Source organism: Monodon monoceros, unplaced genomic scaffold (genome assembly GCF_005190385.1).
Source record: "Monodon monoceros isolate NGI ecotype Baffin Bay Population unplaced genomic scaffold, NGI_Narwhal_1 Super_Scaffold_16, whole genome shotgun sequence".
NCBI classification, from domain to species: Eukaryota; Metazoa; Chordata; class Mammalia; order Artiodactyla; family Monodontidae; genus Monodon; species Monodon monoceros.
Genome location: NW_021703772.1, coordinates 14513409 through 14657587, shown reverse-complemented (window position 1 = coordinate 14657587; position 144179 = coordinate 14513409). Strand labels below are relative to the sequence as shown.

General features: G+C 40.0%; 1 protein-coding gene and 1 pseudogene across 1 annotated transcript; both read right to left on the bottom strand.

The window, feature by feature from the left end:
* Window positions 1–47730: 47730 nt before the first annotated feature.
* Window positions 47731–48438, bottom strand: LOC114897317 (annotated as a pseudogene).
* Window positions 48439–88524: 40086 nt separating this feature from the next.
* Window positions 88525–142486, bottom strand: AP1S3 (adaptor related protein complex 1 subunit sigma 3). Its single transcript, XM_029224460.1, has 5 exons — window positions 142356–142486; window positions 105007–105185; window positions 103072–103180; window positions 94041–94178; window positions 88525–88897 (listed from the first exon to the last, which is right to left on the bottom strand). The coding sequence occupies exons 1-5, from the start codon at window positions 142356–142358 to the stop codon at window positions 88862–88864; spliced, it is 465 nt and encodes a 154-aa protein (XP_029080293.1). The 5' UTR covers window positions 142359–142486; the 3' UTR covers window positions 88525–88861.
* Window positions 142487–144179: the final 1693 nt, after the last annotated feature.

The window sequence follows — 144179 nt, the reverse complement described above, 5'->3', positions numbered from 1 at the left end:
GAAAGGTAAGTGTTAGCATGTCTAGTCTTATATCCATTTCAATTATGATCAGCTTTGTTGCACTATGGTAAAAGACAGCACCAAAATTTCAGTGGCTCAATGAAAGTTGATTGCTCACCCACCCAAGTCTGCTGTGGGCCTGGGACACTCTCCAAGGTCACTGTTTTCCAAGTGGTGGCTCTGAATTCCAGGCTGCTTCAGTCTTGTGGCATCTCCACCCTGCACAAACTTCAAGGTTTATCACAACAGGGGCAGACAGTGCTAGAGAGCTGCGAGGCATCAAGATGGTCAGTGAAGACAATGAGTCAAACTGAAAGTATCAAGCCTTTATTCACTTGCTGTGATACAATAAGCAAGAGGACTAACAGGAAAGGGGGAAAGGGCGTCAGCTTCCATGCCTATGATGGTCCATTTCTCCCCAGGGCACAGCACCAGGCTAAGGACAAATGACATGCGTCACAGATTGGAGGGAAGGAGAAGATCCCAGAACAAAAGTGTCCTACTGTTTTTTGGACCCAGGGGCTGGGAGGAGGAAGAGAAGGAAGGGCTAGAAGAGAAAAAGTATTGAGTCAGAGTGGCTAAGATGTCCTGAAGCCCCGACTCTTTTTGGAGGCCTCCAAATGGAGGTGCCTTGGCTTGGAATGCAGATATGCATAAAGAGTAGACCAGCTGGGGGTTGAGAACCTTAGTTCCTTCAGACACTGCCATGCACCAAGTCTGATGTGAGGAGGGCAGCTTCCCCACATCCACAAGGCCTGCTGGGTAAAGCCTTTGCAGTTGTCTACATTTGTTCACCCTGCCCAAGGAGGTGCATTATGACTAAGGAAGAGCAGTTCAGATTTCTGAAAAGAAACTGAAACTACTTAATAGCAAACTATCATCTGTGTCCACTCATTCTGTCCCCATTATGCCTCCTGCACAGGAAGAACAGAAGTGTCGACACAGAACTCATCCAAACAGCCTCCAGATGTATGATCTTTTTACAAATTTTCTGGGGAAATAATCCATCTTCCAATCTAATTAGACATGAAGCAAGAAATAATGAAACACAGATACAGAGGGTATTGAGTTGATGAGAAGGCCCCTTTGCTTAAAAGAATACCTGCATAAATCAATCAAATGGAAATGATCTTACACTTGTTACACTACACTGAGATCAACAGCGTCTTTTGAGGTTCTTATTTTCTCTCTCCACCCTTCTCTAAATTCTTTTGCTTTTAATTCTTCATTTCCCCCCCCCTTTTTACAGCAGAAGATAGCCATATTTCTAAGGTTTAGGGGAGAAAAAAACCATTTCCCATTTCAGAAGAAAGTGCTGCGGGTGGGGAAAAAAATGTTGACTGCAGTAACTCAGTTATGTTGTTCAGCAATTTATGTTCCTTTTGCAGAAAATCTTAGCTTTCCATGACACAAAATATTAGGAGTGTAACTATGTTAAAAAAAGAACTACGTGTAGAAAAATCCCTAGAGGCTATTTTACCAACATATTAACCAGCTTTTGTCTTTGGATGATGAGATTTCAAGTGACTTCCTATGCTAATTGTGCCAGGTTCCTTAGAATGATTTACACTGTATTCTATTGGGACCCACTTTATTCTGTTGGGACCCATCTGGTAAGATGTCTGAGAAATGAGTTTCTCTTCAAGCTTCCCCTTTGACCTTGAATTCTCTCTTCCTCTCTTTTTTTCTTTCAGCTTTATTGAGGTATAATGGACAAATAAGATTGTAATATATTTAAAGTGCACAATATAATGATTTGATATACATATAACTTGTGAAAGGATTCCCACTTTTGAGCTAATGAACACATCTGTCACTACACATATATATTCTTTTTTATTTAATTTATTTAAAGTAATAAAAATCAGTTTACCCATTTCTCCCACCTCTGGCAACCACCAATCTATTCTCTGTATCTATGAACTTGGTTTCATTTGTTGTGAGGTTCCACATATTAGAGAGATCATGCGGTATTTGTCTTACCCTGTCTGACTTAATTCACTTAGCATAGTGCCCCCGAGGTCTGGCCATGTGTTGCACACAAATGGCAAGACTTCATTCCTTTTTGTGGCTGGGTAATATTCCATTATTATCCATTACTATTTCTTTATCTACTTGTCCATTGATGGGCACTTAGGTTATTTCCGTATCTTAGCTATTTTAAATAATGCAGCAATGAACATGCAGATGCAGATATCTTATCAAGTTAGTGTTTTCATTTTCTTCAGATAAATACCCAGAAGTGGAATTGCTGGATCATACAGTAGTTCTACTTTTTATTTTTTGAAGACTCTCAATACTGTCTTTCATACTGGCTGAACCCATTTACATTCCCACCTAGAGTGCACAGGTGTTCCCTTTTCTTCATGTCCTTGCCAACACTTATCATTCTCAGAGGGAAATGCTCCATACATAGCTGTACATTTGGTACATCTACGGGAGGAAGACAATTCAGGAGCCTCCTATGTTACATCTTGGTCTGAGGTCAACCAAATTCTCTCTTAATATCTGAGGAGTCCTCATTCTTTCAAACCAAAATAAATGTGTTTATTATAGTCGGGCCAGAATTTCAGTTATTGGTAGAAAGAAGAGTTTCTACAACTATTTAGCCCTCCTCGTTACTAAAATTGTAACTACAATATTTTTATTATGAACTGAATGTGTCCCCCCAAGACTGCATATGTTAAAGCACCAACCTCCATGTGACTCTCTTTGGAGATAGGGTCTTTAAGAGGTAAGCCATTTTAAATGAGGTCATAAATGCAGGGCCCTAATTTGATAGGACTAATATCCTTATCAGAAGAAACCCAAGAGAACTGCCCCCCCTTCTTCACCTCACAGGCACACTAAAGAAAGACCATGCGAGAGCACATCAAGAAGGTGGCCATCTGCAAGCTGGGAACAGAGCTCTAGAGCCAGATCAGGCCATTTCTTGATCTCGGACTTCTCAGACTCCAGAATTGTAAGAAAATTAATTTCTGATATTTGAGCCACCCAGTATATGGTATTTTGTTATTGCAGCCTGAGCAGACTAAAACAAATTGTTTTTACTTTTTCTTTTGTCTTTTTAAATTTTTCTTCAAGGAGTATGCATTCCTTCTGTGGAGGTTATTAGTTCTGTTCATTGAATATTTCTGGCTGTCTGCTTTCTGAGCCATAGAGCATTGCTCTCTTTTATCTCCTTTGACATTAAGCACAGCCATGAGAGTTTATCTGGCCAACAAAAAGAGCCTGACCATGATATACTTCTTCATTCTCTTCCCCTAGCTGGGGTGATCCTGGAACCTGGAAGCACATGATGTTAACATAGTGTTTCTAACATCCAGGGTCTTTGAGTGACTATGATTAGTGGAGACTTTCTGTACAATGGTCATTGATTGAGAAATAAATCTATGATTTCTGGTTATTTGTTTCTGCTGCATAGCATAGCCTATCCTGACTGATACAGCTTCTAAATGACAAAAATAAATAAATAAACCTTTTATAATGTAAATAATATCTACTTCTTCATGGAATTAGACTTTACTTAGAACAAATTAAGCCATGTCAGTTGTCATCTACCTTGTGGGGTCAATGAACACTAACCTATCTCCCCAGCCCAAATACTTGATATATTGCTCTGTTGTCGATTATTAGTAATTTTATTCTTTTGAAGCCAGGTATTTCTATCACTTTATATCCCCTTGCTAAATGATCATGCCCATAAGAATGATAACTCATTAAGAAATTTTTTATCAGGAGTAGCTTAACATGAATACAAGCTGGGATCATTTATTGTAGATAACTAAATTCTTCAAGGACAGGAGACAGGTGAGGACATTAGGTAAGTTGCACAGTGGACAGTTTTGGACATTAAGGGCATGAATCTTCTGGAAATAAAAAGTGAAAGGTGATTTTAAAAGACAGCTAGAATGTCTTCACAATATTACTCAGAGAAGACTCCAAGACACTCCAAGAGTGTAGTGAGTGCTTTTATCTGTGGGAAATTATTTTCTTATAAATCAGAAAAGGCTGGAGGGAGAAATGGAGTATGAAATGCACCAATTAAAAGAAGAAAGATGGACAGCAGTGGGAAAATGGAAGTGCTTCTATATGTCACAAGGTATAGTTACAGGGCCCTCGTCAGAAACACAACTTCCCTCTGAATTCAGCATTCCTTGTTATACACACAGTATGAATAAAATATCGGGCACTATTTCCAGAAGAATAATCTGTTATAAAAATGGTAGCAGTGAAAGAAATGGGGACAGCAGGAGCAGTCAGGCAATTATACTATGAATGCCGTAACACATATTTTTCCATTAAAAGTAAATGCCCCACACAAATGCACTGCTTCACAGTAACTACTCTGTTTTGTAGTTTCTGTGAATCAAGCTTGGGCTATGAAGTGTGTAAGAGTGAACAATAGTGTGTCTTGCTAATTACCATCTTGTCCAGTTGGCTTGGAGTCTGGGTGGAAATATACAGTTCGTAGCTCCCTATTAAAAGCTCTTCTCCCCACAAATGTTTTCTAAAATATACCATTTTCTTCTTTATTTCCAAAACATATGAAAGGTGACAAGACACTCTTGCCTCTCTCACTTCTGCTGACAAGATTCCATACTAAATCTTTTGTGGGGATACTCACAGTCACTAAAATAAAGAACCAAATGGATCTTCAAATATGACAATGTTAGGAAAATCCCAAAGTATCTGAATAAGTTCAGTTCTTCTCCTCTCTCCAGTTTCTCCATCTTTCTCACTCCACTACTCCTAAGGCATTATCTCTTTGACTTCTTTGTGACTTCCAGACCAAGAGCCCTTACATTCTCTCAGCCCTCTCCTGTCATCATTTCCTTCCCTCTCCATCTTAGACTGCAGGGTCCATCACCTCAAGCAGGATCTAGCCAATATCCTCAATGTCTTTTGTACCACTACCTTTCCAATGTGCTCATCTTGTGTATCAGATTCAAATAGCAAAACTCCTATTCAAAATGACATAAGCGGTAAGGTAATTATCTCACATAACAAGAAGGCCACTAGTTCAATTATGTTAACAAGGACCCAGTTCTACCTTTGAACCCTGCATCCTTATATGTCACCTTGCCTTCAGGCTACTTCCAAGCAGCACCTGCAGGCAAGACAGCATCCCAAGGTATAAAAGTGACCATCTCTTCCTTCTCTCTCTTTTTAGAAGTAAGAAAACATCTTCCTGTCTGTGGAATCCACCTCATTGCTTAGCCTTCATCACATGCTCATGCCTTTGCCCAAATCAGTCATTGACAAGGACCACCATGGTTGGTTGAGACTAATCAGGACCAGCCTCCCTTGAAGAATATGCCTAAAGTGAAGAGAGTGGTCACCTAAACAAAAACAGGGCTCTGTTAGCAAGGAGGAAGGGAGAATAGTGAGTATTACAGAAGCAGTTAATCATGTCTGAATTTTAGGGCAGTCTCACCGTTCACCTCTCCTACAGCCTGACCACTAGGCTCTGCTGACAGAACCATGCAGCGCGTATGAGGAATGCTCATTCATGCCATTTTGACAGGTTGGGCACTAATACCTCCTGACAGTTCATTCAGTCATGTCTTCCCAGAGGGGATAGTCTAATCTTCCATGGCATTCCATACCCTAACGCTCACATCTCCCTCTCCCTCTCTGAAAATTACAGGGGAAATTGGTACCGTCAGACAAGAGCTCCATGAATTTTCTAAACCGATTCTGCAAACGTACTTACATCTGCCCCGAGCTGTTCTTCCTTCCTGTGATGATGGAAAAGTTGTTCCTGATCCTAAATACAGTAAACCCTTTTACCTCTATTACCGATCCTGTCCTTTCTCTCTTTATCCGTCTGCCAGTATGCCCCCTTGCTACCCTATTTTCAATCTCTTCTTCACAACCAACTCAATCCTAATAATATGTGATTCCATCAGCATGCTCAGCTCTAGCCATTTTCTTTAAAAGAAAAATTCTCCCTTTACCCTACATCCCTACCCACTTTCACGCTTTCTGTGTTCTCTCCGTCACAGACAAACTTCCTGAAAGAGCAGTCTCCACTTCCTGTCTCTTCTTCCTTGTCTCCAATCACACCCCAAACCATTAAACCTGGCATCTACTCTCATCATGCCTCTAAAACAGCCTCACCGTGCTTACTAACAACCCCCTCATCACTTAACCCAAGTCACCCTCCAGGCCATTTCCCACTTGACATCTTGGCAGCATTGGCCACACTATTGCTCACTCCACTGTCGTTTCCTTTCTGCTTCACAAGTTGTTCCTACATCCTCTGTCCATCCCTGTGGTACTGGGGGATCTCAGGCTTCTTGCAGAGTTCTCTTGTTATATTATAGATAAACTTCCTGGGAGATACCACTTATTCTAATGCTCTCAGTGATCATCTGGGTGGTATGTAGCTGAGTGCATTACGGAATAGACTATCTGGGCTTAATTCTAGATTTTACCATTATTTATGGTAAGCATTATTTATGTAACTTAGGCAAGTTACTTAACCTCTGTAAGCCTCAATTTCCGTATTTGTTTGAAAGGGATAATAGTATTTACCTTGTAGAGCTGTTATGAAAAAAGAGATGATGAATATAAAGCACTTAACAATGCTTGTATGTAGTAAGCCCTCCAATGGTAATTTTTATTATTAATTTAATTATGCTGATGACTTTCAAACTGCTTGTTTGATCCAAATGTCTTCTAAAATTCAGGACCATTTATTCAATAGCATATTCAGTAACTTGACACTGTCTCATGGGCCACTCTAACTCAAGATATCAGAAACTAAAATGATCAGAATTTTCTTTAATAGATTTTTATTGGAGTATAATTGCTTCACAACACTGTGCTAGTTTCTGTTGTACACCAAAGTGAATCAGCCATATGCATACACATGTCCCCATATCCCCTCCCTCTTGAGCCTCCCTCCCATCCTCCCTATCCCACCCCTCTAGGTGGTCACAAAGCACCGAGTTGATCTCCCTGTGCTCGGCTGCTTCCCACTAGCTATTTTACATTGGTAGTGTATATATGTCCATGCTACTCTCACTTCACCACAGCCTCCCCCTTCCACCCCGTCTCCTCAAGTCCATTTTCTATGTCTATCTCTTTATTCCTGCCCTGCAACTAGGTTCATCGGTACCATTTTTTTTTTAAGATTCCATATATATGCATTAGCATACGGTATTTGTTTTTCTCTTTCTGCTTTACTTCACTCTGTATGATGACTCTAGGTCCACCCACCTCACTACAAATAACTCAATTTCATTTCTTTTTATGGCTGAGTAATATTCCATTGTTTATATGTGCCACATCTTCTTTATCCATTCATCTGTTGATGGACACTTAGGTTGCTTCCATGTCCTGGCTATTGTGAATAGAGCTGCAATGAACATTGTGATACGTCTCTTTTTCAATTATGGTTTTCTCAGGGTTTATGCCCAGTAGTGGGATTGAAATCATAAGTTTTTGTATTTTAAAAAATAAAAAATATATAAATAAAATAAAAATAATTTTTAAAAAGCCTTAAAAAAATCATGTGGTTTAAAATAATCATCTTCCTTCCCATTGCCAAATGCGCACCTCCTCACGTTCCTTGAGAATGGCAACCTCATCCTTGGGATTGTCCAAGTCAGAGGTGTGGGATGCACCCCTGAGTCCTCCTACTCTTTGACCTACTCCAAATCCTCTGCAATCCACCTCCTGAGTCCCTCTCCACCTTTCCCATCATCACTGCCACCGCCCTGGCTCAAACCATTATCTCTCACTTGGGTGACTGCTGCAGAGCCTGGTAGAAATCCATTCTTCACTTTGAAGTCAGAATGTTCATCTTGTAACATCACACTGATGTGAGTGTCTCACATCCCCTTCCTCCTTAGCCCTTCCCTGCTCTGCCCTCACCTTCCAGCCTTTATGAGGTTTTTTGTTTCTCAAGTATTCTGTGTTTGTTATGGCCTCCTCAACTCACATGACACTCTTTGTCTTCCTCAGCCCCTATCTTATGCCTACTCTTACTTCACATCTCCACTTAACTCCCATTTCCTCTGGATGTCCTCCCTCACCCCCACCCCCTGACTATACACACCCTGAGTCAGATGGTCCTGCCATTTGCCACAAAATTACCAAGTATTCTTCCTTTTCAAGGCATGGATCATTTAACTTCCTTACTAGGAAACATCAGTGAGAGCAAAGTCCTTGCTCACCATGACATCCCCGCCATCTACCACTGGGTTGGGCAATTCAGAGAACTTGTTCAATGAGTGAGTGTATCTTCCTTCACCTTTTCTTTAATTTTCATCCTGCCTCCTTTTCATTCCTCAAACCCAGAATACTCAGTTCTTTTATGTTATTCCTACCCACATACTTCCTAGAAATATTTCTTTCATCAAATTCTCTATCCTTTTAGTTCCCAAGCTAGTCTAACACTAGAATCATCACAGAGCTGTTCACAAACAATCTTTCCTGGTCCTGCTCATAGACCTACCCAATCAGAACCTTCAGGATGTTAGAGTTTTAAAATATCCCAGGTGATTTTGATGACTACCCGGTATTGAGAACCCCTTCTGTATATAATTTCAATAAGGCCTGGCTTATAGATGAGTGTTTCTGGACATAGAATTGCTCAGTCAGACTAACTAATCCAAAGTGAGATACTAAAGAATTAGTGTGATATCTTTCCCAGGGAATCTAAAACAACATAGTGCTTTATTCTAATTAAAGCCACTGTTTCCGAAAGCCCCTCAAAATCTAAATTTAATGGAGATATTTTGGGGCAGGTTGGTGGGTATTATTACACTCAACAATATTTATCTGAGCAACTCTGGTGTCTTTATTTCTGGGCCAGTCAGTCAGAAATAGAAATATACAAGGTGTGGAGTTTACATTGTAGGGGGAGGACAGTGACATGTACATGGGCAGGTATGCTCTATGATGAAAAGACCAGAAGAAGTATGAAACCGCCGTGGAACATAGAAGTGCTATTTGGGCTGAGCCTTGAAAGGTAGGTAGTACTTAATATGTGGATTTAGGATAAAGGGTATTCGAGGCAATAATAAGGACATGAACAAAGGTCAGGGCAGTAGAAGAGCATGTTCAGGAAATAGGGAACTTCTAGATCTAACTGGAACATGGAGGAAGGAGTGGGTGTGACGTGGAATGCAGTCTATAACAGATGGGAAATGAGATGAGATAGTTAGATTGGAGTTAGATTAGGGTGGGCCTTGAATGCTGAACCAAGGACTTAATTCTGTAAATGCAATGGGGAAACATTAAAATTTGGTGTTTTGAGGGGTAGGGGTAAATATGGGGCTATCGTAATCAGATATTTTTTTACTCAGCAAAACATGTTGAGTGCCAGCTATGTACGACATTACTCTAGGTGTTGAGCCAGTGGTGATGAACAAGACAAAATGCCTGTTACATTACAGAGTATATCAGGAACTCTAGCTTGGAGGAGGTAAACACTAGGATTACTGAGCAGATCGTTGCAATGGTTTACCTACTAGACAGTCAAGATCTGAACTAGGGTTGAGAAAACAGGTAAGAAAATGAAATAATGGATTGGTGTTTTAAGAATTCTTAGAGAAATTTGCAATCAGTCAAAACCAAACTGTTCAATGTTTCCCTAAAGAGGACATTGGAATTGATTACTATAGACCTTAACTGTTGACGCTCCGAGCCAGAGACTATTATTCTAGTGGTAACAGATATAATTACTGAAGTTATGAGTCAAACATAACTTTTGTTTTCTCTGAACAAAGACAAAAATTAATAACACTTCGCTTTCTTTTTGGAAGTTATGGAACTTATCCCTCTTTTAGGCTGCTCTAGTGGATGTGCACTAAGACACCTAAGAGTAAAAATGCTCACTATAGCCTAGTTTTTTACACTAGGTAGGTGATTTTTTTTTTTTGCAATTAACAATGAAAGAATGTCTTTCATTATCATATACTCTAATCCTTAGAGTGAAAGTTCACACATGCTCACACACAAAATATGGAATATGGGTCATTTTTAAAGATCTAACTTTAGGTAGAGATGCTGATTACTTCAAACTGAATCATCTCAGTAGATCTGATTACAACTCTGCTACTAGTGTCTATTTAATCTCAGTAGAAAATTAGTAATGAACCTGAATAACTTGACCTGAGCATACTTTAAGTTTCCACTTTATTATTTATTTTATTTATTTATTTATTATTGGCCACGCCACGTGGCTTGAAGGATCTTAGTTCCCCAACCAGGGATCAAACCCACGCCCCCTGCAGTGGACATGAGGAGCTCTACCCACTGGACCACCAGGGAATTACCTTAAATTTCCACTTTAAAATGTTTAAGCCAACTCATAAAAAAGACGAGAGATAACAAATGCTGGCAAATATGTGGAGAAAAGGGAATCCTTGTGCACCATTGACGGGATTGTAAATTGGTGCAGCCACTATGGAAAATAGTATGGAGGATCCTCAAAAAATTAAAAACAGATCTATCGTATGATCCAGCAATTCCACTTCCAGGAACATAGCCAAAGGAAACAAAAACACTATGTTGAAGAGATATCCACACCTCCATGTTCATAGCAGCATTATTTACAATAGCCAACACATGGAAATAAACTAAGAGTCCATGGACGAATAAATAGGTAAAGAAGTTGTGATATTTACACAATGGAGTATTACTCAACCATTAAAAAAGGACGCCCTGCCATTTGCCACTTGGGACAACATGGTTGGATCTTGAGAACATTATGCTAAATGAAACAAGTCAGACAGAGAAAGACAAATACTCTATGATCTTACCTACACATGAACTCCAAAAAACAAATAAGCAAACTCATAGAAAAAGAGAGCAGATTTGTGCTTACTGGAGGCAGGGGTGGGGTGGGGAAATTAAATGAAGGTGGTCAAAGGTACAAACTTCCAATTATAGCATAAATAATTGCTAGGGGTGTAATGTACAATGTGATAACTATAGTTAACATCATTGGATGGTACATTTGAAAGTTGTTAAGAGGCTCAATCCTAAGAGTTCTCATCACAAGGAAAAAAACTTTTTTTCTGTTTCTTGGCACCTAAATGAGATGATGGATGTTCACTAAACATATTGTGGCCATCATTTCATAATAAATGTTAGTCAAATCATTATACTGTACATCTTAAGCTTATACAGTGCTGTATGTTAATTATATCTCAATAAAACCAGAAAACTTAGATTGAGAAAAATAAAATAAAATGTTTGGGCCAAAATGTAAAAGGCGTAAGTGTATACAATTTGCTATATATGAATGATAAAGGTGAGAACTGTCTCAGAAACCCTATGCATGCTGATTTAATAACCAAATACATCAATATTCTGTAATAACTTAAATGGGAAAAGAACTTGAAAAAGAATAGATACATGTATATGTATAACTGAATCACTTTGCTGTACACCTGAAACTAACACAACATTGTTAATCAACTATATTCCAATATAAAATAAAAATTAAAAAATAAACAAATAACCAAATACAAATCCATCATATAATCAACCCTTGCTAAGTGGTTAGTAGGTACACAGCCCTGGGCTAGACTCTCATTCAGCAATGTCTCTGCAATGGGCAGAGAAGCCAATGACTCCATGAAGTCTCCACTTCAGCTCAGTATACATCTGTTGAGTGTCTCCTCTGCTCAAGTGCAAAAGCACACCTTCCTTTCCAACCATTTTAATAACAAAATCCATTCTGGCATTGATTAAAAGTTCCAGTCACTCTCTAGAAGAAGATTAGCATGACGCAACATTATTCCAAACATTTATCTAATTAACCTCTTTCCCAAGCAAGCTAGTTAAGAATATGGGGCACATTTGTTTGAACACAGGATTATCCAACATGTTCTAACAGGTCTTTGCAAAGCACTATAGCTTAATAAGATGGTCTTACAAGACAAATTTCCTAATAGTTTCAGAACAGTGTGAGCAAATCTCAGAGAACAATCTGGATTTTTCAGATAGATATAGCCATTTTAAGCTGAATGAACATCTGAGTTAGGTACTATTTTTATCCCCATGTTACTGATGAGGAAACAGATGCAAGGAGGGTTAAGTATCTTTCCCAAAGTCATAACTTGCTTACTTTACATAAGATGTGACACCTTGAGAAAATTGTGTAGCCCTCCTCACCTTTAGGTGCATTTGCTATAAAAAAAAAGTGTGATATAGCTGTAACTGAATAAAGGACCAAGAATGTAAAAGCCTTCAAGGGAAGTGAACAATCTTTCTCCCTCATTCAAGTAAGTGCAGATAATTCAGAGATCCATGGGAGAAAAGAGCACAACTTGGAAAACACATTCAGCTAAACTTTCTATGGTCTTTGAAAAACATCAGCAACACTTCACCCCTGTCACTGTACAGCTGGTTGAGACTGACTCAGAGTTCTTGGTTGCATTTATTGTGGGAATGGAATCACATTTCTTTAAAACAGAAAGTTGAGTGACTTTGAAGAAGAAATGCAATCTAACCTCTAATTAACAAAAGAAGATTTGCCTACAATGCCAGGGATCTGAAGAACAAACAGAATAAATTTGCATATTGATTGAATGAGCACAACTCTACCAAATGGGAGAAAATATTCCCCAAAAAGGCAAAAACCATTTTTTTAATCATCCAAGCTCAGTGCATGGCATTGGTAGACTCTAAAAAGTTCATGTGCCACAGGGATCACAGACAACATACTCAATATTGCAGGCACTGAGTGTGGTCAAACAACCAGAATAAGAACATGATAGTATTAGAAAAGAGGGAGCCTGAGACAATGAGAAGAGAGATGAAGAAAATGTCAGTCCTGGAGGCTGTAGATATAAAGTACCACCAGTCTTTTCCTTTTCCAAGGACAGAAGACATCAGGGGACATTTTACCTGTAAAGATTCACACAGCAAAAAATGAAATGCATGGGGAAAAACATTTTAAAGAGTTTTTGTGTAAAGTACTTGCTACCATAATGGGGGGGGGAGGGAAGGAAAATTAATGAAGAGGAGGAAATAATCTGATAAAAACAAACAAGGGCTTCCCTGGTGGCACAGTGGTTGAGAGTCCGCCTGCCGATGCAGGGGACACGGGTTCGTGCCCCGGTCTGGGAAGATCCCACGTGCCGCGGAGCAGCTGGGCCCATGAGCCATGGCCGCTGAGCCTGCACGTCCGGAGCCTGTGCTCCGCAACGGGAGAGGCCACAACAGTGAGAGGCCCGTGAACTGCAAAACAAAAACAAAAACAAAAACAAACAAACAAAAAAAACACAGGTAATGTTGAGAGATATACCCCTGGAATTCTTTGGCTTGCAAAATGCTTCTCAGTATTAGGCAAGACACCCCACAGAAATAATTAATTTGGTACACATGTAGTTCCCTTTGCTCTGTGTGTCCCTGGTCCCTTCTTTTGCTTGGCAAACTTCACTTTCTTCAAGACTCTGCTCAGACATTATTATTATTATATATTATAATATACATTATATATTATTATTATCAATTATTATTATTATTCTCTCAGCACACTGTAGGTTTGCACCCTCAAGAGTTCCCCAGGTGAAATTCAAAACTGGCCCCTGCACACAGAGGGCAAGGAGAGACCAAAGAAAGAGGCAGACAGCTCCCGACTGGTAGGTGGCAGACTTAATAAACAAGGGAACTTATATATGAATCTTGTCTTGGGCAGCTGCAACACAAGTAGAACTCTGCACCTGTTCTACAGAATCCTAGGACTTTATAGAGAGGCCTTAATGGGGTTCAGCCAGGTATTCAGTCCAGATGGTATTAACAGCACCTCTACTAATCTCCTGGTAGACTTGTATTTCAATATTTGTTTCTGTGATTATCTGGCTGTGAGCTCGTTAAAAGCCAAGACTTGCCTTAGAAATGTTTGCATTCTCATTGCATACATATCATATTTCTTCTCACACAGTATGAGTTCAACAACTGTTTGTGAATTATGGTGGCAATTCTTTTAAGAACACAACATTTATTATAAGAAATGAGAGTACGGATTAGGAACCAAGATGGCAGAGTAGAAGGACGTGCGCTCACTCCCTCTTGTGAGAACACCAGAATCACAACTAGCTGCTGGACAATCACTGACAGGAAGACACTGGAACTCACCAGAAAAGACACCCCACATCCAAAGACAAAGGAGAAGCCACAATGAGACGGTAGGAGGGGCGCAATCACAGTAAAATCAAATCCCATAAATGCTGGGTGGGTGACTCACAGACGGGAGAACACTTATACCACAGAAGTCCACCCACTGGAGTGAAGGTTCTAGGCCCCACGTCAGGTGCCCAACCTGGGGGTCCGGCAACGGGAGGAGGAATTCTAGAGAATCAGACTTTGAAGACTAGTGGGATTTGACTGCAGGACTTCGACAGGAATGGGGGAAACAGAGACTCCACTCTTGGAGGGCACACACAAAGTAGTGTGTGCATCGGGACGCAGGAGAAGGAGCAGTGACCCCAAGGGAGACTGAACCAGACCTACCTGCTAGTGTTGGAGGGTCTCCTGCAGAGGCGGGTGGTGGATGTTGCTCACCGTAGGGACAAGGACACTGGCAGCAGAAGTTCTGGGAAGTACTCCTTGGCATGAGCCCTCCCAGAGTCCGCCATTAGCCCCACCAAAGAGACCTGGTAGGCTCCAGTGTTGGGTTGCCTCAGGCCAAACAACTAACAGGGAGGAAAACCAGCCCCACCCATCAACAGTCAAGTGGATTAAAGTTTTACTGAGCTCTCCCCACTAGAGCAACAGTCAGCTCTACCCACCACCAGTCCCTCCTATCAGGAAACTTGCACAAGCCTCTTAGATAGACTCATCCACCAGAGGTCAGATAACAGAAGCAAGAAGAATTATAATCCTGCAGCCTGTGGAACAAAGACCACATTCACAGAAAGATAGACAAGATGAAAAGGCAGAGGGCTATGTACCAGATGAAGGAACAAGATAAAACCCCAGAAAAACAACTAAATGAAGTGGAGATAGGCAACCTTCCAGAAAAAGAATTCAGAATAATGATAGTGAAGATGATCCAGGACCTCAGAAAAAGAATGGAGGCAAAGATTGAGAAGATGCAAGAAATGTTTAACAAAGACCTAGAAGAATTAAAGAACAAACAAACAGAGATGAGCAATACAATAACTGAAATGAAAACTACACTAGAAGGAATCAATAGCAGAATAACTGGGGCAGAAGAACAGATAAGTGACCTGGAAAACAGAATGGTGGAATTCACTGCTGCAGAACAGAATAAAGAAAAAGGAATGAAAAGAAATGAAGACAGCCTAAGAGACCACTGGGACAACATTAAACGCAACAACATTCACATTGTAGGGGTCCCAGAAGGAGAAGAGGGAGAGAAAGGGCCTGAGAAAATACTTGGATAGATTAGAGTCGAAAACTTCCCTAACATGGGAAAGGAAATAGCCGCCCAAGTCCAGGAAGTTCAGAGAGTCCCATACAGGATAAACCCAAAGAGAAACACACCAAGACACATAGTAATCAAACTGGCAAAAATTAAAGACAAAGAAAAATTATTGAAAGTAGCAAGGAAAAAATGACAAATAACATGCAAGAGGACTCCCATAATGTTAATTGCTGACTTCTCAGCAGAAAATCTACAAGCCAGAAGGGAGTGGCACCATATACTTAAAGTGATGAAAGGGAAGAACCTACAACCAAGATTACTCTACCCAGCAAGGATCTCATTCAGATTCGATGGAGAAATCAAAAGCTTTACATACAAGCAAAAGCTAAGAGAATTCAGCACCACCAAACCAGCTCTACAACAAATGCTAAAGGAACTTCTCTAAGTGGGAAACACAAGAGAAGAAAAGGACCTACAAAGCAAACCCAAAACAATTAAGAAAATGGTCATAGAAACATATATATCGATAATTACCTTAAACATGAATGGATTAAATGCTCCAACCAAAAGACACAGGCTTGCTGAATGGATACAAAAACAAGACCCATATATATGCTGTCTACAAGACACCCACTTCAGACCTAGGGACACATACAGACTGAAAGTGAGGAAATGGAAAAAGATATTCCATACAAATGGAAATCAAAAGAAAGCTAGAGTAGCAATACTCATATCAGATAAAATAGACTTTAAAATAAAGAATGTTACAAGAGACAAGGAAGGACACTACATAATGATCAAGGGATCAATCCAAGAAGATATAACAATTATAAATATATATGCACCCAACACAGGATCACCTCAATACATAAGGCAAGTGCTAACAGCTACAAAAGAGGAAATTGACAGTAACACAATAATAGTGGGGGACTTTAACACCTCTCTTACATCAATGGACAGATCATCCAAAATGAAAACAAATAAGGAAACAGAAGCTTTAAATGACACAATAGACCAGACAGATTTAATTGATATTTATAGGACATTCCATCCAAAAACAGCAGATTACAATTTCTTCTCAAGTGCACACGGAACATTCTCTAGGATAGGTCACATCTTGGGTCACAAATCAAGCCTCAGTAAATTTAAGAAAATTGAAATCATGTCCAGCATCTTTACTAACCACAATGCTATGAGATTAGAGATGAATTACAGGGGAAAAAATGTAAAAAACACAAACACATGGAGGCTAAACAATACGTTACCAAATAACCAAGAGATCACTGAAGAAATCAAAGAGGAAATCAAAAAATACCTAGAGACAAATGACAATGAAAACACGACGATCCAAAACCTAAGGCATGCAGCAAAAGCAGTTCTAAGAGGGAAGTTTATAGCTATACAAGCCTACCTCAAGAAACAAGAAAAATCTCAAATAAACAATCTAACCTTACACCTAAAGCAGTTAGAGAAAGAAGAACAAACAAAACCCAAAGTTAGCAGAATAAAAGAAATCATAAAGATCAGAGCAGAAATAAATGAAATAGAAACAAAGAAAACAATAGCAAAGATCACTAAAACTAAAAGCTGGTTCTTTGAGAAGATAAACAAAATTGATAAACCATTAGCCAGACTCATCAAGAAAAAGAGGGAGAGGACTCATGTCAATAAAATTAGAAATGAAAAAGGAGAAGTTAAAACAAACACCGCAGAAATACAAACCATCTTAATAGACTACTACAAGCAAATCTATGCCAGTAAAATGGAAAACCTGGAAGAAATGGACAAATTCTTAGAAAGGTATAAACTTCCAAGACTGAAACAGGAAGAAATAGAAAATATGAACAGACCAATCACAAGTAATGAAATTGAAACTGTGATTAAAAATCTTCCAACAAACAAAAGTCCAGGATCAGATGGCTTCACAGGTGAATTCTATCCAACATTTAGAGAAGAGCTAACACCCATCCTTCTCAAATGCTTCCAAAAAATTGCAGAGGAAGGAACACTCCTAAATTCATTCTATGAGGCCACAATCACCCTGATACCAAAACCAGACAAAGATACTACAAAAAAAGAAAATTACAGACCAATATCACTGATGAATATGGTTGAAAAAATTCTCAACAAAATACTATTAAACAGAAACCAGCAACACATTAAAAGGATCATACACCATGATCGAGTGGGATTTATCCCAGGGACACAAGGATTCTTCAATATATGCAAATCAACCAATGTGACGCACCATATTAACAAATCGAAGAAGAAAAACCATATGATCATCTCAACAGATGCAGAAAAAGCTTTTGACAAAATTCAGCACCTATTTATGATAAAAACTCTCCAGAACGTGGGCATGGAGGGGACCTACCTCAACATAATAAAGGCTGTATATGACAAACCCACAGCAAACATCATTCTCAGTGGTGAAAAACTGAAAGCATTTACACTAGAATCAGGAAAAGGCAAGGATGTCCACTCTCACCACTCTTATTCAACATAGTTTTGGACGTCCTAGACACAGCAATCAGAGAAGAAAAAGAAATAAAAGGAATACGAATTGCAAAAGAAGAAGTAAAACTGTCACTATTTGGCAATGACATGATACTATACGTACAGAATCCTAAAGATGCCACCAGAAAATTACTAGAACTAATCAGTGTATTTCGTAAGGTTGCAGGATGCAAAATTAATGCACAGAAATCCCTGGCATTCCTATACACCAACAATGAAAAATCAGAAAGAGAAATTAAAGAAACACTCCCATTCACCATTGCAACAAAAAGAATAAAATACCTAGGAATAAATCTGCCTAAGGAGGTGAAAGACTTCTACTCAGAAAACTATAAAACACTGATGAAAGAAATCAAAGATGACATAAATAGATGGAGAAATATACCACGTTCTTGGATTGGAAGAATCAATATTGCGAAAATGTCTATACTACCTACAGCAACCTACAGATTCAATGCAATCCCTATCAAACTACCAATGGCATTCTTCACAGAATTAGAACAGAAAATCTTACAATTCATATGGAAACACAAAAGACCCCAAAGGGCCAAAGCAACCTTTAGAAAGAAAAACAAAGCTGGAGGAATCAGGCTCCCCAACTTCAAAGTATACCACAAAGCTACAGTAACCAAGACAGTATGGTACTAGAACAAAAACAGAAATATAGATCAATGATACAGGATAGAATTCCCAGAGATAAACTCATGCACATATGGGCACGTAATTTATCACAAAGGAGGCAAGAATATACAATGGAGAAAAGACAGCCTTTTCAGTAAGTGGTGCTGGGAAAACTGCACAGCTACATGTAAAAGAATGAAATTTGAACACTCCCTAACACAATACACAAAAATAAACTCAAAATGGATTAGAGAACTAAATGTAAGACCAGACACTATAAAACTCTTAGAGGAAAACATAGGCAGAACACTCTATGATATACATCACAGCAAGATCCTTTTTGACCCACCTCTTAGAGAAATGGAAATCAAAACAAAAATAAACAAATAGGACCTAACAAAACTTAAAACCTTTTGTACAGCAAAGGAAACCATAAACAAGACAAAAAGACAACCCTCAGAATGGGAGAAAATATTTGCAAATGAAGCAACTGACAAAGGATTAACCTCCAATATTTATAAGCCACTCATGCAGCTCAATATCAAAAAAAAAAATCAAACAACCCAATCCAAAAATGGGCAGAAGACTTAAATAGACATTTCTCCAAAGAAGATATATAGACTGTCAACAAACACATGAAAGGATGCTCAACATCACTAATCATTAGAGAAATGCAAATCAAAACTACAGTGAGGTATCACCTCACTCCAGTCAGAATGGCTACCCTCAAAAAATCTACAAACAATAAATGCTGGAGAGGGTGTGGAGAAAAGGGAACCCTCTTACACTGTTGGTGGGAATGTAAATTGATACAGCCACTATAGAGAACAGTATGAAGGTTCTGTAAAAAAATTAAAAATAGAGCTACCATATGACCCAGAAATCCCACTACTGGGCATACACCCTGAGAAAACCATAACTCAAAAGAGTCATGTACCACAATGTTCATTGCAGCTCTTTTTACAATAGCCAGGACATGGAAGCAACCTAAGTGTCCATCGACAGATGAATGGATAAAGAAGATGTGGCACACATAAACAATGGAATATTACTCAGCCATAAAAAGAAACGAAATTGAATTATTTGTAGTGAGGTGGATGGACCTAGAGACTGTCATACAAAGTGAAGTAAGTCAGAAAGAGAAAAACAAATACTGTATGCTAACACATATATATGGAATCTAAAAAAGAAAAACAGAATATTTCTGAAGAACCTAGGAGCAGGACAGGAATAAAGACACAGACGTAGAGAATGGACTTGAGGACACAGGGAAGGGGAAGTGTAAGCTGGGACAAAGTGAGACAGTGGCATGGACTTATATATAGTACCAAATGTAAAATAGATAGCTAGTGGGAAGCAGCCGCATAGCACAGGGAGATCAGTTTGGTGCTTCGTGACCATCTAGAGGGGTGGGATATGGACGGTTGGAGGGAGACACAAGAGGGAGGAGATATGGGGATATATGTATATGTATAGCTGATTCACTTTGTTATAAAGCAGAAACTAACACACTATTAGTGTGGAGAGGGTGTGGTGAAAAGGGAACCCTCTTACACTGTTGGTGGGAATGTTAATTTATACAAGCACTATGGAAAACAGTATGGAGGTTCCTTAAAAAACTAAAAATAGAACTACCATATGACCCAGCAATCCCACTACTGGGCATATACCCTGAGAAAACCATAATTCAAAAGGAGTCATGTACCACAATGTTCATTGCAGCTCTATTTACAATAGCCAGGACATGGAACCAGCCTAAATGTCCATCGACTGATGAATGGATAAAGAAGATGTGGCACATATATACAATGGAATATTACTCAACCATAAAAAGAAACGAAATTGAGTTATTTGTAGTGAGGTGGATGGACCTAGAGTCTGTCATACAGAGTGAAGTAAGTCAGAAAGAGAAAAATAAATGCCGTGTGCTAATGCATATATATGGAATCTAAAAAAAAAAAAAGAAAAAAAATGGTGCTGATGAACCTAGTTGCAGGGCAGGAATAAAGAGGCAGACATAGAGAGTGGACTTGATGACATGGGGTGGGAAGGCAAAGCTGGGGCGAAGTGAGAGTAGCATCAACATATATACACTACCGAATGTAAAATAGTTGGCTGGTGGGAAGCAGCAGCAGAGCACAGGGAGATCGGCTTGGTGCTTTGCGATGACCTAGAGGGGTGGGATAGGGAGGATGGGAGGGAGACTCAAGAGGGAGGGGATATGGGGACATGTGTATGCATATGGCTGATTCACTTTGTTGTGCAACAGAAACTAACATGGCATTGTGAAGCAATTAACCTCCAATAAAGAACTATTTTTTTTAAATGACCCAGATTTTAGATTAAAATACAAATTCCTTGAGTCCACCAGGGAATCTACATATTTTAAAAGTGCCCCAGCTTTTAAAAATTAATGGAAAGTCAATTTGGAAACACTGACTTAGGAAGTAAAAATGTCACAAATCAACTTTTGGTAAACTAATCTGTAACTATTTAATGACTTTTCAGCAAAAAAAATCAAAGTATGTAATCTTTACTTTTAAGCAATCTTGCCACAGTGCTGAAACAGTCATATTTGAAATAGGAAAGATTTAAATAATCCATGAGAAATTTTTGTCTTTGAATCACCAGTTCAACATTTTTTTCAGTCGCTTGCCTACCTAACTGAGTTGTTTTGAGTTATACACACAACACTTCCATCTTAATTTCAAATGACGTAAAACTGAGGGACAGAAGTAAACTGGACTGTGGACTCCATAATGACATATAAGGGTTAACGCTCTTCATTGCGAACTAATTAGGCTAATTGCCTTCTCAGAAATCTAGATTTGAATATACTATAAAGAGTTACAGTTTATTCCCACATGACTAATGCTACGGTTGGAGTTTAATCAGCAATTCCATTATGCTCTCAAATTCAACCTTCAAGTTCAGGCAATCTTTCTGGGCAAAAGCATTAGCAAAGTTGCAGATTGTAATCATGTCCTGCCCAAGAGTTTCTCAACTTTCAGTGACAACATGACCTAGTGCCAACAGTACTGGGAGAATTGAAGACATAGGTCAGTGATTCCCACTGGGCCCTTCTTTTTCTCCAGAATGGGAATCACCCAGGACCACCAGGGACAGCTTTGAAATCTGCATTTCCACAAACTACACAAGGTAATTCTGATGTGAGAACACTGCTCAAGATTCTATTTTCAACCTTGTCACTAAATGTATTGGCCAGCATATACAAAGTACATAATCTCTCATGTCTTGATTTGCCAATCTATATATCAGAATAATGACATTTGAACCTTTCTGCTAGGAATACTGGAGAGATAACATTAGTGAATTACACTTAAAAATTGAAACTGAAGATTATGTTTAAAAGAGTAGCATAACCGGTTTAGCATTAGAAGAATCTGGATCCAAAACTCAGTCTACTGCTTACTCACTGAACTTGCATCTCAAATTCATACCTGCAAAAAGGAGATAATAATGCCAACCTCATAGAATTATATGAGATTAAAGAAGATATTATAAGCAAAGTGCTAGTCTCATGATTGTCACATTGTGGATACTAAAAAAAAAAATGTAGATGTTACTAAGGAGGAGAAGAGCTACAAATCTGGTGGGTTTTTGTCAAGTAAGAGTAAGAAATAAAATTATGTTGTCATAGCCACTAATATTTTGGGAATGTTTGTTACCCACTGCATATAACTAGCCCCTCCTGATTGATACAAAAGTCAATTGATGGTAGAGTGTTTTGCTTTTAAACAAAGGAACCACAAAGTAGGTACAGCTTTCTTTATGAACTTTGGTCACTCTGTATATAAAACTCTTTAAGCAATGAACCATCTGCAAGGAAGTTACACACTGACCTTCTGCTTATAAATATCACTTGCAGAGGCAAACATGAAGAGCCCCGGCAGGAATACACCTCTTGCCAGATGTTAAGTTTCACATTTAACCAGATGCCCTGTTGTTTTTATTTTCCAGCTGCAATTCGTTTCTCACGCTCATGAGGATGAGATCTTGAGACACCATAGAAGCAAGCCTCTCTCAGTGGAGAGTTTGCCTCTACCCAGGGATCCCAGACTCTCTAGAAAGCATTCTATTTGCCCAGATCCATCAATGCTTCTACTGCGTGAGACACCAGCAGCCCACTCTCCACTTGTTTACTGCCCTGACAGCTCTCAACCGTTCCTCCCTGAGGTGGGGAGGACCCCTTGAGTCTTGTCAACATCTGTCACGGATGAGGAGTTTGCATGGGAAGACACTACCTGACGTGTGTCAGGAGAGAAAAGTAGTGATAAGAAACCACCAGGAGTGTAGCATAAAGCCTATCATTGTTACAGAAGAACACCAGTTAGGAAAACAGAGCAGAGGGGTTGAAAGTACACAGAATTTGGAGTCAAAAAACCGGGATTTGAAACCCAGCTCCTCCAGTCCTACCAGTAATATACTTAACATTTGTTGAGCACTCTCTAAGCACATTACATGCATCATCTCACTTAACCTTCACAATTACACATGAGATGGATTCTATTGTATCATTACCCTGGTTTTCTAGACTGGGGAACTGAGAAAAAATGAGGTGTACTGAAAACAAAAGTGTTGCTTTCAGTTCATCAAACAATTCCTCTTTTTTTAAACTCCTATAATGGTCAATTCTTCTGTACATCTGCCAACTATATTCAGGGAGACAGGATTCTGAAATGTCTGTGTAATTAATTTCTGGTACAATCAAGGGACAGTGGGTCGGTTAGGAAATATCTCCTGCCAAGCAGAGCAGTGACATTTACTAAAGGTGAGATGTAAGACAGCAGTGTGTGAGTATTAGATAGAATTCGGCAGAACTGGACTACAGTTAATAAGGATACGTCATTTACAGGCTAAAGTGAGTTGGTCAGTTTCTTCACACTGGGTTAAATGAGCATCTCCTCAGATCTTTTCCTCCAAAAATGTTCCATGTAGATTAAAAATAATTTAAATAGCTCTAGACATCTTACCCTACCCATTTGAAACCTTCAACAGCTCAGTACCCAAAGGAAAATGTCCATAACCCTAAACAAGGAACCGCAGGTCTTCACAATCTTCCCCAAACATACCCTTCAGCCACCCTTTATCTTCCCCCCAAACACACACACTGACCCTAGGTCACAGGACCTCGTACCTCTGTTACCAGAACATGCCTTTCCCTCCATGTCTTTGTTCATGCTGTTCCCTCTACCAATTATACCTTTTTCCTAACCATTGTCTGTCAAAACAATATCCATGTGCATTAGTGTGCTAGGACTGCTGTAACGAAGTGTCACAAACTGGGCGGCTAAAAGACCAGAAATTTATTGTCTCACGATTCTGGAAGCTAGAAGTCCAAGATCAAAGTGTTGGCTGGGTTTGTTCCTCCTGATGACTATGAGGGAGAATCTGGTCCATGCCTCTCCCCAGCTTCTGGTGGTGGTCTGGTCATTTTTGGCACTCCTTGCCTTGTAGATGAATCATTCCAATCCCTGCCTTCATGTTCCCATTACATTCTCCGGGTGCGTCAGTGTCCAAATCTCCCCTTTTTATCAGGACACCAATCAAAGTGGTTTCGAGACCAACCCCACTCTAGTTTGACTTCATCTTAACTAATTACATCTGCAACCACCCTATTTCCAAATAAGTTTACATTTTGAGGTACCAAGGCTAAGGGCTTTAACATAGGAATTTGGGGGAATACAATTCAACCCATAACACAATGGTTCAATTCTTACATCAAAAACGACCACTTCATTTAAAAATGCTCCCCCTCAAAAAAAAAAATCCTGAAGTTCCAAGGCAAGATGTAAGTTCCTCTCCTCTGAATTTACAAGGTTGATTCACACTGAACGACTTTCAAATGTCTTATGGTACATCATACACTTCTGTGTTTCCTAGTTGTTCACCATGTATGTTTTTCTCCTGAAGGTAAGATTGATGTCTTGTTGATCTTCATATTCTCTTCGTGAATAATACCTCATCCGTGTTTGCAGTATAGAATTTTAATCTCCTCTTCATTCTTGTGTAGTCACTTTTTCATTCCTGTTTTTCTACCAAGAAGCCACACCCCAGGGGGGGTTCATTCCCTGGCAACATACATCACCACAGAGCTGAGCTGGTGACATACATGAAGTAACCACATTCCTTAACATTTTAGCTGATGTTTGAGAAGCCTTACCATAGCAGCACAGACATTTCCCACAAATAAAGCCACTTGGTCCAGAACACCAGGCTAGTGTCTTACACAGGTAATTATACACGTGTTTAAATTCTTGCTCTACTAGCAGAATGCCACTAGACTTATCATAAAGAATTTGACATATTTAACCTGCTAAACCTGCAGCTGAAGACAAGAGCCTCTTCAGATTCCAAGGAGCCTGTGGTGTGTGGCTTTTTCTAGTTGACACTAGTAGCATCTCAGACAACTACGGGGTTTATAGGTAAGGATTGCAGAGGATTCCAGAGACTATTACTTCTAACGTTATTTCCGTTCCCTGAAAAAAATACACATTTAATCACAGCATCTACATAAATATTAATAAGTTTATGCTCATGCAAATGATGTAATACCTTAAAAGCAGCATTTAAATGCCTATATAAAAGACAAGAAAGACTGATCTATTTGAGATTCCTTACCTTTTACTCTTTATTTCTTGCATATCTGTTGTTATTTATCTTATCTAAGGTTGCCAGCCTGTTTTACACTCTCTCCTCTCTACCCATTCCTTTCACAGATTTCCAAGAGCCAGCATGGAGAGGATGGGATGTCTTTCTGCTACCCCATCTGTCTCTGGCTTCACTCTTTGTACAAGAAGCTTGTTAATCAGGAGAATCTTAAATATAAGTCAGTGATTCTCATCCCTGACTGCATATTAGAGTCACCTTGGGAGATTTAAATGATTCTGATCTCTCAACCCCAAATTTTCTGATTTAATTAGTTGTGAAAAGGGTCCATGCACAAGCATTGCTTGGATATTTCTGAAGAGCTTCCCAGTGATTCTAACATTCAGCCAGTTTAAGAATCGCTGAATTAACTTTAGCCTGTCTCTCAAAACCATTGTTTCTGAATGTGTGATCCATAGACTTCCTGCATCAGAGTCATCTGGGAAGATTACTAAAAAGGTAAATTTCTAGGTCTTATCCCAAACCTACTGAATCAGAATCCGTGGGACTGAGGCCCAGAAATCTGCTTTCAACAAGTTTTAAATGATTTGGAAAACTCAAAAATGACTGTTCTAAAACAGTAGTTTCCCAATTCCTTTTTCTGGGGCTTGTTTTTGGTCAATTTTTGTCACTCAAAGGTAAGACCTATGACATGCCATGATACACACTGTTGGCTGGCTGACCCAGTAGCCAATTCTAGCCTGGTTCTCCCACTTGCCTTCCAATGTAGATGCCAGAAAAGCTGAATATTCACTTTTGTAGGATCTCTCTCAGCTACTAGAAATATGATATCACTATGACCCAGTATGGCAAATAACTCACAAGGGGAGACCTGCTAGTGTGACTGGGAAACTCTTGTTTCTTTATAAGAAGGACTTGTATAAGCTACATACTCCTGGCTTCACCTCTTCCCTGTTCTTTCTGCACCTTTGAAACTGGATGTGACGCCATCTTCTGACCACGGAGGAGCAAGAGAAAAGACAAAAGACCAGCACACTATGGCTGAAGAAGTAAAACAATGGAACGACGCTGGCTTGTTGATATCATTAAGAAGTCCACAAATGATTCCAGCATTCCTAACTGATAAAGGACTTTCCTCCATAATCCATTCCACAGACGAACCACATTCAAAGAAGCATGATGCATTAGAAGTCTCAATTTTTATTCCTTTTCAAGCATTTAATATTGTCCAAGAATTAGTCTACAAAACCTAATATATAAACCCTTGTACCACAGTCTCCACCTCCACTTCCACCCTGTCTAATCTTGGAGGTCTTTCATTCTACTGCCTCCCATCTCAAAAACAGAACTATCTTACCCAAGTCATCTTGCTTCACCTTGAGGTCTCTTGAGTCCTTCTTTCCTCCTCATAATGCTCTGTCCTCTCTCGGAGGACAGAGTACATTCACTGGTTATTTTCTTACTCCCCTAAGAGAATGGGAGGAGCAAGAAGAATTCAAGAAGAGTACGGAGGGCTTCCCTGGTGGCGCAGTGGTTGAGAGTCCGCCTGCCGTTGCAGGGGACGCAGGTTCGTGCCCCGGTCCGGGAAGATCCCACATGCCACGGAACAGCTGGGCCTGTGAGCCATGGCCACTGAGCCTGCTCGTCTGGAGCCTGTGCTCCGCAATGGGAGAGGCCACAATAGTGAGAGGCCCGCGTACCGCAGGAAAAAAAAAAAAAAAAGAAGGATGAAGGATACAGAGAGTGGAGAAGCTATGGACACTTCATTTTAATGATTTTTAACCCCTCACACAAAGAAACCTAAAATGTAAAAACGGCATAGGCTTAGAATTTTTAAGACTGAAGACACACACCAGTCAGAATGGCCATCATCAAAAACTCTACAAACAATTAAGACCCAGCTCCACTCAATGACTAGCAAGCGGCAGTGCTGGACACCCTATGCCAAACAACTACCAAGACAGGAACACAACCCCACCCATTAGCATAGAGGCTGCCTAAAATAATAATAGGGTCACAAACACCCCAAAACACACCACTGGACATGATCCTGTGCACCACAAAGACAAGAGCCAGCCTCATCCACCAGAACACAGGCACCAGTCCCCTCCACCAGGAAGCCTACAAAACCCACTGAACCAACCTTACCGACTGGGAGCAGACACCAAAAACATTGGGAACTACAAACCTGCAGCCTACAAAAAGCAGACCCCAAACAGAGTAAGTTAAGCAAAATGAGAAGACAGAGAAACACACAGTAGAGGAAGGAGCAAGGGAAAAACCCGCCAGACCTAACAAATGAAGAGGAAATAGGCAGTCTACCTGAAAAAGAATTCAGAGTAATGATAGTAAAGATGATCCAAAATCTTGGAAATAGAATGGACAAAATGCAAGAAATGTTTAACAAGGACCTAGAAGAACTAAAGAGCAAACAAACAATGATGAACAACACAATAAATGAAATTTAAAATTCTCTACAAGGGGCTTCCCTGGAGGCACGGTGGTTGAGAGCCCGCCTGCCGATGCAGGGGACATGGGTTCATGCCCTGGTCCAGGAAGACCCCACATGCCGTGAAGCGGCTGGGCCCATGAGCCACGGCTGCTAAGCCTGCGCGTCCAGAGCCTGTGCTCCACAACGGGAGAGACCACAACAGTGAGAGGCCCATGTACCGCAAAAAAAAAGAAAAAAATTCTCCGGAAGGAATCAATAGCAGAATCACTGAGGCAGAAGAACGGATAAGTGACCTGGAAGATAAAATAGTGGAAATAACTACCACAGAGCACAATAAACAAAAAAGAATGAAAAGAATTGAGGACAATCTCAGAAACCTCTGGGACAACATTAAACGCACCAACATTTGAATCATAGGGGTCCCAGAAGAAGAAGAGAAAAAAAACGGGCTGAGAAGATACTTGAAGAGATTATAGTTGAAAGCTTACATAATATGGGTAAGGAAATAGTCAATCAAGTCCATGAAGCACAGAAAGTCCCATAGAGGATAAATCCAAAGAGAAACACACCAAGACATATATAAATCAAACTGTCAAAAATTAAATATGAAGAAAAAATATTAAAAGCAGCCAGGGAAAAACAACATACAAGGGAATCCCCATAAAGTTAACAGCTGATCTTTCAGCAGAAATTCTGCAAACCAGAAGGGAGTGGTAGGACGTATTTAAAGTGATGAAAGGGAAAAAACTAAAACCAAGATTACTCTACCCAGCAAGGATCGCATTCAGATTTGATCGAGAAATTAAAAGCTTTACAGACAAGCAAAAGCTAAGAGAATTCAGCACCACCAAACCAGCTTTACAACAAATGCTAAAGGACTTTCTCTAGGCAGGAAACACGAGAGAAGGAAAAGAATTATAATAACAAACCCAAAACAATTCAGAAAATGGTAATAAGAACATACATATCGATAATTACCTTAAGTAAGAATGGATTAAATGATTCAACCAAAAGACATAGACTGGCTGAATGGATACAAAAACAAGACCTGTATATATGCTGTCTACAAGAGACCCACTTCAGACCTAGGAACACATACAGACTGAAAGTGAGGGGCTGGAAAAAGATATTCCATGCAAATGGAAGTCAAAGAAAAGCTGTAGTAGCAATTCTCATATCAGACAAAACAGACTTTAAAATAACGACTATTACAAGAGACAAAGAAGGACACTACATAATGATCAAGGGATCAATCTGAGAAGAACATATAACAATTGTAAATATTTATGAACCCAACATAGGAGCACCTCAATACATAAGGCAAATGCTAGCAGCCATAAAAGGGGAAACTAACAGTAACACAATCATAGTAGGCGACTTTAACACCCCACTTTCACCAATGGACAGATCATCCAAAATGAAAACAAATAAGAAAAAACAACCTTTAAATGATACATTAAACAAGATGGACTTAATTGATATTTATAGGACATTCTATCCAAACACAACAGAGTGCACTTTCTTCTCAAGTGCTCATAGAACATTCTCCAGGATAGATCATATCTTGGGTCACAAATCAAGCCTTGGTAAATTTAAGAAAATTGAAATCATATCAAGTATCTTTTCTGACCACAATGCTGTGAGACTAGATATCAATTACAGGAAAAGATCTGTAAAAAATACAAATACATGGAGGCTAAACAATACACTACTAAATAACCAAGAGATCACTGAAGAAATCAAAGAGGAAATCAAAAAATTCCTAGAAGCAAATAACAATGAAAACACAACAACCCAAAACCTATGGGATGCAGCAAAAGCAGTTCTAAGAGGGAAGTTTATAGCAACAAAATCCTACCTAGAAACAAGAAACATCTCAAATAAACAACTTAATTTTACACCTAAAGCAATTACAGAAAGACGAACAAAAAACCCCAAAGTTGGCAGAAGGAAAGAAATCATAAAGATAGGATAAGAAATAAATGAAAAAGAAATGAAGGAAATGATAGCAAAAATCAGGAAAACAAAACCTGGCTCCTTGAGAAATTAAACAAAATTGATAAACAATTAGTCAGACTCATCAAGAAAAAAAGGAAGAAGACTAAAATCAATAGAAATAGAAATGAAAAAGGAGAAGTAACAACTGACACTGCAGAAATACAAAGGATCATGAGAGATTACTACAAGAAACTATATGCCAATAAAATGGACAACCTGGAAGAAATGGACAAATTTTTAGAAAAACACAACCCTCTGAGACTGAACCAGGAAGAAATAGAAAATATAAACAGACCAATCACAAGCACTGAAATTGAAACTGTGATTAAAAATCCTCCAACAGGGCTTCACTGGTGGCGCAGTGGTTGAGAGTCTGCCTGCCGATGCAGGGGACACGGGTTCGTGCCCCGGTCCGGGAGGATCCCACATGCCGCGGAGCGGCTGGGCCCGTGAGCCTGGCCGCTGAGCCTGTGCGTCCGGAGCAAAATCTTCCAACAAACAAAAATCCAGGACAAGATGGCTTCAAAGGAGAATTATATCAAACATTTAGAGAAGAGCTAACACCTATACTTCTCAAACTCTTCCAAAATACAGCTGATGGAGGAACACTCCAAAACTCATTCTACAAGGCCACCATCACCCTGATACCAAAACCAGACAAAGATGTCACAAAAAAAGAAAACTAGAGACCAATATCACTGATGAACATAGATGCAAATATCCTCAACAAAATACTAGCAAACAGAATCCAACAGTCCTTTCAAAGGATCATACACCATGACGAAGTGGGGTTTATCCCAGGAATGCAAGGATTCTTCAATATACACAAATGAATCAACATGATAAATCATATTAACGAATTGAAGGACAAAAACCATATGATCATCTTAATAGATGCAGAAAAAGCTTTCAACAAATTTCAACACCGATTTATAATACAAACCCTCCAGAAAGTAGGCATAGATGGAACTTACCTCAACATAGTAAAGGTCATATATGACAAACCCACAGCCAACATCGTTCTCAATGGTGGAAAACTGAAACCATTTCCACTAAGATCAGGAGCACGACAAGGTTGCCCACTCTCACTACTATTATTCAACATAGTTCTGGGAGCTTTAGCCACAACAATCAGAGAAGAAAAAGAAATAAAAGGAATCCAAATTGGAAAAGAAGAAGTAAAGCTGCCACTGTTTGCAGATGACATGATACTATACACAGAGAATCCTAAAGATGCTACCAGAAAACTACTAGAGTTAATCAATTAATTTGGTAAAGTAGCAGGATACAAACTTAATGCACAGAAATCTCTGGCATTCCTATACACTAATGATGAAAAATCTGAAAGAGAAATTAAGGAAACATTCTCATTTACCATTGCAACAAAAATAATATGATACCTAGGAATAAACCTACCTAAGGAGACAAAAGACCTGTATGCAGAAAATTATAAGACACTGATGAAAGAAATTAAAGATAATACAAACAGATGGAGAGATATACCATGTTCTTGTATTGGAAGAATCAACATTGTGAAAATGACTATACTACCCAAAGCAATCTACAGATTCAATGCAATCCCTATCAAACTACCACTGGCATTTTTCACAGAAAAAGAACAAAAAAATTCACAATTTGTATGGAAACACAAAAAACCCTGAATAGCCAAAGCAATCTTGAGAACGAAAAATGGAGCTGGAGGAATCAGTCTCCCTGACTTCAGACTATACTACAAAGCTACAGTAATCAAGACCGTATGGTACTGGCACAAAAAACGAAGTATAGATCAATGGAGCAGGATAGAAAGCCCAGAGATAAACCCACACACATACGGTCACCTTATTTTTGATGAAGGAGGCAAGAATATACAATGGAGAAAAGACTGCCTCTTCAATAAGTGGTGCTGGGAAAACTGGACACCTACATGTAAAAGAATGAAATTAGAACACTCCCTAACACCGTACACAAAAATAAACTCAAAATGGATTAAAGACCTAAATGTAAGGCCAGACAGTATAAAACTCTTAGAGGAAAACATAGGCCGAACCCTCTATGACATAAATCACAGCAAGATCCTTTTTGACCCACTTACTAGAGAAATGGATATAAAAACAAAAATAAACAAATGGGACCTAATGAAACTTAAAATATTTTGCACAGCAAAGGAAACCATAAACAAGATGAAAAGACAACCCTCAGAATGGGAGAAAATATTTGCAAACAAAGCAACTGACAGAGGATTAATCTCCAAAATTTACAAGCAGCTCATGCAGCTTAACATCAAAAAAACAAACAACCCAATCCAAAAATGGGCAGAAGACCTAAATAGACATTTCTCCAAAGAAGATAGACTGATTTCCAAGAAACACATGAAAGGATGCTCAACATCACTAATCATTAGAGAAATGCAAATCAAAACTACAATGAGGTATCACCTCACACAAGTCGGAATGGCCATCATCAAAAAAATCTACAAATGATAAATGCTGGAGAGGGTGTGGAGAAAAGGGAACCCTCTTGCACTGTTGGTGGGAATGTAAATTGACACAGCCACTATGGAGAACAGTATGAAGACTCCTTAAAGAAACTAAAAATAGAACTACCATACGACCCAGCAATCCCACTACTGGGCATATACCCTGAGAAAACCGTAATTCAAAAGGACTCATGTACCACAATGTTCATTGCAGCTCTCTTTGTAATAGCTAGGACATGGAAACAACCTAAGTGTCCATCAACAAATGAATGGATAAAGAAGATGTGGCACATATATAAAATGGAATATTACTCAGCCATGAAACGAAATGAAATTGAGTTATTTGTAGTGAGGTGAATGGACCTAGAGACTGTCATACAGAGTGAAGTAAGTCATAAAGAGAAAAACAAATACCGTATGCTAACAAATATATATGGAATGTAAAAAAAAAAATTTTGTTCTGAAGAACCTAGGGGCAGGACAGGACTAAAGACGCAGACATCGAGAATGGACTTGAGGACATGGGGAGGGGGAAGGGTAAACTGGGACGAAGTGAGAGAGTGGCATGGACATATATGCACTACCAAATGTAAAATAGCTAGCTAGTGGGAAGCAGCTGCATAGCACACGGAGATCAGCTTGGTGATTTGTGTTCACCTAGAGGGGTGGGATAGGGAGGGTGGGAGGAAGACGCAAGAGGGAGGAGATATGGGGATATATGTATATGTACAGCTGATTTACTTGGTTATACAGCAGAAACTAACACACCATTTTAAAGCAATTATACTCCAATAAAGATGTTAAAAATAAATAAATAAATAAAATTCAAAGTACTAAGTGCAGAGTATAATTTCCATAGCTAAAAAATGTCATTAGTACCAGTTATTAGTTCATCTATTTTAGTAAAATGATTCTCCTTAGAAACTGATTTTCCTTCGTTAAACATGCTGAACCCAAATAAAATTGAGGGCTTATAATTACCAGGAGAAGGAAAGATCAACTGCATTGATACTGTTCCATAGGCTGTCCTTTTCATTTCTTCCTTGTGAATCATATGAACTTTAGTGAGATCTCACACCCATGTTTTTCATTAAGGAACAGGTAATGCATTTAGCTTTCTTTTTATGACTCAGTCTAGAGAACACTATGATCTGGCCCCTGGGGTTCTGAAATAAACAAACTACTCCCTCATCAATATTGAGATAACCTCAGAGAAGCTGAGAGATAGGTTTTACTCAGCATAGGAAAAAACCAGGACATTTCACAAATACATATATATATATATAAACATATACATACATATACAGCACGGTGATAGAAGTTGTCTGCCAAGGTGTGTGACACAACACCCACCTGGGCTTGCAGGTCAGGAGGGTAATTCTCTCTGACACAGCAGCTTCCAGGGTCAACTCTGAGAGGGAGGCTAAGGACTGATTTATCACCTGCATTGGGAGTACTGATTCCCACTGCTCTCCCGATTCAGGCAGTAAATCACCTATACGTTTTGTACCCACATTATCATTTGAGGCACAATTTGATTCTAACTACAAAGGGAGCAATACTTGGGACTCGGTGGGGGTGAGGGGCCAGGATCTGTCTCCTTCACTGGTGGGGCAACATATGTATAGCCCCCCATCCCCATAACCAACTATATACCTTCCTTTTATTTCACAGTCTTGCTTTTCCTAAAATATTCTCAGCATAGCCTTCCCTGTTAACACATTACTCTTTTTTTTTAATAGCTTTATTGAGGTACTACTGATATACAAAAAACTGCATATGTTTAATGTATACAACTTGATGAGTTTAAACATATGCATACACCTGTGAGACCATCACTCCGATTAAGGTAATAAACATATCCCTCAACTTCAAAAGACTCCTCCTGCCCCTCTGTGGTTTTTTTCTTTGTTATTTTGTGTGTGTGTGGTAAATACACTTAACATGAGATCTACCCTCTTAACAAAAGTTTTAAGTGCACAATACAGTGTTGTTAACTTTAGGCAACATATTATTATAAAAATATTGTTGAAAAGGAGCTACATTTGCACAGTGTGCTCAAGGAGAAAGACTGTTTATCCTGCTCTTCCCCTAGCAGTGCTTCTTCTTGTCATTAACTGATTTTAAATGGTCACTAAATAATGTCATCACTGTCCTAAAGAAAGAGAAACTATAGGATGTATTCTTTAAAATGACTTTGTATGGACTCTTGGAACAAACTGAGATCTAAGCTATATGGACCCAAAGTCTTATCCTTTCCCAGATGTTATTTCTTACCTCCAAATGACATTCATTCAGATGAAGAAGGCAGGGTTTTTTGTTCATTACAAACAAGTACAAATACTGTTAGAAAACATGTCCCAATCTATTCTTAGCACTTTTGAAGTCTCTCAATTTCATAAAATCTAGCACACATTGTTTCTACTCTTTCCTAGTCATTCAACCAAATTTTCTCTAAGGTCTCTTCCTCTCCAACACAGGAAATGGAGATTGACTCAGTCTGCACACACATACAAAGCTAATGTCTTTATCATCCTGACTACAATACAAGAACCAATTTAAGTCATCTACGTCTCAGACTCCTGCCTCTGTGTTTTGAATCCAGCCACCTTGTCCTCTTAGGAATGGCTTTATTATCCCACCTCAGCAACTAGCCCTTCTCCCTGGTAGACGGGCATTAAGATATGACAGGGGAGGAAATTATTGTTTTGGTGCAGAAGCTAAATCCAGGAAAGAGTGGGGTAATTGTCAGGTAACTTGAGGTGGGTAACAATTGAAAGGGAGTGGATTTTTGACTCAGTTGTAAAACTTGACCTCAATTATGGGAAAATTTCAAATCAGTTCCAAGCACAAAGTTAGTTTACTTGGATTGTGTTAGAGGCAGAAAAGGGGATGTGAAAGTTAGAGAAAGTTTAAAGGAGGACAAGTATGTAAGAAAGGAAAATGAGGAGAAAGAGGCTGAACCATCCAATTAATGTTTAATGATAACTCATGGTGCTGCCCATGAGTCACTTAATATATTGTTGACCGAAAATGAAGATGTATTTAGATACCTCCCTACCTATTTAAAAAGAACATAAGGTACTTTGGATTCATCATGAGACGTTTTGCGTGGATATGATGAACAAAGATGAGTTATGACTCAGTGACTAACTAGAGGAAATGAGTCATAGGATGGAGTATGTAGCTGTTTGAGCTTCTGCACCAAAATCAGCCAATATGACGTTCAGTTTGTAAACTTACTGAACACTATTACTATTGTTAATATATTCATTTATCAATATAACATGCATTTCTTGATCCTGTAACTTGAGATCCAACTTTATAATTGTTTTCTCTCAAGAGCCAAGAGATTTTTACTTTCTTTTTTTTCCAAGTAAACATCTGCATTGATCATGGAATTTATTCAAATTACAGGAAACTCATAAATACAATGAAATAATCTATGCTCTCTTCCTGTGGGGCGTAACAATTCATATGTATTAAAAAGAAGCCAATCATGGCAGCTGTGTCACAGCCGCATCATAAAATATACCACCTCAGGGTCTAGAAAATGATTCATAATTTATCCAATGAAATACAAAATACCAAATTTTTCATGTTGAAGGAAAAGATGGTCTTAAATTTCTGTTGCATTTGGTTCTCTTATATTCATCCAAACACTTGGATTCATATTCATAATGAATAAACATCTCTTTTTAAAGCAAAGTGAGACCCTGAAGATAGAACATATTTTCTTTTTTTCCAGCGTTACTGAAGTATAATTCACAAATAGAATTGTACATAAAGTGTACAACTTGAGGAATTGATAAATGTGTATTATGTATCGATAGCCATAATCAAGTTAACACAACCACCCCTGCACAAAGCTATGCTGTGTGTGCGTGTGTGTGTGTGTGTGTGTATGTGTATGGTGAGAATGTTTAAGATCTACTCTCTTAGCAAATTTCAAGTATACAGTACAGTATTATTAACAACAGTAACCATGCTGTACATTAGATCTCCAGAACTTATTCATAACTGGAAGTCTGTACCCTTTGACCAACATCTCCCCACTTCCCCTCCCCCACCTCTGACAACCACCATTCTACTCTGATTTATGAGCTTGACCTATTTTAAGATTCCATATAGGAATATGATCATATAGTATTTTTCTTTCTCCATCTGGTTGATTTCACTTATAATGTCCTCCAGGTTTATACATGTTGTCACAAATGGCAGATTTGCTTTTTTTCTGGCTAAATAATATTTCATTGTATATAATTATACCATATTTTCTTTATCCATTCATCTGTCAAGACAATGAGGTTATTTCCATATCTTGGCTATGTGAATAATGCTGCAACGAGCACAGAAGTGCATGTTTTCTTCAGATATAAACTCAGAAGTGAGTTTGCTGGATCTTATGGTTGTTATATTTTTTATCTTTTGAGGAACCTCTGTACTGTTTTCCATTATTGTTGCACCAGTTTACATTCCCACCAACAGTGCACAAGGGTTCCCTTTTCTCTACATCCTCAACAACACTTGCTTATTTCTTGGTTTTTTGATAACAGCCATCCTAGCCGGTGTGAGGTGATGTCTCATTGTGGTTTTGATTTGTACTTCCCTAACGATTAGTGATGTTGAGCACATTGTTATGTATGTGTTGGCCATTTTTATGTCTTCTTCTGAGCAATGTCTATTCAGGTTATTTGCTAATTTGGATTACTTGGGGGTTTTGTTTGTTTGTTTGTTTTGCTATTGAGTTTGAGTGCCTTATACATTTTGGATATTAACCCCTTAACAGATGCATGGTTTGCAAATATTTTCTGCTATTCTATAGGTTGTCTTTAAATTTTGTTGATTGTTTCCTTTGCTGTGCAGAAGATTTTAAGTTTGATATAGCCTCACTTTATTTTTGCTTTTGCTGCATATGTCAAGGAGATTTATCCCTATGTTTTCTTCTGGGATTTTTATGGTTTCAGTCTTACATTTAAGTCTTTAATTCATTATGAGTTAATTTTTGTGAGTGGTATAAGATAGGGGTACAGTTTCATTCTTCAGCATATGGCTGTCCAGTTTTCCTAACACCATTTATTGCAGAGACTGTCCTTTTCCCATTGTGTGTTCTTGGAGCTCTTGTCAAAGATTAGTTGACCATGTATGGGGTTTTATTTCCGGGCTCTCTATTCTGTTCCATTGACCTATGTGTCTGTTTTTAATCCTGGTACCATACTATTTTAATTACTATAGCTTTGTAATATAGTTTGAAATCAGGAAGTGTGATGCCTCCAGCTTTGTTCCTCTTTCTCAAGATTGCTTTGGCTATCCAGGGTCTTTGTGGTTCCATATGAGTTTTAGAACTATTTTTTCTATTTCTATGAAAAATGCCATTGGGATTTTGATAGGGATTTCATGAAATCTCTAGATTGCTTTGGGTAGTATGGATATTTTAACAATATTAATTCTTCCAACCATGAACGCAGGAAATTTTTCCCCTTATTTTTGTCTTTTCCAATTTCTTTTATCCATGTTATACTTTCCAGTGTACAGGTTTTTCACTTCCTTTGTTAAATTTATTCCTAAGTATTTCATTCTTTTTGATGATATTAAAGAGGTTGTTTTCTTAATTTCTCTTTCAGATAACTCATTGTTAGTATATAGAAACACAACTGGTTTTATATATTTACTTTGTATCCTGCAACTTTACTGAATTTGTTTATTAGTTCTAACAGTTTTTTGGTGGACTCTTTGGGGTTTTCTATATATAAGATCATGTCATCTGCAAACAGAGACAGTTTCACTTCTTCCTTTCCTATTTGGATGCTTTTTATTTCTTTGCCTTGCCTAATTGCTCTAGCTAGGACTTACAACACTGTGTGAGTAAATGTGGTGAGAGTGGGCACCTTTGTCTTGTTCCTGATCTTAGAGGAAATGTTTTCAACTTTTCACTGTTGAGTGAGCTTTTCATATGTGGACTTTATTATGTTGAGGTACATTCCTTCTATACCTAATTTGTTGAATTTCTATCATGAAAAGATGTTGAATTTTGTCAAATGCTTTTTCTGCATCTATTGAAATGATCATATGATTTTTGCCTTTTATACTGTTAATATGATATATTATCAAATTTATTGATTTGTTTATATAGAATCATCCCTGTATCCCAAGCCCAAATCCCACTTGATTATGGTGTTGAATCCTTTCAACATGCTATTGAATCTGTTTTCTAATATTTTGTAAAGTGTTTTGAATTTATGTTCATCAAAGATATTGCCTGTAATTTTCTCTGCTTGTAACATCCTTATCTGGCTTTGTTATGATGTTAATGCCAGCCTCATAAAATGAGTTAGGAAGTTTTCCCTCTCCTTCAGTTTTGGGAAGTTCAAGAAGGATTGGTGTTACTTCTTCTTTAAATTTTTAGCAAAATTCACCCAGGAAGCCATCTGATCCTGGGCTTTTCTTTGTTTGGAGACCTTTAATTACTGATTCGATCTTACTAGTAATTGGTCTTTTCAGATTTTCTATTTCTTATGGTTCACTTTTGGTAGGTTGTATGTTTCTAGGAATTTTTCCATTTCTTCTAGGTTATCCAATTTGTTGGTGTGTAATTGTTCATAGCAGTCTCTTATGATCCTTTGTATTTCTGTGATATCAGTTGTAATATCTCCTCTTTCACTTCTAATTTTATTTATTTGGGTCATCTCTCCTTTTAGTCAGTTTAGCTACAGGTTTGTCAATTTTATTTTTAAAAAAAAACAGCACTTAGTTTCACTGATCTTTTCTGCTGTTTCTCTAGTCTGTATTTCATTTATTTCTGCTCTGATCTTTATTATTTCCTTCCTTCTGCTAATTTTGGGCTTAGTGTATTCTTCTTTTTCTAGTTCCTCAAGATGTAAATGTAGGTTGTTTATCTGAGATCTTTATTTTCTCTTAATGTAAGCCTTTTTCACTATAAACTTCCCTCTTATAACTGCTTTTGCTGTGTTTCATAAGTTTTGGTATGTTGTGTTTCCATTTTTCTTTTTTTAAGATACTTTTTGATTTTCCTTTTGATTTCTTCTTGACTCTTTGTTCAGAAGGGTGCTATTTTATTCCACATATCTGTGAATTTTCCAGTTTTCCTCCTGATTTCTAGTTTTATGCAATTGTGATCAGAAAACATACTTGATATTTCAATCTTCCTAAATTTGTTAAATCTTGTTTTGTGACCTAAAATATGGTCTATCCTGGAGAATGTTCTCTGTGTGTTCAAGAAGAATGTATATCAATGTTACTGTTGAATGGAATGTTCTTTAATGTCTGCTAGGTCCATTTGGTCTAAGTGTCATTTAAGACCAGTGTTTCCTTACTAAATGTCTGTCTAGATGATCTATCCATTGTTGACAGTAGGGTATTTAAGTTCCCTACTATTATTGCATCACTGTCTATTTTTATCTTCAGATTTGTTAGCATTTGCTTAATACATTTGGGTACTCTAATGTTTGGTGCATATGTATTTACAATTTTTGTATCCTGTTGTGGAATTGACACCTCTGTCATTATGTAATAACCTGTTTTGTCTTTTGTTACAACTTTTTATTTAAAGGCTATTTTTCCAATGTAAGTATAGCTACCCCTACTCTCTTTTAGTTTCCATTTACATGGAATATATTTTTCCATCCATTCACTTTCACCCAAAGTCTGTTCTTAAAGGTGAAGTGAGTCTTGTAGGAAACATATAGTTGGGTCCTTTTTAAATCCATTCAGCCATTCTCTGTGTTTTGACTGGATAAATAATTTATTTACATTTAAAGTAATTATTGATAGGTAAGGACTTACTATAGTCATCTTGTTATTATCCTTGTCTTGTTATTTGTCTTCTTGGCTTCAATATGCAACATCATATATTGAATATATACACATTTATTTAAAATATTTGGTCAATCATCATTACCTAAAGGTGTTGGCAGTATGTACAAATTACTTTTGATAGGTAGAAAATCAAATAGCTGCTCAAGATTTTTATTTTCCATTCCTGATCTCCATGGCTTGACATCTCCTGAGAAATGTAACCTCATCTGGTGTAGAAAAAAAAAATGATAATGACCCAAAGATTCACTAATTTAAATCAGGAACTGGCAAACTGGCATTTTCTATAAGTGATCAGATAGTAAATATCTTAAGTTTAGTGGGTTTTACATCCTCTGTCACAGCCTCTGTCACAACTTCTCTGCTGTTGTAACACAAAAGTAGCCATAGACTGTATTTAAAAGAATGGAGCTTGCTGTGTTCCAATAAAACTTTATCTACAAAAACATGTGGTAAGTCAAATATGGCCCATAGACATAGTTTTTCTGACCCTTATCTAAATTATCACAGGTGATTTTACATGTCCTACTCTTCATTAATCAGGTAGTAATGAGAAAATGAAAAAGATAAAACAGTAAAATTTCGTCATGAGAATAATCCATAGGACTTTAGTTGTCAGAGAATAACATGACAAACATCTTTTCCTCCATATTTAACTGATAGTAATGTCTTGAACTAGTGGATGGTTCAAAGTATACTTTGGCAAGATAACCAACAGCAAATAGGACTCGCTAATGTAAGAGAGGAATCAATGATGACTCCAAACTTCTCAGCATAAGTAAATGGTGATGCCATTTATTAAAATAAGAAAGACTAGGTAGGAATATACTTGTGGCTGGGGTTAGAATTAAAATTCTAGATTGGAATGTTGATTTTGAAATGTCTATAAAACATCAAAGTAGAACTGCCAGGTAGGCTGCTGAATGTACTCAGAGAAGAGGTTTTTGACTAAAAAGATAAATTTGGGAGTCATCAACTCATAGATGGCATTTAAAGCCATAGAAATGGATGAAATTAGGCAGAGGATGTAAAAAGAGAAAGCAAGACAAGGAAAGATCTTGATGTACTTTCTGAATCATCCAAGAAAGAACTAATCACATTCAGCATAGTTAACTAGTGCTAAGAGGATTTTACTGTACTCCTAATCTTGGTGAATCTATAATATGTGAGTGGCAAAAAACCCACTTTTCTATTCCCCAAATAATTTTTTTTTCAAATGTATCGGATCACATAACCTTTCTCCAAGAACTGTCTTGGCGTACATGTCCATCTAAACAAAATTTGGGAAATGCTTATAATTGTGATTAGTGTAATATATTTAATATAGCTTTTTTTTTTGTTTTTTAGTCACACGGTGCGGTATGCAGGATCTTAGTTCCCCAACCAGGGAGTGAACCCATGCCCCCTGCAGTATAAATGCAGAGCCCTAACCACTGGATCACCAGGGAATTCCCATAATATAACACTTTTTAATAAATTGATTTTCTTATACACATCACCTATTTTTTTCTAGTCAAAGGGATAATACTAGCCTTCACAGCATGAAGAAAAGCTGCTGATTTCAAATAATCTCTGCAATTCAGACTTGCACTGCATTTTTATTTCTATCTATATAACATACTCAATGCACTCCCTCTTGTGGTGTTACCTGCCCAGAGATATAGGTAAATTCCCTGCAGTTTAATAATGTGAAGAGAACAAAAAAGAGTGGATACTTTCTGTCATCTGCTCAAACATTTTATCCTTCACATGTACAAGACCACTCCCTATTTTTAGGAAGGTAATAGGAAAAGGAAAAGGGAATAATAGGTGAGAGAAGAACAAGAGTGCTCAAGACAATGAATTTATTGCAAACAGCCATTCCATTTTCTGGAGAATGGGGAAAGAGGTGGAGTAGTTCTACTTTCAGTATGGTTGAGTGGCTCCTATCAGACCAACCCTCCAGTAAATAACAGCTACAAACTCTGGACAAGGTATAAAACAATTAACTGAAGGTACTGAAGGGTGAACAGAAGCAGGCAGAAAATGGAGTGGAGTCAATATTTATAAAAAGAGAATGGCACTAGGTAAAATTTTAGTTTTATAACTTTCTGACGGATGGGAGTCTTTTTTTTTTTTTTTTTTTTGATGGATGGGAGTCTTAAGGATAAAAGAACTAAATTGAAATTTGAGCTGCCACCTACTGCAGGAGAGACAAAAATTTTCTATTTCAGTACAGCCAAGTGACCAGCCTGATTTTTTTTTTTTAAAAATCAATATTCTTCAAAGGAACATAATAGAATCAAGAGTTTCTATAACACATTCTTCACAATGTCCAGGATATAATACAAAATTTCTCAACATATAAATAAATAGAAAAACATGGCCCATTCTCAAGAGAAAAGACAATATAATATAGACCAGTCCTGAGATGACCCTGATGTTGACATTAGCAGATTAGGATTTTAAAGCAGCTACTATAATTATGCCCAAGGATGTAAAGGAAAATATTCTCATAGTGTGTGAAAATTAGGACATCTCAGCAGAAAAATAAAAACTATAAAGGAATCAAATATAATTTCTTCACCTAGAACATGCTATATATGAAATTAAAGTGTTACCAGATGGGCTTAACATCAGAGTGGAGACAATAGAGGAAAGATCAGCCAACTGGAAACTAGATCAGTGGACGTGATCCCATCTAAAGACAAGTAGAGGGACTTCCCTGATGGTCCAGTGTAAGGAATCTGCCTTCCAATGCAGGGGATGCGGGTTCAATCCCTGGTCAGGGAACTAAGATCCCACATGCTGTGGGGCAACTACTGAGTTTGCACACCTCAATGCGAGAGCCCACTTGCCACAAACTACAGAGCCCACTCACACTGTAGCCTGCGTGCCACAACAAAGAGACCATGTGCCACAACTAAGACCCAACACAGCCAAAAAAATAAATTAAATAAGTAAATAAAATAAATAAATATTTTTAAACAATAAAGACAAGTAGAAAAGAAGATTGAAAATATGAAAGGAACAGAGCCTCAGGGACTTGTGGGACAATATCAAAAGGCCTACTATATGTGTAATTGGAGTCCCAGAATGAGTGAAGAGAAAGTATGGGGTAGAAAAAATTTTTGAAAAAATTTTCAATTTCAATAGGTGAATTGTTTTCAAATTTGGTTAAAGTAATAAATTTACAGTGAACACCAAGCAGAATTAATGCAAAAAGAACTACTCCTATACCCATCATAGTCAATCTGGTGAAAACCAAAGAGAAAATCTTAACAGTAGACAAAGAAAAATAACACATTACACACAAAGGAAAAAGAATCACTGACTTCTCATCAGAAACAATGATTTTTAAAGTGCTGAAATGTTTTTTTAAATAGGGAATGCAAAATTGTATCTCCAGCAAAATTATCCCTCAAAAATCAAGATCAAATATGGACATTTTCAAATAAGAGAAAACTAAGATTTCATGGCCTGCAGACCTACACTGCCAAAAATGGTAAAGTTCTTCAGGCTGAAGGGAATGGAAACCTAAATCTTCAGGAAGAAATGAAGAGTATTAAAATTGAAAAATATATGCAAATATGTAAGAGATTATTTTTCTCTTAAATTTAAAAATACATATTGACTATTTAAAGACCCACATTGATCCAAATATTTGAAGATAGACAGGATTTTTCACTTTTCATCTAAATGTTATCAAGCTTAGATCTTACAAGGTCATCAAATTTGTCCTGGCATGAAACTGACATTTGAATATAATAGTTATTATTCTCTGAAATTAAATATATGTTTTCTATCAACATTTACTTGTCACATTCATTCTATTTGCATTTTTTTCTCCCCTTTATAGAGAAATGTGTCTGGAGTTAATAAGCTTAGCAAGCTTCTAGCCTAATAGGATTATTCTCAGAACATCTCTTTTGAAAGGGAGACATTTCCTAACGGACTTTCTTTTAAAGAGATTTCTGAGTTGTGAATCAATGATAAATAATGAACACACTCCTGTGTAGTTAGAACTCCTAGGTCCCAGAATATGTACTTTATACATTGACTCTGCTGACATTAAAGTTAAAATAAAGATCGAAACATGTTCAGATAAGGGTAAAATTCTTAGAGGAAAACAATAAAATTTATACCCCTGGAAAAGAATTATAATGTAAAATTCCTCCAAAAAGCAAAGTGTAATTTAAAAATTAACTTAAAAATGCATTCAAATGCTGGTGGACAGAAGAAGGAAATTATGCACTATTTAAAATCTTGAGCAAAACTATCCAAAATAAAGTCATCAAAATCATATTATATTCAGAATCTTTTCCTAGTTTCTAGAGGTAAACAAAAAAAAAAAATGTTTTCCCGGTTCTTGCATTTGCCTGCTGGACATTTGTTCTGGGTGCGCTGACAATGCCTCAGTATCTATGTATCAGCAGTTAAAGTCATCTTCTGTCTTGAAACATTTTCTCTCCTAACTTCTCACTCCCTAGTATCACCATTGTCATTGTCTCTGAAGTTCCAAACTTAAAAATGAGGCTTGGTTTCCTCTTACCTCTCATAAAGGACTGACCATGCCCTGACTATTTTTTAATTGCTAAGTTTCTCTAAACTAACCTTTTATTTCCCTTGCCACTGCCTCCAATCTAATTCAGGCTACCGAATATGTCACTTTTCACCAAGAAACCTGGATTTGGGGATAAAGAATACAGAGGTAAAAAAGATATTGTCCGGGCCTTAAATTAACTGGTATGTATTGAGCATTTAAATTAATTCATCTAATCTTACTACAACTCTATGAGGGAAACATTATTATTATCCTAACTTTAGAGAAGACTAATATAGAGAGAAATTAAGTAACTTGTCCAGGTAACGCATCTATGTACAGTAGGCCTAGACTGAGGTCAAGTCAAAGTATAAGTCTTAACCAATACAAGTGTTGCCTTCCAGGGTCAGGTACTCAGGTCATAAGGTAACCTGACGGCATCACCATGCCTTTACTCCAGGACAAATCCTCTCCAATCAATTAAGTTCAATGTGCCAAAACACGGTAGTCATAGAAATTTGTTCCATGGATCAATACCTGTTTTTTTCTGTTATACTCTCCTTCACCCTCAGCTTTAGAGGAAAGATAAAGATGGAATCTATCTAGCTAATTGGCAATATTTTCTTGTGTAGGGGGACCAATCTATCCTATGTCCCAGTGGGTTCATCTTCTGCTGGGTTGGCCTTAATTATTTATCGCTTCCCTGCTCTCAGTCGCTAAGGTCACTTCTATCCAGAGGAAGAAGCATAAGATGCAAACAAATTTTTTAAACTTTTTATGTTATATTGGAGTATAGTTGATTAACAATGTTGTGATAGTTTCAGGTGTACAGCAAAGTGATTCAGTTATACGTATACATGTATCTATTCTTTTTCCATTTAGGTTGTTACATAATATTGAGCAGAGTACAGTATAGGTCCTTGTTGGTTACCCATTTTAAATAAGATGCAAAAATTTTAAAGCAGCTGGAGTTTAAAAGTGTCCCTGCCAGACCTGGAAGAAGATAAAAGAACCGTTGCTACTGAAAACGCCAGTACCACCAATAGAAAGCTATTCTTCCATGATCCTGAAGATACAGAAAGAGAAGAGCTGGAGAGGGAGAGGAGAATTTATGGAGCTGCCGAGGCTGCCTCCATAACTGGAAATTTTTCCATTGCCTTTTGGGATGAACTTTCTTAGTATGAAATCCATCTTCAATTGTGCATGAGGCCTCTGGTGGAGGAACTCTCTTCCCCTCTAAATCTGTTTATCCTATTAGCACAGATTAGGAAGAGGGTCCCAGAGACTGGGCTAGGATAGCCTGGAGGCCAAGGAGGACCTGCTCCATATGGGAGCCCAGGAGCCGAACGTTTTGTCCAACCATCTATTCATCATCTCCACAACCAGTGTCTGCAAGCAGCTTTCAGCCAGAGCCACGGCTTAAGGGGCCATACTCTTGGGAGAAACTGGCAGGATCTGAGCTTTTAGCCTGTCAAAATCCATACTGGCTGGCACAAGAACAGAGATTCCTTTTAAAATTGAACATGTCAGCCAAATTAATCCTATTAAACTCTAAATGACCCTTCATTGAGGAAAGCACGTTAAGAAGATTGTTGCTATATTACAATTCCTTCTCTACCATAGAAATCTACTTAGGAAAAGAGAATTTTTTGAAATGTCATAGAATGTCAGAGGTAGAGGTAATCTTGAAAGACTACAGACTGCTCATCCCATGCAACCATTTTATTTTACAAATGCTTGGCATAAGGAGAAAGAAAATTCATCAAAGTACGTGAATCACCTAAGGTTTTTTCCTTAATTGAAACATAAAATATATATAATATATTATATCTATAATTTGGTTTATGAAATAAAATAATAAATTCTGATGATTTTTAGTCCCTTAAAATAAATCTCAGTATACTCTAATCCAAAGCCTCTTCTAAGGATAACTTGAAATACCACTCCTGTGTTGATGCAAATGTCTACTCTGGCCAGACTGATCTTCTCTCCACCATTAGAATAAGCCTAACAAAGCATTTCTTTCTGAGCTCTAACCCACTCGATATATTTTCACAGGTTGAGTCCACTGTCTTCGCCCCTGTATTACTATACATATCTTGACTTCTTTCTTCCCTGTGGACTTAATTCTAGGTTGAACTTTTAACATGGTAGAAAGTTCTCAAACTGCAAGTTTGGGGCTTCCAGTGTCAATCAGACTTTAGGAAAAACAAGCAAAGTCCAGCATGAGATACACTATTGCCAAGTATCGCTAACAGTAACGTTACAGCTAATAGGTAGAGAGTGCTTAGTAAGTGTGAGACAACTTAGTAAGCGAATTACCTCATTATCATGGCACCTGATTTTATCTGGAGGTTGGTGATATTAAACTCTCCATATTTCCTACAAAGAAAGAGGCTCAGGGACTTCCCTGGTGGCACAGTGGTTAAGAATCTGCCTGCCAATGCAGGGGACAAGGGTTCGAGCCCTGGTCTGGGAAGATCCCACATGCCACGGAGCAACTTAGTGCGTGTGCCACAACTACTGAGCCTGTGCTCTAGAGCCCACGAGCCACAACTACTGAGCCCACATGCCACAACTACTGAAGCCCGCACACCTAGAGCCTGTGCTCCGCAATAAGAGAAGTCACCGCAATGAGAAGCCTGGGCACCGCAACAAAGAGTAGCCCCTGCTCGTCGCAACTAGAGAAAGCCTACGTGCAGCAACAAAGACCCAATACAGTCAAAAATTAATAATTAATTATTAATTAATAATTTTTAAAAAAGAAAGAGACTCAGAATTAGGAAATTCTCCCAAGGTCACATAATTAGAAATAGTAGAACCAAAATTTTAATCCTAGCAGTCTGATATCAAAGTCCTCTCTCTTAACCACTATGCAAATAAACCTGCCTATAAACCTATGATGGACCATAGTGAGAGACAAAGCTGGAAAATAATTTGTGATTAGATTTATTGGGAGGCTTCAAATTTTGTGCTACAGGGCACAAAAGAGGGGCACCTAACCCAGCCTGGGGGGAGTTCCAGGAAAATTTCATAAATGAGTTTCCTTCAGAGCTGAGTTTTGAACAAAAAGTAGGAGTCACACACTATGGCAGAGGTGTTCTCTAATCAGTGGGAAGCCCATTGAGGAAAGAATGGAGGTATAAAAGGGTGTGGGGCACTTTTTTTAAACAATTTATTATGATTTATGTGTCATTTAAAAAATGTCAGTCCATTAAACTATGTAGAAATAAGTATGAAAAAGTTGACAAGACAAAGTATAATTTAGATATGTTTAAGTAGATAGATTGTCTGAAATTCTGGATTTTTCAGTCACTTTATTATTATGCTAGGGCAGCTAAGTAATCCTTAACTTCAGCTGGAGCAAGACGTGTAAACCTGGCTTCACTGAAGATTCCAACTTCTATGTAATCTTCTGTCCTTTGCCCTTCCAAACTTTCCTTTAAGATTAATTTGACTGTATGAGTGGCATCTTCAAGTTCCAGATCTTGGTTATGTCTTTTCTCAAGGAAAGATTTCCCATTCACATAGTTCTTTCCCATTGATGTGACTTTCCAGGCAAAGTAAGGTCAGATGGATCTGACTGAAATAAATATGGTCATCCCTCATTCCAACCACAAATAGTTAAAAAAAAAAACCTCCAAGTGGAGGCACACCACCTGACTGGGTGTATTCTTGCATCACAGAAGTTAAGCTCTGTACTAGCAGAGTTGTGAGAATGGTTTCTCAGTAAACAAGATAGATTGCTGAAGTAGTTTTCCAGCTCTGTGCACCGGCACTCTGAGATCTGGACTTATGCCACCGTACACCAAACCTCTATGCTTGGTCATCACGTCCACTTTGTGCACACTTCACTCATCTTACAGAATGGAGTTCTGTTTCTTCTCAGTTGCTGATACCACACCATTTGCATCTATAATTCCCAGTGAAGCGGCTCCTCCAGCTACAGCAGACAAAGCATATTCAATCTGGACAAGTTTTAGATACAGGCTGAATGCAGTCAGCGAAAAGCTATAAATGTGCCTCACCATCTTTACCTGGAGATCCCTTTTTTGTCGTTTATAGCAGCTTTATTCATAATTGCCAAAAACTAGAAACAACTCACATGCCCACTCATCAGTGAGGAAAGCAGAGTGAGTTCACTGATTGTTGAGTAGGCAGTTGGTGGGTATCAAAGGATAACATTAAAAACTCCCAAACCAGATAGTGAAGAGTAAATAATAAAACAGAGGAATGGAGGCCTTTCAAAAAGATAACAGTGCAAAAGTAACTACTAGAAAAGTAAAACCTTCCTAAATATCAAAAGGAAAATAAAATTAAAGGAAAAAAACACATCACGTAAAGAAACATGGAAAACAGTACAGTACATAGAAAATAATTTGAAAAAGTTAAGACCAAACACAAAAACCCATCAATAAGTGGACTTAACTCACCTATTAAAAGAAATAAATCTCAATTATATTCACAGAGCAAGATCTAACTTTATGCTGTATTCAAGGGACACATGTAAAACAAAGCGGTTCAGAGGTTTAAATGAAATGAGCAAAAATATACTAGGAAAATATAAATAATAAGAAAGCAAGTTTTCAGATTCTGATGTCTCAAATAAATAGAATTCAAGCCAAAATTCATTAAAGATAACCAAGGTCCATATAAATACTGTTTTAAAATTCACAAAAAAGATCAAATATCTCTGAGCATCAAAGCACTAAATAAGGTCGAAGCTAGTTTTATTAAGCAAAACCATAGGAGATGCAAAGAGAAAAGGAAACATACTAATAATAGGAGATTTCCACTCACAGTACAAGATAAATCAATAGACAATAAATAAATATATAGAAGACCTAAATAACATATTTAATAAGATAGCTCTTACAGACCTATACTGAACTTTAACCCTGATAATAGAAAGCATATTTTCTTCTCAGGAACACATAGTCTATTTACAAAAGTGATCAAATATTAGGTCACAGGGGAAACAATAGTAAGTTGCATAAGACAGAAAAATAACTCTCTGATGACAATGCAATAAAACCAGTAATTATTAATAAAGTATTTTTAAAAAAGCTGAAAGACCCTTCCTCCTGGAAATTTGAAAGCTGCTATTTAACTGGCACAGGCCAGAGGAGACTAAGGAGATATGACAACTAAATGTAATGGGATTCCCTGGATTGGATCTTGGAACAGAAAGAACATTAATGGAAAACTGAAAAATCCAAATACAGTCTGAAGTATAGTTCACAGTATAGTGTACCAATATTGGTTCTCGGTTTTGACAAATGTACCATGATAACCTAAGATATTAACAACAGGGGAAATCGGTTGAAGACTATATGGGAACTCTGTATTATCTTTGCAACAGTTCTGTAAATATGAAATCATTCCAAAACAAAAAGTTTGTTTTAAAATTTTTCAATTGAAAAACACTGCTATCAAATAGCTATTAAGTACAAAGAGCTTTATAACCGAAATAACAGAACTTCTAAAAATTATTATATTATTTTTGACTCAGATATTTATTATTCTCTAAGACATGACCAATGGGCCTACTTATCATTCATAAAACCTCCAAAAATCTATTAAACTTTCTAATGTCTGTACACTGAAATCAGTATTACAAGCCATATTATTAAAGAATTATGATAGCAAAACTGAGTGCTTGAGAGATTTTGACATAGAGCCTAATATATAGGTAAGAGAAGCCAAAAGACTCACCATTCCTCATTAATCTTTATAAATGGTTGAAACACTACAATTCAGAATCTGTGGGATAAATTTAAATCTGTTAAGAGAGGAAAATTCGAAGACTTAAATACTTTATCAATACAAGAAAATATTTTTTTAAAGCTAAACTCCCAACTCATAAAAGCCAAAACAATAAAAAAATAAAAAACCCACCACCACTACAACAAAAAATAAACCATGGGCTTCCCTGGTGGTGCAGTGGTTAAGAATCCGCCTGCCAATGCAGGGGATACAGGTTCAAGCCCTGCTCTGGGAAGATCCCACATGCCACAGAGTGACTAAGCCCATGCACCACAACTACTGAGCCCGTGAGCCACAACTACTGAAGCCTGCACATCTAGAGCCTGTGCTCCGCAACAAGAGAAGCCACTGCAATGAGAAGCCTGCGCACCGCAACAAAGGGTAGCCCTTGCTTGCCACAACTAGAGAAAACCTACGCACTGCAACAAAGTTCCAACACAGCCAAAAATAAATAAAATAAAATAAATAAATGTTTTAAAAGCTTTAAAATAAATAAATAAACCAAAATATAAGAGAAGGAAATAAATAATAACTATAAAAACAGAAATTAATGAGGGAGATGACAGAAAAGCAGCATATCTAATTAGTAAGACAAAATATTAATTTTTAAACAGTAACAAAATGAATAGAACACTAACTTAATTGTAGGAGAAGGCACAAATACACAAAATTAATGCATTGGGGGAAATAATCATTGACATAGAAGACTTTTAAAATAAGATTAATTTGCAGACCTCTATACAAATACATTTGAAAAATTAGATGAAATGGATAATTATGCAGGAAAACAGTTTTCCAAAACTGACTCATTAGATAGAGAGTTCAAAGAGATATATTGCTGTAGAAGAAATATAGAAAGTTTATAAATTGCTTGTATAAATTAAAGTAAAAAGAACAAAAAAAAAACTTTTGAAAAATTAAAAAGGTAAATTCTAGACTCCCCACCTATTCTGAAGTTCTTCATTTTGATTCATTTTATTTTTTTCCTGGTACTCTCTTCTGCCATTTCCCTCCATATTTTTCAGCTTGAACACTGGTTCAGAAAGAATTTTCTCATCTAAATTTCTCTTTTTTGGCTTCAATTCATATTAGAAGATCTTCCAGTAACTTCATCAATAATGTAATTTCAGTTGATTGGTCTTACATCTAATCCCAAATGGCAAATATAACTTTCATATGCCCTTCTGAAAATCTTATTGTTGCTTAAAATATTAATTTGTTAAAGGCTTAGAAAAAATTCAAATTCCAAACAAGAGACTTGGCTTTACATTTGAAATAGGTCTCTTCCCAATTGGACTTGATCAATGTCTTACGAACTGTCTTTGAATTCAAACCTGTCATGTTTCCCTCTGAACTCCTCCTAGAGGTACCATCTGAGCTCTCCCCTCAGAAGCATTTCTCCTTCTCATAAACTGTCACTTGAGTGAGTAAACAAGTTTCTTTTTGGCATTTCCTCACTTTTGCCATCATTGTGATATTGGGTGTTTTTCTCTGAATTCCATCAGCCCTAGTGGAAATCACTGGCATGAACGATCAAAACCATTTATGTGGTTCACAATGAATTAAAGTAATTCTTATTTTAACGGGAATAATAAAGTACTGAATGACCTTTGTTATCAAATGATAAAAAATATTGTTATTGATTATTCTTTGATTATTCTTTATTTTGAGTTTGATTATTTTTTTGTTGAGCCAGACTCTTAAGAAATAATGTTGGGGCTTCCCTGGTGGCGCAGTGGTTGAGAGTCTGCCTGCCGATGCAGGGGACACAGGTTCGTGCCCCGGTCCGGGAAGATCCCACATGCCGCGGAGCGGCTGGGCCCGTGAGCCATGGCCGCTAAGCCTGCGCATCCGGAGCCTGTGCTCCGCAACGGGAGAGGCCACAACAGTGAGAGGCCCGCATACCGTAAACAAAACGAAACAAAACAAAACAAAACAAGAAATAATGTTAATTGGACGGGTGCTATTTTTTCATTTATATGTTTCATGCTGTCAGCAGAACTTAAAATTTTAAAGAAAATCAAGCTTTTCTTCTAGAGGAGTTATAATGAATGTACAGATAACTCTGTATAAGATTCAGTTGAGACTTGTCTTTTTAGTTGCAAAGAGGAAAATACAATTATTTATCATTTTTTTCTTAAATATTCTCAATAGAATAAAAATTTAAAGATGCTAGAAAGTGTCCTGGTTTTATCTTTCACTCCCCTCTGCTATCTCTCTTCAATTTCCTTCTTTCTGTGACTTCTCTTTTCTTTTAGAGCTTAAGACAAATTTTGTTTTTCATCATTATCTTGGGTTAAGTTCTGTTGGGAAAGAAATGAGAAGCATAGGAGTTGATAAGCATAAAAATTCAATTCAAATAAAACTGGCTTTTGCATTTTTCAGTCTTCAAATAAGAGTCACAGTTAGGTTTGAGAGGGGCGTTCATTCTGCTGCAGTATTGATACCCACTTCTTATTCAGTAAGTATATCCTGTGTGCCAACCACTGGGAAGGGGTGTTGCTGGACTCTGGGGATAAAATGGTGAGAAAAACAAGACAGAAACCTGACCTCACAAAGTATAGAATCAAGTCAGAAGGTTAATTAAATAATCATGTAAATTAATGTAAGTTTGGAGCATGCTAGAAAGGAAAGGTAGGTGTCATGATGAGCACATATTACAGGGAGATCTGGAGCCTTCCATCAGGGTCAGATGAGGCTTCCCTGAGGAAATGGCATTGTGGCTGAGAGTTGAAGATGGGTGGTAACCAGGCATGGGGTAGAGGACGAGCAGAGTATTCGGGTAGGGGAATGGACTGTACGAACCTTCTGTTTTCTGCAGAAGGTTGGTGTAATAGGAGCCAGAAGAAGTGCTTCATAATATAACGTCACAGTAATGCATCAGTCATTTTGAGGGAAAAAATAGAAAAATGGGTCACAGTACTTAGCACAGAATAAGTACTAAATAAACTTGGGCTTCTATTATTATCATTTTCCATTTCAACATGCCAACTCCCACCTCTCTCCACAGCTGCAGCTCTCCCAGCCTGCTTCCAAACAGCTTCCGAGGATGACAGAACTGTACTCTCAGCCCCCAGGCGAGAACCCCTTGCGATGCGTATTCTAAATTCTGTGACATAGCAGGAGTCTTCCTTGAATACATAAAGTTAATGTATTGTTCATTTAGCAAATACGTGTTAAGCAAGTATGTGATGAACAATAAAGACAGCTAACATTTGCTGAGGATGTACTCTTGTGCCAGGGATATCTTATGAGTTGTGAGCTCTTCAGAACAATTTTATGAGGCAGGAACTTTTGTGGCCATCATTTAGCAATGGAGGACAGAGAGGTTAGACAATTTCTCCAGGGCCACATACCTAGAAAGTGGCAAGGCTGGACTTGGAATGCAAGAAATCTGTCTCCAGGATGTGAGAGCTCCAAACTGCCTCTTTGAAGACAGACAAGTCATTTGCTCACCTAGAGCTTACAACCTACTTGGAAAGAGGCAGGGAGGTGGTGGAAATTCAATAAACAAGTAACTGAATAAACTGGATAATTGCCATTTGTGATTAGTCTTACAAAGCAATTAAACTGAGTGATGTGATGAATAGGGATTAAGGGTGGGCAGGGGAGCACTGATTTAGAAAGAGTATTCAGAGATGACTTCTTGAGGAAGGGGCCTTAGAACTGATACTTAAAAGATGGAAAAGAGACAGCTCTGTGAAAAGGGGAAAGATTCCCAGCAGAGGAAATAGCAGGTGCAAAGATCTTAAGGTAGGTCAAGATTGGTGCATGGGAGGACTAAAGGAAGCCAGAGCAAGAAGATGAAAGAGGAGGGAGATAAACCAGATCATGTAAGACCCTGCTGCCATGATGGGAGGTTTGAATGTCACCTGAAAAACAATGGGAAGCCAGTGGACATTTTAAAACAAGAACCAGGGTAAAAAGATCTGGTTAATATTTTTAGAGTTTCACATTAACTTTTGCAGTGGAGAATAGATTATAGGAGTCAAGAATGAAAGAAGAGGGCTTCCCTGGTGGTGCAGTCGTTAAGAATCTGCCTGCCAATGCAGGGGACATGGGTTTGAGCCCTGGTCCGGGAAGATCCCACATGCCACGGAGCAACTAAGCCCGTGCACCACAACTACTAAGCTTGAGCTCTAGAGCCCATGAGCCACAACTACTGAGCCCACGTGACACAACTACTGAAGCCCGCGTGCCTAGAGCCCGTGCTCTGCAACAAAAGAAGACACCACAATGAAAAGCCCGCGCACCGCAATGAAGAGTAGCCCCCGCTCACAGCAAGTAGAGAAGCCTGCGCGCAGCAATGAAGACCCAACGTAGCCAAAAATAAATAACAAATAAATTTTTTTAAAAAAATGAAAGAAGAGAGACCAATTCAGAGCTACTGCTGTCAACCCATTGAGAAGTGGCGATGGTTTACATTAGAGTATTGACATTGGACATGGAGAGATGGAAATAAAGATATAAATTTAAAGTCTTACTCATGAATTGGATGTAGAGAATGAGGCCAGGGAAACCAAAGATGACTCTTAGACATTTTGGCTTAAATAATTACAAATGGTGGTCCCTCCTAAGGGAGACAAGCAAAGAGCAATATGGGAGCAAAAGTCGTGAGTTCCACTTTGAATATGAAGACTCAAATACCAATCAGATCTTCAAGTAAAGGTGTAAAGCACAAAGTTGTATATGCAGTTGGACCCTAGGGCTAGAGAAAGAAATGTAAGAGTCATCGACATGTATGGTCTACAAAGCCATAGAGATCCCCCAAGAGGGTAAAGAAGAGAAGGCGGCTTAGACCATAGTTCCTCGGTATCACTGGCTAGTTCACCATCCCTTTCTGGGTCTCAGATTCCCTACCAGTTCAATGGAAGCAAAGCAATAATGATACATCCTGTCTCAGGCTGAAGGAATTCCTTTTATTCATTCTTGATCATTCCTCTACATTGCTGGCGAGTAAGGAGATATTTTTATTCTTTTCCCTAACAGGTTCTCAAATAGGTTGAAAGATTGAGGAGGGCTTTGGAGCAAAACAAAGAATTATTCTTAGAACACAGTTCAATTTTCCTTCCACTGAACGTGGCCTGCAGATAAAGCTCCAGAAAAGTCCTTATTCATTTTCCTTTCAGAATGTTTATGATAATGGAGCCAGGGATGTTATTAACTTCTTTATGTAAACCTGATGAACCTGAGTGACATTCCATGGCTCTAAGGAGTAAAGAGGCACAAACCTCTGTATTTAAACCACATAATCACACCTGAAAACTCAGTTTCAGCACCAAGATTTACAAGGACCAAGCAGATGCTTTTGTCAGTCAATCAACAAGTATTTACTGTGTGCCCTTAGGGTGCCTGGTAGTGGATGAGACTGTTTTTGTGAGCGAGCAAGTGGGTTCTCTGCTTTGAAAACAGAAATTGAATCTCTTTTTCATCCAAGCATTTCCCTTCAGCTTTTCCAATATGCCCTTTTCTGTGAATGACTAACAGAATAGCTCCTGCAAAGGCAGCCTGCAAATCCCAGGCAGAGGCCCCGAGAGGAAAGATGACTCATCTGCACCTGACATCAAAGCCTCTGCTCCTTTCAGAGGAGTAGGAAGAGAATGGTAATGGCCTGGGTAGAATGACCCAGATGCCCTCATGAGTCTGTGTGGCTCGTGACGGCTTACTCCTCCCCCGCCTGATGATGATTTCAACCCAAAGAAAGTTTAAGCTGTGAAAGCACCAACTTCATTGTCAAGTTGACTGGAAAATTAAAAACAGGAGTTTTTCTTCCTGTCAAGTAATAGCCAATCTCTGTTGTGAGCTTTTCTCTCTTTGGAAAATGCTGAAGGAATGCAGTCCCTTTTCATGGTGTGTTTTGTATTGATTTGTGTCTTAGCTCAGGCTACTATATCAAATACCACCAACTGGATGGCTTAAACAACAGACGTTTATTTCTGGGATACCCAAGGTCAAAGTGCCAGGAGATTCGGTGTCTGACCAAGACCACCTTTCTGGTTTGCAGATGGCTGCCTTCTTGCTATATCCTCATGTGATGGAAAGAGAGAGAGCTCTGGTCTCTTCCTCGTTTTATAAGGACACTAATCCCACCTGGGGGTTCACCATCATGACTTCATCTAAGCCTGATGAAGGTCCAAAGGCCCCACCTCCAAACACCATCACACTGGGGGTTAGGGCATCAACGTATGAATTTGGGAGGGACACAAACATGCAGTAAATAATAATTTACTTACAACATATTAAAAGTGATCATTTCCAGTTTGCCTTTTACTTCCTGATTTCCAAGGACTTTACCAGGTTATGCACAGAGCCATTCCACTATTTAATCACACTTATTCAAACAGAGGTTCAAGTGCACCAAGTAACTCCTGGGTCACAGTTCAACAAAGCTCTGACAATAGTCAAAAAAAGTCAAACAAATGTGCCCCTGGAAACTTTCTGGCCATGTCACAGTTCAGCCCCCTTTGATATTGGTCCTGGGGACTCCCACCCAGGCTGTGTCATTGTTTAGTCCCCTGGGTCATCTGATCTATTCTAAATCCTTCTCTTCTTTCCAGGGAAACTAGATATCTAATTAACAGATCAAGCCTAAACTCATGATGGTTAATGGGTTACTTGGTCTTCCTCTGAAATCTCCATTCAAGTAATCGTCCACTCCAGCACCCACAGATCACTTGATTCTCTGAATTTCTATTTCATAAAGGTCTTTGCCACGCCTTTCAGCATTTTTTGATACACTACTAAGTTTTCATTGTACCTTATAGTTTGTTTTGTGGCTCTTGAGAGAGGTAAACTTACTTTATCGTCATCCTAATTTTTCTTTTGTTCTTTTACTCAGAGCACCCATCACAATGCTTTGCACTAAAAGTTCACCCAATAAGAGTTTTTGAGGTTAAATATAATTTACATGATGCTGACCTCTGGAACTATAGTCTAATGGAATAAATCTAATAGCAGCATTTCAGATATTATAGTAAGTGGGTAAGAAAGATAATTCAGGGTAAGAAGGACTTTTGGGACCTCTTAACATATCCACATATACACTATTGATGTGGGAAACGAATTAATTTGATGCTAGTCCTGCCCCAGCTTAGGCCTCAGTGTAACATCGTCACCCAAATTCACACAGGACTGATAAGTAACAGAAAAGCAGTTGTTAACATCATGAGAGAAGGACCTAGCCTATGCACGACAACACTAGCAGAGGACACTTCCTAGAGTACAAGTTTGCTAAGGAAAGCAAATTACAACAAAAAGTAGATGCCTGATGAATATCGGAAAAGAGTTAAACAGAGATACTCTCCACAAGCTTTGGAAAGCTAATGAAGTGCCCTGTCCTTCTCTAGACAGATAAAATTTTGGTCTCTTGAAATTGGAACCCCAATCTTTGGGAAATGCCTAGAGTCACCAAGACCAATTCTTGTTCTCTGACTCCTTTTTCTAAAGTTTATGTAAATCTGTATCTTCTGAACTCTATATCTGCATTTTATTTCAAAACTCTCTTCCTTTCCCCCTGTCTTTAGGGGGGTCATTGCTGCGCTGGTTGTTACTATTATCACTCTCATGGAGACTCTGACTAATAGACCCCTGAGGAACATCTGCCTGGTAGCCTCTAACCCTTTGTATTCAATATTCAATCTGAAATGTCCCAAGTTTGGGTGTGTGTCTAGAAAGCGAATCAATTACAGGAGTTCATCCTAAAGAGATCCAAACTCTCGGCATCTACTGGGGAAAAAAGGGAGAATCATAAATAATTACTAGAGTATATACATAACTGATTCACTTTGCTGTACAGTAGAAACTAACAACGTTGTAAAGCAACTACACTCTAATAAAAATTTTAAAAAATAATAAAACCACATATCATAAGATAATATCATTAAAAATACTGCAATTTTTCAATTCACATTCAAAAAACAATAGTATTCTAGCTATATTCATATATCATCCACGTAAGTATCTTCATCATAAAAAAAATTATTATTAGAGATCAGAAAAAGACAGGTGGTTCATGGTTATTATACGGTTACTATATCTTTAGGGAAAGAGCAGGCTCAGAATGAAGCATGTGATAAGTGCAGGAGGAATAAAGGCACTTATATTTTAACTCTATAAAATCAATGTGTGATGATGTAATAATAATCTCAAGGTTTAATAATGTGAGTAATGTCACAGCTTGTGATAAAGCTGAGATTTGAACTAAGTTCTTGTCTGGCTCAGATGCTTCTCTATACTTCCCACCATGTGCTGGGCCCGTGGGTTGCTGCCTCTCACCTCCAGGAATCAGTCACTATATTTCTATTGACTTTCTACTTGTTTTCTGTAGGCATTTCATCTCTGCCAACATCGATGCTAAAGTGGAATAAAAATGAGCTATATCTGCATGAAATATGTCCTACATTTTCTTGAATATTACCTCATCTTATATATTTATTTCTTCATCCCATTCCTGAAATACATCAAGTTGAAAAAATTTCCCAATATGGTAAGTATAAACTGATGTTCCAACAGCCTTGAATGAACCTTCATTTTCTGTCCAACAATAGTTCCTACTGTTATTTCTCTCGTTCTTCCATTGGTGGAAGATCTGAATGTCAGTAACTCCGCAGGGCCACCGCTTCCCCAACCCCCAAGTTCTGAAACCCATCAGAGGCTCAGGTCCAGCTCTGGGATATTCCTCCTCCAAGATTCTAGGTTCCAATAACTCCAACCTCTTTCCTCTTTTCCATAAGACTGTGAACTACCTCTGTGACACATGATGATTCCCTTTTAGCCTTTTCAACCTTCCATCCTGTCCAACAAATTCTTTATATTAAATTCTTTCTGCTAAAATGATGGATATCTGTTTTCATGACTGAATCCTAACTGATACAGTTATTGATACCAGAAATTGAAGTTCTTTCCCACTCACTGACTCACATTTGCTTTAGTAAGGTACCTAAAGTAACTGGTATTTCCTGTTCACCTAAGTCCAATGGGCACAATGTCATTGATGTTGTAGACTAGTGTATTATTTTTTGGAATATCAAGATGATCAACATCTCTGCATACTACATTGTGGCAGACAGTAAGAGAGTGAACACAACCCTGAGCCTATACTAAGAAGATATACTTTTGGCCCTGTCAGGTAAAAGCAAACTACGTCTAGTAGTCCTTGCAAATTGGCATAGGGACAAAAGCAGTCGTGAGGTCAGTCACTGCATACCAAGCGCCCGGGGCTTTCTGATTTGCTTCAGTAAAGATACTACATCTGGAACAGAGGCTACAATTGGAGTCACCATCTGATTAAGTTTATAATAATCCACAGGCATTCTCTCACACCTCTCTTCCTTCTGCATAAGCCAAATAGGCAAGAAAAATGTGGATATAATAGATTTTACCACCCCTGTGTTTTACAAGTCTTTGAGGTCATTTTGTGAAAGGCTTAGGGAAAGACTTAGAGTATATAGCTGTGATTCTGTGTGTGTGTGTGTGTGTGTGTGTGTGTAAACCAATCAGTAATGATATTTTCTCAGCACTACTATGAGCAAAGGATGAAAAGATAATGAGACAAGAGGGCTGCCCTCAAGGAGTGTTTTTTTCTGGAAGAGGCAGTCCAGTAGAAGTACATGTACACAGATAAACTGTAATACAATCATTAAGAAGGTATGATGATGTACAAAATTAAGTGATGCGGGACTACTTTATATAAGAAGAAAGCTACCATTTATAGAAAAGATCCTTGAGAAGCCTGTAAATACATTATTTTGGAATTGGCTTGAAGCCAGTGTTAGTAGTATGATCCAGGTCTTCTTGATACAGTAGGATAGTAAGCAGGATTCATTTTCTTTTTTTAAATTAAATTTTTTTTAAATTTTCTAAACTCTCTCTAATGAACTTACACTTGTTTCATAATCTGAATAAATCTTGTTTAAAAATCCTCTCAGGGAAATTCCCTGGTGGTCCAGTGGTTAGGACTCCACACTTCCATTGCAGGGGGCATGGGTTTTGATCCCAGGTCAGGGAGCTAAGGTCCCACAGACTGCGCAGCATGTCCAAAAAATAAAATAAAATAAAATAAGATTTAAAAAATAAATAAATAAGATCCTCTCAAAAGAAGGCCCTATCCTATTTAACAGCTACACAATAATCTTCCTTCATATGTAGTCCCCAAAGCCAGATATAAATAATGGTGGTAATTATGATACTTGTGATGATGATAATCCCGTTTCACTACTTACTTACCAGCTGTGTGATCCTGTACTCTCTGATTGTTTCCTCACATGTTAAATGGAAATGATAAGAATATCTACTTAATAAGATTGTTGTAAGAATTAAATGCACAAAGAAATACAAAGCCCCTGGAAAAGTGTGTCCCACATAGTAAGAGCTCAGTAAATAGTAGCAATAATAACAACAGCAACAAAATCATTGCAACTAGCATCTATTGATCATTCACTGTGTACCAGGCACTGTGCTAACCATCTCAGTGGATAATGTCATTTGCTCTCCCAGCCAGACGTAAATAATGAAGATGAGATTTTAATTTCAACTGCCTTAGTTACCCACATTCACAGTCTTGCATTAGAAAATTGTGCACAGGTATGAATAATTCATTACTCCATTAGCTACTCATGTCTATAATTCTTTTCAGTCTTTCTACTTAGAAAACAATAGGACAGATCACATCGTCACACCATGACCTTGGACTTTTTCCCAAAACTGAACAAAAGCTTTGGACTCTTTCAAGGCAACACAGACTTGCTTTTACAACTTGCCCTTTGGAATAGGGACTGACTTCAGCATGGACCTTGGTTAGCAATCTCACTGCCAAGTGATCTAATTACTGTTGTGGTTGTATTTCCACTCGTTTAATGAGGCTTCAGTGGCCCAAGAAGGAGGAGGAGGAGGGAGAGAAAGGGGGGAAAGGGAGGAAAAGAGAAAAGAGAGGGAGGAAGGAAGGAAGGAAGGAAAGAAGGGAGGGAAGAAATAAAAAAGAAGGAAGGAGGGAAGAAGGAAGGGAGAAAGGAAGAATGAAAGAAAGAAAAAGAAGAGAAAGAGAGGGAAGGAAGGGAGAAAGGAAGAAAGGGAGGGAGAAAAATGACAAAAACAAACAAACGAAATCAGCTTTGAATATGTTCTGCACTGCAAGCCACAGGTGGAGGTATTTTTTAACCGTAAATAAGGATATCTTTAATAAAATCCTTCTTGCTCCCAGTTTATCCAGATAAAACCAGATTAAAAGGGACAGGCTCAAACGGGAGCTAGATGGAAACCCTGAGATAAACTTTTGGCAATCTCTCTTAAAAAATTGCCTGGGGCTTTTGAAGCTATATTTAGTCTTCTGAATTCAAGTCCACATCATAAATACAGTAACTAAGAGGAGCCTGATGTACCTGATATGCAGGCTGCTGAGTGTCTTTGAGGGGTATAATTCACATATCAACACCAGTTATTCTTATTTTTCTGTGTCATTCCCTCTTCAGGGACAATTTTAAGTCATCTGTGGGTAGACAGTTTAGCCAACTACAAGTAACTTTTTCAATTTTTATAAAATAGATCCTATACAATAAAACAAATGAACATAAGGGCACCTTATTCTCCTTTTTTGGGGTATTTTTCTCTCTATTTGCATCCTCCCTTAGCATAATAGACAAACTCATTCATCCCGGAAAAGACTGTGTGCTGAGTATATACTCATACCTTCAGAAAATATTTAGCATCCATTGCCATATACGAAGCCTTGGTGCTAAACTCTAGGGGTAAAAGGACAACCAACACAGAGCCCATGGTCTCCAGGAACTTATTGTCTAGAGATGAATACAGATAAATAGACAAGCAGCATGAAAGTGCTAAGCCAGGGATGTACTAGAGAGTAAAGAAGTACCAAGCCTGAGTATATGAGTACATTACTACTGAGTACGGGGAATCAGAGGAGGCCTCCTGAGGGTAACGTACAGGCTGAGGTAGAAGGAATTTAATATCAGTCCTTTATTCAACAAATATTTATTGAGCCACTTATCTGCACAGCCTTAGGGATACAGTAATGAATAAGACAGAACCCCTACCCTCAGGTAGTTTATTGAGAGAGACTGACAATAAATAAGTAGATAATAAATATATACTATCACTTTAGGTACTGATAACTGCTAAAAGAAACTAAAGCAAGGTAAGGAAATAGAAAGAATTTCTGAAGAAATATAAGTAAGGTAATAATATAAATAAATAAATTTATTTTATTAAAAATAATAATTAAAAGAAATAGAAAATGATGGAACAGTCAGGAACAACCACTTTGAGCAGGAGACATTCAAATATAAATGAGTAAAGTGAGGAAGTCAGACAGTTGGCTTTTTTTTTTAACATTCTTTTTTGTGTGTTTTTTTTTGCGTTACTCGGGCCTCTCACTGTTGTGGCCTCTCCCGTTGCGGAGCACAGGCTCCGGACGCGCAGGCTCAGCGGCCATGGCTCACGGGCCCAGCCGCTCCGCGGCACGCGGGATCTTCCCAGACCGGGGCACGAACCCGTGTCCCCTGCATCGGCAGGCGGACTCTCAACCACTGCGCCACCAGGGAAGCCCCTTTTTTTTAAATTGAAGTACAGATGATGTACAATATTATATAAGTTACAGGTAAACAACATAGTGATTCACAATTTTTAAAAGTTATACTCCATTTATAGTTATTATAAAATATTGGCTATATTCCCTGTGTTGTACAATAACAGATAATTGGCTCTTTATTGACAAATGGTGCCTATAACAAACAAGCATGGAACCTCTGTGGAATATAGCACGGAGCTTGTGTTGCCCACATGTCGAGGGGGCTTAGCTAGGTGTCTGCTGATCTTGGCTGGGCTCCATCACAAATCAGGGGTGAAAGCCAATATGGCCACAGTAAACCAAAGGGGAGAGCGACCTGAAGGTAGAGATGTTGGGTTGAGCCAGGTTCACACAGATGATGATAAAGAACTTGAACTTGACATATGTGTGATGGGAAGCTTTTGGAGGCTTTTGAAAAAAGAAGGGCCATGATGTGATTATTATTTCAAAAAGATCACGCTTATTGTTACAGGATGAACTGTAGTAAAGCAAGAATGGAAATGGCCAGCTAAAGGACCTTTATGATATCCAGGCAATAAATTTTGGTGGCTTGACAGACTCAGATATAGAGAACAAACTAGTGGTTACCAGTGGGGAGGGGAGGGAAGGGCTATATAGGGGTGGGGGAGGGGGTACAAAATATTGGGTGTAAGATGGGCTCAAGGATGTATTGTACAACCCAGGGAATATAGCCAATATTTTGTAATAATTTGTAAATGGAAAGTAACCTTTAAACGTTGTATAAAATTTTTTTTAAAAATTTGGTGGCTTGAACTAGGGTAGTAAAGGCAGAGGTGACAAAAATAGTCTGAATTTTTAAAAGCTTCTGAAGAGACATTTGACAGGTCTCAGAGGTAAGCTGGAGGTGAGGGAGAGGGATAAGCAAAGTCTAGAAGAAGATTCCGCAGGCTGGACTCACCAGTCAGCCCCACAGCAACATAGATTGGGTTCCCTTCTTAGCCCCTCTGACAGCTGTCCAGAGAGGTGACGCTGCCCCTCTCCTCCACTCTGACAGGGGGCGCCAGCAGATTAGACATAAAGCAGAGTGTCCCTCACCCCTGGCTACCAGTGGGAACACTGAATCCACACCCAGCAGGCTCAGGGTCAGCAGTCTTGGGATTAAACCCTGTCTCTACAGTCTCTGCAAAACTACTTCACTTCTCGAGTCTCAACTTCCTCTTTACAATGGAAGTAATGACTGACAGCAGCAAGTGCTGGCAAAGATGTGGAGCAACAGGAACTCTCATCCATTGCTGGTGGGAACGCAAAATGGTGCAGACAGTTTGGAAGACAATCTGGCAGTTTCATAAAAAACTAACATACTCTTACCATACAATCTAGCAATCACACTCCTTGGTGTTTACCCAAAGGAGTTGAAAATATAAGTCCACATAAAAACCTGCACATGGATGTTTATAGCAGCTTTACTCATAATTGCCAAAACTTGGAAGCAACCAAAATGTCCTTCAGTCAATAAATGGATAAATAAATTCCAGACAATGGAATATTATTCAGCATTAAAAAGAAATGAGCTATCAAGCCATGAAGTCATGGAGGAAACTTAAATACAAATTACTAAGTGAAAGGAGCCAATCTGAAAAAGCTACATACTGTATGAGTATGTAGACAAAACTACAGAGAAAGTAAAAAGATCAGCGGTTGCCAGGATTGGGGTAGAAGCAGAGCACAGAGGACTTTCACAGCAATGAAAATATTCTGCATGGTATTATAATGATGGATGGATGTCTTTATAAACTTGTCCAGGACCATAGAATGTATAACACCAAGAGTGAAGCCTTAAGTAAATCACGGACTTTGAGTAATTATGATGTGTTGATGTAGGTTCATCCTTGGTTAAGAAAAGAAAAATGTACCATTCTGGTGAGTGATGTTAATAATGGGGGAGGCCATGCATGTGCTGGGGTAGGGAGTATATGGAAAACATCTATACCTCCTTTGATATTTTATTGTAAACCTAAAAATGCCTAAAAAATAAGAAAATTAAATGGGGGTAATAATGTCCACTTTGTAGTGTTCTTGAGCACTAAGTGGGAAGACTGTGTGGACAAGCACCTACCATGGTGTGACCCTCTCCCCATTGGAGCATCAACTTTACATGAAGCAAAGGCAGCATCCTCCATGAAGCATTAGTTCTCTGGGTTGTGAATAAGTACTTTCTGGAAAAAATGTTTCTATCACTCAAATACAATTAGGAAACACCAAATTAAAATGTCTCTTTGCAGTAGGAGTTTCCCAAGCCTGCAATGGGCTCAGATGTACTGTGACTCTCCACGAGGGAGGAGAGACTGCAAAATTTCTGAATGTTTCTAAAGCATTTTTCATCACAGGACCTTATTTTCTTGAGTATCTCCTGCAAAGACTTGGATGTTTCACACCTAGGGGAGGAGCGGGGTAAAAGCAGAGTAGTCCAAGGACCCCCTAGTAAATACTCAGGAGAAAAAACCATTAACCCACTCACCTTCTCTGCAGGGAAGTGGGTATGATGAGGTCCAGTCTCAGACTTCAAGCTGCTGGGAAGGGTGGTTCGGAGGAGTGGACTCTGAGGCCAATTCCAAGAGATCAAATACCAGGGAAGGTTCTGGAGCCATACGGAACTGGGAGGTGAATGCAAGCAAGGAACCTGAGGTCAGAGGTCAGAGATAAGAGTTGGAAAACCCCATCTCTATGGGCCCCAAAGCTGGGGGCAACAAAAGAAAAGAGGGAATACGGAGCCAGGGGTGAGCACAGCTCGACAGAGAGGGAGCGATGTTCAGTCTTGGCTCAAGGTAAACCTTGTGACTATGGAATTGTGACCCTGTGTCCCTCCCCTGATCTCTGGCTTAGCATGTTCTATTTGAGCTGGGGCAGGGCCTCTCAGAGGCAAGGGCTGCTTAGATGATTGGGATGTTTGCATGGATTGGCCAACGGGACAGAAATGGGTCACTTTGCACCAAGATGGGGTACCTCTGCTGGAGCAGCAAACATGGAGAGGCCCCTTGGAGAAGGTTGCAGGCAGGGAGGGACTCCAAGCAGGAGTCTGCAGAGAAGAGCCAGGGATGGGCCGCATGGTGAATGGCTTGTTTCTCAGTGTTGCACAGGCTCAGCTTGAGCCCACAGTGATTTCTCTCACTCTAGGTCAGAAGTCCACGGAGGACCCTGTGCAGGATCCTGTGTATCTCCAAGGACATCCAGAAGTTGGAAGCACCTGAAAGACGCAACCACATTCCTCATTCCTCTCTTGCCCTCCTCCTTCTGGTCAAACTTCCATTCTTCCATTTTGAGCACATTCTTGGCCAATCTAGGAATAGGCAGGAGTCCATTTTTAAAAACACTGTGAGCCAGGAATTTGACCTTTCACTCAGCTGTTTCTTTGGCAAAGTTCCTCAACACATTTATCATCTACTCACTCACCAGCATCCTGGACCAATTTACTTTCTGACTGCAGTGTGGCTGTCTCAGAAGAATGTCTGTCACTGCAACAGCTGAATTCCACTCATTCAAGTACCCATAACTGGGTTTAGCTGACATTTATTGAGGACTTTCTGATTGTTAGGCATTGAACCAAGATCTTACAAGCTTTACTTCATTTAATTCCCACAACAACCTTAAACAAAAAGGGGATTTTTTTCCCCTCAGTTTCACTGATGAAAAAATTGAGAAGTTAGGCAAAACACAAGGTCCCACAGAGAATAAGTGGCAGAGCTGGGATTCAAACCCAGCTCCAGCTTCAATATTAAATGTGTTAACTATGACATCGAATAAGGAATTCGAGTCTAAACATGGCATTGAATAAGGAATTCTGGTCTAACTTCAGCACTAAACAAAAAATCTGGAGATGTGGGTTCCAGCTCCAACTCTGCAATCCGCTATCCAATAGGAAAGTCACTTGCTGAAAATAAATTTATTTTAAACTTATTCAAAAGCTTTTCAATTATAATAAAGACATGGGGTACGGGAAAGTATTATGGGTGAGAGAGCTAGATTGCAACTTAACTGGAGTGATCAACAAAGAACTCTCTGAGGAGGTGACATGTAGGTAGTAAGTTCCAAACATGCAACATTTCAGAACAAAGCAAGAGCTTATCACATGTTGGAGGTACAGTTACATGGGGCGTACTGTGATCACTGAGGTAGAGAGACTGGGACAAGACCTCGTTCCACTCCAAGGAGTTTGGACATTATCTTACTGGCACCAGGGGACCACGGCAGGGTTTAGAGTAACAAAGGGAAAAGTATCTTAGCTGTGCTTTGCTCAGTCCCAAAGAAATCACTGGCACAGGACCTGAGTTAGAAAATTCCTCTCAAATTCTTCATTGGAAAGACTAAAACAATCAATGTCTCTTTCCCTGAAAAAGGGCAAACATTGTGAACTACATCTGATGTTTTTCAACAGAACAAAAATGTGACCATGATTATATTCCTGGTCAAGGCTGTGAACACAGACTTTTACAGAAATAACCACAAAAGCCACAAGAAATGAGATATATGTAACAAGCCTTACAGTATCTCGTTTCAGAAAGACATAAGTCAATTAAAGAGCATAAGAATCCCACGCACCCACAGCATACTCTGTGGACACGTGGAGGAAGGAAGGGGTCCTGAGAGATGCTGGGAAAAGGAGAAGCTTCTTTAAGAGACAATGAAGAATAGAGCGTCCTGAGCTTGAACACCTCTCCAAGTAAATTGTGCAACCCTGGTCACCTCCTTGCTACAAAGGTCCTAAAAGCCAGAGCACAGGTATCAGGAGCTGTCAGGTCTATTCCTTAAGTTCAAGGCAGAACATCCTCAAATTTTTAAATGTGCAGTTTATCCAACATCTGCGTTGAGCACTTAGGAGTGAGAAGACGTGGGTGAGCCATGGCAATCCATCAAGCCTTCCTAAGACAGACAAAATTCACAATCACAGACCCGTGGCCCTCACTAGCCATCACTTAATTGGTGGTAAAACACCCTCACATGAATTACTTAATAGTTACATAACTATCCCTCTATCCTAGGACCAATAGATCTAAATCTATCCATTTAGATTGGTCCTAATCTCTTGAACTATTGCAAAACTATTGCAAAGATCATCCTTGTTCAAGTAGATGCTCCATATTTTGGATTATTCCTTAAGTAAGATCTGGAATAGGCAAATTTATGGTGGAAAGGGCCAGACAGCAAAAATTTTAGGCTTTGTGGGGCATGCAGTCTTCCTCCTCTTTTTCCTCTTTCCTCTTTTAATATTTCTTTAAAACTGCACATCCATCCTTACGTGACTGATCATACAAAAAGAGTCCTTGGGTTGGATTTGGCCCATGGACCAGTTTGCCAACCCCTGCATTACATTCTCAAAATTCCTGGGTTAAAAGATATGATCAGGGCTTCCCTGGTGGCACAGTGGTTGAGAGTCCGCCTGCCGATGCAGGGGACGCAGGTTCATGCCCCGATCCGGGAAGATCCCACATGCCGCGGAGCGGCTGGGCCCGTGAGCCATGCCACTGAGCCTGCGCGTCTGGAGCCTGTGCTCTGCAATGGGAGAGGCCACAACAGTGAGAGGCCCACGTACCGCAAAAAAAAAAAGATATGATCATTAAAATGTTATTTACATGCACTAACATTGCTTCTTCAGCAACGTATGCTGTTCACCTGTGGCATCCAACATTGGGTGTCATGTTTAGTTTTCATTCTTTTTTTGCTAAATATCATTTGAATTTTCATTAAAGAAATTTTGCGAGAAATTCTTATCATTTCAATTTTACTAAAACCTTTTTAAGAGTTTGGAAATGGAGCCCATGGCCCCAGAAAAATAAAATGCCTCCTTATACCTTTCTTTTAACTGTACCGTAGGGAGGCAGCCTAACCATATCATAGAAGGTACCGTTTCACATCAGGCCCTCAGCACACTGAGGATATTATGCTCCAAGGCTAGCCTGTGGCCTTTCCAAGCTATGTAAAAATTAGCTTTTCATTTGGGAATTATCCTGAATATGTCAAAGGAAGAGACTATTTTAAACCTAGAGTTTGCCTATGATTAAAGCTCGTCTTGTGTCAAATTTGTCCTCTTGGCCTCAGGGGTGATATTAGTCTCACACTTGCTTTGTCCAGTGAAACAAGAAATTCGTCCTGGCCCCCATCACAGCTGCAGACAGGAGCCCAGGAAGGACCCCACGGGGAGAGGGGGAGAAGGAAGACCACCATGTTTGCCTTAAAGGAATACTCTTCTTTGAATTCAATATGTAAGAACTGGTATTCAAGTGCAATTTCTGTAATCTCTAATTTCTGTAAACTCACAGGATGCTCTATTTTTCTTCCATGAAGCTATTTTAGGCAAAACAAACCATCTCCCCAACATCAGAGTTGGGATAGCTCTTCTGCCGCTTATCAGATTGATCTCAGATGGCCTGGATTGGCAGTAGCTTGAAGCAGCATCTCAGTTCCCTGACCAGAGATTGAAGCCAGGCCACAGCAGTGAGAGCACTGAATCCTAACCACTAGACCATGAGGGCCAGTGGCTAGTGACAAGGCCCTGGCTTGTCTGCTTTGATGGAAAGTAGTGAAGCAAGTAAGGTGCTTCATAGGAGGAAAAAGAGTATAGTACTTGTGGATAGACACACGGGTGGGTTCAGAGAGAGAGTCACACCTCCACAGTAGTTTGAATCACTTATACGGAGCATTTCTTCCGGGTTTCCTCTGGCCAATTATCTTGCTTTGCCTGGCTCTGAGTCCGCATTTGGTTTATCTCAAGGTCCTCCCCGTGTGCGTGTGCATCTCTTAGCCAAGATGGATTCCAGCCCAGAGAGAGGCCTGTGGGAAGGTTGACACCACCTATTATGGGGTGGTTCCCCCTCCCTTTTTGGCCCCCCCGAGGAACCTTTCTGCACAAGTGTAGTCAGGAAGTTCTCCTTGACCTCAAGAATGAGAAATATGTGGTCTGTTTATCTCTTATCTGGGCAGGACTCAGCTCCTCCTTCCCCCCACCCCACCACTGTCTTTATCTTGGAGTGTCTGTCTACAGAGGACAGACTTCACTGCTCAGCCTGGGGCCTATCTATCTCCTGCCTCAAGATGATCCAGAAGAGAAACCAACACCAGCATTGACTAAGCACTTTCGAAGTCACACAACTGGTGTGTGCCTGAATCCTGAAGTTCCAGGTCCAAAACCCACCTTACTAATCAATTCAGAGATTCTAGGTACTAATTTCAAGAGTTTATAAAACGCAATACGTAAAGAGATTCCCCTGGTCTTAGAAGCTGAGAAAGACCCACCTCTCCCCTTGCTCCCATGCAGGTCTGCCTTTCCTGATCCTCAGAAGGACCAGTCCCAGCAAGGCTGATGGACAACCTTCCCCGGGCAGAGTTAGAACCCCAAGTCTGCAAAATTGTCAGTTCTACATATTACCTTTTGTTCACCTCATCTTTTTCCCTTGGGAACATGGAGATGCATCCAATGTCAGAAGAAATAGAGCTAAGAGTCTTTCCCCAGCCAGTTCAACTCTGGCTCTAACTATGTAATCCCGGTAAAGAGAAGAGACCCAAACTCCTCACAGGACCCACTACACTCTGCCCCCAAAACACCTTCCCTGGCTTTCCCCTTATTGGTCTCCACAATTATTTGTTTTCAATACCATACTTCTAAGTGATAGCATCTGACTAAGGTTGTTGTCGGGGGTCCACAAGACCAACCTCAGCCTCGATAATTCGCTAGGACTCACAAGTCTCAGAAGCTATGAGGCACAGTTACAGTTTATGGCAGTAAAATGATAGAAAATAGAATCAGCAAAGGGAAAAGGGATGTGGGGCAAAGTCCAAGAGAAAGCAGGCACAAGCTTCCATGTGTCCCCTCTTGGTGGTGTTGAAACAGGAGGGAAAGGGGCAAGGCACAACTTTTAAAAGAATGACATGGCCCAAGGACACGACATAAACTGATTAGAACAAAACAGGTCCAAGATGGCAGACGAGTCGATTTCCACTAGACCTTGAACCTCAGTATATGCTCACTGTAACACACCAAGAAGCTAAATGACACACCCACCCACTCCATGACAGTTCCAAGGCTGGCCATAAAGGTCAAAAAGTGGGCAGTGGGGCTTCCGGGAAGATGGCGGAAGAGTAAGATGCTGAGATCACCTTCCTCCCCACAGATACACCAGAAATACATCTACACGTGGAACAGCTCCTACAGAACACCTACTGAACTCTGGCAGAAGACCTCAGACCTCCCAAAAGGCAGAAACTCCCCACGTACCTGGGTAGGGCAAAAGAAAAAAGAATAAACAGAGACAAAAGGATAGGGACGGGACCTGCACCAGTGGGAGGGAGCCATGAAGGAGGAAAAGTTTCCACACACTAGAAGCCCCTTCGCGGGCGGAGACTGCGGGTGGCGGAGGGGGGAAGCTTCGAAGCCGCGGAGGACAGCGCAGCAACAGGGGTGCGGAGGGTAAAGCGGAGAGATTCCCGCACAGAGGATCGGTGCCGACCGGCACTCACCAGCCCGAGAGGCTTGTCTGCTCACCCGCGGGGGCGGGCGGGGCTGCGAGCTGAGGCTCGGGCTTCGGTCGGAGCGCCGGGAGAGGACTGGGGTTGGCGGCGTGAACGCAGCCTGCAGGGGTTAGTGCACCACGGCTGGCCGGGAGGGAGTCCGGGGAAAAGTCTGGAGCTGCGAGGAGGCAAGAGACTTTTTCTTACCTCTTTGTTTCCTGGTGCGCGAAGAGAGAGGATTAAGAGCGCGGCTTAAAGGAGCTCCAGAGACGGGCGCGAGCCGCGGCTAAAAGCGCGGACCCCAGAGACGGGCATGAGACGCTAAGGCTGCTGCTGCCTCCACCAGGAAGCCTGTGTGCGAGCACAGGTCACTGTCCACACCCCCCTTCCAGGGAGCCTGTGCAGCTCACCACTGCCAGGGTCCCGGGATCCAGGGACAACTTCCCCGGGAGAACGCACGGCGCGCCTCAGGCTGGTGCAACGTTACGTCGGCCTCTGCCGCCGCAGGCCCGCCCCGCACTCCGTGCCCCGCCCTCCCCCCCGGCCTGAGTGAGCCAGAGCCCCTGAAGCAGCTGCTCCTTTAACCCCGTCCTGTCTGAGCGAAGAACAGACGCCCTCCGCCGACCTACACGCAGAGGCGGGGCCAAATCCAAAGCTGAGCCCCTGGGAGCTTTGAGAACAAAGAAGAGAAAGGGAAATCTCTCCCAGCAGCCTCAGAAACAGCGGATTAAATCTCCACAATCAACTTGATGTACCTGCATCTGTGGAATACATGAATAGACAACCAATCATCCCAAATTGAGGAGGTGGACTTTGAGAGCAAGATTTATGATTTTTTTCCCCTTTTCCTCTTTTTGTGAGTGTGTATGTGTATGCTTCTGTGTGAGATTTTGTCTGTGTAGCGTTGCTTCCACCATTTGTCCTAGGGTTCTATCTGTCCGTTTTTTTGTTTGTTTGTTTTTAATTTATTTTCTTAATAATTTTTTTTATTTTATTAACTTTATTATATCTTATCTTACTTTAATTTACTTTACTTTATCTTCTTCCTTTTTTTTCTTCCTTCCCTCCTTCCTTCCTTCCTTCCTTCCTCCCTCCCTCCCTCTCTCCTTTCTTTCTTTCTTTCTACTTCTACTAATTCTTTCTACTTTTTCTCCCTTTTATTCTGAGCCGTGTGGATGAAAGGCTCTTGGTGCTGCAGCCAGGAGTCAGTGCTGTGCCTCTGAGGTGGGAGAGCCAACGTCAGGACACTGGTCAACAAGAGACCTCCCAGCTCCACACAATATCAAATGGCGAAAATCTCCCAGAGATCTCCAACTCAACACCAGCACCCAGCTTCACTCAACGACCAGCAAGCTACAGTGCTGGACATCCTATGCCAAACAACTAGCAAGACAGGAACACAACCCCACCCATTAGCAGAGAGGCTGCCTAAAATCATAATAAAGTCCACAGGCACCCCAAAACACACCACCAGAAGTGGACCTGCCTACCAGAAAGACAAGATCCAGCCTCATCCACCAGAACACAGGCACTAGTCCCCTCCACCAGGAAGCCTACACAACCCACTGAACCAACCTTAGCCACTGGGAACAGACACCAAAAACAACGGGAACTACGGTCCTGCAGCCTGAAAAAAGGAGACCCCAAACACAGTAAGATAAGCAAAATGAGAAGACAGAAAAACACACAGCAGATGAAGGAGCAAGATAAAAACCCGCCAGACCTAACAAATGAAGAGGAAATAGGCAGTCTACCTGAAAAAGAATTCAGAATAATGATAGTAAAGATGATCCAAAATCTTGGAAATAGAATAGACAAAATGCAAGAAACATTTAACAAGGACCTAGAAGAACTAAAGATGAAAGAAACAACGATGAACAACACAATAAATGAAATTAAAAATACTCTAAATGGGATCAATAGCAGAATAACTGAGGCAGAAGAATGGATAAGTGACCTGGAAGATAAAATAGTGGAAATAACTACTGCAGAGCAGAATAAAGAAGAAAGAATGAAAAGAACTGAGGACAGTCTCAGAGACCTCTGGGATAACATTAAATGCACCAATATTCAAATTATAGGGGTTCCAGAAGAAGAAGAGAAAAAGAAAGGGACTGAGAAAATATTTGAAGAGATTATAGTTGAAAACTTCCCTAATATGGGAAAGGAAATAGTTAATCAAGTCCAGGAAGCACAGAGTCCCATACAGGATAAATCCAAGGAGAAATATGCCAAGACACATATTAATCAAACTGTCAAAAATTAAATACAAAGAAAACATATTAAAAGCAGCAAGGGAAAAATAACACACAAGGGAATCCCCATAAGGTTAACAGCTGATCTTTCAGCAGAAACTCTGCAAGCCAGAAGGGAGTGACAGGACATATTTAAAGTGATGAAGGGGAAAAACCTGCAACCAAGATTACTCTACCTGGCAAGGATCTCATTCAGATTTGATGGAGAAATTAAAAGCTTTACAGACAAGCAAAAGCTGAGAGAATTCAGCACCACCAAACCAGCATTACAACAACTGCTAAAGGAAATTCTCTAGGCAAGAAACACCAGAGAAGGAAAAGACCTACAATAATGAAACCAAAACAATTAAGAAAATGGGAATAGGAACATACATATCGATAATTACCTGAAATGTAAATGGACTAAATGCTCCCACCAAAAGACACAGATTGGCTGAATGGATACAAAAACAAGACCCATATATTTGCTGTCTACAAGAGACCCACTTCAGACCTAGAGACACATACAGACTGAAAGTAAGGGGATGGAAAAAGATATTTCATGCAAATGGAAACCAAAAGAAAGCTGGAGTAGCAATTCTCATATCAGACAAAATCGACTTTAAAATAAAGACTACTAGAAGACACAAAGAAGGCCACTACATAATGATCAAGGGATCAATCCAAGAAGAAGATATAAAAATTGTAAATATTTATGCATGCAACATAGGAGCACCTCAATACATAAGGCAAATACTAACAGCCATAAAAAGGGAAATCGACAATAACACATTCATAGTAGGGGATTTTAACACCCAACTTTCACCAATGGACAGATCATCCAAAACGAAAATAAATAAAGAAACACAAGCTTTAAATGATACATTAAACAAGATGGACTTAATTGATATTTATAGGACATTCCATCCAAAAACAACAGAATACACATTTTTCTCAAGTGCTCATGGAACATTCTCCAGGATAGATCATATCTTGGGTCACAAATCAAGCCTTGGTAAATTTAAGAAAATTGAAATTGTATCAAGTATCTTTTCTGGCCACAACGCTATGAGACTAGATATCAATTACAGGAAAAGATCTGTAAAAAATACAAACACATGGAGGCTAAACAATACACTACTTAATAACGAAGTGATCACTGAAGAAATCAAAGAGGAAATAAAAAAATACCTAGAAACAAATGACAATGGAGACACGACAACCCAAAACCTATGGGATGCAGCAAAAGCAGTTCTAAGAGGGAAGTTTATAGCAATACAATCCTACCTTAAGAAACAGGAAACATCTCGAATAAACAACCTAACCTTGCACCTAAAGCAATTAGAGAAAGAAGAACAAAAAAACCCCAAAGTTAGCAGAAGGAAAGAAGTCATAAAAATCACATCAGAAATAAATGAAAAAGAAATGAAGGAAACGATAGCAAAGATCAATAAAACTAAAAGCTGGTTCTTTGAGAAGATAAACAAAATTGATAAACCATTAGCCAGACTCATCAAGAAAAAAAGGGAGAAGACTCAGATCAATAGAATTAGAAATGAAAAAAGAGAACTAACAAATGACACTGCAGAAATACAAAAGATCATGAGAGATTACTACAAGCAACTCTATGCCAATAAAATGGACAACCTGGAAGAAATGAACAAATTCTTAGAAATGCACAAACTGCCAAGCCTGAATCAGGAAGAAATAGAAAATATGAACAGACCAATCACAAGCACTGAAATTGAAAGTGTGATTAAAAATCTTCCAACAAAAAAAGCCCAGGACCAGATGACTTCACAGGTGAATTCTGTAAAACATTTAGAGAAGAGCTAACACCTATCCTTCTCAAACTCTTCCAAAATATAGCAGAGGGAGGAACATTCCCAAACTCATTCTATGAGGCCACCATCACCCTGATACCAAAACCAGACAAGGATGTCACAAAGAAAGAAAACTACAGGCCAATATCACTGATGAACATAGATGCAAAAATCCTCAACAAAATACTAGCAAACAGAATCCAACAGCACATTAAACAGATCATACACCATGATCAAGTGGGGTTTATTCCAGGAATGCAAGGTTTCTTCAATATATGCAAATCAATCAATGTGATACACCATATTAACAAATTGAAGGAGAAAAACCGTATGATCATCTCAATAGATGCAGAGAAAGCTTTCGGCAAAATTCAACATCCATTTATGATAAAAACCCTGCAAAACGTAGGCATAGAGGGAACTTTCCTCAACATAATAAAGGCCATATATGACAAACCCACAGCCAACATCATCCTCAATGGTGAAAAACTGAAAGTATTTACACTAGAATCAGGAACAAGACAAGGTTGCCCACTCTCACCACTCTTATTAACCACCACTCTATTAACATAGTTTTGGAAGTTTTAACCACAGCAATCAGAGAAGAAAAGGAAATAAAAGGAATCCAAATTGGAAAAGAAGAAGTAAAGCTGTCACTGTTTGCAGATGACATGATACTATACATAGAGAATCCTGAAGATGCTACCAGAAAACTACCAGAGCTAATCAATGAATTTGGTAAAGTAGCAGGATACAAAATTAATGCACAGAAATCTCTGGCATTCCTATACACTAATGATGAAAAATCTGAAAATCAAATCAAGAAAACACTCCCATTTACCATTGCAACAAAAAGAATAAAATATCTAGGAATAAACCTACCTAAGGAGACAAAAGACCTGTATGCAGAAAATTATAAGACACTGATGAAAGAAATTAAAGATGATACAAATAGATGGAGAGATATACCATGTTCTTGGATTGGAAGAATCATCATTGTGAAAATGACTATACTACCCAAAGCAATCTACAGATTCAATGCAATCAATAGCAAACTACCACTGGCATTTTTCACAGAAAAAGAACAAAAATTTTCACAATTTGTATGGAAACACAAAAGACCCCGAATAGCCAAAGCAATCTTGAGAACGGAAAATGGAGCTGGAGGAATCAGTCTCCCTGACTTCAGACTATACTACAAAGCTACAGTAATCAAGACAGTATGGTACTGGCACAAAAACAGAAAGATAGATCAATGGAACAGGATAGAAAGCCCAGAGATAAACCCATGCACATATGGTCACCTTATCTTTGATAAAGGAGGCAGGAATGTACAGTGGAGAAAAGACAGCCTCTTCAATAATTGGTGCTGGGAAAACTGGACAGGTACATGTATAAGTATGAGATCACATCACTCCCTAACACCATACACAAAAATAAGCTCAAAATGGATTAAAGACCTAAATGTAAGGCCAGAAACTATCAAACTCTTAGAGGAAAACATAGGCAGAACACTCTATGACATACATCACAGCAAGATCCTTTTTGACCCACCTCCAAGAGAAATGGAAATAAAAGCAAAAATAAACAAATGGGACCTAATGAAACTTCAAAGATTTTGCACAGCAAAGGAAACCATAAACAAGACCAAAAGACAACCCTCAGAATGGGAGAAAATATTTGCAAATGAAGCAACTGACAAAGGATTAATCTCAAAAATTTATAAGCAGCTCATGCAGCTCAATAACAAAAAAACAAACAACCCAATCCAAAAATGGGCAGAAGACCTGAATAGACATTTCTCCAAAGAAGATATACAGACTGCTAACAAACACATGAAAGAATGCTCAACATCATTAATCATTAGAGAAATGCAAATCAAAACTACACTGAGATATCATCTCACACTATTCAGAATGGCCATCATCAAAAAGTCTAGAAACAATAAATGCTGGAGAGTGTGTGGAGAAAAGGGAACCCTCTTACACTCTTGGTGGGAATGTAAATTGATACACCCACTGTGGAGAACAGTATGGAGGTTCATTAAAAAATTACAAATAGAACTACCATATGACCCCGCAATCCCACTATTGGGCATATACCCTGAGAAAACCATAATTCAAAAAGAGTCATGCACCAAAATGTTCATTGCAGCTCTATTTACAATAGGCCGGAGATGGAAACAACCTAAGTGTCCATCATCGGATGAATGGATAAAGAAGATGTGGCACGTATATACAATGGAATATTACTCAGCCATAAAAAGAAACGAAATTGATCTATTTGTAATGAGGTGGATAGACCTAGAGTCTGTCATACAGAGTGAAGTAAGTCAGAAAGAGAAAGACGAATACCATATGCTAACACATATATATGGAATTTAAGAAAAAAAAATGTCATGAAGAACCTAGGGGTTAGACAGGAATAAAGACACAGACCTACTAGAGAATGGACTTGAGGATATGGGGAGGGGGAAGGGTATGCTGTGACAAAGTGAGAGAGAGGCATGGACATATATACACTACCAAACGTAAGGTAGATAGCTAGTGGGAAGCAGCCCCATAGCACAGAGGGATCAGCTCGGTGCTTTGTGACCACCTAGAGGGTTGGGATAGGGAGGGTGGGAGGGAGGGAGACGCAAGAGGGAAGAGACATGGGAACATATGTATATGTATAACTGATTCACTTTGTTATAAAGCAGAAACTAACACACCATTTTAAAGCAATTATACTCCAATAAAGATGTAAAAAAAAAAAAAAAAAGGGGGCAGTGACCCAATTCCTGGAAATCCCCACCCCTTCCCCAAAATAGCTGGAATACTCCTCCCACTCATTAGCCTATGAAATGACCCACCCCTATAAAAACTGACAACCCCATACCCTGGTGCCACTCTCCCCTTCTGAGATGGCCCACACTCTGTCTGCGGAGTGTATTTCTCTCTAAATAAATCCACTTCTTACCTATCACTTTGTCTCTCACTGAATTCTTTTTCTTCAATATATAGTGTAATATTTTATTGAGGTATAATTGATATATAACATTATGTTAGTTTTGGGTACAACATATTGATTCAATATTTGTATGTATTGCACAATGATTATCATGGTAACTCTAGTTAATATCTCTCTCACTGAATTCTTTCTGTGATGAGACATCAAGAACTTGAGCTTCATTAAGTCCTGTTACCAGGTGTGTGATCTCAGTTAGAGAACCATGGGTTCAAGACCCAATCTGAGTTGCACGGTTTCAGTGTCATATGGGAATATGCTTAATTCTCCCAGCAGCCATGTGCACAAAACATGCTAAGTGCTGCCAACTGGGGATGCTCACTGGGCCTTGGTATCCAGGAGTTCTACTGCGGATCAGTCCTGAAGGTGGGTAGAGCCCATGTGACTGATCTCAGGTACTCAGACTTCAGCCCCAGCCCAGAGTTAAAAAAAAAAAAAATAGGTGTTTACCATCAATCACACTGTCAGGATAAACTGTCACACTGCAGTAGCATGGCCCCATCCCTCAGGCATAAAAAACAGTCTTATCAGGCAGAACATTCCAAGGGCTCAGAGGTTATCTCCCTAGAGCCAGCCAGCTGGAGGCAGGTTTTTATTTAGAATGTGCCGGGTCTGAGCAACCCAGACCTGCTGAATTAACCCTTTCCTGTACTAGTTACGATCTGAGAAAAAGAAGGATCCCCTCAAATGCTTTTTTGGAATAAAAAAGGACAATGGGACCAATCCAATCCTCATGGATTCAGTGGAAACCCCATGACCAAGGTTTTAACCTTAACTTCCACCTGAAGTTCAAAAGTATTTATTTATGTAACAAACATTAAGTAGATATCTTGATAGCAATATGAAGTTCACAGCTTCTGCCCTGAAGACACTCGCAATCTTGAGGTAGAGGCACCATGTTGTCAATGTATTATCATGTATCTCTGAGCCACAATGTTCTCTGCTCCTGTAGCATCTGATGTCATCCATTAATGCTGCGGAAGAGGTAATGGGGGAAGTTTCACAGGAGCTGACACCTGAACTGAGGCCCAGGTGGTGGCCAAGAATTGCCAGGTCAACAGTGAGCAGGGTACCCTCAAGGCAGGAAAGGAAAAGGTAGGATTTTCAAACCAAGGGTACAGCACTTGTATTAGAGACAGAGAGCTCAGTGTATTGGGGGTTTCTGGATTATCATATAAATAATGAGGACTTTTCTAAGTCCTCATTATTTATATGATATCATGTAAAAGAGGACTTTTCTAAGTCCTCTAAGGTCAACTTTGTAAGGCTAGTTTTTACTGGGTAGTTTATGGCAGTTTCCCAACATTTTTTACATCATAGCACTCATAAAAAGTAATCCAACTTGGCTCTCAGGCCTCCTTGACAATTTTTGCTCATTCTAAATTCTTATGCTACTATTTTTCATCTATTAACAGGAGCATGAGATGAGAGAATCAATAAATGGAGAACCTTTACATTTACCAACACAAAATAACTTATTCTCTTTTATGCTGCCTGTCCTTCCTTACCTGCTCATCTGTTCTAAATTTTTAAAAGAAACTGCCTTTCTTGTCCCTTATAAGTAATATCTTAGCTAGGTCTAGTGTGAATTGTAATTTATTGGTGGTTCCCATTCCCATGGCAAATACCACCTTCTGCTATAGTAAGCTTCTTTGAAAGGTGTTTTTCCATTTCTGTTTACCAATGTGCCTTCATACCTTTGTTTTCACGTCACTTGCATTTGTACAGATCTCACATGGTATCTATAAAGCAATTCAACTCATTTTTGGAGCAGAGGGCAAAGGAAGGCTGAAGAGACAGAGAGGAATTAGCACATCACTACTTTCTACTCCATGAGTTAGAAAAAAAATAATCAGAAAGGGAAGTTGCATTCTAACAAAAAGCCAACCTCTGTAATAATCACGTAGAAGAGTCATACAGTGTCCATGTGACTCAGTTAAAAACACAAAGAGTGTACACCTTTGGGTAGAAGCGAACCATATATGTATATTTTTAGGAGGCTGTTCTTCTTTGTACAACCACATCAACAAAACCCTTGGGTTCTCTCACCTTGCTGGTAAGAGCTGGTGATGGGTTTGCCACCCAGATGAATGGCTTCAACCTAAAAGCTCAGTGTCACTCACATAAAAGATATTGAATTAAGGCTGACCTGGAAATGTGATAGTTTAACTTCTGGTCCCAACTCACTTGTGTTCTTTTCTTGTTTCTTCTTTCTCAAGAAAATAAACATATCTTTATGGTACCACCACTAAGTGCTCAGTTTTAAACTTGGTTACTTTAATATCACAGGAACAACTGCAGCCAATTAGGTGCCATATTGAATTTAGTTTTTTGTCATCCAGTTTCGTTTACAAACATTTATTGATATTTTACTGAGTGTCAGGCACTGATAGGATTTCTGGGGACCCAGCTGCAGACAGAAGTGCAGCAGTGTCACCTGAAGTTTTGGGAGCCTGTCGTGCTTAAGAAATACAAGATTTTTATGCTATTTATTATTTATTTATTTGTTTGTCTGTTTGTTTGTTTATTTAGGCTGCTCCGGGTCTTAGTTGAGGCATGTGGGATCTTCGTTGTGGCATGTGGGCTCTTAGTTGCAGCAAGCACATGGGATCTAGTTCCCTGTTGGACCACCAGGGAAGTCCCTAATTTCTGAACTCAAGACAATACAAGAGATAGTATATCTTGATCAAAAATAAACTATACTGGTGATCCTCTAGAAATGAGCAGACTGCTTGCTGGTCTAATGAATTTCTTATTTTTTTAATGAATTTCTTAAGGTACTTCAAAAACATTCCAATCTGGGAGTGTTAAGGAAAATATACCTTTTTAATTTAATTTTTTTTTTAGCCACACCATGCGGGTTGTGGGATCTTAGTTCCCCGACCAGGGTTTGAACCCAGGCCCACGGCAGTGAAAGCCCCGAGTCCTAACCACTGGACCACCAGGGAATCGCCAAAAAACATACCTTTTTGAAGGGGGGGGTGTTTCAGATTCTGGTTTGATATCTATAGGTTTCCTCCATTATCCGAAAGCAGGGTGTCCTATGAAACATTTCGTAAGCCAAAATGGTATAAAAGCAGATAAAGCACAGAGCCTTATAGACAGAGTTCAAAGCTATGGCGGCTTGAGGCTGAGATGCTGACTAGCTCCTGGGGAAGGAGCTTGGTAGCACCAGTCTCCTGTTCAGGGTGCCCGCTGCCTTTATAATGGCTCCCCGCAAAACACAAACTGAACCCTGTTTCACTTTCTGCTTTTTTGTAAAATCAAAAATCCTCTTCAGATTTCTTTTGGTTATAGAAAACAGGTACTAATACAGGTCTTTTGTAAAAGCCAAGGGGCGTAAAGCGAACTTCCGAAAAGTAAGGAATAACTATAAGAGAAATTGTGTCAGTGAATATAAGACTTTAACAGGCCCTTTAGGAGATTCAGAAAAGCAATCTTTCTCTGACTCTCTGTCTCTCACTCACACACATACACACATAAACACATACACACATATACACACACACACACACACCTGGCTCTCAAGGATTGTTCATGTCAGCAAGAGATAGGGCATGTATATAAATATTTATAATACTAAAAATAATAAGTACCCTGGGAGGTACTAATGTAAAACAAAGGGGTTTTAGAGGGGGAAGGAAGGCTGGAATAAGAGAGGAGTCATGAAAGTGACACTTGAGCTGGGTATTAAAGAATCTGGACATAGGGAGGGGTAAATAACATTTCAGGTAAAAGGAAAAAGTAGAACAAGCAACAGCCAAGAAGAAGAGGAACACATCGACCTGTGAAAGGATGGGATATGTGACTTAGAATTCAGATGATGGAAGGTCTCAAAAGCCAGACAGAGAAGCTGCATCAGCAACCTCAGAAGCCAGGTAAAAATTTAGTACAGGGTGACAAGTGTGCAAATATGTGAGGTGGGCAGGTATAGTGGTGGAGACTGGAGAAGTCAGCAGTGCACACCCTCCAGCTTCAGTTGATTATTGCATGTAGATGTGCAGGCCCTAAGTGGCCAGTTCTTACAATTTTTCAAGAGAAGGGGAAAAAAATCTAAGTTTTATATAAAATCACAAAATTGATTCCATTTTTCATACAGTGAGGGCCAAACAAAATTTGTATGCAGGCTCAGAGTAGCTTGTGGTACCCAATTTGTACCTCTACAAAACTGACTTCTTGTGTGGATAGTAACATTATCTTTCTACTTCTCAGCAGTCTCAATTCTTTTTTTTTAAATAAATTTATTTAGTTTTTTTTTTTTAATTTTAATTTTTGGCTGTGTTGGGTCTTCGTTGCTGTGAATGGGCTTTTTCTCTAGTTGCAGCGAGTGGGGTCTACTCTTCATTGCAGTGCACAAGCTTCTCATTGCGGTGGCTTCTCTTGCTGTGGAGCACGAGCTTTAGGCATGCGGGCTTCAGTAGTTGTGGCATGTGGGCTCAGTAGTTGTGGCTCGTGGGCCCTAGAGCACAGGCTCATTAATTGTGGCACACGAGCTTAGTTGCTCTGCAGCATGTGGGATCTTCCCAGACCAGGACTTGAACCCCTGTCCCCTGCATTGGCAGGTGGATTCTTAACTGCTGTGCCACCAGGGAAGTCCCTCAGCAGCCTCAATTTTCTCAATCAGATTTATTATCTGATTACCTCTTCTACAAAATTAGTGTGTATTAACTCTAAAGGGTGCTATGTTTTTCCATTCTCTGAAGAAAACCTTGATTAAACATATCCTGATCCCACTGATGTTAGCCCATGATTGTTTCACGTGTCAGGGTAGGTTCACTGCTGTAACCAACAAATCCAGGAGTTCAGGGACTTAACATCATAGAAGTTTACTTGTCACACATGTTTACTTCTGTCCAGTGTGACATTCCTGCTTGGTTGGCTTTCCTGACAGCCGTTTTTAGGTTCCTTCCATCTCATGGCTCTCTGCCTTCTCTGGTTCCTAGAGTATTTTCCTTTGGCTATAAACCGGGAAAGACAGAATGGAGGGTCACACGTGGGAGTGTTTTAAGAGTCAGACCTGCAGTTGGGCATATGTTACTTGGACCCACATGCCACTGGTTCTGATTCCATTATGGATAAACCAAACTTCAAGAAGGGTGGGAAGTTAAGTCTAGCTGTAAACCCAGAAGGAAACAGGAAATGGCCTGGTAAGCAAACATCTGGTCTCTATCATATTTTCCAAGCAGTGCTTTGGTTTCATCCAGCACTGGCTCCTTGACTCAGAACTACATGTGAAGGTCTTACTTCATAGTTAGGTATAAACAAGGTTGAAATGACAAGCTTTAGCTGAATGCAAGAAATGTCACATAATTCAATGACTCTTCTAGATCATTAGTCCCTTTTATTCACATTAGCCAAAAAATGTATTGCCCTTCTGTTCTCTCCTTTCACCTAAAACACGTAAGATATTCTACCTCCAAAAATCAACAAGGCAACCTTGGTGATTCACTCTTTATCTGTATTTCAAGAGCAGCTCTTCTTTCTACTCCTATAATGGCACCCTTCATCTAAAGTGCACTCAATATACTTCACTTGTATCATTTAAAAGGGTGAAAAACATGCTTGAATGTCATTAGGCTTTTATTTCATACGAGGAAACAAGCTCATCAAATACTTACATGAGGTAACACCTTTGATCAAGGCAAGATTTAATTAAGTGAATGATTAGCACTGGGACCTGATTAAAACATAAATGTCAATGTAATGATTATTCTTTCCTCTTCTGTATAATGAGTGGCTCAGACTAGCTCACTTCCATGATCCCATCTGATTCTGACATTCCATCCATTCCAAAGAGCAAGTTCATGAACCTTGTCAGTGGTACATTCAGGACAAGCGTGAAGGCTCCCAATCCCTAGTCCATTTTGATGCTCTAAACATCATCATGACACTGTCTTATGCCTCAGAACATCCCTGCCAGAGAGAAAACCCACTTGCTTGCTCTGAGACTGATGGATGAAAATCATATACAGAAGTTTAAAAAATGATAAGCAATTATTTCTCATCGATTCAAAAGTTCACAAGAGTTGACCTTATATTTGAATAGCATTTGGATGGCTGCCTCAGAAAAATTCCTAAATTCAGCAACTATGCTCATACGATTTTGAATACAGAAAGCACAGAGAACTGATAGGACGTAAATAAAATATACACACATGTAACACTTCCAGATGAGTTAGTCCGATTTTTACTTTATGATTTATCATTCTTGAGCTTCTTTGTGTGTAGGTAAAAAATTTAAATTTTCTTCCAACTTAATTTGCTCTCTGCTCTTACATTTTTAACGAAGTGTTCAACTAATAGCGGAAGTATGTACACATCATTTTCTTTACAACTATTACTATCATAAGATTAGACATTTTAAGTAGAACATAATTGATTTTGTCCATTTTTCTTATTATGTGCCTTGGTTTATTCACTCATCCATCCATCGTTTCAGTTTTAGCTTTTAATATAATTAACCAAATTCTGACCCAATAAAAGAGCATTAAAATTTGGCTTCAAGAAATAAAAAGGCTTATTTCTAAAAACAGGAAAATATAATCAATCCTTTAAATACAGATTCTCCAAAATTATTTAATCCTACATAAATGAAAGTAATGTTTATAATTTAAGACATTTTTAGAAGTTTATTAAAGGTAAATTAATATTTTAATACTTCCAACACTGACTGCATTCATTTTCAAAATATTTTTATAATTTTAAAATTTATTTTTGTACCATTCTTAAAAACAAATTATTTTTTAAACAATTTTTGACCATAAACCCCTTACAAGTCCGTTAGTTTTTTTTCTTCACATTTATATAGTCTCAAATTTTAGATATTTTTCCACTGTAGCGGAAAAATTTTATTAAAACTGGAGCCTTCACAAATTCAACAGATTTCTCTCCCTCCAAAAAACAGTATAAAAGAGAGTTTGAAATCACTATTAAAGCAGTATGAGGATTATCTCACATTTGGAACCAAGTGTTCTCATAATTTTTCCTCTTCTTCAGTCTAAATGTCTTATTTACTTCAAAATATTATCAAGTAAACTATGCTGGCGTCTTTCTACTAAACATCCACTTTACACAAGATTAACATTTTAAACATGCACAAGTGTAAAATAAGAAGCAAAGTTCTCTTATAAATTATAGCAATATCAGGTGTAGCTCAGTTATAAGATCATGCTAACAACAGCAAAAGCCCACATTAACTCACACAATTGCATAAATGCTCTCTTTACCACCCTCCATGGAAACACTCACTATTTTCCAAAGGAATGAGTAAAAATTACCACTTTGGAATAATACTATTAGTTAAACAAAGGACATGTCAACCACATGAAAACAACTCTATCTAATCTGGAAGACGGTTAAGTCTACCCTTGTTAGGAACTATGCTGTTAAGCCCTGAAGGGAAATGCTTAGAACATTCAATAAGGATTAAAAAAAAAAAAAATTTTATGACCCTCCCTTCACAAATTATTGAAAGAGTCATTGGCTTGCTTACTCACATTCCAGAGCATCTAGTGAACTTAATTTAAAATTGCAGGGACCATGTGAAAAAAATATATTAACACATACCAATAAAGTTTATTGATTAAAACTTAGAAAAGTAAAGTTAAAGACAGTTCTGAGTGATATTTCATGGGTATTATAATACAAATCCTAAAGAAGAATTACTAGCTGTAGAAGAACAACATCTGTTGTATGTTTGATGAAAATGCTTTATACTATTTCAGAAGACTTGATATGGGAAAAAGTTTGAATTAACAATTCACTTGGGCTTCGCTGGTAGTGCAGTGGTTAAGAATCCTCCCGCCAATGCAGGAGACACAGGTTCGAGCACTGGTCCGGGAAGATCCCACATGCCGCGGAGCAACTAAGCCCGTGTGCCACAATTAATGAGCCTGCACTCTAGAGCCCGCAAACCACAATTACTGAGCCTGCATGCCACAGCTACTTAAGCCCACACGCCTAGAGCCTGTGCTCAGCAACAAGAGAAGCCACCGCAATGAGAAGCCCACGCACCGCAACAAAGAGTAGCCCCCACTCTCCACAACTAGAGAAAGCCTGAGCGCAGTAACGAAGATCCAATGCAGCCAAAAATAAATAAAATAAATAAATTTTTTTTTAAATTCACTTGAGTTATCGTAAGAAATGTCAACTTTACACTAGTTAATGAAAGAAAAGGAGTTAGTAGATTTAAAGGGTGGTTGAGTCATTAACTACATGTAAAGAGATCAGATTATCAAAATGTGGGTGAATGGTGAGAAAAAAGCCAGTAGGAGCAAAACAATAAATTCTCTTCTCTCATTTGCTGTCAAGTTCCACCTTGATAGGTAATTGCCTAGAAAATGAACAGTTTATATTAGAAGGACTTCACCAAGAATTATGGGTAGCAATTTCAAGCATAAAATCTGATTTAAAAAAAAATTATATTCATAAAAGCATGCTCAATTTCCTCAGTAAAAAACTAAAAAATGAAGAGGTTATATTAGAAGGACGTCAACAAGAATTATGGATAGCAATTTCAAGCATAAAATCTGATTTAAAAAAATTATATTCATAAAAACACGCTGAAGTTCCTCAATAAAAAACTTAAAAAAATTTTATTTGGAAGTTTTTATACAAGTTTAATATTTATTATCTTTCCTTTCCCTTGGTGGTTTTATTACAATTATATGATATAAAGAAAACATAATGACAATTATATGATATAAAGAAAACATAATGATTATTTTCACCGAAGTCCATGTAAGATGTCCCCCAAATCCCTCAAATTTATCCCAGAGTGCCATATCATTATGTTCACACCCTATGTGTGCTGCTGACATAAAGTCTGAGGAGCCCCCGCTATAACTAGACAGTGTCTAATATGGAATTCCCCAGAATATGTGGAGTACATTTGAATGAGATTCAATCAATATCTTCATCCAAAAATGGTGGAGAGCTTCAAAAGAACCAGAAAAACTTACATCAATTTACATAAAGTTTATCTTTATACAATGTTTTTTAAAATAAAGAGTTCTGCCATATTAAAAAAAAAAAGCTAAAGCACAAAATCAAAGATCTAAAGTAAACAAAGTGATAAAAATGACAAACTTCAATCTGATACCCTAATTGTAAGTATATGATTATTTTGAGGAAATATTAGACATTAAAAGCCCCATAATTACTTCATATACTAACCTGAAGTTTTTCCTTTTAATAATGGTTATATTTTGGAGTTGGTCAATTTTTCCTCATGTTCTTCCACTCTTGTCTTGCCATCTTTCCCTAAATATGTCCGGCACGATGAATCAAAGAGGACATTTTCCCCTCTTGTTGGATTCTCCAACAGCAAGCACACTCTTCTCTTAGGAAGAATACTAGAAGGTCCCTAACCACTGCAACATGATGACATTTGACCTCAAAACTAACGTTGAAAATGCACAGGTAAGACATCAAAAGCAGGGCACCAGACAGAACAGTACAAGCTATTTCCCTAGAATGTCTGATCACTTCTACCACTGGTTATATAGAACTCTCCAGGAAGCATGAATGCGACATAGTCACAATAATAAGTCAGCAGCAAATATTTTCTTTGGGAGATGAGGAAAGAAAAAGGAGGCAAGGCACCTACTATATAGGTTGCAATAATATTAAATGCTCCAAGTAAGCCTAATAGACAATGTCTTCAAATATATTAGATATACATGAAAACATACTGGAAACAAAAATCTCTCAAGCAACTAAGGGTGCTTGTAACATAGAAGATTATTAAAATAGTAGTATTAATAAGTAGTATTGCTACTGTTATTCATCTTTATTATACTATTTTTATAGTAAGGGAAGTTATAGACACTTTTTCAGATGTCTCAACACCTTAATAAATACATAGAGTTTGTACAAAACACAACCTTATTGGAATGCCCCTTATATTCAATTAAAAGGTAAAATTAAAACCTCAGCCTAGATAGCAGCTTCCAAGGCATCAAAACCACTTAAGGCCTATACTATCTTTGGTTGTTGTCCTTAATTCCAGCCCTGAAAAATTAATGAATTCAGGACATTAAAATCAGATACACCGTATCTGGACTGAAATTACAGTATTAAGTGTATTTAAAATGTCTAACATCATGTATGAACTCTGAATATTAACATAATTTTGAATCATTATACAATTAAAAAAGCTAAACATTTAGAAAAAGTATTATTGATATAAGATATACTTTACATTCAAAATCATGGATTATGACAATATAGTTTACACCCTGTCAGTAGAGGACCAAATGCAACAAAACACATTGCAATAAATTTATTTAAATTAGCTCAAAAATATGACATGGAGTTAAAACACTGCAAACAAACATTCAGCCTATTGAGCAATGAAGAAGTTGTTTTAACATCCAAGTAGTCATATACAGTATAATACAGACATGAATAATGATAAATATATTATGTTAAACAACTTTAATTTTTGCTAATTAACAGAAAAATCCCTTTTAAGTTATTTTTGGCATGGCGCCAGAGGCTCTGTCAAATAACTGGATGCAAGGCACTGCTTATTTACAGGTTCACAACATGTAGCACTTGGAGTCTTCAAGTAGATGCATGGTTAAAACGTAGGCTTGTTCATGTATTCTTCCATTGTCTGAAAGAGAACCATATATAAGAGCAATTTTCCCTTAAACCACATCCTTTAGCAGACTGTGAAAATTCTTCATTCTCTTACTCATTTATTTTGCCATTAGAAGAAAGAAGTTTTTGTTTTTGTTTTTGTTTTGGCTGCACCACACAGCTTGTGGGATCTTAGTTCTCTGACCAGGGATTGAACCCAGGCCCACAGCAGTAAAAGTCCAGAGTCCTAACCACTGGACCACCAGGGAATTCCCGAAAAGAAGTTTTTGAAGTGTACATGGTCATAAGTCTTTGCATTCTAATCAAGAAAGGTGGTTCAAAGTTTGAGTATAATTTGTATACACATCCATATGGCTGGAATTAAATAACTTTCAACAGAGAAATGGCTAAACTTGACCATAAAAGGAATGTCTGATAAGAGAAATGCTAAAGCAACAGCTGCGAAGCTATCACTGTTGACTTCAGAAAAATGTGCCTGCTAAAATAACCATGAGGACTACCTCCAGACACAGGTATTAGAGAAATTTGAATTGTATTTGTATAACGTATGTATCGTTACATACATACATAACATATGTATCATTACAGATACAGAACATCTTATTGCCAAGACATAAGGGATAAACAGACCATAATTCTTAATAATTTCTTTCATGTAGTTTGAAAAGGCTTTCCTCCAAAGTACATAAATTATGTTTCTTCATCCTCCTCATAACTTACCAAGTTTGCTAACATGCCACAAGGCCCTAATTTTTTCCCAGTACTTTAAAAAAATGTTTAAATGGATTCACAACCACAGGCAGAGTTCAAAGTTACAGTCATGTTGCAAGCCCTTTATTATGCATGATGGATGGACTTCCTCTTCTACCCTCTCCTGTTATAAACATATGTTTGTGTAACGAGGCCCCTGGGTTGAATCAATCAGGGAGCTCAAGGGGCCAGCCTTTGGTAACACCCCTACCTCTTACATGGAAGTCACAGCGCAACCAGCAATGCTTAACCTGTTCTTAAGCTTGAACCCCAGGAGATGTGATTCACGTGCACCTGCCAGGGAAGACATCGACCAGCGTTGCCCAAAGAGACCGAGACCATGGCTAAGCAAGACTGCTCAAAAGATACTAGGGTTAGAAATCAGGTTTTCTGACTGTGTTCACCTGCTCTACTTAGAACTCCAGTCTTCCTCTGCTGAAAATACTTGTGGTCCATTATCCACACTTTCTTATAAAGCTCTTACACCTCCTGGATGAGCACTGGCCAAGAGAAGCCCACACCTTAAGACCTCTGCCCTGTCTCTCCTCTTACAGATACTGCCCATGTCTGTCAACTTGGCAGGGGTATCACATTGGCCAGGGGCCCATGACTATTTCTTGGTACCTAGACTTTAGCCCATTTAAAAGAGTATACAAAATTACAAATATAAAATTGGGTATAAATTTACTTAGAATGAGAAAAAAATGAGAGTAGATTACAAATTTTTTTTTTTAATTACAAATATCGGGGCTTCCCTGGTGGCGCAGTGGTTGAGACTCCGCCTGCCGGTGCAAGGGACACGGGTTCGTGCCCCGGTCCAGGAAGATCCCACGTGCCGCGGAGCGGCTGGGCCCGTGAGCCATGGCCGCTGAGCCTGCGCGTCCGGAGCCTGTGCTCCGCAACAGGAGAGGCCACAACAGTGAGAGGCCCGCGTACCGCAAAAAAAAAAAAAAAAAATTACAAATATCACAAAATCCAGAACAATAGCAGAGTGGGTTTCATTCACTAAGTGCCTGACACACTTCTGTAATATCTTACATATTCATTAGATGGCCACAAATTCTTTGCAGCTGAGCTATCTTACCTTTGCAAATTTGACCATATGAGCCTGCAGGCTTAGAAGGGGTCTGGGCCAGGAAAGGTCCTGGAGTTGTCACTTCACTGGCTTCACAGTTCATTGGTCTCTAGCTATTGGCACTGCTTCACACCACCGGATAAGTCTATCTGCCTGAGACTGCGCTGGCTGCCCTTTCTGAGCTGTGCTGTTACGTAGAGTTACATGAGCCAATGACATATGAGGTTGGTACTTTCTTGGGCTTGCCCCTTTAAAGGTTGGAACAGATATTTAAGGCCGGCACAAACTTAAAGATCTCTGCCCTAGCCTTTCACAAGAGGACTAGGGTATCTTGGGACCCCAGTTATCTATCCAGCACAGCAGTGTTTCTTGTGCATTCAGCACTATGCATGCTACGAGTTTTTACTGCATTATGGTTTAACCTGGTTAAACCATAATGCAATAGCTGTTTAACATGGTTTGTGCTTTTAAGGGTGACAGTATTGGGGTGCACCTAGCCGGTTCTCAGGAATCCGCACATACACATATGAGGTATCCCATTGCTTGATCTAATGAGGTACCATTTGACCCTCCCTTCTTAACTTGCTTTCTTATTCTGTGGTCGGAACATCTTCTGTTTGTCGCCCCCACTGGTGATCCCAAGAATTGCAACCTCTGTATTTAAGGATCACTACCTTATTTCAGAGTTTCTTTTTCCTTCTAATCATTTTTGCACCATGGTCCACAGGTACCTTCAAAATAAGGTACCTCTTAAAGTCATCCCCAACCAATTAAACTGTTCCTTTCTTTCCATATTATCAACATCTAGCCCCGGGACACTCAGAATAAGCTCTGCGCATTTAGGGCTTTAAGACTACGTATCTTCTTACTAAAAATGTAGAGACAGTTTTTTTATTCTAAAAAACTTTTATTGGGTAGAGGTCAGGGAAGAGTTCAGGGCCTACTCTGAGATTTTCAGTTGTGCTAAAAGTAAAAGCAGTATTACAAAGGCCTCCCTTAAACTTAAGCAACGAAGTTTGTATTCAATACAAATACGTGCTCAGGTCCAAAGGACAGGGAAAAAAGAAAGCAATAATTTTTTCTCTTTATGCAATTATATTACTTGTGCCTATTCATATGCTCAACTGCTCTGACCAGATACACAAAGCAAACCATATATACAAAGTCAAGTTTTCAACCAGCTCCCCAGATGTTCATTGACTTAGCTGAAGTACCAGATCCCAAGAGAACACTGGTAACACTGTTTCTATTTGGCAGGTGTTGTGAATTCAGTGAAAGATTTAGAGGGCAGTCATGATACTGCCTGCTCACTATGGGGACACGGCAGCTAAATGGAGGGTCCCCTGAGACCCACCTAACAAGACCTTCCACTCAATCACCAGGGACACCAGGGAATGACCAATTAATGTTTAATTGTGAAAGGCCTCTCTCTTGAAATAGCAGGCAATACCTGCTTCCCAGATTTAAATGGAACTAGAAGCACCAGATAACCCGCAAGCCCTTTAAAATTCCACTTCCTACAGAGGGGAAATTCAAAATAACCCAGGTGTATCTTGGCCCTAATTCAAGGAGCTTTAATTACTGAAGTGCCCAAGACCCTGTTCAATGTCTGTTTCTCCTATAACGTGATTCCACAGTAAGGACCCTGAGGATAGAATTATAAATAACCCGCTGGCATATTTTAAGAATGGTAATGTAGAATTTCCAAACCACTGATTTCTCAAGTACCTTGTAAAATTCCCTTCCTGTGTCATTTGGAGACAGCCAAGTGAACATCAGAAAGTTTAAATGCATTTTTTTGAGGTGATAACGCACCTAGAAATAAATGCATCAGCTTCCTAACAGGCAAGCACAGAGGCTCAGGGGTACCCTGTATCTTTCTCGGTATCCATTCACCTGAGGACTGGTTCCCTAGATGGGCAGGAGCTAGTAATCAGCTCAAAGATGTGCCAAAACTGTTGCTTGGAAGTCATGTCTAATGTTTTAGTCACTGAAGCAGGCTCTTATTTCCAAACAGCAGCAAGAATGGCATTAATGCCAATTTTTAAAAGACACTTGATAATGCTCTGGAATCTTCTGACCAGCTATCATGAAAATAGAAAGATAGATTCAATGATGCTGTGAGAAGAAGAACCTAGAGGTGGCAGAGCTGGGGCAGAAACCAGGTCCGCAAAGGCATGCTTGAGCAGGGGCTGGTCAGATCATCTCATTTGGGAGGGCAAAGTTCAGTGGGGTGAAGCGCCCTTTCTCACAGTGCCCACGGGAGGACTGAAGGGGTTAATGTAGGTAGGTTCCGATATTAGGGACAATGCAAATCTGTACTGTATCTACAAGAAAAGCCCCAGTGTATTTTATATAAGTATCACAGAGTCAGGAACATGACCAAAATGGCTGCTGCAGGGCCCATTTATCCCTTGACAAGCAAACCACAGAATTCCCAATTTATTTATGCAAATAAGAGCACACATACAGCCTCCCAGGAAGGTAGGAAACTTTAATTAATATGATGATCGCCATCTTCAATAATAAAGCTCTAGTATCCCTGGCAAGTAAAATAATGATGTATTGCTATTCTCCTTTCCCAGGGCAGCACAGATATTTTAATGAAAGGCTTTTTATACCTCCCATAAAATTATTCTTGAAAAGAATAGCACCAAGTATGTAATCCCTTTTCGATAGTGTGGTATCCTCACTGAAAAGCTCAGACATGAAGAGCAAAGACTCTGGAGCCCAATTACCTGGGTTCAAATCTCTATTCCATGCTTACTAGCTGTGTGACGTTGAGCAGTCATTAAACCTCTCTGTGTCTTAGTTTACTCATCTTTAAAATGAGGGTAACAATATACCTACCTCTTAGAGTTGCTGTGATAATTAAATAAGTTAATACACGTAACTTACTTAGAAACTGCACCCTGGGACTTTGCTAGTGGTCCAGTGGTAAAGAATCCTTCCAATGCAGGGGACTCGGGTTTGATCCCTGGTCGAGGAACTAAGATCCCACATGCCACGGGGCAACTAAGCCTGTGCGCCACAACTACCGAGCCTGCGCATCTGAACTAGAGCCCGCGTGCTGCAAACTACAGAGCCCATGAGCTCTGGAGTGCACGTGCCACAACGAAAGATCCCGCATGCTGCAACTAAGATCCAATGCAGCCGAAAATTTTAAAAATAAAATAAAAATTAGAAAATAAAGAATTTACCTTAAAAATAAAAACTGTACCCAGCACAGAGTAAACACCAGTAAGTGTCAGTCAATCTATCACCACTACCACCATCACCATCACAGCACCACCATCATCTTTTCCCAGGGCATGAGAAACTGTGTACTGACCTCCTGTAACATATCAGAATCCTCAATGGCTTTAACAGCAGATTTCTTGGATGTTTCCTGAATTTCTCCACCGATTATAAACTCATCCAGGATAAAATAAGCCTTTTCAAAATTAAAGATAATATCTAGCTCGCAGACCTGGTAAGACAAAAATGAATATTTTGATAAACTTGCAGTAGTATTAGGGGAAACATGGGCCAGTGATTCAAGCTTTTCAACAGTGACACCCATGTGGCACACTAAAGATAAAAATATCAGATGGTATTTTAAAGCCAGAAAAGTAGAACCATGGAAATCCAGGCCCTGAATAAAAGTAAAACCACATTCTAGTAAAGCTGAGCATTTCCTTAGATAATATTGTTTAATGTCACAACAGGAAATTTGAGACTCAGTCCAGGAGTGAAGCTGCCCAGCTCACCTCTCCATCCGCACAGATAAAAGCTGAGCCACCACTGCCTTTCAGGCACGAGGGCAGTGCCTCGTTGCTCCGGCCCTCTGGTCTGTAAATTTGGCTCCTAGCTTTAGAACTCTCAGAAGCTCATTCTTCAGAGGCAAATTAGCTCAATTGTGTTAATTTTTCTCAAAATTATGTACCAGGCCCGTGCTTCTCAAACTACAGAGTATATCCCAATCACCCAGAAAGCTCATTGAAACACACACTACTGGGCCCTACCCTGGAGTTTCCGATTCAGTAGGTGTGGGTAAAGCCCGACAGTTTGAACTTCTCATGGGTTCCCCGGTGATGCTAATGATGCTGGTGTGGGGACCACACGTCGAGAACCGCTACCACTGTCACAGACCAAAGCAGAGTCTGATAGATTTGGTTAAATGTAGCAAGTAGCAAGACCACTCCCCATAATGCAAATAAGGCTCAATTCCAATGTTTCAACCAGACAGCCACTCAGGCACCATCCCGGCTGTTTCCCTTCTCACATATTCCTCAACTCTCGCTTTCCATACCTTACAGAAGGTCTGCTCACTGAAAGTTTTCAGTCCTCTCCCACCTTTATGGCTCAGAAGCATCTGATACACTTCACCCAACCCTTGCTTGAAAATCTGCTCTTGCTTACGCCCTGATGTTGGCAATACCACTCAGTGCCCGTTTTCCTCCTCCATCTCTGACGGTCCTTCTCAGGTTCCTTGGATGATTTATCCCCCCCCCCCCCGAAGCTTGCATTCATTTAAGAAGTATTTACAAAATGCTTGGGACACATCAATCAGCAAAACAAACATCTCTGCAGCAGGTTGCTTACTTCTAGGGACCCACCTTCTTCCTAAAGACTGGTGCTTCCCAAGAGAGCCTCTTCTCTTTGCAACACATACATTCTCCTAGATAATCTCACTGACGCTCTACAGCTGGGTCTTCCATGCGGGTGGCTTAACGAAGTGAGATCTTTATCTAGGCCTGATCTCTCTCTGCAGCGCTAATCCAATATTTTCATCCACTAACCAGACATTTCTGCCTGGATATTCCTCAATCTACATCCCCGTATTCCAAACTGAATCAAGCATATTCTTTTCCCTTTAGTCCCTGTTTTGCTTAGTAGCTGCAAGCTCTATCTCGTGGCTCAATCTAATTCATTCTACAGTTCAGCTTAAGTTCCCCTCCCTCTCATTCCTCTTTCCCCCTTGATCTCATGCCTCTCAAATTTGATCACCAATTTCTATGGATTCCATCTTGTAAATAAACCCCTAACCTCTTGTCCATTTTCGCCGCTACTCAGGCCTGCAACGTATCTCGCTTGGGGTGCTGCAGTGACTTTCTAGGTGGTGTCTACCCACGTGAGGTCAATGACCACTAGCACTTTGCTAAAATGCTGATCTGGGTCCTTTCCTGGGTGAGGTCTTCTGTTCAGGACAGTTTTGATTCCTCAGCATGGCATATAGGAATCTTTACAGCCCAGCTCTCTGGCTTCCTGTGCTGGTACCCACACCATGCTAAAGCTACACATTCCACAAACTCACCCGGTTCTTTCATGCCTTTACCCTTTGCACATTCCAGAAATTCCTGGAATGTTCCAAATGCCTTTTCCTTTATTCTGCTGGCAAAATCAAACTCATTTTTCACGGCCAAATTCAAAAGGTATGAGCACAATGATTCCCCCAAATCCTCTTTTCTCACATAGAGATTCTGCATCACTTCCTTTGTGTTCTCTTACATCTTGTGTGCCCAAGTATACGCTTACTTATCAATCAGTTCCCCTTGTAGTGTGAGCTCAGGTACAGAAATTGTCTTAGTCATCCAAATACCTCTGGAACCTGGCACATAGTAGGATGCAATAAATGTTCTCAGGATAAATGAATGAGTCGGCCACCACACAGGCCTTATTTTTATGATGCTGGGGACTAATGCTTCCCAGATCGACAATGCTATGACTTCACATACAATGGATGTCAATATTTTAACAAGTTGCTCCGTATATTTAGGATTTAGGTCAATAGACTTGCAGACTCTCCAAGGAAAATGGTTTATATTGACACACCCAACTGAGTCTAGAAGCATAAGAACAAATAAGTACAAAACCGCTGTAATAAATGGCCATCTAAGAAAAACTAATCTAATGAATCTGCAAAGGTTATGGTCTCTTCATTCATTAGAAAACAGCATCAAATCAACGTGTGTGTGTGTGTGTGTGTGTGTGTGTGTACACACACACACAGCTAATTTCCCCCTCCCTACAGGGTCTGTCTCTTTCTCTCTCTCTCCACATACACATACACACACATATATGTGTAAAACCAGTTGAAAATAAGAGTCTATTCACTGGGACATGATAACTATAATCCAGGACTTCCCCAGAACTTTAGGGTTCCCTCTGGAGAATAACCATCAGAAAAAGGATGGCATCATAAAAGGAAATATTCTCAGCTTATAAACCCTTTTATTTCTAGAACACTCACTCCAGGAATTTGAATGAGACTAGAAGTGAGCTTCCCAGGCAAAAATGTAGAGATCAGAGTACAGGTTAAAAGTACAACAATGGATTGGGAATAATACTTGCAACATATATAACAGAAAGGAAAGCATAGTATCCATGATATAGAAAGGATTCTCACGAATCCCTAAGACAAACACCACAACATAAAAAGTCAAATAAAGGCTGTCAAGAAGCAATTAATAGACAAGGCAAGAAATGGAAAAGGCCAATGCACATCTAATAATATATACAGCCTCCCTAGTAATCAGAAAAATGCAAATTGAATTAATGACCATCTGACTATTAAGAAGAGATAATATCCACTGCTGGTTAAGTGTATGGATAAATAGGTACTCACACTCACTGTTGGTGGAATTTGTAAATATTATAGGCATTTTGAAGGCTCAAACTGCAGTGTCCATCAGTTTTAAACGTACAAATCCTTTGACCCAATAATTCCGCAAGGAATTTATTCCTATGCTATACCCAAACCAGTGCATAATAATATATATTAATAACAAGGATGATGGCAGCATCATTTATAATAAAAATTGGAAACAACTCAAAAATCCAGCCATAATGGAATTGCTTAAATAAAGTGTGGTCTACCCCTATTGTGTATCGTATTATATACCATGGGAATTCTATGCATAAAGTTGGAAAGAATGAAGTAGATTTCCATGGATAGACACGGAAATAGCTCTAAGATAGACTGGTAAGGGGAACAAAAGAAAGTTGCAGAATAATATGTATAATACAATACCATTTTTTATTTAAAAAACTGTATATGTCTAGAAGGATATGTAAAAATATGTATTATTTTGCAATTTTAAACAATATAGATAAACAGAAAGAAAGCACAGTAGATTAGACATTCGCGCACATTAAAGAAGGTACAAGAAGTAAGCAGTTACCAGAGATCAGAAGAGGTGGGAAGTCAGGATTTATAGTAGCAAGAGCTGGGGAACCCCAGAGTTCAAGGCAGGTGTAGACCAGGAATCCAGGACAGAGAGGAACCTCATGAGAAGAAACGAGCAACCAGAATCCTGCAAAGTGAACTTGACAGATACTAATGCAAGTTCTCTGGGAACTTCTCATACCCCACCCTCCACTCTCCTAGCAGCAAGCCATCCCCAAGGCTGTAGGGCTCACCAATGGCGATGGGGCAATTAATTTACTGCACCTAGTTTCAAGGGGTAGGGATAAGGGATAAGGTTAGGTAATATGCAAAGCCAGATACACACACACACATACACACACACCCTGATTATACAGTTACTATCTCCAGATCATAAGGGAAATGGCTACACAAGTTCTACTGGCCGAATAGAGAATGTTACAAACAAGCAAGTCATTCATATACAGCAACTTCAAAATACTATTCTATTTGCTACTGAGTCTAACCCCGAGGGGTTATTGTACCTGAGAGTAAGAAGAGAAAACACCTCAGAACCTGAGACATAATGTAGATTTCTTCAGCTACTGTCTAATTGCTCAAATACTACTTCTAATTCTACCTTCAGGGCGCTGCCCCAGTATATGAGAAATGTACCCTTGATGCTCAGATGACTGCACTCCATCTAATTACGCAAAAGCACATGGCTTCTGTGTTAATAAACACATGAGCCTCTTTCCTTATTTTTTCTCATTTTCTCATGTCTCTCTATTCTGGAAGAAAGCTTATAAAAGGAAAAAAACAGTGGTAATTTAATGTTACCTTTGATCTCCTAGCCTTGTGTTTACTACAATTTTACTATAATTTGGCTTGAGGGACTTCTGTTATAGCATAATACATGGTGTAGTGAGATTATTTCTGGCGTTTAAATAACTAAATCTTTTTGGATAGAATTTAAGAAGGACCTTCCCTTACTGAATTCTGTTCTAAAGTAAGTACAAAAAGTTCAAGTTATGTACAGCAAATGCATAAAAGGATGTATAAAATAATAAGGCAAAGTACAGTTACATAGTGATTGACAGTTTATAAGTATTGTTAATTACACTATGTCTTTGATCCTCATAATAGCCCCCATGACATTAGCAGAGTAAATATTTCTATTCAACTTTTTGAATGTCATTTTTCTTATCTGTGAAATAGAGATCTATGATGAGTCAAATCATGGGTTTGGCGAGAAAGCCAGCTGACACCAGGATCCAGCAGGACATAGAGCACCCCTCCCCTGACAACAAGAAAACTCCCTGAATCAAGACAGAACCTCTAGGGCTTCCCTGGTGGCGCAGTGGTTGAGAGTCCGCCTGCCGATGCAGGGGACACGGGTCCGTGCCCCGGTCCGGGAGCCCACATGCCGCAGAGTGGCTGGGCCCGTGAGCCATGGCCGCTGAGCCTGCGCGTCCGGAGCCTGTGCTCCGCAACGGGAGAGGCCACAGCAGTGAGACGCCCGCGTACTGCAAAAAAAAAAAAAAAAAAAAGACAGAACCTCTCCAGCATAGCAACCTCTGCACTGTCCGGGTGCATCAGTAAAACCTCACATAACAGCCTGTAATGGGAAAATATGGCAGGTGTCGAAGTCCTCAAACTGACCCTTATCTACTGTGAGACTCTGAGGCATTGCCTCTTAGCCTCTATAAACTGGGCTTCATGCTACTTACTGAAGACCGAAAGATTAACTAGTTAATCCTTGTAAATCTCCTGGGAATTGAAAAGTGCTAAAAAATAAAAATAAATTAGTAGCCAGAGATTTTGATTTATCTGTCATAGGAAGGTAATATTTTCTAGTCTTACGAGAAACTCAGTACAGAGTTTTTTCCTGGGATAATATAAGGGCAAAATTCAAGGAAACCTTCAGGATTAACACAAGAGGAAAAGAAAACCAAAGAGTAATATATCATTCCTGAGACAATGTCATAAGAATCAGTATTGCTGGGCTTACTCATCACAGTTAATTAATAAGAATTGAACATGTACTGGGCACAGAGGCTTGAACTACTCTTAGCTGCTCTTAGCTTAATGAAAGATTCACTGAACTTTTTTAGTGAATTAAATTTTGGTCCATGACAAAGACAGAGCTTCTAAAGGTATGCCAAAACAGGATGAAAAATTAATAATATTAGAGAAATAGGAATGCATCCTGATTCTGCTGACACTTTAACTGGGCTTAGAATGAGGGAAGTTGATTCAAATTCTCTTGAGAAAGCAATGTGTTCTGAAATATCTGATATTTGGTCAGATAAGATTGAGATAAAATTCAATCCCAATTCACATTATCACAGTTGGATAAATCTAAGAAAACACAACAGGTCAAACCAGAGTGCGGAAATGAGGTGGAAAAGGCAGGCTATGGGAATCTCTGGGCCTCAGGAGAACTCTTTCAGGGCTTTGCTAAAGGCCAAGTCTGCGGTTTATTTCAAAAGACAGTACTGCAATGTCAGAATTCCTCTGAAAATTTGAAAGCATAAAATTAAATAATCTCAGCTTTGAAAACTTGCCACTATATATTTGCAAATCTCTCTTTAAAAAAATGAAAATAAACTTGGTGAACCAGGAGAGAACAAAAGAAAAATGGTTCTTTTTTTTTTTTTTTTGGCGGTACGCGGGCCTCTCACTGCTGTGGCCTCTCCCGTTGCGGAGCACAGGCTCCGGACGCGCAGGCTCAGCGGCCATGGCTCACGGGCCCAGCCGCTCTGCGGCATGTGGGATCCTCCCGGACCGGGGCACGAACCTGTGTCCCCTGCATCCGCAGGCGGACTCTCAACCACTGCGCCACCAGGGAAGCCCTGCCTTATTATTTCTATACGCTGACCAACAAACTGAAATCTCTGAAGCAATATTTAGGTCTTATAACATAACTTACAAAGACAAAAAAAGAAAAAGAAGAAGAAGAATCAAAGAGAAGGAGAGAAGGAGAGAGGGAGAGAGGGAGGGAAAATTATTTCAGAAACCTTTCAGGTACTCATCCTTATGAAAACTGTTGCAACAAATCTGACAAAACCTTAACCAATACTTCAACTGCTGTTCATTCCATTATATAGAATACAGTACAGAAAACTCTTCGGAAAGCAAATTCTCTTAACAGCATTTAATAAAAAACTTCAGAGGGCTTCCCTGGTGGCACAGTGGTTGGGAGTCCGTCTGCCGATGTAGGGGACACGGGTTCGTGCCCTGGTCCGGGAAGATCCCACATGCCGCGGAGTGGCTGGGCCCGTGAGCCATGGCCACTGAGCCTGCGCGTCCGGAGCCTGTGCTCCGCAATGGGAGAAGCCACAACAGTGAGAGCCCCGCGTACCGCAAAAAAAAAAAAAAAAATCGTCAGTGAGCCAGGAAATAGGGAAGAGAGTATTACTGAGAAGAAAACATTTTCCTAATCCACTGATTCATTTCTTGAGACTGTGAACTAGATAAAATATTTCTGGAACATTCTCTAAAATCAGCCCAGAGCTGGTTCCAAGGGCTGAAAAAACGAACAAATAAGTCCCAGGTCATGATCTCGAGATACTCGCAACTTGGTGGTCAGGCAAATCCTGTACAAGTTGAGGATAATACAAGGCTGCTCCATGTTGCTGGAGCACTGGATATGTCAGGGATAAAAAGAGAAGTGAGAAGGTTGGAGCAGTGGTCTGGGACCAATGTTTACAATGAGTAAATGCCAAGCTAAGAAATTTGAATTGTATTCATTAAAGATGGAGGAGAGTGACCTAATGTCACCAGAGATCTGTGCATTGGAAGGACAATGCTAACAAACAGGCCAGGAAAGGCAAGCAGAGATGAGTCCAGAGGCAGAAAGGGGGAGAGATGAGGTTTAAAGGAAAAGCAAAACTGTAATCCCAAGTAAAACTATACTAGTGAGAGTGAAAGGAGATGAATTTTCGTCCAATTTGAATAGACAGAGGCAGACTTAAGTAAAGGGTGGAGAAATATGTAAGGAACACTGTCCTTCTGCGTTGAAAGATCCTAGGACGTCATAATTTCAAGCACAAGACTGAACAGGTTTTCAGGAGCTAATTTTCAGTTCGTGTCATGTTAAGACTGAGGTGAGCGTGAGAAGCCCAGTGAACAGCGTCATCAGCAAAGTGAAGAAGAGTCATCTGGTGATGGATTTCCAGGAGACAGAGTCTAGTAGACACACAGGAGAGAAGAAAGAAGGAGCAGGAGGGCATTTAGAGGGCAGGGGGAGGGAGGGAGCTGGGGAAGAGACCAAATTGGGGCCTTCAAAAACACAGGATGGGGCTTCCCCGGTGGCGCAGTGGTTGAAAGTCCTCCTGCCGATGCAGGGGACATGGGTTCGTGCCCCAGTCCGGGAAGATCCCACATGCCGTGGAGCGGCTGGGCCTGTGAGCCATGGCCACTGAGCCTGCGCGTCCGGAGCCTGTGCTCCGCAACGGGAGAGGCCACAACAGTGAGAGGCCCGCGTACCGCAAAAAACAAAACAAAACAAAACAAAACAAAACAGGATGAGAATTAGCAGAACTCAGTGTCAGGGCAAAATAAAGAGGAGCGGATTTAAAGAAAGCATTGCACTGAGCAAGGGTCCAGTGCTGCAGAGAGGTTAAGGCAGGTGAAGATTAAAGCAGCATCACTGGTGTTGACCATTATGATTTCCTTGGAGGAGTAAAGGTGAAGCCAAGCCATAAGCTGCCGCAGAGTGAATGTGTTCTGGGGATCAAGGCACCTCGTAGAGTGTATTGCTTGGCAGTAAATGCATGGAGATTGAATAGCAATGTGAAGGAAAAGGATTTTGGTTTTGTTTGTCTGGTGTTGGTTTTTTTTCTTATGTATAAATAATATTAAAGAACCCTTGGAGCTTAGTAAAAGAAACCAGAGAGAGGATAAAAAGGCACAACAGAAAAGAGAAGACAGTCAGTGGGGAGTAAAGGACAAAATATCAAGGAATCCTTCACAATTAAATTCTAGTTTATTGAAACAAGGTGTCTAGTGTGGCTGTGGTCTGGACATACACACACCACCTGCCTCTGGAAAGCTCTGGATCTTCCATTTACTAAGAATTACAGGAAAGGGGGAAAGCGTTGCATTCTGATTCTCGGCGCAAATGCAGTTCATATTTTAGACTTGAGAGAGAGAAGGAATGTGAAAACAGACAGAACTGAAGTCGGAGCTGGGGTGGAGACTGACTCATTCTACAGACCAGGACACCACTTACATTTCCAAAGTATTTGTCCAGCAACTCCACATAACGATGCACAATCTCTAGTGTCAAGAGCTCATTGTCCTGATTTTCTACTGCACAGCAAAAATATAAACTAGCATACCTTGAAAAGAAAAGAAGATAACATAAAATATAATGACACATTACACAACCTGAAGATGGTTTTTTCCATGAATATGCAGTTACCGCTTCCTCTCCGGGGATTCTTCCTGTCCACATCCAAGAGGGAAATCATTATTCATCATATCCAATAGCTTCCCAAAATGTAAAATAGAATATATAAAAACTATGGTGGGGATTGGGTTATTTCTGTTAATTATGTGAAAGGTCCTCAAAACTTTACCTTAAGGAGCTGTGATCAGGGTAACCTTTGACCCATGGTAATCAGGGTGCCTGTTCATGCCCCTCCCTGGATTGTGAATTGTCCTTTCTAAACTCCAGAGCCCTGACCAAGGGGCCCAGGGGCCCACGTGCCCACCCTCTTACTTCATACTGTACTGTAATGTGCCTCCCATCCTCAGCTTATCAAGTCCTCCCCCCACCATGTGTGTTTCTTCTGCCTAATACCCTCCTCACCCCATACATGTGGCTCACTCCTACTTCTCCTGTAGCTCAGAGCTTGGATGTCCTTTCCTCCAGGAAATCTCTGTCCTCTCTGACTGCACTGGATGCCCCTGCTATGCATTCCTGTGCCTCCCTCACAGAGCATCCAGAGCTCTTCATTCCGTATTTCATGGCCTGTCTCTCCCCCACTAAATCAATGGCTTCCCAAAGGCAGGTACTGAGTCTGCGTTGTTCACCGTTGTTTACCCAGTAGTTATAGATAGCTGTTCAGAGAACTGCTGAAACCTATTCTTCAGGTAATGGTTTAAATCACAATTGAACCCCAAGTTGTAGAAACCAGGCAGAGAGTAGGGACAAGCCTTTTGTCGGCAAGGATTTCCTGGGACTCTGTCTTTCTATCCCTGGGATGCTTATTACTATAAGGGCCTTTGCTGACGTCTCCCAGGATGCTAGTACGAAAAGTTTTGACCTTGGGCCCAGCAAGAGAAGCTTGGTCCAGGCACTTCCTGGTAATTTACTCCATTGAATACAGCCTTTGATGTTACCTCTGTCTTTCCCCTTCCAGTTTTATAAACACACCTTGTGAGAGCCTTTCTAATGTGTGTTTTCCCTCTGAAAGTTGCAGTATGATGTTGGATGCAGGGTCAGATCGGCTGTGTTCTGGTCCTGGTTTAGGCGTCAGTTATCTGGGTCTTTATGAGCAAAATGACTTTACCTCTCAGGGCCTTAGTTTCCTCACCTAGAAATTGAGGTCCCTTTCTAGTATGGTCTTGCCATGGCAAGTAGGTACAGTAAAGAGAGGATATACAGTCTTTAAAGTCAGAAAACTCTGGGTTTGAATCCTGGCTCTGCTGATTACCACTCAATTACTGTGACTGGGGACTAATTACTTAAACTCCCTGCGGCTTCAGTTTCCTTATCTGCAAACGTGAATAAAGGGCTGCCCATCCCTCTATAATGTTAACCTTTTCTCTAGAGCATTTGTTACTAACTGAAACTGTTTTGTTTGCTTAACAGACGAATAAGTTCCAAGAGAGCAGGAACGTTCTGTGTCTTGTTTGCTACTGTATACACAGTCATTAGAACAGTGCTGGAAATATAATAGATGCTCATAATTTCTTGAATGCATGCGTGCATTATCAACACATAAATTAAGTATCTAGAATAAGTATCTAGAATCCGTCCTGGCATATGGAAAGCCTTTCAATAAATGAGAGTTCTCTTCTATTCTACTGGTACAAACGTTTGGCCTCCGGCCTTCAAAGATTTCAGTAAATGATAGAATTGGTGTTGCAGTCTAAAAAGCTCAGGACTCAACAAACCAAATAGTAATAAGAAATTCAGTTCTCATGAAGTTACTCACACCTTTTATAAACAAGTTTTAGCTCCTTCCAGTCAACAAAACTGCTTGTCCTCTGACCACGAGAGAGAATAATCTGAACAATATCCCGGGTAATCTTTTTCCTTTCCTTGTCAGGGAGAGTAATGTACCATTTCTGCAGCCGTAATTTCCCTTGTCGACTGAAGAGCAATATGAAATGAATCTAGAACAAATAAAGGAGAGAAGAAAAACCAGAATTTGGTCAGCCAAATCATTCTACCATAGATATTAAAATACAGCAGCAGGGTTTACAAAGGATTATTCTGAACCGAGGAAAAAAATAATTACCAGCAAGAAAACTATCCCCTCTGACAACTACATTTAACCCCAAAAGAACAAAGAAATGCACACACCACAAACATAGCTTATTTATACTATAGGAGAGAGATAAGTTTTCTTTTACGAGTCACAGACTCATAGTGAGAATAGAACTCTTTTGAGAAAATATTAAATATATATCAAGGCAGAATAGAACTCTTTTGAGAAAATATTAAATATATATCAAGGCAGAATAGAACTCTTTTGAGAAAATATTAAATATATATCAAGGCAGAATAGAACTCTTTTGAGAAAATATTAAATCCTTCCTTCACAAGCCAAAAAAAAGTTAAAAACAGTAGAAGGGTTTACTTTAAAAATTATACTCTTGCTTCATATCACAAGTATAGAAACCAAATGATAATATAGACATAAAGAAGAGAAGTAAGGGAAGGAAATAAGGATGAAGCAAGGGGGAAAAGTGAGAAAACTAGAAGGGGACCATATTCTAATTTTTTAATAAAAATTATATATATATTTCAGGTGTACAACATGATGGCTTGGTATACACATACATGGCGAAGTGATTACTATAGTCAAGCTAATTAACATATTATCTCCCCACACAGTTCTCAGTTTGTGTGTATGATGACAGCACCTGAAATATACTCTCTTAGCAAATTTCCTGCATTCAATATAGTATCATAAACTATAGTGAGCATGCTGTACACCAGATCTCTAGATTTATTCATCTTACATAACTGCAACTTTGTTCCCATTGACCAGCATCTCCCCATTTCTCCCACCTCCCCATCCCTTGTAACCACTGTTCTACTCTCTGCTTCTGTGAGTCTGATGCTTTTAGATTCCACATATAAGTAAGATCATGTAGTATCTGTCTTTCTGTGCCTGTCTTATTTCATTTAGCATGATGTCTTCTAGGTTCATCCACATTGTTACAAATTACAGGATTTCCTTCTTTCTAAGGCTGAATAATATTCCATTGTATGTGTATGTACGTATGTATACACATACACACAGCATACTTTCTTTATCCATTCATCTGTCAATGGACACTCAGGTTGATTACATGTCTTAGCTATTGTGAATAACACTGCAATGAACATGGGAGCGCAGATATCTCTTTGAGAAACTGATTTCATTTCCTTTGGAAATATACCCAGAAGTAAGATTTCCCTTGGAAATATACCCAAAAGTACTATCATATGGTATTGCTATTTTTTTTTTTTTTTTCTTTTTGCGGTATGTGGGCCTCTCACTGTTGTGGCCTCTTCCGTTGCGGAGCACAGGCTCCGGACGCGCAGGCTCAGCGGCCATGGCCCACGGGCCCAGCCGCTCCGCGGCATGTGGGATCTTCCCAGACCGGGGCACGAACCCGTGTGCCCTGCATCGGCAGGCGGACTCTCAACTACTGCGCCACCAGGGAAGCCCGGTTTTGCTATTTTTTAATTGTTTGAGGGACCTCCATACTATTTTCCATAATGGCTGTCCCAATTTACATTCCCACAGTGTGCAAGGGTTCCCTTTTCTTCACACCTTCACCAACACTTATCTCCTATCTTTTTGATAATAGCCATTCTAACAGGTGTAAGATGATGTCTCATTGTGGTTTTGATTGGCATTTCCCTGATGATTAGTGATATTGAGCATATTTTCATATACCTGTTGGTCATTGGTATGTCTTCTTTGGAGATATGTCTATTCAGGTCTTTTGCCCATTTTTTTTTAAATTGGATAATTTGTTTTCTTGCTATTGACTTGTTTGAATTCCTTATACATTTTGGGTATTAAACCCTTAACAGATGCATGGTTTGCAAAATTTTTCTTCTATTCCATAAGTTGTCTCTTTACTTTGTTGTCTCCTTTGCTGTGCAGAGGCCTTTTAGTTTGATGCAATCCCATTTGTCTATTTTTGCTTTTGTTGCTTGTGCTTCTAGAGTCGTATCCAAAATATCATTGCCCAGATCAACGTCAATGTCAATATCAATGTCAAGAAGTGTTTTCCGTAGGTTTTCTTCTAATAGTTTTTTCAGGCCTTACATTTACGTCTTTAATCATTCTGAGTTGATTTTTGTATGTGAAGTGAGATAATGGCCCAATTTCATTCTTCTGTGTGTGGATGTTAGTTTTCCCAACATCATTTATTAAAGAAACTGTCCTTGTCCCACTGGGCATTCTTGGCACCTTTCTCAAAGTTCAAACTAAGTCTCAAATGCAAGCTCTTTACTCCACTTTGTGGGATACCTGGCTGAGAGTTTTAGAGTCAACCATCTCAAGATACAGTTTGGCATCACAATAAATGTTTACAATTTAAATAGTGTGTTGACCACATTAGGAGGAAACCTGCTTTTATTTTCAATTAAGTTTCAAAGTGTGCATTTGAAATGCACATTCCTATTTCAATGAATTTTGAAAGCTTTACATGAATAGAAGACGCTGTAGAAATTTACTGTGGAGCCTGGGAGGTATGGAAGATTTGTTTTTCAGAAATTGTCAGATGGTCCGATCTTTATTTCATGAGATTAAGTTTTCTCAATCCACAGTATGAGAAGATCAAGTTTAGAATCATAATTTATTCTGTTGCGTGTTTTTTTTGTTTTAAAAAAAATAAAATTCATTATTGAGGTTAATTGTGTCATGGAGGGAACAATATATACTAGGAGCCAAAATAATTACAATTTTAAAACTTTCTACAAATAAAATATTCAACCCTTTTTATTAAAGAGATTTGGCTCTGAATGTCACAGCACAAATCATACAAACTCAGTAGGTGGATATATCCAAAGACCAACAGAAACCAGGCTCTTTCCTCAGAGCATCCCCTACCCCAGCCTATAGAATTTGAGGTCTTCTTAATAAACTACATTCTTTCTTAGAAAGGAAACATCTGTTAATAAGGACTTGAAAACCAAGACATGGCAAGTGAAAAGAAAGCAAGTTAAAAAGCCCTGCTCAACTAGCAGCTTTAAGAAAAATCACCCTCAGTCCGGAATTTGAAGCATCTGTTTAGAACAGAGCATTTTCTTAAATACACATTTCACTGTCAGCACAGGTATAGATAATTCAATAATGAAACACAGCTACCGCTTTCTAAGAATCATATTGAGAAAGGTATTTTTTGCTGCCAAGAAGAGATCATCATAAAAGTGACATTCTAAAAGTACACAATTGAATGGGAATAGAATAATAAAACCTCAGGATCTTGAGAACAAGGTTCAGCTTTTGGATTATCACCAGCGGCTAAGACTATTCAATCCCATTTCTAGTGACTGGTCAGACCTTTGCTAGAGAAATGAAATCCACACATTTTCTTGGTGCTTACTTTGCATTTCCTGTCAGAAAATTTTCTTCTTCACATCTAACCTAAATCTTTTCTGTTACAATTTAAACCGATTTTCCCTGATTTTATCCACAGAGCAGATTAAAAGACAATATATCACTACCCTCGAAATAATAAGAAACTCTTCAAATACTTGAAGACAGACTTTAAAGTGTACCTGGAGTCTTTTCCTTCCAGAAGAAATTACCTTGGTTTCATGTCTTCTTCTTATTGGTTCTATTATCAGATTTCAAAACCATCATTGTTACAATTCCTCCAGGATTACTTCATAGATAAATGTCACTTTTAATTTATGGAGCTCAGATCAAGGAGCTCCAGTGAGTGGCTGGAACTATTTCTGAGTTTAATTATGGATTACTTTCTATTCCTTCTACTGCAACTTTCCCTCAAGATCAAGTGCCTGCCTTCTTAAACGGCTCAACAAGGTAGAAAATAAACAAATAACTCTTTTTCATTCTAACAATGAATTCAAAGAGAAAGGATGATCAGGAACATAATACACACATCCATGAAGCGATTTAAAATATAAAAATGTGTTTCAAATTCAAAAGAAGTAACAAACAGGTTCAAGTTTATCCAATAATTGCATTGCATAAGACAGTGTTGACAGATTTTATCCTCTCAAGTTCTGCTCTAAGGGAAAAGAAGTGTAGCTCGCTCCTGTGTGTCTGGTGTCTGTTGCCTCTCCAGAGTTAACAGTGTAGCATGAGAAAACTGGCGGAATGAATTGTAGTGATTCACAGGAGTTCATCACCTCGAGCAATTAATTGTATCCAATTTATCAGTTTAGTCATTCAAGGCATATTTGGATAATATGTTTCAAGAGGTTAATCAAATACCATTTTTGATTAGCATTAGCTTGAGAGTATGAGAAACAGGCAATTGGGAGGGTTTGGATTTTTTTCCCAATATTTACAAAGAGCCAACTTCAACTCAAGTTGATGTCATAAACAAACTTCAACTGACTTCAGAACACCCAGGCATTTTGTTTCAATAATAGTGCTGGCAAGAAAGGAATAATGGAGAGGCTGATCGGTAATCCTCTCCTGGGAAATGCCAACTCCAGAAACAACCATAACATCCAACGAAGTGTGATGAGCAAGCCTGACTTCTTACATTTGGCGCAAATGCTCTGGCCTTAGGTGGGCATCTGATTTCACCGAGATCTCCCCTCCCTCATTCAAGGTTAACCTGAGACAATAGCAGAGGAAATAATCACATTGGCAGCTGAATTAATTGTATTTTAGAGACCTTAGAGCACAGATCATTTATTCACGCAACGCATATTTACTGAGTGCCTACTCTGTGCACTACGAACCTACAACGTAAAACTTGGTTCTTTACCTTGAAGCGCTTTTAATTGTGATAAAGAATACAAAAAAAAAAAACCCAAAGTAAACATATTGAATTAAACCACAGGGCGTTATCTCCTCTACCTCCCAAAATGCCACTAAAATGACAATAGTAGAATTTTCTTAAATGCATTAACCCTCAAAGACAAGGAGAATGACAGGGGATGTGATAGCAGCCAAGAGATTTCAACAAATCTTTGGAAGATGGAAGGAGACAGAAGAGTGATAACTAACTTAGCAAAATAAGGAAAATCGTAGCTTAAGAGGCAGATTACAAAGACAAACCAGCCAACTCTCCCAGAGAAAGCCTGAGGGCAGCACTCGTGGGTACCATGGCTCCACAAAGTTCTAAAAACAGGGACACTGGCTAAAGGTCTACCTACAGAGTGGCTGGCATGGACCACCTGTGGCATTTCCAGGGGATTACAGCTAAGTGAGAACACTCACGCATGTGTACACACATAGCACACATGCACATACACACACTCCTCAGTAAGTTCCCAGCTGCTTTATTCAAGGGCACAGAAATTTAGTGGAGGTCATGCAGTTGAAGCACCTCTTAGCTCGGCTTCCTCTGGCCCCCAGTCGGTAATGGACAGCAAGCAGCTGCCAATGATGATCCAAACAAGGCACGGTTTACTCAACCTGAGAAGCTCAAATTTGTGTAATGCCATATTTCTTCTCTACTTAAGGCTCTCAGAGACCTTACCGTAAGGAGAAATATTTAGAGACACCTGCAACCCTCCTGGATCTTAAACGTAATTCAGAGCCTGCAAAGCTATATATGTATCTTCACTAAGAGAGAAACATGTTCCTGCACCTCTACCACCAACTTTGTTGTATAAAAAAACCCATCTCCTAATCAGGAAATGGAATGATTCCTCTCTGGAGACACTGAATGGCAGAGAAAAGACCTCTAGGTACTAACAATGGAGCTTTCCAGGCCACCTGACTACGCCCTCAGAACTGCCTATTAGCATCTTAGCACCCACTTTTAAATATGAGCAGAGGATTACCAGACACTTGAGAATAGTCTCTAATGTCAAAGAAAGAGACTGAAAAAAACAAATAGAAAAAAAGTAAGCACTGGATACAGTAAGAAAGCATGCAGGACAAACTGTTACACACACACACACACACACACACACACACGAACATGAATATGCTCAGAGTTCAAAGAAGATGGAGTTCCTATATCAATAAAACAAAAACAGCATTCTACTGGGAGAAAAAGAGAGAAAACTCTTGCAAATTAAAAAGTATGGTAACCAAAATAAAGTCAGAGGATTCTCCAAGAGATCGGAACAAACAGAAAAACAGATGGAAAATTAGAGGAAAAAATAAAACTATTAAGGGGTCAACCCAGAAGGTGCAAAATCCAGAGAGTTACAACAGAGATAACGGAGAGGAAGAACTAAGGGTTTGCATGCCACAACTAAGGAGCCCACCTGCCGCAACTAAGACCCAGCACAACCAAATAAATAAAGAAATAAAAATTTTAAAAAACAAAGCAAAACAAAAGAGCATTGGACTCCTCACCTGCATTTATTGGAAGACCACACGCCTACACCCAACCAAATTATCAATCGAGTGAAAGAGGGGAAGTGACCTTTGAATTTTCATACTTGCAAAGACTAAAAATAAAGAGAGAAAGATAAAGAAATTTGCACTCAGTATATCTTTCTTAGGAAGCCGCTGTAAGACGTCTCTGAGCAAAGAGTAGAAAAGAGTTAGATATGGTTACCTAGGGCACAGGGAACCCAAAGCAAAATGATGCTGAAAGGAAAGGCCAGAGTGACAGCCACATATCAGACCAAGAAAGCAACCATTCCAGACAGAAGTGGTGGAGGCTGGAGAAGGGGAAGGGGAAGGAAGAACTAGAGTTTATTGATCATTTCATTTCTTTTTACAGTTGGAAAAAAATATTGATAGCCATCTGAAAGATCTGCTAGTGCATTGGTGGGAAAAAACAGGGATAGATACATAGAAAACCAGGCCAGTGGAAAAAATATTTATAAACTCCAGAAAAAGAAATGATACAAGCAAGAAATCATCATCCTTATAAATACTTTGGGAGAAAGAGAAGTGAGGAAATACGCGTGTGAGCAGAAGGAAGTAAATGCCCAGTTACCATGACAGGAAGGCAGGAGACAATGTAAAGAATTAGGAGTAGAAACTTGTCAGCATAAGCATATTATTTAGAAATATAGACTTAACTACCCAAAGAAAGACTGCAATTATTGAAAGTGAACAACGTGGTAAAGGAAAAGAGTTGCTGTGTTTCATTATAAATTATATGTCTGTTTGATTTTTTTTAACTATGTACCTATATTACTTGGATTTTAAATTTTTTTAAGGAATTAAAAATAAATAAATAAGGGATGGTGGAATGCCTATATTTGACAGTGACATTAAAAGCATATTCTGAGGGGATTCCCTGGTGGTACAGTGGTTAAGAATCCGCCTGCCAGTGCAGGGGACACGGGTTCAATCCCTGGTCAGGGAAGATCCCACATGCCACGGAGCAGCTAAGCTGGTGCGCCACTACTGAAGCCTGCGTGCCTAGAGCCCGTGCTCCGCAACAAGAGAAGCCACCACAATGAGAAGCCTGCACACCGCAACGAAGAGTAGTCCCTGCTCGCTGCAACTAGACAAAGCCCGCGGGCAGCAAGGAAGACCCAATACAGCCAAAAATAAATAAATAGAAATAAAAAATAAATTTATTTAAAAAAAAACATATTCTGAGATATTTTCCCTTCTCCCTCCTAATATTAAACTCTGAAATTTAGAGGGAAAAATCCTTAAATACGTTAATTATTCTAAACTATCAGTTTTGAGCTCTCATTTGATTTTATCTGAGGCAGTTTTAGTTTTCAACCTGTACCAGTTCATGAATAAGAGTGCCATTAGTTTACTCGCTTCCAGGTGGAATAATATATTTTATGTCCTGATTTTACTTCAAGCACATAACATTTGACCAGAATTTTACTGTTCCTAATATAATTTTTAAAAAGAGAGGATGGATTAAAAAGTTTTTGCAGATTCTGTACCTATCCTTCATGTACTAACAATTCACTATACATCCCCCTTAGCTATCACCTGTGCAGCAAAGACGTTCACCTCTGAAACTTCTTTTCATACCATGGGTTTCTCAATTCCCTTATCATTTTGCATGTTTCTTCCTGGATCATGTCTAACTCCACCTTTTGCTCATAACAGGGACTTAGTAAATATTGGTGGAAGTGTTGAATTTTGAGAAACGGCAGCTAGCCCTGCATTAATATTCTGAGTAGAGAACTGGGTTTTCTATAAGGGTTAGAGAACACTGTGGTTTGGGGTTTTATCGGGATCATATGCTTGTAACTGGGATTACTTTTCTCCAGATGCAATAAACTCAACTCTCACTTGTTGTATTTGCCAGATCTTCTGGCAGCTTATCCTGTCCGGCTTAACAGTTCTCTGGCCAGAAGAGCTCAATAGCATTTAAAAACCAAGAGCTCCAGCTGCCCTATTCTCTCTGCTAGATCAGTTGTAAAAAATGTTACCCACAACTGGTCTGGGCACTCATTCCTTCGGGGTCCGACAGTTTATACTTGCACATAGGAATGATCCCTTTAACAATTAGCCTGATTTCCTTCCTCTAAGCCTGCTCTGAAAGCGACAAGACCAACCCTCCAAGGCTGCTGCCTCTCATGCATCTCCCTTTGGTCGGAACCCCAATCAGAGGGGTTTCCAGAACGTAGAAAGAAGGGATATCCACTGCTTCTTCACTAGCCTCATGTATTCACCTTCTCGTTGGGCTCCAGTTCCCTCTTCCACAGTTTCCTTCTCTCTAAAAAGGTCATTTGCTTAAGCTTCTAGTGATCTACCTTTATCATAGATGTTACCAGCATGCCCCAGGTGGAAATAAGATGATGTCAGACCACAAAGTTTCCCAGAAGTCATTTACTCGTGTTCTTAGGACAAAGGTTCATTGACAACTGGCTAGACCTCTAACTTAGTGACCCTTTGAAACAGACTAGTTGCGTGCTGGAAATTTTTTTTTTTTTTTGGCCATACCACACGGCTTACAGGATCTTAGTTCCCCAACCAGGGATTGAAACCAGGCCCCTGGCAGTGAAAGCACTGAATCCTAACCACTGGATCACCAGGGAGTTCCCTGGAAATTTAAATTTTAGTTTTTCCAAACTCGTTATATGCCACCCAGTCCAAATGGTGTACCTCCACCACTGTTTCGGATTTGATCCAGGACATGCTGTGCATTTACCAGTAGGCCAACCCAAATTGGATTCAGGACATGAAGGGCATTTATCACTAGGCCAGGCCTCGGCCAGGGCTGGGGGGCAGTAGAGCAGGTTGGTTGTTACGTGGGAAGACTCTGGTGATAGGCAGCTTTTGAGAGTTTGCATTTGAATCCTGGTTCTGTCATTTGTGAGCTAAGTGGACTAGGAAAAGTTACCTGACCTCTCTGGTCCTCAGTCTCATCTGTAAAATAGGGATGACAACAGTAATGACATCAGTAATGTAGAGGATGCGATGATATCACACGTCTACCTTTTAGTGCGGAGCCTAGCACAGAGTAAGCTCTCAATAAATACTTGCTATGGCTAATGAATCATCCAGGAGTCAGCCCAGCCCATTTACAATCCCATTTATCTTCACTGAGGCAAGCAAAAAATTCCCTGCTTCCACCTTTGGAATCACTCCGTGTCTACCCCATCACTTTTCCACTAATTGGTCCCCACATTCTGATGGAAAGTGTCTGTGACAGCCATTTCATAGGTACCCAGAAAGGCATTCTGCTGTTTCTTTGGATAATAAACCATCTAATTTCTAGCTGATTTGCTACCTTGCCTTCTCAGTCACTCTGTCTCATCAACCACCTTCTCAATGCTTAAATAAGGAGCTTAGTCCAGAGATAGCCTAAACGTGCAGGTAGCCCTTTAGGGTTCCCTTCTTTCTTTGGACGGCTGACCAGTGGTACTCTGATCATGTATTTGTTAATTCTCTCCAAGTTCCCTGTAAGGTGTTTACTTGGGGGTTCCTCATTTTTTCACTTGTGTGTCTGTGTATGACTCTAGTTTCTTTTTCTATATTGAGTAACAACAGGTGTTCAGGTTTTTCACCTTCCCTCCTGACTCTTTGTTTAAACTGCATCACAATTCTGTGGTGGGTCACGCTCACACTTTCCCCACCAGTTTCTCTTTCACGGGCCAACAGGGCTCAGTGGGACTTCCAGGGCAGGTGTGGCACTGAATCAGCTGTCAGCTCCCCTCTCTGGGCCTCATCTCCTCCTCTAAGAAACAGGAGAGCAGGGTCACGTATTCAAATACCTTTCACAGGCTGGCAGCGGCAGGCAACATTTTCAATGAGGGTGAGGGTTCCGTATGCAAAGTGGGTGGAAGACACAAAGTCAAACTGTAAATCACAAGTTCCAACTGAAGGGACAGCCTCAACTCAGCCATAAGAAGGTACTGCCAAGAAAAACATTCAGCCAGTATTGCCAGGCCTTCAGATTTTTTTTTTTTTTTCCCAGAAGAAGCCTGAAACCTGGATGATTATGTGAAATACTGGGATTGTTTTACTATTGGCAATTAATAGGAATAATGATAACAAAACCCTGTGCAAGCCAAACAAGGCGCATTGTGAGTGGCTGTGGTCTGTGAGCTACATTCGGGCTACAGGCCTCATTTGAAACTGCTGAATTAAATGACAGCTGAAGCGCCTTATTTCACGAATGCCTTTCTACAGCTTTATTGCGCTCAACAGATTTCCCCTTTTTCTTGTGGTTTCTGAATCTACCTGTTTGAGGAAGTGGCCCCAGAAGCTTGCTTCCACCTCTCAGCCTAATATCACTGTTGAAACTATTCTCAGATCAGTGTCTCCTGTTAACTCTTATTCATCAAAATTTTTAACTTTTTTTTTTTCCTCAAGATTTCCAGCTCAGGGTTCTGCTTGCACAGTACAGGAAGAGAAAATGTATAGAGAGAAGTAAAATCTACACAATCTCAGGATCTCATTTTTGGCTTATCATGTCAACTTTCTTCCTGAGATAAAATGTTGAAAAGCTGCCACATCGGCCAATGTGTTTCAAATCCTTTCCCAGTCCTTGCACACCATCTGGTGGCAGAACTATCTATTTATAACAAGTGAAATGCTCAGTGAAGAAGGAAAAGTAGGTGAATTGGGTGAAGAAGAAAGAGTTAGGAAGAGTCAAGTAAGAGGGGCAGCAAGAGAAAAAAAAAAAAAAAAAGGAAATGAAATGGAAACAAAAGTCATGAGTAAGCCACAAATTAAAAAGTCAACTGCTGAGAATTAACTCGAGGCCATTTATGTAACGCTTCAAAGGTGTTTCTAAAATTGTCTGTTATCAACCTGCTTGCATTGCACAGTAATGTTTATCGGAAGAAAGGAAGGAAGGTAAGAAAGAAGGATGGAGAGATGGATAGCTATACAAAAAGGACAGAACAAGCAGCCTGTTAGGGGTTCAATTGCATCACCCAAAGATTCATATGTTGACATGCGTCCTAACTCCAGCACCTCAGAATGTGACCTTGGTCACTGCAGATGTAATAAGTTAAGATGAGCTCATACTACAGTAGGGTGGGCCCCTAATTCAATATGACGCGTGTCATTATAAAAAACGGAAATTTGGACAAGACATGCACACAGAAAGAACACCATGTGAAGATAAAAGCAGATCGAAGTGATGCAGCAGAAGTCAAGGAACACCAAAGATTGGCAGCAAAGCACCAGAAGCTAGAAGAGAAGCATGGAACAGACTGTCTCTCAGAATCCTCAGAAGGAATCAGCCCTGCTGAAACCTTGATTTTAGACTTCCAGCCTCCACAACTGTGAAACTATACATTTCTATTGTTTAAGCCGCTCAGTGTGTGGTACGTTGTTACAACAGCCCTGATATACAGCTTGTCTCTGGCTTTTCATTTTGTCTTTTTTTTTTTTTTTTTTTAAATCTCAAAATCACCACCATTGTTTTCTGTCACTACAATTCAATATCATAAAACTAAATCATCGGGACTTCCCTGGTGGCGCAGTGGTTAAGAATCCACCTGTTAATGCCGGGGACACGGGTTCGAGCCCTGGCCTGGGAAGACCCCACATGCTGCGGAGTAGCTAAGCCCATGCACCACAACTACTGAGCCTGCGCTCTAGAGCCCGCGAGCCACAACTACTGAAGCCCGCACGCCTAGAGCCCGTGCTCCGCAACAAGAGAAGCGACCGCAATGAGAAGTCCGTGCACCGCAACGAAGAGTAGCCCCCGCTCGCCGCAACTAGAGAAAGCCTGCACACAGCAACGAACACCCAACGCAGCCAAAAATAAATAAATAAATTTATTAAAAAGAAAAAAAACCGATCATCTCAATAGATGCAGAAAAAGCTTTTTAAAAGAATCATCTACATTCCAGAGATAAAGTCAGCAGATTCCATTCAACTTAGCAAATATTTATTCAGTATCTACCCTAGTGAGGTATTTGAAATGAAATAACCACACGTTCCTGGACTCACAAAAGGCTAATAACATTAGAAAGGACAGCAGAGCTGATTTGGTGTAAACCTCATCTTAAGACAGAGAGCTGGTGACTTGACCCTCGGTTGGGTACTTAGCAAGTGGCAGAGTTAAGACGATCTCCCGGCTCCCAGCCCAAGGCTCTTTGCACTTGGCACCTTAAACCAGTTTTTTCCGGCAAAGCTAATTAACTACTACTTTTTTTCCCATTTATGCAAATAATTACAATAGGCAAGTCTTATGCTAATCCCAGAGACCTATTTACAATGACTGGCATGTGTTGAACACGTGCCAACACCATGCTAAGCACATTACATGCAGTACCTCATTTAACCCTCATTAAAACTGTAAGATGTAGATACTATTATTACCCTCATTTGATTGGTAAGGAAACTGGGTCCCAGGAAAGTTAAGTACCTTGCTCTGAGTTAATCAGCAAGAAGAAGGTTCCAGAGGTGGGCTTTGATTCTGGAGCCCACTTTTTAAATTGCTCTGCAACATCACCTCGTGGGGAGACAGCACAGATACAGACAGGCACCAATGAGGCTGGATTCACCCACTTCTAAAGTCAATATGATATTGACCATCTTTATAACTAGAAGGTAGTCCTTGAAGCTCTCCCTGCCTTATCCAATACCAAGAGCTTCTGTAACAATTTTAAAACTGAGCAGGAAGGGCCAAAAGGTCTGTACTTATAGAAATCAAAATAAGAGAAATAAATATTCAACTGAAGATAATAATGACATTAGCACTGAATCACTCTGAGTCACTACTATTAAACATATCGCAGCAGTGACATCAAGATGGGTAGAGGAAGTATTAAGCGAAGTTTATTGGACTGGAAACTTTTTTGCTAGCAGAGAAAGATCATCTAAAGCCATCTATGCAGTTTAGCTAGATCCAACATGGGCCTGTATCGCTTCTCATATAAATGGGACCAATGAGGAACTTGAACTTGGGAAAAATTTGCATGGATAGCTCTATTCAGGGTCTGTAACATTATTGAGAGGGAAGGCCATTACTTCCTTTGAGGTGATAACTAAAACAGGGCCTGTATTGGTAGGGAAGTCCCTGTACCTAACAGAAATGGGGTAGGAGGTAGGGAGGATGATGGCAAGAAAAGAGAGGAAGAAGGTACAGCTGCTGCCTGCTAGGCTTGCTTTCTTATTGCAAATTCACAGAATTTTACCTTTCTTCCTTTCTTTCCTTCTTTCACGTATTCATTCAGCAAGTATTTACTGAATATCTACTATGTGCCAGGTACTGTGTCAAGAGGTGAGGATACCACCAAGAGCAGAACAGAAAAGTTCCTACCCTCATGGGGCACACCTTCTAACAGAGGGAGATGGACAGCTAAACAGTATGAATTCTATCCGAGCCCGATGTGTTAAAGCACAAGTAGCACAAAGAGCTATGGGAAAATAAAATAACCTTGTCTAACGGTCAGGGAACCCTTGGGGAAGTGATCTTCAAGATAGGATCTGAAAGATGAAGAGGATCAGGCAAATGGAAACAGGGAAAGGAAAGGGTAGAGCTAAGTAAGAATGACCAGGCAGAGGGAACAGTGGACAGGAAAGCCACAGGAAGGAAAGGCGATGGCATCTTCTGCAAACTGAGGACAGCACATGTGGCTGGTTGACTGGAGAGGAAGAGTGGGGAGAAATGACACAGGAGAGATGGCAGAGGCAAACAGAAGGAGGGTATTGTAAGCCAGGGTAAGGAGCTTGGACTTTAGTCTAAGGGAAAGGGGAATAAAGAAGCCCAAGAATGGAGTAAGACATGCAATAGATGACAACAGTGGCCTCCATCACTGTAGCAGTGAGGATGGAGAGAAGTTAAAGGAGTCGAAGCTATTTAAATAGTAGAACCAGTGGGACTTGGTTAGCTGTGGGCGTGAGAGGGAGAGAAGGGTCAAGGATAATTCCCAAGAGTGGTAGCAAATTTTCTGAGCCAGGGAACCCAGGAAGAGTAGGAGATAAACCACCAAAGAGGAGGGGGCAGTCATGGCGGTGGCAACAGGCTTGGAGACTCAACCAGGTCATGCTTCAAGATCCTCTGGAATGTAGAGACTGTTCTCCAGCAGAGGCTTAGAATAGAGTTAAGTGAGAAGAACCTTTTAAAATCACTGGCTCTAATCACATGCTTTTAAATAAAGAAACTGAGGCATAGAGATGGGAAATGATTCACCAAGACCACAAAGGAAGTGAGTAAAATCAGATGTAGTATCCAGCCCATGTCCACCACCCTACAGTGCTTCTCGTGAAGTAAGAGTCAAACTTTTTACCCCTTCCCATCACCTCCCTAGAGCCAATCTGTACAACCTGGAGAGAAAGACAGCATTAGTTATATCCTGCGTTGCTTATCTATTTCTTTTTAAATTTTGGATTCAATAAGAAGAACATTTCAAAATGTCTCAGGAAAAAAGAAATAATACTATGTCGATTGGGAGTGTCTCAGTGCTTCACAATAATGAACCACTTTCCAATAATAAACCATGCAATCAGCAATGCTTCTATGCAGGGTCCCAATTAATGTTATTTTAACATGTACAAAAATTTCATAGTGATTTTTGCTAGATTGTTATAGCCATTTCAAAGGTTTTCAAAATAAGGACAAATAAAAGTATTTTCTTATAAAACACAATGTAAAAATTACTAACGGTCTTTTGCCTTTTTGATTCCCAGTAATGAATCCCATTTTAAAAAAATAATTTCCAAAATCATAAATTACATTCTTAAGCAATAATGTGAACTATGTTAAAGAATAGTAGCTCTTACACAATTTTAACCAAAAGACCACACAAATCCCAAATGCAGCAAAGACAAACTGCTTTCCTCTATTGAACCTCAGTGTCAAGTAAATTAAGTTTCATCAATGGTTTCAAAAAGGAGCATTTTTTTAAAGCGTTTAGTCCTCTCCACCATCCACAGTTCTCAAAAGAAATATCTTTCTGCAATATAGATAATCCAGAAATATTTTGGAACAATTAAGCATTTTTTATAGATGAAACTGCAATAAATAAGCACCTACATCCTTGGCTATATAAACCAGTATATGCTAGAACCAAAGTAAGATGGTTTTCCAGTTATGGCAATCTACTTAATTGTGTTAAAGTCTGAACATTTCCATCAATCAAAATTTCTGTATTGGTTGATAGTTCAGACCAACCTTTTTCTATGACTACTTGAACCCTGTTTAGGGTAACTTTAAACTGCAATGATGTTATCAAATGCAAATAAACACACATCAGCAGTCAAGTTTTTTCTTCGTGTAAATCATTGGTACTCACTGAAGACAAACCACCCCAACTCCAAGATCTATCCTCAAACAATTCACTTATCAGTCTTCCTCTTTTAGAAAGCTAAAGCTTTATTCAAAGTTGAATGCAACCAGTTAATTTTTAAAATTTATATCCAAAGTGATCAAGAGGCACCAAAATGGCATGCAAAAATTAGAGACTGTTAATAAGGTTTATAATGCCCCAATTTCATGGTGCAAGTTTAGTGTCACTAAATGTTACTGCTCAGCATTCCATACATAAGTGCTTTCATTTCATGCAGTAATTCATTGGTTTTACCCTAATAGCATGGCACCTAGCATGAGGGTACAAGTGACAGGTCAGACTCAAAGAAAATTGTTCTTAAGAAGTCCCAGGATGGCAGGTCACTGATTATCTGGTTTGAAAATTAGGTATCCAAAAAATACTTAATAATGAGTACAATTTTCCTGACCTTTGAAAGGTGGAATGGATAGCACAAATGTGGAGTGTAAGGATGTCTATTCAAACTTAAGTAGAATGTTGATTTTGACCCAACCTACCCTGCATCTCCCCTTTTCCATAGGCTGAACAATGGCCCTTTAACAAAAAAACAATGTGTGATGAGAGTCAGGTAAAGCTAGACGTGGAGAACCTCCCAATTGACGCCTAGGTTCATGCCCCTAAATTTAGGTCCCACCCATGACTCTAGCATGACACAGCAGCCAGTGGCTGAGCACACATCCCAAACCCAAATTAGTGGCTGCAAATCTACACTGCCAACACGGAGGTGGAACCACGAATTATCTCCACAATGCACTTTCAAGTGAGCATGTGTGCTTTGCCAATGCCATAATCACCTTTCTTCCAGTTTTCCAGGTCCCTGATTCCAAACTAGGGGAGGTTGGAAAAGACAAGACTCTTCTGGATCAAATGAAAGGAAGGGGAGTTTCTAAAGTAAGGATATTAATGGTAAAATTTACAAATTGCGTTTGTATGTACGTCCATCTTGAATACTGAATCTTAGGTAAAGTCTTAATTTTGCAGCAGTGTTGTAGGGAATGGGCACTTTGTTTCTAGTCAGTTGAAAACCACCTTAAACTAACAGCTAAAATTATACAGGCATTAAGCTCATATGTGTACAAGTCAAGTAAAATGAACCTGTGAGAAAACATTCCTGGAGAAACAAGTGAAGTAAGAATCTGCCTCTGAATAGCCGGCAAAGAAAAAGCCAATGTTGAACAGAAGCCTTTAAAACCGTCAGTGGGCATAGGAAGTAGGAAATAGTGACCATTACAGCTTTAACATATGTTGATGTACAATTTTCCAAAATACTTCTGAAGATTGTGCCTTTATATTTACAATATATGGTGCTACACTTCTGGTGTCAAGACAAAATTATTTAGTCTCAGAGTTTATTCCGCTTGGTAAGTGATCCATCAGATACTTCAGATGTGTATTTAATACCATTCCAAATTACTTTAACAAATATATGCTTAATACCTCGTTGTCATTCAGAGCCACATCTAACTTCTTATACTTCTAAAAAAAAAGTATTTTGGTTACTCACAGGTTGTTCCTCGACCTATTTTGCTTTGAAGTCTCAGAGAGGGTTTTCTTTTCCCCTTTTGCTTTACTTGTTTCACCCAAGTAGTATACATAATTGAGTTACTTTCTTTTTCAGAACTTTTGCAAACGATGGTGAATCTGAGGTTAAATTTGAATACTTTCTGTGCCTTCACTAGTTTGAGTATACCAGAAACCTCCATTTCTAACACTGATCAAGTACAGAATCAAATGTTACAGGAGAGTTGGTGGTACTAAGTAAAGGTTTTAACAAATGAGAGACAGAGAAAGACTGTCAAACTTTTAACTTCTAGAAAAACAAAAATAAAGACAAACTTGAGTACAGACACTAGAAAAACTGCATAGCTCTCTAGCAGGTATGCTTGCCAAGTTAAAAAGAAACCAGACAGGTTCCAACTGAGTGGATGCTTTCACTTTTCAAAGTGCCAAACCCAAATAATCCCTCCTCGTAATCATGCCAGTAAATGCAAAATGCATGTCTTGTGAAATTCATGGTCATATTTCAGTTTTTGGTATAAGGGAAGAATTATTTTTATATCATTTTAGCTGTATATATTTTCATATCTTTTAGCTGATTGTTTTTATATAATTTTATGTCCTTTAGCTGTATTTTATATCATTTTAGCTGCATATCATTTTAGATTCCCCTTTTTTCTTTTCTTATTTTTGGAAGTAAACTTTATACTTTCACTATTCAGAATATATGTAAATACTTATATATAGATATATAATATATATATGCTGAGATATTGTTCATGTTTACTTTTTATAGTATTTGAAGAAAAAAGTAATAGTGTAAACAACATTGCAGTGGTTCTCCCAAGGCATCATTTCAGGTGGTTTTTATTTTCTTCTTCACGTTTTTGGTGTTTTCTCCAAGTTTTCTATAATAATTATGTATTAGTCACAATTTTTAAAAAATTTAAGTTACAATTCCTACAGAAATATAGAATATAGTAGCTAATCCAACACAGGAAGGGAAGAACTGGGCTTTCCGGAATGCTGGATAGCTTGAGGCAGTGGTATTACTCAGGGACACCGGAGCAAGGACTCTGCCACACACCCCAGCCCAGGCCCCAACACACTCCAGCCAAGAAAATATGGCTTTGCTGATGTTTGCCTTATGTCAAGAAAGAGACTAATACTTGTAAGAATTTCCTTAATCAGAAATGAAAAAATCGGTAACATAAATTCTTCCCAACGGCAAGATAAGGCCTGAGAACACAAGAAGGTGACATAGGTAGAAAGGGCTTCAAGGATTTGGAGAAGCCCATCTTGTCACCCTGTCATCACCAGCAGCTGCTAACCAACATCATCCCTGAGGGCCCTGGGAAGCCAGGCTGAGGAGTACTGCTTCTTCTCCTCCCTGTGTAGCCCCATCCCTTTGGATGAGTTTTAAATTCTAGGCTAATTAATGGGGATTTAATGCTACATGGAAGGGGGGTTTTTTTTTTTTTTTTTGGTCATTCCAAAGGCCGCTGGAAGCAATACAGAAGGAAGGACTCTTTCCAATCACTTTTCATTTGAAAGTTGTATGATGTATAAGTTCTCATTTTAAATGACATCTTTTCATTAATGCAGACCTAAATAGGCCCCTACATTTTGATTCTTTGAGGGCAAATCAACTAGAATGCACTAGAATCATGAACTAGAAAACAACGCAGCTAAATTTCCTTGGAAATATTCAACATTTTCTTTTCAATAAATGTTGACAGGCTGGTGAAGTTTTAGGAGAGCTCATTAGGAAGAGCATAACAATTACTCCCACCATTGCTCCCTTACCATCTGTTCTTAATTCCGCAGCCAGACCGACTGTAGGTCAGAGCAGGTCATTCCCCTCCTCAAACCCTTCTCTCCAAGCAAGCGCCAAGTCCTCACCATGACCTACGCGAGGCCTTACTCCACATGCCCCTCTCTACCTCTGAGGCCATCATCTACTCCTGCCCTCTGCTCAATGCTCCCTTCCCTCAAATATCTGCTTGCCTCACCCCCTCACCTCCATTAAGTCTATTAAAAAATCTGCTTCTCAGTAAGGCCTACCCTGAACACTCCGTATAAAATGCGCCACTCTCACGACGCTACCTCAACACTCCTACTACTGAACGCCGCTCCATTACTTTTCACAGTATTTATTTATTTATTTATTTATTTTTTTGCGGTACGCGGGCCTCTCACTGTTGTGGCCTCTCCCGTTGCGGAGCACAGGCTCCGGACGCGCAGGCTCAGCGGCCATGGCTCACGGGCCCAGCCGCTCCGCGGCATGTGGGATCTTCCTGGACCGGGCCACGAACCCGCGGCCCCTGCATCAGCAGGCGGACTCCCAACCACTGCGCCACCAGGGAAGCCCCACAGTATTTTTGACCTACTATTTTACTTATTATGTTGCTGTTACTCCGCACCCTACAATGTAAGCTCCAGAGCCAATGATTTTGCCTTTTGTTCATTGTTGTTTCCCACTCTTCCAGAACAGTGACCAGCACATAGTAGGTCCTCAAGAAATACCTTCTGAATGAATGGATGAAGTTCTATGGCAGATCAACTCTTGTGTGAAAATGATAAAGCAACGATTTACTTAATAGTAGTTCCATAATACAAAAAAGAAAATATAATGTGTAAAATGTAATTACTTAATTAACTTACAATAGAACTGTGAGAATTCAGAAGATTAATGTTTAGAATATTGATGGGTTTTGAACTATGTCTAAATCCATTGCTGCCTCATATTTTAATGACAGATTTTGCCTGTGGGAGAGGAAATAAATTAATTTTTTCTGGAAATTGTTGATGTACTTACTATCAGCATACAAGTTTGTTTGGTGTCAATCTCTGATGGATAATTCTAGGACAACATACTAAAAGCAACATGAAAACACTATGAATTTTCCTTCCTGTAAATGTCATTGTAAAAAAAAGGATGCAATGATCCATCATGGCAAAGTCAAGAAAAAGTCTCCCTTAGCCCATTTATTGGTAAGACTATCATAAAGTAACTACCATGGGGACTGAACATTTACTTGAACTCAAAACGAAGAAATGAGCATTTAACTTTTCCAACTGGCTACCAAATATCTGTTTTTCCAATACATTCAACATTATCCCCTCCTAGAAAATGAGACAGAGACAATAAACAATCAGAAAACAAATAATGGCCAAAAGAAAAGTCTTGACAACACAAAAGTAGACTAGGCTGTGCATCTGGGATGCACCTAGATTATGAGAATTCCCACTGTACAAAAGCAGAAAACAAGCCTCTAACTAAGGACACCTGAAACTGCAGGTAAGTATGAATTGAAATTTAAGAGTTTTCTTAAAGACATTATTAGAGGTAGCCATTTTATTTTTGTTTTTCTGGAAAAACTTAAGTTTTAATTTCCAAGCCACCAAATTCAGAATGGGGATCCAAGCCTTTGTCATCATCCATCCCCTTCTCTTCTCCTTATGATTTTTCTAGGTGTCCTTCAAGTCACAGAACAGCAGCAATGTCCACCAGCTGCAGAACGCTAGAATGAGCGAATAACTGATTCCATCAGCGCTAGCTAGCATCAAGGGCTTCATAACAGTTTTCCCAATAATGCTTCTATCAGTAATACTGAGAACAATGTAATAGAACACCTTCTAAAATCAAGAGGCCTTTACAGCTTTGACCATGGCCCTTCTCAAGTCAGGGCTATTGGCTGAGTCCACTAGGCTTCCTATAGTTCATTCAAAATCAATGTTGGAGTTTTTTTGGTTTAGAAATTAGAAAAGAGCTATATGGATCAAAAGCAGAGAGCAAAATCTGTGTGAGCGATTTTTCTATGACTTTCAAAGCCTGTCGTTTAGAATTGATACCTAGAGATGGAGTACAGCATCTCCATGCGGTATATTCATGGGCCTTCATCTCCTACCTGAGCCCAAGAGCAAGAGAACAAATAGATTAAAATCTTGGGGAGAAGAATAAATAGTACAACAAATAACAGTAATTTATTACCATTATACGTTATTTGGAATATCATTTGCTACCAGTCAGTTTCCATTTCTTAAGTTGGGGCAACTGAGGGACAGAGACGTTAAGTAACTTGTCCAAGGCCACACAGCTATAGTTGATAGAATTGGGCTTGGAAGCCAGGAAGGTTGGCAGCAGATCCCCAACTCTGAATAACTTTTACCAACTATAGCCCTGTTTGGAGGACACAGCCTGGCTAAGCCCACTCTGACACAGCCCCTGCATGCCTCTTGTAAGCCATTTTCCAAAATATGGACACTATGAGTGCTAATGTGTGGGACAGCAAAGACAGACAAATCAGCCTCGGAATCGGAGGTAACCCCACTGAATGAAATTTAGAATCATGCATTACTCAGACCGTCACAGAAAAACCCCAATGGGTCTGAAAGAGGCATTCTTTATGTGGCTATAAGTTTGTATCCCATTACCAGTTCAAGATCCTGGCATACACAATGAATCAATAAAGTCTTATAAATCCTTAAAATATTTTGCAAAAGGCAAAATGGAAGTGCACAGAATTTTATGAACACTGCATATATTATCTTGTTAGGCATAAGGTTTGAAAAGGTGCCACAATACTTATAGCCTTGTTTGGCCACTTCTTTGTTTTGTCACATGTTTAGACTATGGAAGTGGCCTGGGCTTTGTGCCCTCTCTGCCTCCCAGCCTCTAACCCCCTGTGGCTCTCATTGCCAGGAAGACTGCGCTGACCAAGTCAGAGAAAAATCACAGGGAAGAGACCGCGGTGGACACAGCTGGCATTATTGAGCATCCCACCCTCTGTTCTTTGTTTCGTCCATTAACAATGGTAAGCAGCTGTCCTCTGCCTTTCATTTTCTGTTCTGCTCTGTTTAATTCCCAGCCTAGGAGCAGAGACCATGCCCATCAGTACTGAGCTTAACAAAGAGGCAGAAACGACAAAGGGCTGGCCTTTCTGCTTCTCAGACATCACCTAATTCTGAAACTGAATACGCTTGGAAGCTAACATTTAAACCATCCCTGGCCGCCCTCTAGGCCACAATAATCAGGGGCATGTGGCCAAGACAGGTTTTCCAATGACCCTACCAAATAGCACAAATAAAATTCTCACTGATCATGTAAACAGCCACCATTTGCGAATATGTAGTCTCATGTTTCAAATATAGTTGTACTTCAATCAAAACGAGGCTTGTACATTAAACAAAAAAATACTAAGACTGTATAGGAGATTTCAGGCTGACAATAATAACAAAGACCCAATCTTTATTTTAAATGAATGTGATTTCGTTTTTGATTTGGACTTTTGGACTTTTAAGTCATTCTACCAATAGGATAAAGTTAGGAAAACAATACCATTGATTCTGAAAGTAAATATCAACGTTCTATAAACCACATTGGAAAACCTTTGAGAATCTTTTGCTATAAAACTAGGACATTCATTGGTTCTCCTTGGTTGGTAAATTTCAGTTGTGGCCTCCAGTGTAGGACACATTTTCTTTGAGAGGAAGAGTCTGAAGGAACTCATTCTGGAAGAAACCATCCAGGGTTGATTTTGGATGTAATTCAAGGAAAGCAGAGACTGGGTTAAATTCTAGACAGACCCAAGTAATGATTCTTCAGGGTCTGCTCAACTCTCAGATAACAATCACTTTCCCTCCTAAGTTTATGAACTAACTTCAAATTCCTAAGGACTGCGGTAGAAACAAGCCTAAAATGAATATCGCATAGATTTGTGAAACCAACCTAACATGTGAACCTTGTAAGAAAAACTAAGGCAATGGGTCCTAGTTGACTAAAATCTAAAATTTTTTACATTCCACAGCAAATAGTCCAAGCGCATAAACCATTCTTATGTATACATTATTCTGCATTCCATAGAACACAATACTACTAGAATGAACTTTGTCATCAGCTAGGTTAATTGGTTAAATTAGGCATGTAAGTAATATATTCAATGATAAATCTCCATGACAGATAGTAGATGATTATTTTTTCCATCCTCATGCATTTGAAAAAACTACTTCAACTGGTCACTTGTCAAAAGCAGATCAACAGATCAGATGGCCCTTTTTGCACAAAGCCAGGGTTCCAGGCATGAACACGCAGCATTGCTAAAAGAAGCAGGAAATGTAAGTAGTCACAAGCCATCACCATCAAGACAGCCAGCAGCAAGGAACAGACAGTGAGTGTTCATTTGAGGGCATGGATAGATGCACCATAATACCTACATTAATGACTGAGCTGTAAGGCTAGTAAATGGCAGAGAGGGATTCCAACACAGATCTGACTGTAAAGCCTGAGGTCTTCCCATTATCCACACATCAGTCCTTCCCACAATCAAAGGCAGTCTTCAGGGCTTCCCTGGTGGCGCAGTGGTTGAGAGTCCGCCTGCCGATGCAGGGGACACAGGTTCGTGCCCTGGTCCGGAAGCCCGCATGCCGCGGAGCGGCTGGGCCCATGAGGCATGGCTGCGGAGCCTGCGCATCCGGAGCCTGTGCTCCACAATGGGAGAGGCCACAGCAGTGAGAGGCCCGTGTACCGCAAAAAAAAAAAAAAAAAAAAAAAAACTACACTGTTCATAGGTGCACAGTGTAGATGGGACTGCTTTACACTACATGAGTCTTTTGAGTCTGTGTTGCATAACACTAGGCTCAACAATACTGCAGACTGTTCACAAATGACTACATGCAATCCCCATAACTTGGCAATTAAAATAAGAGTCCATAGGCAGCGTGATTAGCCCTCTGCAGAAGACATGTTCCAATCAACACAACCACGGTGTGGTCAGAGGATGACATGGCTGGAATGACAACCAGAAAGTGGCTCCAGGATCTACTCTACAGGAGCCTGTCTGAAGAAAGCTGTGTTAACAGCAGTGGTCTGCTTAGAGTCCTTGATAAAGAAGACAGTTTGGAAGAATTTGTGAACACATCTCCAGGGGCAAAGGTGCCCCCATCTGGCCTCTGTGATTATCTGCGGTTGACTTCTTTACCTCAAGTGGAGACAGATGCAACAGCTATGAGTTATATGACACTAGAGACATTGTCACCGGCCCACCAACTCTCACTACTCCGGTCCTAAGCCCCCCAAAAATCTTCTGGTCATCATCTAACTGCTCAGGGGGCCTTTCCTCCAGGAAGATGCAAATCTGCTGACCGACTAAAATGAACGCAGTGTTCCACACGACAATTATATTAATCAGTAGAAATGGCCCACTGCATGGCAGGCACAATGTTGGGTATGTTTATATGCATTATATTGCTTAAGCCACATATCGAGGCAATGTACCAACATTAAAGACAATAATAATAAATTAAGTTTCTGACACTTAAAAGACTTTCCCGGAGTCATCAAGCTACAGATGGCAGGGCTAAGTACTGAATTCAGGTAGCATTCTATAGTTTTACAAGAAATGTCCAAGGTCTAAGGATAATCTGGAAGAGAAAGGTAGACTTGTTGGTAGACTTCCTAAAAGTATATTTTGGATTTATAAGCATTGCTCTAAGGACAAAGTGCAGAAATTTTAGCAGATTTCCGAAAGGATTCTTATCCCAGAAAACTTTAAGAATCACCAGCTGCTTTGAAGAGGACGTTATTTAAGAGACATGGGGACATATGTATATGTATAACTGATTCACTTTGTTATAAAGCAGAAACTAACACACCATTGTAAAGCAATTATACTCCAATAAAGATGTAAAAAAAAAAAGATAAAGGATATTAAAAAAAATAGTCACAGATTTAAGCTTCAGTCATGGAGAAATAGTTTAAATATATTTTAATTGCCAACAAAGTAATTTCAGGGCAGTTACATGATAGTGAGTCTGGCCTTCTGCTCAAATCTCATTATATAACCCCTTTCTGGGCTCTCTCTATTCTTATAGCGTGATGAGACTAAGGCTGGGCAGTAAATAAACGCACACCGGCTAGAGTGCACCCGTTCTCTACCTGGCAGTCTCCGGCTCCCTACACAGCTCAGGGAACACCAGACAACACCCAGCACTGGCCTGGCCCATCTTGGGTTCATGGCAATCAGCCATGTGCAGGCTAAAGATGGTTGACATCTTCAAGTCTGAAAACTTGTTTCTTTTTTCATTAGACCTGACAAATAGTATGACTTTTTTAAGGGGAGGATGTGACACATATTTTGGGGTCACTTTTGTGGGAAATAATCATTCTTTACGTCATCCAGCAGAGAAAAAACAGGCAATGAAAGAAAAGCACACTCTATTTTTCTCAATTCTTTCCCTTGCCTAACATTTTAAATGCTTATTTAAAATTCAGAAATCTAACCTAATTTTAGCAATGTATAACTACAATATAAACTGTAAAGTCATCAGCACCCATAAATAAATATGGCAGTTGGCAGTAAAACTGATGTTTAATTATAAATCTTTCAAGGATGTTACCAAAAAAATACCACTCCAAGATGCTTTGGTCTATTATATCTCAATAAAACTGGGAAGAAAAAAGAAGCTTTGGAAAGAAAAGTTCTATTCTGGTTGTGATTATTTCACAGTTAATTAAAAAAGGATTTGTGCCTTTTTTTTGGGGGGGGGTCACTTTTTCAAGGTCCAAAATTTTTAGCTTCCATGTCTAAGACTGTAGTACAGAATATAATTCTAAATTGGAAGTATATTATGGAAGCATTCATGTTGTAAATATTTGCTAAAAACATAATGATTATTACAGTTAGTTATCTTAAATATTCTGTTCTTGAACTCTTACTGATAAAACACAATTGTCCTCACTGGTTATAAAAAGCAGCTCAGAAAAATGAGATTTAAAACTGACTTTGTTTAAAAGTCTTGACATAATTCTTTTTAGAAAGATTTAGTGGGGTCTTTAAAATATCAATGTTTTGATCCCAGAACTGACTTATGTGCAGCAGAGATGGCGCTAACGCAAATTTTATTGGCATAACGTTTGCTAAGCAGTTGCTCCAAAAATTACATATTCTATCATGATTTAAAAGGCATTTTTGACATTGATTTTACTAATAAATATGGATCAACATCAGTTAATCAGACAAGCCCATTATTACAAAGCAAGTCACTTTAAAAAGGTTTTTTCTCAGACCAAAGGTTATTTGTCTTACAATTGACACAGGATAAGTCTTTTACCAAATGCTTTACACAGGAGCAAGAGTTGAAGTTTTCACATTGGTCCATTACGTTTTAAAATATTTTATTCTTCAATAAGTTTAATGGTTTGAATTTTAACAAGCAATAACATATAGCTGCTCAATAAATAAATATATTTGGCCTGAATTTCCTTAAAAAAATGACTATGGGTGTTAACTGGACTTATTGCAGTGATCATTTCACAATATATACATATACTGAATCATTATATTAGTTACACCTGAAACTAATATAATGTTATATGTCAGTTATATCTCAAAAAAAACTTTTTTTATAGCAATTTGGCGTTGCCCCAACACCCAAGCTCATGATCAGGAGGTTCACCTCAATAAAGAGGAAATAAAAAAGAAAAAATTATGAAAGATTGGTTCAAGTTTTTCTGAGATATGGGTGTGGTTTTTCAACTTACCTACTATAAAAGAAAATGAACATAAAACTTTAAAGTTCACTTTAAAATCTTTCTGAACAGAAAACAAAAAAGCCAGACCTTCCTGAACTGTCCTCCCAACAAATGACAGGGAGAAAATCTCCTCTGTCATTCAACAGCCTCCACCAATGACTCCACTTTTTCTCGGGAACTAGGTTTCTGCGTGTGTATGTTTCCCAAACTGATTCCCAGATGCAGCCACGCCAATCTGCTTGCAGGCCCTGAAACGCCTTGTTAGAGCGCATCTCACACCCCATTCCTAATCCCTCTCCCATGCCCAAAATATACTCCTCACCCAACCAAGTCTATAACATCCTTTCAGAATCTCTCATAAAATTTACACGTCCCCATGTACCCTATCCCATCCCAGCTATATCTCTATTTTCGACATTCTTGAAAGAAACGTGCAAGTTGTACTGTTTATGTTTTCCCTCCCTGTGGGATAAGAAGCATACTCATTTCTGTCTCCTTTATATCTCTTAATAATCTCCAAGTCCGGGTACAGACCACACAGTGGGTATTCAGTAAATGTGTACCTATAGCAAAATAATAATGCTGTGCTTCTTTCACACCTGACTTGATTGAAGCCAAAAGTGCACTTAAACCTGTGCCTAAACACACACACAAATAGATGTGTGAGCAATGCAATGATTCGATGTAAAGTTACATGAGCTGTGTTGGTATGGCCTTCCTGGTACGTGACAACCCCACCTGCAAGCTGCACTTCCGAGGAGCCCAGCTCCTGATCAACAGCAACACAAGGACATATGGCTCAACAGTTCAGCATCAGGCTTGCCCTGCTTCTGGATCTGACACATGCAGAAAATAAGGTACATTGGGTTTGGAGAGGCATATGACTTTCTTGTAGCTGATTACAAACTGTGAGAGCCAGAAAGGATTTTTAAGATTCTTTCTCACCTCAAGTGACAGCTGAGGACTGGCCCCGGGAAGTTAGGTAACGTGGTAAATAAAGGTCATGGTTACTGGCATAGCTGGGTACAGGACCCAGATCCCCTTATCTTCCAGTCTAGCAATCCTTCCAAGCATCATGCTCCTCTTTCTAGTGATGTCTGTCTTCGGCTGCTATTAAAATAAGTTTTCCTTTTCAAAACATTCATTAGAGTGATGGAGGAAGGTAACAGCAATTGTTTCTTAGAGATACACAAGGAAACTAGCCCACTCAGAGACAAAACACACGCACACATCCCTAAACACACCTGCAACTTCAGTAACATTGTTTCTTGGCTGCTAAGAAGGCAACCCATCTCCAAAACTATGCAGCTGAGTGAAGTGAGGCTCCTCTGGACTCTGGACAAGCCTCAAGCTACTTTTGACCCATTTCCCCAAATGCTTAAGTAAGATATTAATTTTTTTTTAACTCTAAAATAAAAAGTTTGTCCTTTTTCGTTATCTGTAAAGTCAGTGAGAAATGTCATTCCTGATAATACTGGATAAAGAATTTCTTAGTGGGGTTGACTGGAGGGCAGAGTTAGAGATGGGGGAATCAATAAGAAACCAGTTTGGACTTCCCTGATGGCACAGTGCTTAAGAATCCACCTTCCAATACAGGGGACACGGGTTTGATCCCCCGTCTGTGCGCCACACTACTGAGCCCACATGCCACAACTACTGAAGCCCGTGCGCCTAGAGCCCGTGCTCTGCAACAAGAGAAGCCACCGCAATGAGAAGCCCGCGCACCGCAATGAGAAGCCCGCGCACCGCAATGAAGAGTAGCCCCCCCACCCGCTCGCCGCAACAAGAGAAAGCCCGTGTGCAGCAGTGAAGACCCAACACAGCCAAAAATATAAATAAATAAATAAATAAATAAATGAAATAAAACTAATTAAGGAAAAAGGTACATCTTAAAAAAAAAAAAAGAAAGAAACCAGTTTGTCATGGTAGACCTTCAGCAGGCCCTCCTTCAGGACTTACATTTTCTTAATACCACCTTTCCGTGTTGTCTACTTATTAACCCCTTCCCACTCACATACATACCAGACACACACACACTTTTCTGAAAAGCTGGAGGCAGGGTCACCTGCTCTTCTGGGGCTCAGCCCCACGACTGTCTCTCCCATGAGCCCCTCCCATGTCCTCCTGCATGGAATTCCTGCAGCAATTATGTAATCTGAACGACATACTTCACAGCTTAATTATCTACTCCCATACTCATCTAGGTTTGCTATGCATGTGAGAAATTTCTTCCCAACAACACAAGTTTCTTGTAATCAAGAAACAGATCTCATACTCGTGGGGTTTTCTTTTCTAATAACCTCCTTGGTTAAGAACACAAGGATTAACAAATGAAGAAGAAAAAAAAAACCCTGAAAAGTGATTCATGTACTATTTCTCCATTTATCATTTCATCTGGACAAGGTAATCAACTTAGGGTATATCAACAATAGCTGTTGGTGGTTTAATTTTGTCGTATAGTCAATATGTCCCTAATTAGGTTTTCTCCTGGAGTCTTTTGAGAGGCAGACTGGTCTTTGGTTCTGTTTCAAATCATTCGAGGAGGAAAAGGTCCTAGAAATAGGGAGCAGAAACTCCAAGCAATTTTCAATTCGCCTTTGAAGTCAAATGATACCTTAATAACTTGGGACCCCATTCATATTTCATAGTGATGCTTATTTGATCTTTCTTAATGTGAATTTTTTTGTGGCCAGGAACAACTTGCTCTGATTACTATGCTAAACTCAGTGCCCTGCATCGTAATGATCACTTAAACGTTTATTAAGAACCTTCTTTTTTCTTCCTATTGCAGCCTATACTCCACACTCATTAAAAATCTGTCCCTAGGGCCTTTATACCTTGACAACCATGCCAATGGTTGTGCACAAAATTTAAGAGGTGGGAGATTGCCCATCCATCACACTCTTTGAAAATTCAGGTTCAATCTGACAGACAGACCTGCCTTGTTACATAGTCAAGCCTCCTCTTTTCCCCGTATTTTTTACAAAGATTGTCAACGTAGACTAGATTTTCTGAATTCTTAAAGTATCCAAATCGTGAGGCCAAACAGACTTAGAAAGGTAGGACTCATACACAGGACACTTTGAATTGAGAACCTGACTTCTCACAAAGAAACTGGAGGCAAGCAGTTGTTTCAGAAATAAAAGGAAAACGTTCTATACACACTCTGAGTTTAGAATCACATTTTTTTAAATGTGATATTACAATAACCCTTATCTTCTCCCACCTCCCCAGTATCTGCAGTCTGTGATATTTTGTTTCTTTGTTTCATCCGTTCAAATAAATTTCTCATTAAAAAAAGAAAAAAACTTAAGAACTATTTTTAAGTTTTTCATTAGCTTTTTCCTATCTCCCTTAAAAATGTCCTGGCTAACATTTATGGAATGTATGCCAGGTGCCAGCCCCCGAGCTAAGGGTTGAACTGGATTGGCTCATTCAATCTTCAGGGAAATTTAGGAAGCGGGCCTGGTTACGAGAGCAAAGAGCAGAGCCTCCCAGATCACAGAGCCTGCACCCAGGAGCCCAGGGCCCTCTGCCTCACCACCACGTCACACCTGTATCCCACATCTGCCTTTAGAAATGAGCACAGGCAGGCTTCCTGAAACGCTGTAGGCATGTCACCTCCACAGGCAACGTGTATCTCAACATTTACACAACAGAGATGTCTCCTCCAACAGCACTTCTGCCTCCCGAGGAAGTTCTGACACTTAAAAGAAACAGTCATCTTTTTCAGGCCTCTTGTAGCCTCACCTGCATAATGAAAAGTTGCTGCCCTGATTTTTTTTTTTCAGGGAAGCCAAGAGAAGCTGGAGGTGGGCAGCAGACACTGAAACTGGGGGCTGAGCTGAACTATTCAGTCAATCTGAATCTGGTACCGGGCTTGACTGGTCCTCCCTGACTCTTTCAGGGACAGGACTTCTCAATCTTGCTAGAATGTTCTGCTGTCTACTGAACACAGTGAGGCCAATTCTAGTTCAGCTGACAAGCACCTCTGTGCTTTCATGCTTCCGTCCTGTGAAATGACTAGCAATATTATTTTACCTTTTTACCAAAAGTTTTCAGAGTCGCTGAAGTGAGAAAGATGGATCACATTTTTTTCCCCCTCAGCTAGTCTCGACTCTCATTCAAAAGCAAGGTACAGGGCTTTCCTGGTGGCACAGTGGTTGAGAGCCCGCCTGCCAATGCAGGGGACACGGGTTCGAGCCCTGGTCCGGGAAGATCCCACATGCCGCGGAGCGGCTGGGCCCGTGCACCACAACTACTGAGCCTGCGCTCTGGAGCCTGCAAGCCGCAACTACTGAGCCCACGTGCTACAACTGCTGAAGCCCGCACGCCTAGAGCCCGTGCTCCGCAACGAGAAGCCACCGCAATGAGAAGCCCGCGCACGGTAACGAAGAGTAGCCCCCACTCACCGCGACTAGAGAAAGCCCGTGCACAGCAATGAAGACCCAGTGCAGCCAAAAATAAATAAAACAAATAAATTTACTTTTTAAAAAAAGCAAGGTACAAACAGGAGTCCTGGAAGCCTGACCAAGAGCCCAAGTTAAAGAGAATAGAAGAGAGAAAGTGTCTGTGTGTGTACATGTATGTATGTGCACATGTGTGTGTGTGTACATGCATGTGTGTGTCTGTGTGTGTGTGTGGACGTATTGTAAGGAAACTTCTGTTTCCATCCCAATTCCAGACACATCCAGGCTTAAGAAGTTACAAAACATAGGGAAAAACAAAGCAGAGTTTTGCTGGAGAAGTAATATAAATGGGAACATTTTTTAAGTCATTTTTCATATAATTTAAAAGGTGCTATGTTCAAATACAAAAAAAAAACTGAGATGTCTAATAGAACACACAATAAAAAGTGACTCTTTTTACAATACCAGATGCTTAGAGCCCTTCCCAGAAACAATCACTGTCTCTAGCATACCCTTCTACAAGTTTTCTGTTTATTTGCAGGTTTATCTGTGTCATCATTTTACACAAATTTGTCTAAGCTGACAAATTATACCACACCTGACAATCAGGGCAGACCCAGGAAGAGCTGGGGAAGCCACGGCATCCCGTGCCCAGGGCTCCATTGGGACGTGGACAGAGGCAATGAGAGCAGCGGAAGCACTGACCTAAGGATCTAACCTACAGCAAACGCGGGGAGCGGATACGGCTGAGAACTCCCCATCCAGTCAGAACTGGTTCAGGAAATGACCAAGTACAGTCCAAGCCAGCCGGACGAACGGCCCACGACCTCAGGACAAGAAGGGAAGGGGTGGCAGGGCCTGACGTAGCCACCAGGATCGGCACTGCTTGGGTCCCCGTGCCACCTGCCTGGGAATCATCTACAACTTCCACGAAGTAAGAATGAGATGATGACTAACCACTACTTTGTAGTATAATCCTCTTCTGTATGCTTGATACAAAATACATATTAAGAAAGTTTAGAGAACTTCCCGCCAAGAACGGGGCTCCGGGAGAGCAGGAGAGCTTCTGGCTTCTTCAGTACAACCTCTGGGGCCTAGATCCAGGGCTGGCTTTTGTGGACACCAGAGCCCTGGGTTCACAAAGAGAGCACCCCTGATTTAATGCCCTGCTGCCATTGTCTTGAAATTCCCAATAAATTCTGAACGAGGGATCCTACATTTTCATTTTGCACTGGGCACCACAAATGATATAGCCAGTCCTGCCTGGAACACTGCTTGTCATAGGGCAGGTGTCCAATTTATTTGTCAAATGTACACATGAGTGAATTAATGGAAGTTGCCTGAAAACATGGGTCTACAGAACAAACTCAGCCTCCAGGCCAATTCTGGCCCTCCACCTGTTTTGGTAAATAAAGTTTTATTAAAACACAGTCACAGCCATTTGCATCTTGTCCATGGCTGCTTTCACTCTACAGCAGAGGGGTTGAGTAATAGTGACAGAGACTGTAAGGCCCAGAAAGCCTAAAATATTTACAGTCCGGCCCTTTACAGAAAAATGTTTTGGACACCTGCCTTAGAACACTGTCTCAAATTTCTCTTCCCAAATAATTAGAACTGCAGAAAAGGCAGGTAGACTTGTGAGAACTGGAGGGTCAGCCTTAAGCAACTAGCCATAAACGAACTATATCTTAGGTGTTTATCTTTAAAGTTTATGGGAGGTTTGCCTCTTGGACCCAAATACATTGATGTTTTAATGCAAAAAAAAAAAAATTTTTTTTTAGTCTATAATGAGCTGGATGAGTCGTTTTTACCCCTGAAGGTCCCCCCTCGACAAGGGCGAGTATACAAAGGGCAGAAGCACCACAGTTTGTACTGTGGCCTTAGTTCCTCCTCTTAATAGACCCAGAGTAGAAGGAAGGCTCCTGTAGCATTTAAGTGGCCACTGAACCTTGCCACACACCCATCGTTTCTTACCGGCCCAGAAGCCCTGCTACAGAAGATCCAACAAGGACATTAAAACTGGAATCCTGCATGCCTATGTTCTTGACTGAATGTAATATAGGCCTACGCCCCATCGCACTGAGGGACTAACAAGTGGTTATATTATTTTTCCCCAGGCAGTTTTCAGAAACTATTTAGAGAGAGCTATTTCAGAACCCAGCTCTACCTGTTGGGAAGTGTTCAGACTTGGGACTTTGTGGGAGATTTTTTGAAGGCCAGCTTCCTCATAATGGTCAGTGGCATTTCATTTCTAAATGAAACAGTGTGCAGTACCCCCTTTCCACTGTAAAAATTCTTAATTTAACCCACGTTAGCAGCCATGCAAGAAGTACATTTTCTCTTGCTAGTCAGAGTGCTGGAGAGACAGTTTAGTACAACCCTGAGAGGATTTCAGGGGTGTTTGCCTCTGATCTCTGCATACATTCTTTTACATCACAGGATCTGGAAAGGGAGCTTCTCCTGGGTAAAGAGCTAGAAAACAATGAACTCCAGCAGAGAAAAACAAGATACGTGAGAAAGGGAGGCTATAAGAGAGGCAAGGGGACTTTCCCTGGTGGCGCAGTGGATAAGACTCCACGCTCCCGATGCAGAGGGCCCAGGTTCAATCCCTGGCCAGGAAACTAAATCCCACATGCATGCCACAACTAAGAGTTAGCATACCACAACCAAGGAACCCACGTACTGCAACTAAGGAGCCCGTGAGCTGCAACTAAGGAGCCCACGTGCCGCAACTAAGACCCGGTGCAAACAAATAAATAAATATTAAATAAATAAATAATTTAAATAAAACGGTGTAGCTGCTGTGGAAAACATTAAAAAAAAAGAGAGAGAGAGAGGCAAGGACAGGCCCCAGGAAAGAAGGAACACCAGTGAAATCTCAGCTCACTCGGAGAATCTCTGTACAGTAACAAGAAAATAAAATTGAAAGAATGATTCATAGAGATGTCAAGGAATGCTAATCTTTGGGGACTCATACAGGAACTTTCTTTATTTGTGTTAGGGGAAGGGGTGACTTTATCCATTATGTCTTCATCCGTAATAAAATAATTCATGGGACCCCAAAGGACAGACATTGGAAACAGTGGGGCAAATACACAATCTGCTGACCATTTCCTGACAGCTGTTGTCAATAAGATACCACACAAAAATTGTAAGCTGCTGACAGTATTTGTCACAGAAACCAGTAATGGGAACTCAGAAGTAACAACCCTGGGGAGGGGTAAACACAAGTCTCACTGGTGCTGTTGGGAGGCCTGTGGGAAGGGTCTGTTGTGGGTGAACCCTCTTGGGAGAACTGAACACCGCACAGGGTCTCTTCCCAACCCCTCAACCCCACAGTAAGTGCTGGCCAGCAGCCCAGACCACGTCTCAGTGGAGGACTGCGCTCGCTACTGCTGACATAATAGGCTTCCTCACTCAAGCTGGAATTTAAACCCCCAAAACAACAATACACACTAATCACAATTTACTTAAGCGTCAGACAATCAAGCTGATATACTGGGTGCTGGAGAGGGGTTCCCAGCAGGATCTCCAGGCTCAGAGTTAGATACCTCCACCCTCACCCTCTCGGCTTCTCACTGTTCCTATTTCTCTGTAATACAGTGAGATTATGATGAACATGGGAAACTTGGAATTACCCTATTTAGGAAAAGGAAGCATTCATGCTGTTTCTAACATAAAATCAGATAAAGAAATAACTTCACAGTTCAGCTTGGGAAGGTGAATTTACTGTATGGTATTGTAAATTTAAATAGAGAAACATTTCAGATACTTGTTGATTCACTTAAAAATTATAATCAACCTATTACACATGATCAGAAACAACTCTTTGATGAACAGTAACAATATTTTCCAAAGCAAAAAAAAAAATATTAGTGAGAAGAGTGGCACTGTTTTGCTTTTTGGCAAATTTCCTTAGTGTCTGGCTCAATAGAGGACAGCTGGACACTGCTACCACTTTTGCATTCACTCTGTTGCACTCTCGCAGGTCACGTTAGCCTTGAGAAAACTTCATGTACAGTCATGTAGGAATGAACGTGTAAAGGGCAAATAATATCTCTATGCTATTATGAAAATCGTTTTGGCCTTGTGGACCTCTAAAAAGTCTTGGGGGGGCTTCCCTGGTGGCGCAGTGGTTGAGAGTCCGCCTGCCGATGCAGGGGACACGGGTTCGTGCCCCAGTCCGGGAGGATCCCACATGCCGCGGAGCGGCTGGGCCCACGAGCCATGGCCGCTGAGCCTGCGTGTCCGGAGCCTGTGCTCCACAACAGGAGAGGCCACAGCAGTGAGAGGCCCACATACCAAAAAAAAAAAAAAAAGTCTTGGGGACTCCTAAGTGTACCCAGCCCACACTTTGAGAACCACTGCCTTATGAGTTGGGAACAGTTATTATCTCCATTTTACAAATGAGCAAACTGGCATAGAGAGGTCAAGTCATGGTCCAAGGACACATTGCTGGGACAGGTCAGAGCAGATAAAATACAAAGAGCATGATACCCTCATTAGGTTGTTTGTTGCAAGAACTGACTGAGATCATGAAGGTAAAGCGTTGAGCATCCTCCTATCACAGGCACTCAATAACATCAATATTTCCCATTGGGCTAGATCTAGTAGAAAAGCCAGGGAAACTGCACATTTCTGATCAACTCATCATTTGACACCAGCAAGAAAACATAAAATTCCACTGCAGGCGTTGTCCAGAGCATGGACCCTACACAAGCTCTCGGAATGGAAGATTTTTGCTACTCAGAAACTCCAGGGCCTTACTCCGCCCTCCATTAGGCAAAAAATGTGGCGGGCTGCACACATGTCACCTTCTTCCTTGGGAAACCTGAGCAAGACAGGAGAGCTGCTCCATTATTTACAGCCTCCTTTTTTCATCATGCTATATTTACAAGGAACCCTCAACAAACAACAATGGCGCCTCCAGTCTGTGCAGCCAAACCTCTCCTTGTAAAGCATCTGTGGTCTTCCCATCCAGGGGCTCGGCACTCCACTTCTCTCCTTGTCCATCAACTTTCGTAACCCACGTGGGCCTCCTCCTCCTGCCTGTGGAGTGTACTCAAGCCCAGAGTGCAGGTCACTTCTGTTCCTCCTCCGATTGGGAAGTGAGCTCAGCTGGGGAAGTGGAACTCGTGCAGTTCAGGCCACCGCACTCTCAAAACACTACCCTAAACAGAAGGCAAGAACAAGAGGTGCCTGAAGCTATTGCTTCCATCCAAGTGCAGGCAACCAGGATCTCTCACCTGGAGTACTGCAAACTGGTCTCCCTGTCTCCACTTCCACACCTCCTCACACACGTACCCCAGGCTGCTCTCCACCAACAGCCAAAGCGATCTTTTAAAAGTATAGAAGGGATAAAGTCAGTTCTCACGCTTAAACCGCTCCCAAGGCTCCCCCACTCAGTGGAAATAAAATCCAAACTCCTTAACTTGGTTTATTAGGACCTGCCTCGTCTGGCCCCTGCCTACCTTTCTCGCTACAAGCAAGGGTTCCTTCTCTCTGGCCTTTGCTATCTCTGCTCCCACTACCTGCAGAGCTCCCCTAGGACTTCCAACAGCTCAGAGGTCACCTCCTCAAGGAGGCCTTCACTGCCTGCCCGCTCTGCAGCTGCCGCCTCTCCATCCCTCCATCCGGTTGTACTTGAGACTTTAGAGCACTTACTCTCAAGTTATCTTCATTTTACTGGTATATTACTCATCTCCCTCCTTCCACATCGTCCTCCTAGAAGGTAAGCCGCCAATAGCAAGGACTCCACCTGGTCCCCGCGACATCTCCAACCGCCTGGCACCGCGCCTGGCACAGACTAAGCGCTCAGCAAACGGTGTAATGAATGAAGCGGCAGTGCCCGAGAGTCCCAAGCTGGCGTCCCTAGCGCCCCGGGCGCATCCGCACCGTCCGGGCGCCGGGACTACAGGCGCGGGCGGGCCGGGGGGCTGGGGGACCGGCGGGGCGGGACGGGGCTGCTCGCCCACCCGGCCGCGCGGCCGGCTCGGCGCAGCAGGTGCCTCCCGGGAGCGCGCACACACACGTCCGCCCTGGTCCGCGCCGCCGCCCCGCTCTCCAGCACTAACCATGGTGGCCGGGCCGCCGCCGCTGTCCCTGCGGGCGAGAGACGAGCGCGGTGGACTCGAGGGCGAGAGGCGAGCGAAGGAGCCGGTGCGGCTGACAGGTGAGGTACCCGCCTCAGACCATGGCTGCTTCCCACAATGCCCTCGAAGCGAAAGTTTGCAGACTCCTCCCCGCGCCTCTGCCCTCCCTCCCCTCCGGCTCCTACCAGCTCCCTCCCTGCCCCCTCCTCCCGCTCCTCCCTCCTCCCCCCCCCCCCCCCCTCCCCCCCCCCCCCCCTCCTCCCCCTCCTCCCTCCTCCTGCCTCCTCCTCCCTCCTCCTCCCGCCCCGCCGCAGCTGGCCCCGCCCCGTGCCGCGTGGGTTGCCCTAGGTGCGAATACACCTGGGCGCGCGCCTCCGCCTCCAGCCTCTTAGGCCCAGGCGCCGGGAACCAGAGCCCGCGGGATCCGCACTGAGCAGCCCCACGCGGTGAGCGCCGAGGGGGCTGCTTTCCTGACTCTGCGAGTGAGTGTGTCATTCATTCATCCCACAAACGTTGATCAGACCTGGCTAAGAGATCTCCCGAGACACTTGCGGGAAGTGTCACTGGTTGTCTTGTCCTAAACCGTGTAAGGAGGGGAGCGTTTGGCAGATCTGGAACTCTGCTGGCAAGAAGCGAGTTCTTGCCTCGGATTTCTTTCTTTTCATATATATATACATATACACACATATTCATGCATTTTATATATATATATATATATATATATATATGTCTGCAATCCAAGGGCATAGGTCATTTTAAACTGGCCCGGTTTTAAGACGTCTCTCCTAAGACTGGCGTGGAGCCTCTAATGTCTCTCCTTCTCCCCTTGGTTTTTCTTAAGTCTGGAGTTTCCACCTGGGCCGTTAGGAGTCTCCAAACCCCCAAGTTGTAAGCAGGGTTATGAGTGCATTTTTATGTTCGTTTGGGAGAGTCGTTTTTATCAAATACCTAAAGAGAGCTGTGACCCTAAAAAGGTTAAGAACCTTTGCCTGAGTGGTTTCTGGAAGCCAAAATTGGTGAAAATCCTCAGATCTGCCTTCTGCGGTGTGGTCCAGCCCAGGTGACCTGGAAATAAGGGAAGCTCCATCCATCTGTGCGTTGATGCCACATTAATCAGTGCTTTCTCTGTGCAGAGTCCTACAGAAGGAGGGTGGGAGATCCAGCTGGGACCAAACAAGCGCTTTCTTCTGAAGCTTATAATCTCTTGTGGCTCAACAAATAATAAACAAATAAATAGATCATTAGAAAGTAATGAGTGCTAAGTAGATGAGAAGATTTCCAAGAAGATGAGTACAGGTTTCTGGGACAGGCACAAGGGAAGCTACATTTATTTAGCTGGGGTGTCAGGGGGAGCCTCCCTCTGAGAAGGTGACATGAGATGTGGAGGTGAGATACCAGTGCACTGAAGGAAAAAAAATAAAAAAGAGTTGTGCTTCTCAAAAAACCCCAAAGAGAGCCTCTGTGTCCGGAGTTAAGTGAGAGGAGGTCAGAGGGTGGGCAAGAGGGAAAGGGTCTTCCCTACCTTAAGGCAACCCATGCACTAAAAGCCACCAAGACAACCCCAGTCTCCAACCTGGAAATTCTCAACTAGAAGAGGATTATTTAAGCAATAATTAAACCCCAGACTATGGGATGATCTGCAATTTACTGTAAATTTAGGAGAGCTGCTTTCTAAACTAATTCTACCCTCAGGGTACATTTTCTTCCTTTCTTGGGCATTTTGGCTTCGGTCTAAATTTTGTGCCTCCTCCTTTCTATCTGACTTCAGGGCAGGGCCCAGCCCTGTCCCACCCACCTTGCCCATTC

Excerpts from the sequence above, each read along its gene's own strand:
- AP1S3 (XM_029224460.1), bottom strand. Across the intron at positions 94,179-103,071 it reads TGGACAAATACTTTGGAAAT|GTCTGCGAGCTAGATATTAT; the intron begins GTAAGTGGTGTC and ends TTGTCTTACCAG. Across the intron at positions 88,898-94,040 it reads ATTCTGATATGTTACAGGAG|ACAATGGAAGAATACATGAA; the intron begins GTCAGTACACAG and ends GTTCTCTTTCAG.